The 144,179-nt window shown below is 46.6% G+C and overlaps 1 protein-coding gene across 4 annotated transcripts; it reads left to right on the top strand.

Moving 5' to 3' along the window:
- Positions 1 to 25,621: 25,621 nt before the first annotated feature.
- LOC146856384 (retinol dehydrogenase 16-like) lies at positions 25,622 to 127,880 on the top strand. Of its 4 annotated transcripts, none has more exons than XM_085654501.1 (5): positions 25,622 to 25,946; positions 44,542 to 44,868; positions 46,722 to 46,980; positions 49,037 to 49,200; positions 127,205 to 127,880. In XM_085654501.1, exons 1-5 carry the CDS (start codon positions 25,841 to 25,843, stop codon positions 127,429 to 127,431), a joined length of 1,083 nt encoding a protein of 360 aa, XP_085510627.1. In that variant the 5' UTR covers positions 25,622 to 25,840; the 3' UTR covers positions 127,432 to 127,880. The 4 variants fall into 4 exon arrangements, with proteins under 4 accessions (XP_085510627.1, XP_085510630.1, XP_085510629.1 ...); XM_085654504.1 differs by lacking the exon at positions 127,205 to 127,880 and adding an exon at positions 117,136 to 117,286 and having other exon boundaries at positions 25,698 to 25,946; XM_085654503.1 differs by having other exon boundaries at positions 25,803 to 25,946; positions 44,546 to 44,868.
- The last annotated feature ends 16,299 nt before the right edge of the window (positions 127,881 to 144,179 follow it).

Genomic DNA, 144,179 nt, shown 5'->3' with positions numbered 1-144,179 from the left:
AAGCAGTAGGGAAATAATGATGCCACATGTAGGATGTAGAGGCGTTTTCAGAAGAAAAACTGCAGTATTAATAGCAGTGAAGACTGAACAGAGTAGATGAAATGAAGAATGGAATAACATTAAAAGAGAGGAAGAGGAGGAGCCTAGCGCGCATCCAAGATGGTCGCGTGAGCACAGGGCTCCCCGGACCCTCGCTGCTCCTCGGAATTTATCCTGAATCTATCCTGATCCGGTTGATGGAATCTGGGAGACGAATGCTGGCTGAACACTAAACTCCTTTCGGAAATCAAATCGGACCTGGCAATCCGGAGTTATGGTGGTTTGAACTTTTGAGGCCCACCCTACGGCAGTGCCCGATGCGAGGGTGATCTGTGGAGCCGGGGCGTAGTTGAACAACAACGGCAGCGGAGCGGTGCCAGTGGCCGTCACATCACTTTCGGTTTCACTTTTGGTCTTTGAGGGGCTGGACTGTGGACTTGCCTGGTGCGACTGGGCTTCCATTTTGCCTTCGCTTGATGCCGGTGGCTTCGTCTGCTGCCAGTGTGCTCATTGACGGTGGTCCCTTCGCTCCGCCATATTGCGGCCTGTGGTGCGACACACGTCTGCCTGGTCTGTGCCACCTCGACGCTTCCTCGGTGGTCCCCTTCGGCGATCGAGGTTCTCATGGGAGGCAGGGGAGACCCCGAGAGGCGTAAGACCAAGACATCCCTACGTGGGGGACCGGTCCGGACGAACAACATGGACCGCTACACTCAGGGTAAAGGATCCCCCGGGACAGCCAATGTCCCCCCGGATGACACCAGTGGTGGCCCGTCCGTTTCTCCGGATCTGTCCCTGCAGGACATCATGGGCGCCATTACGGGCATCAGAGAGACCATCGCTACACAGTACGAGGCCTTGGCCCGTAAAATCGACACGGTGGCCATTGACATTACCCTAATCCGGGCGGATCTCTCTAAGACCAACGAGAGGGTTCAATCGCTGGATGTGCGGACGTCCTCCCTTGGGACGGACGTGTCGGACCTGAAGGCCACTCTCGGCGATCTCAAGTCGGCCAATGATCTGATGGCCCGGCGGCTGGAAGACTTCGAGGGACGGGCCCGCCGCAATAACATCCGCGTCATAGGCGTTCCGGAGACCTCCGATAACCGCCCGGTTGATCTTCTGGTCGAGGAGCTCATCCTCGAACATCTTGCTCCCGCTGGCCTGAGTAAGTTTTTCGCTGTGGAGCGGGCCCATCGAGTCCCAGGTGGCCGGCCGCGACCGGGTGCCCCCCCGAGGCCTATCGTTGCGAGACTTTTCCACTACAGAGACCGAGACGCGATTCTGCAGGCCTCACGGGTTCATGGCCCGGTCCGACATGAGAACTCGTCCATTAACTTTTTCCCGGACTTCACCCAACTTGTCCAGAAACAGCGGATGGGCTTCCAGGGGGTGAAGCGGCGTCTCCGGGACCTCGGTCTCAAGTACTCTATGCTTTATCCTGCAAGGCTCCGAGTGGAACATGAAGATCGGACTACCTTTTTTGACTCTCCTGTGACTGTGAGTGACTGGCTGGATTCGCTGCCAGACCGGGGTGACCGGACTGGGCCCTCTGCCGGTACCGAGGGTGGTGGGTCTCCTTTGGAGTGACTTATGGTCCCGGACTCTGCCAGGTTGTACTGTTCGGCTGGGTTCTACTTCTTTTGTGCATTTTGTTTCACTATGTTGTGTGTGGGGAGCAGGCGGGGACGGGTCCCCTCCCTCCTCCGGGGTCTTTTCGTAGAATGGGGTTTGTAGGGCGACAGGCACACTGCAAGTTGGGGTGGTTTGAACCGCAGGGGTGCAGGGTGGGGGGTGTTGGAGTTGGGGGGGGGGGTTGGTGGGTGGGTGGGGTTGTTTGCATTTGTGTTTTTTGTTTTCAAGGCGAAGTATTGGCTATGGTTCATCCTTGGGTGTTGAGCTCTTTGCTAGGGGGCCCTTGATCTACTGGATGGGATGGGGGGGGGACGGGTTGAGACTGATGTCTTGGAACGTCAATGGATTGGGGGACCGTATCAAACGGGGTGTTGTGCTGCAATATCTGCGTCGTTTGACTCCTGATGTGGTGTTCTTACAGGAGACGCATCTGGTTGGCAACGTTTGTCGGGCTATGAACAGGGGAGGATATCGACTTGTGGCCCACTCTGGTTTCACCACTGGTTCGAGAGGGGTGGGCATTCTCTTGCGAGCTTCACTTCCGTTGGAGATCACCAGGGTGGTCCCAGACGATAGAGGGCGCTATGTGGCTCTGACTGGGAGGTGGGAGGGGCAGTCCCTTTCCTTGATCTCGGTCTATGTTCCCCCGGGCCTCCAGAACTCCACCTTCTCAGACTTGGGTCGTATGTTGCTTGGGCTTCCTGACAGTCTTCTGCTTATGGGTGGGGACTTTAATTCGGTTGTCTCGGGTGACCTGGACCGTCATCCGCCTAGGGCCCTCCCTGCTGCCCAGGCGTGGCTGGGCGGGCTCCTGGAGACCTTCGGTCTGGTGGACTGTTGGAGGTTAATGCATCCGGCACAGTGTCAGTACACCTTTCACTCTGGGGCCCATGGGAGTCTCTCCAGACTGGATTATTTCCTTATGCCCGCGGCCCAGGCTACTCGGATTCGAGAGGTCAAACACCTGGCCAGGGGTATTTCTGATCATTCCCCACTGTGGTTGCTTTTTGACACCGGGTCGCGGTCCGCGGGGCGGATCGCTCCTATTAACCCTTGGTACCTGCGAGACCCCAAGATCCGTGATAGCCTGATTAAGTCGATTGATCAATATTTTTCTGAGAATGAGGGGTCGGTATTGTCCTCGGTGTCCCTGTGGGAAGCTTTCAAAGCAGTGCTCCGCGGGCATGCCTTGTCCCAGATAGTGGAGGCCAAGAGGGTCAAGAGAGAGGTGGTTGTGACGCTGGAGACTGAAATATCGGGGCTGGAGGCAGCCTTGGAGGCGGGTGTCACCCCGGATGGGCTGCATGCCCTCAGCCTGAAGCAGTTTGAATATAAGTCTCTCGTCACTGATGCTGCCAAGACTATATATAGGGAGCAGCAGGGCAGGTTGTATGACGCCGGAGACAAGGCGGGTAGGCTGATTGCCTGGTTGGATAAGAAGGAGAGAGTGAATCGTGTGGTCCCGGAGCTTCGGGTGTCGGATGGAGTGTGTGTGACTGAGCCTGGTGAGATTGTTGAGTGTTTTGCTGACCACCTCCGTGCAGTGTACTCCCCGGTGTCCGAGAGAGATGAGGACGACTCTCGTCTTCTGCTTCGGGATATTGCCCTGCCCGGCTTATCCGTCGATGACCGCGAGCTGATGGATGCCCCTTTGTCTGTCGAAGAGATTGCTACTGCAATTCGCTCCCTCCGCTCGGGCAAGGCTATGGGCCCCAACGGCCTGCCGATTGAACTATATAAGTTGCGCCCGGATAAAATCGCGCCTTTCCTCCGTCATATGTTTCAGGAATCGCTCGAGAGGGGTTCCCTTCCTGACGACCAGCGTCTGGCTACTATAGTAGTGATTCCCAAGGAGGGTAAGCCACGTGACCGCTGTGCCTCCTATAGGCCTATTTCCCTGCTGAATGCCGAACCCAAAATCCTTGCTAAGGTCCTCGCTAATCGCTTGCTGAGCGTTATATGTGACTTGATACATCCGGATCAATGTGGCTTCATCCCACATCGTAATACCGCTCTTAACTTACGGCGTCTGCACGGCGTCCTTGCTAGGGCTGAGTACGTGGCTGAACCGGCCATATTGGTTTCCCTAGACGCCACGATGGCCTTTGATACCATTGAATGGCCATTTCTTTGGGCCGTCTTGGCGAAGTTTGGGTTTGGGGAGGGGTTCCTTGGCTGGGTGAAGCTCCTTTATGCTGGACCAATGGCTCAGGTGGTTGTCAATGGGCGGGTTTCTCGGCCTTTCGCTCTCGGGAGGGGAACTAGGCAGGGGTGCCCGTTGTCCCCGCTGCTCTTTGCTCTCGCCCTGGAGCCGCTCGCTGCCTGGCTCCGTTGGGAGCCCTCGATTAGAGGGCTCCGGTGGGCCCCGGGCTTCGAGGATCGGGTTTCGTTGTACGCGGATGATATTCTCTTGTATCTCACCTCACCGCGGAAGTCGCTCAATGTTCTCTTTGATGTCCTTACTTCCTTCGGGAAAAACTCGGGTCTGATAATCAACTGGTCCAAATCTTGTGTGTATCCTATCTCTGGTGGTTCTCCTCTCTTGCCGCCTCGGCTTCCGCTCCAAATATCTCAGTCCGGCTTTAAATACCTGGGGGTGTACGTTTCGTTGGATCCGGCGGTCCGCTATGAGCAGAATCTCCTGTCTCCACTTCGGCGTTTGAGGGCAGATACGGCTCGGTGGTGTAAGCTGCCCTTGTCTCCGCTTGGTCGCGCGGCGCTGTTTAAAATGATGTCCCTCCCCAGATTCCTTTATGCACTCCAGAACTTCTTCGATGTCATTCCTGCGGCCTACTTTAGGGAGGTGGAGAGTTTGCAGAGGAGACTGGTTTGGGACGGGCGATCGCGTATCGCGTTGGCCAAGCTGACTCTTTCCTGGTATGACGGGGGCATCGCGCTTCCTGATATTAGACGGTACTATTGGGCCTCCCAGCTGTCTGCCATTAACCATGCTACGTACGCTCCTGGTTCGAACCCGGCATATGAGATGGATAAATTCCTGCTCCCCGGCGGTAACTATAACAGAGCGCTTTACTCGCGGTCTGCTGGTAGGGCCCTTACGGGCCCTACCAGGATTGCGGTCCGTGTATGGAAGGCGGCTAACGTGGCGATGGGCTGGAGTGAGCGTTTAACGTGCGCCACTCCTCTATTCGACTCAGACCGCTTGGGAAACCTCTGGACAACGAAAGGCTTCGAGCGCTGGGATACAATCGGCATCAGCAGAGTGGGGGACCTGTGGGTTAAAGGTGCGGTTAAATCCTTCGCGGCGCTTCAGCGCGAGTATGAGCTTAGTGACAGAGAGTTCTTCCGTTATGCACAGGTTCGGCACGCCCTGCTTTCGGTCTTTGGGGAGGGGACCACGGTCCCTTCTTCTTCGCCTCTCGAGGACCGCATACTCGACGGTCACGTCCCCGACAGTACTATTTCCCTGATTTACAAAAAACTGATCAACAATCGGGCTGACCTCTTGGTGCGTCTTCGGGAGGCATGGACGGGAGATGGGGTGGAGCTGGACGATGAGGACTGGCAGACTGCACTGTCATCCCCTAAGGAGGTGGCCATCCCGGCCCGTCTCCGCCTGGTCCAGCTTAAGATTCTCCATCGTGTATATGTGACGGGCCCCCGCCTGGTCTCGATGGGGTTCTCAGACGACGGACTCTGTAAGCGTGGCTGCGGGCTCAGTGCTACTTTTCTCCATATCCTATGGGAATGCTGCGAGGTGGCGGAATACTGGCGCCGGGTGCATGATATTATGAGACGAGTCACCGGGGTCGCTCTGCTGCCGGAGGTGCGTCGTTGTGTGCTGAATGTATGGGAGCCCAATGACTGCAATGCGGCTCAGGCTCGGTGGGCGGCCTTGGGGAACATGATTGCAAAGAGAGATATTGCGCAGCTTTGGGGTTCCCAGCGGCCTCCCACCGTGTCCGTTTGGAAGGAAAACATGGACTGGTGCATGTTCAGGGAAAAAACGGTGTATGTGGCCCGTGGTAAACCGGGGGCTTGGGGTAAAATTTGGGGGCAGTGGAACGCGTATCGTGGGTCTATCTGTGCTCCCCCTTTGGTAGATACGTCCGGGGTTGCCTCGTCCCCCTGATCCTTGAGGGTTCCTTGTGCATCTCGTACTTCGGAGTACAGATTTGGTTCTCTCGTTGCCCCCCCCTCCCTCTCAGGTCTTCTTTTCTTGACCGCCCTCGGGTGGTTGGGTGTTGACTCCCCCGGCTGGTGTTCGCCGCCCTTCATAAGTCGTTTCGCCTTGTTTGTTGTATTTTTCTTTTTTGTTGTTATTTATACTAAAAGTGTGTATTCTGATTTCCTTTATGTGCAGTCTGATTTACTGTGATAGTGCGGAGCCCCTGTGGGATAGCCATTGTTTTCTGATATGCTGGAATACTTTGACTACTAGCGGCCGGCCCTGGTGGTTGTAGGCCCGTGTTTGTAACCCTTTTATGCACAATAAAATCTTTTTTTTTTAAAAAAGAGAGGAAGATAAAAACGATGTACCTTATGAAAGAAGAAAACAAGAAAGGAAGAGGAGGAAGAAGTTTGAGCGGAGGAAGGAAAGGCAGAAAGTAAGAACAAGCGGCCGCGAAAGTGAAAGTGATCGCGATCAAATATCAAAGCGGCCGTGCGACCGCGAAGGTGAAAGTAATTGCGGTAAAGCGTGGCGCGTGCGCCCTCGCACATGCACTGTAGCTCTAGGCTGGCCTGGTAGCACTTTTTGGAGCCCTCTCAATAAGTCTCGCCAGACCAGCGCATGCGCTGGGTCAGGCGAGACCTAAAAACGGCCACAGGGCGTGTTTACACAGTGGAGAAGGAAGGGGACGGGGCCTGAATTAACGTGTGCAAACACGGCCTGTGGTGCATTTTAAGTTGGGGAAATAATTCCCCTTCAATCCTGAGGGACCCTGGGGGCCAACTAGCCCACCAGGTGCTTCCAGTAAGCGCCACTGCGCTGCGTTGCAGAAAGGTGGTCTAGGCCGTGCCCCTTTTTACATCTCTCTGAAACGAAGCTCTGTGGCGCTTACTGGAGGTACCTAGTGGTCTAGCTGGACCCTAGGGACCCTCAGGATTCAAGGAGACTTAATCTCCCAACTTAAAACGGCCACAGGGCGTGTTTACACAGTCGGGAAGGGAGGGGACGGAGCCTGAGGTGACGTGTGCAAACACGCCCTGTGGCGCGTTTTAAGAGGTAGTTTTAATCCCCTGCCCTATTATATACTAGGGGCTTACAGAGGAGGTCATGCTAATCACAGGGGGACCCCAACGCATAGTGTTCCCTAGTGTATGTAGGTGTTTTCTCTGTATTCCGAGTGTCTTTTAACATAGCACTGGCTCTAGGACTGGTTAGTCAGACTCAGTTACCACCAGTATCCGTCTGAAAAAGTTGAGGGTACAAGATGATTTTGCAACAAGGCTTCTTTCTGCTCTTCTGTTTGTTCTTTCTGCACGTTATCCTTCTTCCTGCACTTTTCTTCGTCTTTGAGGACGTCTGTTGCTTCTTTCTGCATTTCTTTTTTTTCTTTCTGTGCATTTTTTCTTCTTTCTTCACATGTCCTATCTCTGTAGGCATAGATAGAAATTCACTGAAAAAATCATAGGTTTCTGGCATGTTATAGTTAGGAATTAGCATTTAAAAAACCTTAAAAATTCACTGAAAAAACCATAGGTTTCAGGGGCGTTATAGTTAGCTGGACTTTTCACTCGTACAAAACCATTGAAATTCCCCCGTTATAGTTAGTTCAGCTAAGTATAACTTGCAGGCCCGCAATGCACTGCCGATGACGTCACATATTACATCACTCATGACATGGTCAGTGACATCACTCATGACATCACTCATGACATCTCAAATGGCATCACTGATGACATCATCCTTGTGATAGAGTGGCAGACCTCCACTCCCCCTAATATAACCTTTGATACCCACATTCAAAAATAGAAACTAAAATTTTCAAAACAATGGACATACCAATACCGGTTACAACAACATATTCAGTAATTCTAAGATCCACATACCCATCCACTAATTCACCAACAGTCCTATACAGTCACTCATACATGTACTCACTCATCATATGTACTCATACACCTATACATCCTGTTACACAACGCCACTCATCCATAGAGTTACTCACACACATAGTCACTCATGCTAATAAAGAATCTAACATCCATTTACTTGCATATACAGTTATACACACACCACCACACTTACTTCTACAGAAACTTACACATACTTAGTCTTTTAAACAATCACTTATAGAAACACATACTTATTCATACAGGAACTCTTCCAATCTCTCACTCTCACATATACTCACTTATATACACCAATAGTCACATATACTAGTTTAAAACATATATAGTTACTCATAAAGACACTATTGAGACTGTCATTCACTCACTAACACACCCATGCACACACTCATCCACCCATACAGTCCTGCACACATGCTGTCTTCAACACATACAAACAGTGAGTCACTCATTCATGCACCTATGCACTACGTAATACCCCCAACGAACCACACAGACGCAGACACTCATACTGATACTCAAAAAACCAACTAACCAACTAATAACCTATATACATGTAGCTACTCACCAACCCATGCAGCCACTTATACACAAAGTGAGAGACTGATACAGATATTTACATATTTAAACATTACTCACTAAGCCATGTATTCACTAAGATACACTTAATCAGTCAGTTATACAATCAATTTTTCAAAAACAAATCATCCATTTAGACACTTATATACCCATTTATTCTTCCATCGACCTTGAGATATACATATATAAAACATATGTAATTTTCAGAAAAACACACATTCACTGGATGATGTCATCAGTGATGTCATCAGTGATGCCATTTGAGATGTCATCAGTGATGTCATGAGTGATGTCACTGACCATGTCATGAGTGATGTAATATGTGACGTCATCAGCAGTGCATTGCGGGCGCGCGAGTTATAGTTAGCTAAACTAACTATAACGGGGGAATTTCAATGGTTTTGTACGAGTGAAAAGTCCAGCTAACTATAACGCCCCTGAAACCTATGTTTTTTTCAGTGAATATATATATATATATATATCTCCCTCTTACATGTAGATACTGATATAAAAGATATTTAAAGCACAAAATGTATATGTGTACTCAAAACATATTGCAATTTCAGAACCTGGGATCTTAATAATCCCTTGCTCCAATGCAACTTTGCATCAGATACCTAATTGTTTTCTCTACGTAGGCTTGATATAGTATATAAACTTCAGACGAATTATTAATCTATTTTAGACATGAAAGCTGCATGTACCTCAATTAGCTTTAAGGCTATAGCGAAATTACTCTTACCTGAGTGCCAGATAAAATAAAGCATGTTAATTTGATGTGTAATTTATTTAGCCTGAACAATAGGATAACCCTTTGCTTGCACTTGCAAAGCCATGCTTTTGTATGTGTTTCAAAGTAGAAGGAAAAGAATTGCAAGGCCTGTTCCAACCTCAAGGACTATATCAGCCTGGAAAGACTCACAGCTTCCATGACATACTCAGTCCCTGCCACGGTTAGTCCAGCCCTGAGGCCAGGGGTCGCAAAGGCTGTGCCAGGAGTGGAAAAGGGCAAGCCAGGGGTTCAGACGTCAACCCCTGGCAACACCTGAATGGCGTCCCAGCAACCCAGTGATAGGCATACGAGAAGTAGGACAATATTGTTTGTTATGAACATTGTATGACTGTCATCTTTCTCAGAGAAACATATAGGTCATTTGGATTCTTGAAGATTCATTAGCCAGCACTTGCATTAGAATTTGTGCAAAATCCCCCGACATTTTATAAATAGTCACGTTCATGTCCAGTTGATATAATAAACACAAAGAGATGATGGACGGAGCACCAAAACTTTTCAGACACTCACCACCAGTCACAGATCTGGGTTGAATCCATCATCGTTCTTTGGCTCACTTTGCCACCCCAGTTCAGACCCAGCCATATGCAAATAAGTCTTGACCCTGTGCCTCATGGGAACAGTCCAGACCGAACTGCCATGCCAGGTCTTCCCTGGACAGGAAACAAGCATACTGGGACCAGTTTCGGGGTAACACCCCTCATCAGCCAGGCTAACTTGAATCCAGTGGCAAAGTGAGCAAGCGAACCACGTCTGGGCATACCCTGCCAAATTAGGGTGAACAAAGCAAACACAAGGAGATGATGGACGGAGTGCTGAAACTTTTCAGTCATTCACCCCCAGTTACAGAGCTGGGTTGGATCCATCTTTGTTCTTTAGCTCACTTTACCACCCAAGTTCAGATCCAGCCATATGCAAATCAGTCTTGACCTTGTGCCTCATGGGAACAGTCCACACTGAACAGCCAAGCCAGGTCTTCCCTGGATGGGAAACAAGCATCCTGGGACTGGTTTTAGGGTAACACCCCTCATCAGCCAGGCTAGCTTGAATCCAGTATGAAAGTGAGCAAGGGACCCACATCTGGGCATACCCTGCCAACTTAGGGCAAAACAAGAAGATGATGGACAGAGTGCTGAAACTTTTCAGACACACTCTCCCAGTCACAAATCTGGATTAAATCCATCATCGTTCTTTAGCTCACTTCGCCACCCCAGTTCAGACCCAGCCATCTGCTAATCAGTCTTGACCCTATGCCTCGTGGGAACAGTCCAGACCGAACTACCAATCCATGTCTTCCCTGGAACGGAAACAAGCATCCTGGGACCGGTTTCGGGATAACACCCAGCATCAGCCAGGCTAGCTTGAATCCGGTGGCAAAGTGAGCATGTGACCCACGTCTGGGCATAACCTGCCAACTTAGGGCAAACAAGGCAAACACAAGGAGATGATGGCTGGAGAGCTGAGACTTTTCAGACACTCACCCCAGTCACAGATCTGAGTTGAATCCATCATCGTTCTTTAGCTCACTTCACCACCCCAGATAGATCGCCGTCAGACCCAGCAGGTTAGCTTCTGCCCAAGCCCCAATCTGATCTGCCAGTAGAGCCAAACGCGGAGAGAAAGTGCCCTCCAAATGATTCAAATAGGCATGTGCCACCTGATTGTCTGTCCGGACCTGAACCCACTTGTCCTTCAGATGAGAGGCAACGTGCAGAAAAGCCTAGAACACCGCTGCCAGTTCTTTCCAATTTGAAGACATCCAGCTCTCTGCGGAAGTCCAAGGCCCCTGAGAAGAAAGAGTCCAGAGGGTAGACCCCCAACCCCAAAGGCTGGCATTGGTTATCAGGGAACAGGGCACAGGAGGTTCCAGGGGCACCCCATTAGCCAGTTTGTCCAGCAGCAACAACCATTGCAGCTAGAGTGAAATGGCAGAAGTCACCAGAGCTGGGGCATCCTAATCCTGGGACCCTGGATTCCAGTGAGACAGAAGATGATACACCAGATGGAAGAGGTGTCTGCGAGCCCAAGGAACCAGGAAAATGGAAGCAGCCATGTCCCCCTGAACCTGCAACCAGTCCCTTGTGGAAGCTGACAGGGCAGACAGGCGGGACTCCAGACAAATACCTCTGGAAGAGAGGATGCACAGGAATATGGAAATAAGGATCCAAAAGGTCCAAGGAGGTCAGACAGGCCCCAGGGAAAACAAGGGGCAGAATCTTCTGCAAACTTACCATCTTGAATCTCTGGTAAGGCAGACAGGAATTCACGGTCTTGAGATCCGGAACAGGGCGAAAACTCCCCGATGCCTTCTGTACCAAGAATATCAGGGAGTAGCAACCCTGATTCCACTCGTTCACAGGAACAGGAATGATGGCACCCTTCTGGAGAAGATCCAAGATCCCCTACTTCAACCCCAGCACCTGCAGCGGATTCCTGAGGAGTTGGGTCGGAACATATAGATCTGGAGGCCGAAAAGAGAAGTCTATAGAATAACCTTCGACCACCAGGTGAAGAACACAGGAATAGGTGAAGTTGCTTGTCCAAGTGGAAGAATATTGACCAATTTGGCTGCCCACCCTGAGTTAGCCAGGATTTTAGACTGGAACTGGCAAGGGCAGCAACACGCGGGCTGTTGCCTGGACTTATCAGAGTAGGGGGTGCCACGGACACAACCCCTCCCACAAAATGGCTGAGAGGGCCCATTCCCAGCTGAGGGGGGGATTCCCAAATGCTAGCCGATAGCCAAACCCCGGCCTCTCACTGCAGGCCGCAGACCTCATCCTGATGTTTCGTCGAGCAGAAAAAATGGAACCAAAAATGGCCACCGCAGCAGACAGAGAGTCAAAGGTAATGTCAGACAGGAAGCGAGACGGTAATTCCATAAGAGACAGATGCAAATTGACATCCTCCCCTTTCTGAAGGTCTTCTGACAAGGCCTGAAAATCATGCAGGAGCGATTGAACCACATATGAGGCATAAGCACCAGCCTTGATGGAAAAGTTAACAGCAGAGTAAGCCCTCTTGGCAGCACTGTCCACCCTCTGATCAACTGGATCACTAAGAGAGGCAACCTCCGAGATGATGGAACCACTGGAGACCAGACCCACCATCAGAAAATCCACTTTCACTTGAGGGGGGAACTCAGGAAATTCTTTAGAGGGTACTTCATATCGATGAACCGAGGGAACCCAGCTTTTTCGACATCAGACCATTCCCTGGACAAAAGCCCCTGGATGGCCTTATGGATGGGAAGAGCATCAGGCTCCTTCCGGCGGTGCTGAGAGAAAAAATCTTCATCCTCATCCAGAGGAACCACAGCCTGAAAGGCCAAATTGTCCTTCAAGTGAGTCATCATTTCCTTCAACTCAGTGCCCTTAACAAAGAGTCCCTGCTGTTCCTCATCCAAACCATCAGAGTCTGGGTCAGGCTGAGAAGATACTCTGGGAACTTTAGGCACTGGTCCTTCCCGAGCTGCAAAGGCAGAATCCACTGCCTTATTAATAATTGCCTGAAGGACATCAAGATCCATGCCCACAGGCTGCTGGGAGGAAGCAGACTCAGAACCAGAAGACTGATGTTTACGCTTCTCAGAGCATTTACCCTCCATGTCTGCATCAAGAAACACAACTGTCAACCAGGAAGAAGAACAAGCATTTAAAGCCACGCGGGGAGATACCATTGCTAAGCAACCGGTACTGCCCCCGTGACGTGGCACGCCGAAGATGGCAATTCCATGAATATAACCTCCCCCAGAACCGCCCCACATGGGGAGGCAGTATCACCTCGGAGGACCGCCAACAGGTAAGCCACCAGTCCCAAAAATGCGGAAGACTCGGGCGCCCAGCACGAGAAGCCGAGGCGCAAATGCCAGAAGCAAAGTTTGCCGCTCCAGACTGCTAAAATGCAGGAGCGGCGCAAGGACAAATACCCACTACCGCCACTCCCTAGTCGCTCAGCGCAGCAGCGGTGTAAATAAGGCACAAAAAACACAGGAAATACTCTGCTGCTCCCAACTGCTCAGCGCGATAGCAGAGGTGACCGGGAGACATACAAACTACTGCATGAACGCCCAGAGCGGCGACAGTAACGACGAAAGAAAAACAACAAGCATTGGCATAGCCAATAGGTCTCGCCTTTGGGACCTTATAAGTACCCATGCAACAGTTGATGTTGTTGCACCAAGGATATTGTGCTGCATAACTAAATACTTATAAGGTCCCAAAAGCGAGACCTGTTGGCTATGCCAATGCTTGTTGCACATGTTAACACTATGTGAAGGGCCTTCCACTGTGCAGTCACATATTACTGCATTTTTAGTAACATTTGATCCTTTATCTGATGGTTATTTTTTAAATCTTCAACTTAGGCTGTAGATGATGGATTATATAGCTAAGGTATCAAATCCATAATTTGCCTAAAATGCAGCAGCATCGAATAAATCCTGTGGTCCTGGCTATAACACTGGTACCCCAAAGTGGTGTTGGACTGCGTGATTGCCGTGTCATGAGATACTGATGTGTGTGATATTAGTGTGAGTGTGTTTGTGTGAGGAGGGCTGGTGTCTGTATTTCCGATTATGTGTTTTGCTTGTGTCTTGTGTCTGTGTCACAACCTGTGTGATTCAATCAGGGTCACTGAAATTGTGTGCCATAGGAGGACCACATTATGCAGAAGGGTTGACTAAATTAAGCAGCAAGAAATGACAAATTATACCTCATAATGTAGCACATTCTGTAGTATTATTTTGACATTTTAATACACATTTGACCATGCATTCATACAAATTCTGATCAGTATGCGTCCATCTCTTCCCTTTGATGCATCAAAATCCAACTCTAAAAGGAAACAGCTTCCCAGCTCCCTCCGTGCTGTCCTAAACAATATCCCATATCCGCGACTATCTTCTGCCGCTGCAACTAACTATGTAATTCAAGCAATTTGAGTGTACCCTTAAAAAATGCCTTGTACTCAAAATGTCCTCTACGCACAGGCTTTTTCTGCGTCACATCGACAGTTGCACGATTCACCTAACATCCATTCTTTGAAAACCAAGGTGCAAACACACCTTCATAAATCACATTAAGTATAACACTGAAAATCCTGAAGAAATAGAATTGCACTAGCTAAATTGTTTTTAGCCCTAGACAACAACGAATCAGAATACTTCTAAAAACCCATCCTCTTGCTTCAGTCCCACACACAGTCAACAATCTGCTCTCTCCACCATGTACTCCTGTCTCACAATCTTGACTATCTGAAAAAGAATTAGCATCTTACATCACCTACAAAATTAACAGTATCAGAGAAACCCTTGCTACACTGCTCACTGCTATACACCCCATGGCTTCCGTACCTCATTCTGCTTTGCTCTTGCACTTTATCCCACCACCACACTTTGAACCCTTCCCAGTAATGAAATCTAATTATCATGCTCCTATTGGTGTTTTAAGCACTCAAACTAAAACCTCTAGCTCTGTCCTCCCTCCTTGCATGTAAATGTAAGACGCAGCGCTTACCTGAGCGGTCAGGCTGAGAGGCGAGCAGTGCTGTTTTTCAATGTTGCTGGGTCTAGTACTAGCAAAGACGCAGCTTGCTTAAAGGCCAGATCTTACCATTTTGTAAAAAGCACAGTTTCTTAAAGTGTAAAAAGCACAGTTTCTTAAAGTGTGCCGGGAATGCAGCTGGTTTAAGCGCGCAAGTCAGGTTCGGTTGTTGCCAGTCAAGAATCGCGGGAGACGTTTTTCGAGATCACGTGCTGATACTGCCAAATCTGGATGCGACTGGGGCGGCTGACCCTTGTTTACTCGGCTGTATCCTGGCATTTGACAGGGCATGGGGCAACTGTGTAAAAACACGTCACCGCCCTAGCAGGATGCTATCTTCAGACATGCTGCACTACATTAGGCATTCACAGCATATCTAATGGTTTGTGAATGTGAGTCGGAAGCTGAACTGAAGAGTGCTCTTCTCTCACATTCGCAGTCAGACCATCTTCTGGACTCCTCCTGCTCCCGCCTGCGCTGTGCGTTGACATGTGCCTTTTCACTTGTGTGAAACACAGGCCGGAAATGTAAACAAACAGTCTGCTTACATTCCTGTTGCCCGAACAGTGAGTTTCTTTTTTGTGTTGATGCTTAGTTGGGCGCCTCTCCGGCGCCCCTATGGACCAGCCGCCACTGGCTGAACATTGGTTTCCAGCACCAAAGTCGGCAATCTAGCCGTCAAACTAGCCGCTCTTGCTGCTTATGCGTACAGCTGGTCTCTGTGAAAGAGGCTTCATTCTTGTTCCCTGGGCCAAGTGAGGGCAGCTAGTGATATAGTTTGGAGGATAAAGACTTTCCCCACTTTGGTGATCTGTATGGTGAGCTAGGTCTTGTGACTTTGTAACTTATTCTTTGTGTATAAGGTTATATGACTTAGGTTTATCGTGAATGATAATGGGAATGGGGGTCCTATGGTACTCGGCTTGACCTTAGTCAGATACGATACGTTAGCTGTCCATTTGCAAGGTGCTGGTGGGATTTCTAAGTGAGTGATAAGATTGGTGCTATTCCATATAGTCTAAGTGAGTGCACGTCAGCGTAGTAAACAATCGCAGCTGTTTAATAAAATATTGTATTCTTTCTATACTGACTCCCTGTCAACAGAGCCTGTTTTGGGCATTCTGCTTCAAACGCTGACCACAGTAGGTGGCTTTGTGTACCTCAAAGGAGGGAATGTGGGCTAGTGAAGCCATAAATCTGGTTCAAAAATAAAGCGGTGGCACACATTCTGCAGTTTGGCCAAAGTTGATCATTTTATGAATGTGGGAATTTTAAGACTCTGGCCTCCTGCTTGGCATTGTAATGCTGATGTGTAGGAGAACTTTCACCAATCTCAACCGCAACATAATCCAAAAGCCTTGTCTTTGCAGCATCCCAGAGTAGTTCTTTCTAGTCTGAACATTTACAACAAACAATATAGGCAGTAAAAACCCAACTGATGAAAACCTATTTTGCATCGAAGGGGCAGTTTGTTATCCAGGCTTCTACCTCCGGGCGGCCCAGTACAAAAGCAGATTGATGTATGCTTGGACCGGTTAGAGGGAGAAAGAAGGGAAAAACATGACTGGGAGCTTATGGTTTTGGGAGCAGTCAAGATGATGGTGCACTTCTGCAGAGGTCAGTCTCATAAATCTGAACCTAGCGTGAGTCCTAGGGCACTTGAAAATCACACAATGCCTCTGAAAGGAAGGCACACAGACCCCACAAAGTAAGAAACAATTGAGATTTCAGACAATGATGTAATAAGAAAAAAAAATGGGATTCCACATACATATAATGGGAGAGGATAAAACAGCTGAGGCAAAACTAGGGGAAATAAAAGGAAGAGAAGTTGGCATGACAGAAAGAAATTAGAAAATTAAGAATAATGGTGGAGGAATGGGTGAAGGGGGGACAAGAATAGGAAATTATTATGGGAAAATAAAAAGAGAAATTCAAACTGAAAGAAAAAAGACTCAAGAAATAATTTCTGATGGGGCCAGAGAGAATGAAATACCGAAAAGAACTGGTAAAAGAAAAACAGCAGTTATGAGGAAAAGGAAAGTGTGTGAGAGTGAGGAAGAGAGAATGCTAAAATAATAGAAGCAATGGAGAGAAAGAAAGCAGAAGGTGGAGAAGGGAGGAAAAAAGGGACATATGATAGCAGGAAAGTAAAAATGATAGCAAGAAATAATTGAGTGAGAGAAAGAAAGAATGGGGTGGAGTAGAGTGAAAAAGAAGAATTTGCAAGAAGAAAATGAAAGACAGAAGGATGAGTTGGGAATGGAATGAAGGGAGGATCGGAGAAGGGAACAGAGGAAGAGAACGAAGTAAGAAGAATAAAAAGAAGGCAAGGAAAATAAAGAAATAAAGGAGAAATTAAAATTGAAGAAGAAACAGAGGAAAAGGTGAGCAAGACCATTAACACCGCATATACTGCGGATCTGGCACTAAGCTGTTTGCCTCTGCAGAACGCCTAAAAAAGAACAGGACGGGAAAGTAAGGAAGTAAAGAAAACAGGATGGAAATCCGAAAGTAACTTATCCTTTGAGCCTGCCTCAGAGGCTCAAGCCTTCACTGGATTCCATGGTTATTGAGCTGAGCATGCATGGTGGTGAAGGAGGTTGGGGGGGGCAGTGCGGGGGCCAAGGAACAATAGAGAGCCCATTCAGCAGACCCTGGCCGCAGCAGCACGACAATAACCCAACTGTTAACTGATTTAATGCTCTGGCAGCTGCCGGCCAGGGGATCAGAGAAGCGGGCACTGCACTGGACCTTTGAATATTACCTTTAACGCAATTGGATATATGTTGCTTTAATAAAACGTTTCGCATTTGTTAGCTGTAGAGATGGGAAGGGATGCATATGAGAAGAAAGACGTGGTGGTAGGTTACCTGAAATACTATCCGAAGGAGAATGAATGCCAAAACAGGGCCCTTTGAAGTCTGAAGTGCAATTGTGCTAGTATGCATGTGAGTGTGTGCTTTTTGTGTGCCATCACGCGAGGCGCTGGTGTGGCAGCGTGTGGAGTTCGGCGTGTGCACCCAAGCATGAGAATATGTGCCTGAGCTTTTTAGGTCTCACTGAGTCAGCGCGCATGACTTTAGTAGGTGAGTTTTCAAAGTGCTGCTGAAGGCTGGCGGTTTGCGCGTGAACGCAAGCTTGTCGCCAGCCAGCAGCACTTTGAAAACGCACCTACTAAAGTCTCTCTGAGCAGCGCATGCACGCTGACTCAGCGAGACCTAAAAAGCAACACATGGAGATGCTATAGCAGTCCCATAAAGTAAAAGAAAACATACTGACCATCGTGGTAGTGTATCGTCTATGGGTGTTCCAGCCGAGAAAAAAACACAGGATGTGATCTGGGGTTGCCCCACCCTTATGGGTCAGGTGACAGGTACTTCCTGTCAGGCCGTCATGTTGGGTGGGGAATTTTTTTATATGGGTATATGCTGTGCCCTGAACACATAGGGCTTCTGGGTGACCGTGACGAGGAAGACGGAGGAGGAAGGTAATGCATCAGTATAGTATTTATTTGACAATGGCAGTTTCTGTGAATATTAATTAGCTGTTAAAAAGGCGCTCAAGTACTATAAAAATAGGTGCTCATATTACGTTACTGCCATTTCTGACAGTGTACGTGCGGTTTGGTCTCTGAAGTGAGTGGAGGAGCCGGCCCAGAATTGGACGATTACTGAAAGTCTGCAGAGAGGCCTGATTGAGGGGTATGACAATGGCAGCTGCTATTTAATTACGAGCGCAGTCGCCGGAGCGCTGCAGAACCGGGAGACGCACTCCGTACACACCGGGGCTGGAAGCAGAGAAACACCTTTTTACGAGCCCAGCTGCTTTCAGGGAAAGTTCGGAGCATTAAAGGTAGAGGGACGGAAAGTAAATACACCGCGGGCGGCTTAAGAATCTACCGAGACTCCACCCGCGACTCGACCCGATTGCCCCCCGGAAAAATAGTAGCGCGCAGGGGGGGGGGGACAACAAGGCTGCCAAACCTTCCCCTGCCCACCCCAGTGAAAACCCCGGACAACGCGGACAGCGCGCAAAACGCCTGCCTTTCACCTGCATTGACAGCAACTCCATCAGCGGCGTGCAGAGAGCAAGAGACTGGTGAATGCCAAGGTACGGTCGCAATCAGTAGCGGCCGCGGAGTGCGAGCCAGGTGGTAGCCCAACTGGGTCGCTGTTGCTTGTGGCTCACCTGCGTGCCCTGCTCGCCCCTGAGCTCATTCCGATTGCCCTGCAACACAGAAACAAGGAGGTATTGCTCCAAGGACAGTCTTTGACTTGCCGGTCCAGGCCGTGTCTTGCATCTACCCCAACTGCCAGCCGTGGGAGCAGCAAGCAGCAAGCAGTGAGCAAGGCTCAGATTTTTTTTTTTTTTTTTTTTTTTTTTTTTTTATTTATTTAGCTTCCCTTAAGTGACACCAAGCAGCCTCCAGGACAATAGGAAAACTAGACAAGAAGGAGCAATTAAGCGTAGTGCTATTACTGCTATTACCTATAAAGCACACTGCCCTGATTGTGGGACGCTGTGGACTCGCTCCCTTGCCTGTTTGGGCTATTTGTGCGAGGGGGACGCTGTGTTGAACTGGGAGGCCGTCACAGAGGCTAGAATCGCCGGGACTGCGAGGACCAGGGTGCTTGTTGCTTAGTTTACCCTGCACACCTGCATCCTCTTCCTGGCCCCGCCTTCTTTCTCCCGGTCCTCCCACTTTCCACCATTATCAAGGGTCCAGCCCACACGCGCCAGCGGGACGCGCGCGGGTCATAGCCCGGGGCAAAGAGCGGGCCATTTGAGGCCGTTCGAGCAAGGGCGACCAGAGCTTGGGCCCCTTCGAGCTGTCTGACGCCCTCCCCACACCTTGACCTGTGTCTAAGCATGTCAACCAGAGAAACCCGGAGTAAGAGCGCCTTAGCGACAGGGAGGACGAATGGAACTCTTGATATGTACTTTGCCAAAGCTGGTTCCCTCCTTGTCGACGAGATCACCATCCTGGAAAGGCGAATCTCTCAAGAAATTGACTGGGTGAGGAGATCTTCCTTGGGTCCTCTTGCACGTGCTATGACTCCTGACAAGTCTCTAGATTGTACATCTTTAGTAGTAGGGGGGGGAAATGGTATGGATGGATTACCAATTACACCTGCAACAAATTGCTCTGCCATTTCTTTCGCTGATTGTGATAATTCAGGAAATGCTGAGCTTAGTATATTGCCTCTACCGCCCTGTAAGGCCTCAATACCCCAGCCCTCTGTTGATGGGACGGCTCCCACACAGAAAGCATGTAGTAATGGGGAGATGAAACAACATGCCCAGGGTGAGAGGGAGGGAGCAATTCCGAAAAATCAAACAAGGGCCCACTCAACGGGGGACAAACACGTCAAAGTTGCTAAATCCAGCTCCAGGCCCAAGGGAATCCAAAAGAAATTAGCGAGCAAAGGGTCAAAGCCACTATGTAGAACGGGTGTATTGCATCATCAAATTCCGGCTAAAACTCTTCCAAGCCAGCATAATCCAGCTGAGGGGGAGGAGGTCACTCTTTTGGCCCTCCGTACTCTACTGAGGGAACTGCTTATTCCCCTGGAAGAACGTTTGGCCAATATGGAAATTTGTCTAATGGATCTGCGCAAGGGACTTTTGGGTTTAGCTTCAGGCCGAAGAATGGCCGAACATGGTGTAGTTGGGAACTTTGTTGGTACCTCCAAATTGCCCACAAACCCTGTCATCTTGCCTTCTCAATTACCTATACCTACCCAAATAGATAATACTACTACAGTTCCCCTGCTAAAATCTTCCCTCACAACACTGTGCAGCCAACAACAACCTCTGACAGCAAACCCTAGTAAGTCGAGCTCAGCCGGGTCGTTATATACACTGGCTGAGGAGAAAGTAATAAATAATGTAATCCACCCTCCAGCCAGGCAAGCTAGTTCCCAAAATTGGTGCAAAGTGGTAAATCTCCCCCCAGAGGCGGCAGTATATTCAGTTGTCTTGAAGGGGGTACCTATGCTACGTGGAAACGCGGTGGAATCGTACGACTCCCTGCATAATAAGGTCACTAGTTGGCTAAATACTCACAGGCCACTACCATCTAGCCTTGATGGCAAAATTCTTTTGGTAAGAAGGGTCCCATGGATTGGTCATACTGATAAGAATAATGCTGGAGATTGCATAATTGTAAATTTTAGGAGCCCTAACATTGTGCCATACATTTGTAACTGGTCTGGTAATACAGGATTGACATCCATTGAAGTGGCCCACCTGTCATATTTTTATCCTAATAGTAGTAATCCAAATTTGAATAATGATGACGGTTGGTCCAGGGTTGGTCCTGACGTTGATGGATCCAGACACAGACTTAGGTCCAGTCGCAATGTTCCTCCCAATTATGCCAATTACATACATCCCAACAGATATAGCTGCCTTGAACAGGTAGATTGACGCTATCTGCGACAAAAGCCTGTAAGTGCCAAAATAGAGACCACCCTTCGAAAATCCCGCGTATTACGACGGGAGTCTTCGTCATCTACTAACTCCCAGGGTCTAGCAACCCATTCACCCAAGAGACCACAGGGCCCTAACAATAATAAAAACCAAAGTTCGATTACCTCACCCACTCCTAATGTTTCTACTAATTCTCCACCGACCCCTGCAACATCATCGCATGCACCTCCATCCCCAACTATAGATGTTATAATGGAGGAAAAAGGCGGATGTGGATCAGAAGTGCCTGATAACGTCTTGAAGGTCCTTTCTTGGAATGTCGCCGGCATTACCAATAAAATAGATACGAGTGACTGGGACACTTTAGTAAGTAACAGTGATATTTGTCTCTTTCAGGAGACCTGGGCTAGGGAACCCCTGTCCAGAGCGGGTTATGCAGTCTTTGAAGTAAATGCAGTTTGGTCTGGCAGGGGGAGGCCATCTGGAGGACTGGCGATTTGGGTAGCTAGTCACATTGGGTGTAATGCGGAGAGTCTACCGACTCTCTCGCCGGACATACAATGTGTTCTACTCAAGTGGCCTAATGGTTTTAAACTAGCAGTTCTTAATGTGTACTCCCGCCCCATTGGTATTTCTGTGGAATCCCCACTATTAGATGATCTTGCGCGCTTTCTGGAATCCCTTCCAATTAACTACAAGATAGTGCTGGGCGGGGATTTTAACTGCCACTTTGAGCCCTTGGAAGGCTTAAAGGAAGGTGCACTTACGGCAGAAGATGATCTCTGGGGTGTCCCCCCCTGCCAATCCCCATACGCTAAATCCTGGTCCCCCTTGGCTGTGCAAATCATGTCCCTAACACTTAATTTCTCTCTAAGGGCATGTAACGGACGCACTATCTCTGATACCCCTTCTGCATGCACGTTTAACAGGAAGAACCATGAATCCAGGCTGGACTATATTTTTGTAGACATTAGCCTATGGCCAAAGGTCCTGGACTTTAAAGTCACTGATAGATCGGACAGTGACCACAATGCACTTATAATGGAGATGGTGCATCCTGTGGCTGCTGTGCGATCTTCCTCTGTTGAGCTTGGTCATGATCCTGGGAACCTGGTACTTAGCTCAAACAGACGCAGGGTCAAGTGGGGGAAACTGGAGAACTCAGAGGAGTCCATAAGTAACATCTACAGGATAGCACTCCCAAAGCTACAAGAACTGGATTTGCTAATTATGCAGCCTAAAGATCTGCATTTTAACGAGAAGCTGGCCTTAATCCATGACGACCTAGTGGGTGCACTGGGTGAGGTTTTCTACCCAGTGTTACCGCAGAGGAAAAATAAAACACGTACCCCAACATGGTATAATTCATCCTGTAGAAAGATTAAGACAGAATTACTAAATACAGTCAAAATAGGTATGGATAAAACTAAAATTTCTGAGCTTAGACGAAACTACAGGAGAGCTATGGCAGTGGCACGGTCAGAATGGGATTGGAACAGATGGCAGGATCTCACATTCGCACTTGAAACAAGGGATATGAGAAAATTTTGGTCTCTGGTAAATGCCGGCACGGCAGAACCCAAAGCTGCAGTGGAGTCAAACATTGCAGCATCCATATGGGAGGCCCATTTTGGACAGCTTTATCAAGAACCGCTTCGATGCGATGATGAGGGGTATGTGGCTCCTACAATTGCCCATGACCCCACATCTGATCTGGAATTCACTCTTGTCGAGGTGGTTAATGCAATCGGGGGTTTGGCGAAGGGCAAGGCACCGGGTCTTGATAGGTTGCCTGGCGACCTCTTTCGTCTTCATCCAGACATTTGGGGTCCTTATTTCCTCATACTTTTCAATTCCATTCTGGGTGGGATGGAGATTCCCTGTACTTGGCTGGGGGCGGAGATAGTTCCAATTTTTAAAAAGGGCTCTCCTCTTCTCCCAGCCAACTACAGGCCAATAAGTCTCATAGATGTCCCTCAAAAATTATATTCTCGCCTCCTCTTGAACCACCTCTCGGAGTGGATGGAGGACAATAAAATTCTTAGTCCTCTTCAGGCTGGCTTCAGGAAAAAAACGTCCACCATGGACCAGATCTTCCGCCTCGTTCTCCTTTATTGGAAAACTGTAACCATCGAGAGGGGAAGGCTGTACATGGTGTTCGTGGACCTGAGGTCAGCATTCGACCTAGTTCCCAGGAAAAAATTATGGCAGACCTTAAAGGAGTTAGGCGTTCCGACCCATATATTAAATGCCATTATCAGGCTCCATGAGAATAACTACGCACAGGTCAGGCATGGGAGGTTGGGAGCACTATCATCAAAATTCCCGGTCCTCAGAGGGGTCAGGCAGGGCTGTGTCCTTGCACCAACCCTGTTCTGTCTTTATGTGAACAGTGTCATAGCACATCTTGACACTGTTGTCGACAATGATGCCCCCTGTTTGGGCAGCAGGAGGGTACCCACCATCATGTTTGCAGATGACACCCTCCTGCTGTCAAAATCTCCGATGGGGATCCAACGGATCCTAGATGGATTTGGCCTTTTCTGTAAGCAACATGGTCTAGAAATTAATACAGAAAAGACCAAGTTTATGATATTTAATCCATCATCTAAAACCAGACCTAATCCTTCTCTGAGCACTGAAAGATTGGAGAGGGTGAATACCTTCCAGTATCTGGGGGTAACTCTCCATGAGAATTTATCTTGGGAACCTCAGGTGACTAGAAGTCGGCTCAAGCTTTCTCAACTGTCAGGGGGAATTCTGAAAGTGGCAAATTCCTCTACATACAAACCTATCAGTCCGGCAGTTGAGATGTATAAGACGCAAGCAAGAGCAGCCGCATCCTATGGTGGAGAACTTTGGGGACACAAAGCGGGTCTAGGAATTGTAAAAGTAGAGAACAATTTCATAAGGCGCCTTTTGGCCCTCCCTTGTGGCACACCCCTTCTCCCCCTAAGATTAGACTTGGGTCTACCCTCCATAAGAGAAGACCTGGAATTAATGCCACTGAGATTCTGGCATAGGCTTTGGTCCACCGCTGAGCTCGAACACTACAGGCAAGAGCTTGCCCATGTCATGAATTATAATTTCTGTGATAAAATCCCGTGGCTGGTTTTTATAAAGAAAGAACTTTACCGACTAGGTCTTCACGAACTATGGGATTCCCCGGAACAAGGCTGTTTCAAGGTGTCACGCAAACACCTTGTGGGTATTTATAGGGAAAAAAGTTTTGCCTCCCTTGTTTCTGCCACCAATAAAGGTATTTTGACTGTTAGATTTTTGGATTTTAAGGATTTATACCAATTCGAAGGGTTTATGGACATAATTTTCCCCATACTAGCTAGAAAATTGTTTATCCAATGGAGGCTAGGGACTCTTCCCATTAAAACATTTACTTACAACTGGACAAAAAGGACGGATAAAATCTGCCCAGGTTGTTGCATTTATGATGAGGAAGAACCCCATATTATGTTTTTCTGTCCTGCATACAATCGACCCAGAAAATACTGGTTAGCTCCTCTATGCAGAAACTTGGGCTTAAGGAGCTATCTCCATTCCCTTAGAATATTGAAAACGAGCACGGCACCCCACATAGTATTTGCAGTTGCTAAATTTTTAATGGCCATGTGGCAGTTAAGGTCAAAATATCTTAAAGACTGATCCTTTTGGCTATGATTCTTAACGCCTTTCGCAATCGGAAATTCTTTTTATACTATGATGGTTTTATGTATTTTACTATGTTCTTAAACTAATGTGGATGCATTTTAATGATATTGTTTTTGCATCTTTTATGGCCAAATTGGCCGAAATAAAGAATTTGATTGATTGATTGATTGATTTATTGATATGAGAAGAGTAAAAACAAGAACTGATCCTGCTGGGTTAAAATATGGAGGAACCTTAGGAACAACCTTGGGTTTTGACTTATAAGGCAGCAAGGCCAAGTCAATTTATAGTAAACACAACAAAAGTACTGCCAATGCTGCACTGGATTTAAAGGAAATGCTTTCGAAAGCATTTCCTTTAAATCCAGTGCAGCATTGACAGTACTTTTGTTGGGTTAAAATATGGAGCAATGACTTAACTCCTAGCGTCTTTTGGCAGAAAAACAACTGTGTGCACGTCTGCCCTCCATTATTTAATCAGTTGCTGCGATCACTTCACTGGCATTCCTGGAGGTTTAAAGCATAATGCTAAAAAGAATACAGCAAGACCAATGCTTATATATTTCCCCCTCCTTCACTTTACCACTGTGACTATTGCATACTTAGGCTGAAGTACTAGATGGCAATGACGGATCTTCAGTGAAATGGAAAAAAAAACTGCCATAAATAATACCAGTAAAGGATCCATTCACAGATTAGAATCTTAGACCCCGGACTCCTTTCCTTGTCCACTGCAGAGAGGATGTGGCATAATGGGCAACTTTGGGCATTAGCTTCGGCGTCGGATCTGACCTGAGGTTCACTCAGTCTCACTCACAGAGTTACAACCTCAGGCAAAACAACGTTGCATAACTTGGTTTTTTGTGTGTCTAGGCTGTTCTGGAATATTTGGCAAACAACAGCAGCGTCTCCCTTACCCCCACCGCCACATCCGCGCACGCTCCCTTGCTAACCGCTGGGGTGCACGAGTAAGCCTTCTTGAGGTCGGAGAAGATTAACTGGTTGCGCTGGTTCGACGCTGCTCACGCCCATTACGCGCTCCTGGCTAAAACGCCAGTTAACGGCACAGTGGCCAAAAGAAGGCCCTTGCTGCTGGTGTGCCAGGGTGTTGGATGACTGATCTTTTCCAGTGTGCGGACTATTTGGTTAAGCCTGAAGGAGGGGCGGCGGGTCTCAAGGCTACAGCGCGAGGCATTGAGGTTCAGAGGCACGCAGCAGGTACGATACATTCTCCACAGATTGCCGAGTGCTGGCCGGCGTCTCGTCCTTCTTGCATTTCGTTGGGGACAGAAGGACATTATAGGGAGGCACACAGCGTCACAAAACACAGCGAGCGCGTGCCGACTCGGGTCGTTGCCTCCGAGTTTGCTGCTATGCTATTTCGCTTTGTGATTGTTGTGAAGCATGCGGCGGCGCTATCTTTACTTTTTATCAGTAAAGTGACTCAGGGCGCCTGTGTTTTACGATGTGCACAAGGAAACTCCGGCACTATTGTGGTGTTTTGCACTTTTTTGTTTGCAGATTATATAGCGCGAACTCGACCCAAGGCTATTGGGGCGCTTTACATTGAGCACCAGTTAGTTTATTCAGGTTTTTTTTTCTTGGCAGCAGGCCTGGTTCGAGCGGGTGGGCCAGGCCCACCTAAACATGAGCCTGGCCCACCCAAACATGAGCTTTGGCCCTCGCAGTGAGGGCTTGAAGGCAGGCGCGCAACGCCATTTCGCTCAACCAACACCCCCCCCCCCCCCCCCCTCCAGTCGTGTGTACTAGCCCGGCTGAGACAGCTTCCCGGCGGGCGCCCACACACAGAGACAGACAGTTTCCGAGATTATCGCAGCCGCACCAGAGTACTTCACAGGTACTTCACAGACCATTTACATGTTTACGAGGCTTTATTTTTTCACCCCTTCATCTCCACTAGGGGCATGGCGAAAGGTGACAATCCTTTCTTTGGCACTGGTAACCTTTGCCTACTGTTCTGCTGCATGTATATTTCTTTTTCTATGCAGCTGCAGGAGAAAAGTTTGTTTATTCTGATTCACCTTTCCTAACCCCTGCAGCTGCTTATCACACCAGGCTGTGACACAAAGTTTGACTAATGGAGCAGATAAGAGAATGTGTTACTATTTGTTTTTCTTTTTAAAATCTGCACAGGCCCAGCAGGACACATACTTCGTGTGTGCTTCATTTAAACAGTTTTTATCATTATCATGGCCGATGCAGGTCAACAATAGAACAATAAAAAAATGCCCAGATAACTGGTGATTAATGATCCTGCTGGAGAGCAATAATTTGTTAGTAGTTTTTAAATGCAGATGAACTGTTTTTTATGTGGCTAGCTCAGTGGGTTAGTTACTGCCTTTGTCACAGAGATCCTTGTGTTACTTGCAGTTCAGAACTTACAATCCTAACATAGGACAGGGACCAATGAACTGTCATCAAAAAGCTGCATGCAAACCTGAATAGTATAGTTAGAACTTCGCTTTTTTTGTTTTGTGATATAGTTAGAACTTCCTCAGTCTTTCATTATTCTAATGTTGCTAAAATTAGTATGTTTGGGCAGATATACATTTTTATCAGTAAAGCCAACCCCCAACCACTGGAGTACTCTTTAAATCCTGAGTTTGTGCTTCTCCAGACCAAACCCTCTTAAAATATACTGCTCACCAGTATGGATGGCATGTGATTCATACACCTTGTAATCCTCATTGGTTTATGTGACATTCCCTGTAGACTGATTTACATACTTGTATGATTCGTTGTCTCTGTATAATGTGTGCCTGGTGTAAAGTACTGACACACACTACACTGATATGAGTAGCACTATAAAACAAATGAAATGCATATGAGAGAGGGGCAATGTAAAGATAAGGGGCACTGTTTGAGGGTGGCATTGAGGGAATCCGAGAGGAGGTCAATAGGGGAGGGGCTATGAAGCGATGAGGGGCACTGTTGGAGGGTGGCATTGAGGGAATCCGAGAGGAGGTCAATAGGGGGAGGGGCTATGGAGCGATGAGGGTCACTGTTGGAGGGTGGCAGTGTGGGAATCCGAGGAAGAGGTCATGGGGTTGAGGGGGACCTAGGGAGAGATTAGGCACTGGTGGAGGGTGGTAGTGAGGGAGTCTGAGGAGGAGGTGATGAGGGGGAGGGGTTACGGAGACATGAGGGGCACTGGTGGAGGTTGGCAGTGACGGAATCCGAGAGGAGGTTAATAGGGGGAGGGGTTACGGAGCAATGAGGGGCACTGTTGGAGGGTGGCAGTGCGGGAATCTGAGGAAGAGGTCATGGGGTTGAGGGGGACCTAGAGAGAGATGAGGGACTGGTGGAGGGTGGTAGTGAGAGAGTCTGAGGAGGAGGTCATGAGGGGGAGGGGCTACGGAGAGATGAGGGGCACTGGTGGAGGGTGGCAGTGAGGGAATCCGAGGAGCAGGTCATGAGGGGGAGGGGCTATGGGGAGATGAGGGGCACTTGTGGCGTGTGGCAGTGAGGGAATCTGAGGAGGAGGTCAATAGGGGGGCCATGGAGGGATGAGGGGCACTGGTGGAAGGTGGTAGTAAAGGTATTTATGGAGAAAGAGGTTATTGGTGCGGCGCCAAAAAAGACTTTCGCATCAGCGCTAAAGCCAACCCTGTCATGGTTTTTCTGCTTTTGTTTATTTAATTAGCAGTCAAGTCATAAGGGCTACTGTGGAACATACTTTAAAGTGCGTGCTAATTATATTTACTGCTATATTCAATGTTTTAAGTTTGAAGGTGATTTTACTAAAGTTTTTACCAGGAAAAATTAAAGTGGAGCCCGATGGTGCCTGATATAGGGCTGGGGCCCAAGGTCAGCTGTGAGATAAGGTGCACTGGAGAGGAGTAGTGGATAATCAAGCCTGTAAGGGAGTGTGCTGCAGAGTCCGGGTTCAGGTGGAGGTAGTAATGAAGAGGGATTCTCCCTGAAGTTACACACAGAGGGAGCCCAAGAAGTGTCACTTGCCTGATACTCCCACCTCAGAAACCTCCTCTTCCCATCAAAGGAACATTACATGGAAAAAACACTTTTTGAGAGTGATATTATTTAGAAAGAGATTTGGAAAAGAGTGCGTTTTACTGGACCTTGTAAGACTTGAGAAGAGATAAAGGAGGGCCCGGAAGCAGGCCTGCCTAGACATATATGCAACAAATCGAGCCCACAGTGGCCCACCCAAATGCACCCTTGGCCCACCCAAATACAAATTCCTGGAGCCGGGCCTGCTTGGCAGGCATGTGGAGATTAAATGATTTACCCAGAGTCACAGAATGTTGAGCCAACGCCGAGGCTCGAACCTGGAACCCCAGCTCAAAATTCGGCAACGTTGGCCTTTATGTCACACCCTCTCCTTTGCACTTGAAACATAATTGGGGCCACATTTTGATTAATACTATGTTAAGGTGACCAGATCTTGTGACCCAAAAACATAGAGGAAGAACTACAAATTTGTACCAATAAAGTGGCAATGAATGACAGCCCTCATCCTCATAGAATCACAGAAGAAGCACTAAGAAAATAAATAAAATGTAATTTTTAAAACCAGCCTCATAACTGTTAATTAAATTGCTTACTCGTAACAGCTGCTTACTAGCCCTGCTTTGAAACATTTAAAAAAGTGTCTCTTACTGTTTTCAGTTTACCCTCTCACAAAACCGGGACATGAGCCAATTTCACCGAAATCTGCTAGGACAACTGGTGAAAACCCGGCATGGTCCGGGCAAATCCCGGACGCCTGGTCACCCTACACTAGGTGGCTGGAGTGCAAAAAAAATAAAAAATCTTTAAAATGGTTTTAATTACAATCGTGACCAATATATGCACATTTGGGAGCAGTTAATGTTTCCCGGGTCCATCCTCATGACCGGGCACGCGTTCTATCGCAGACTGGGTCATGCAAAGACCTGAAGGTTTGGAAAGCATATCAGCTGAAGGGACTCTGCTTTGGGCTGATTAGTAGAGGTGCAGCACAGCAAGAGGTATACTAAAAGGAGATATCTGCAAATAAGATGGTTTTGGATAAGCATAAAAGCAAGTTGCTACTAAGCAGAACTGAAGTGTTCTCATCGGTGTGCTTGTTGTCGTGTTAAACACAAAGTCTTAAGTTTGACTGCTGTATGAGGCTTCAATCAGCCTGTATTTCCATTAAACATAACGTGCAACGCTTTTGAGGTGAATAATAAATGCATATATGACAACAGAGGCAATTCAGGTGGATGTCTCCCGATTTTTGAAGCCAAAAATGATTTGTTGTATCCGTCTCCCGTCTAAAATGCCTCTGCTTCAATATATGTCAGTTGGTAAACTACATTCTCCCGATTTTTCTTTTCAAAATCGCACACTTCTCACTTAAAAATGTTGACATGTATGAATGTGATACAGGTGAACAAGATGTTTTTCATGTGCAGAACTAAGTTGGCCGCGCCAGAGAGCTTTTTTCCATGACTTTTGGCCATGCGGAACATCAGCCGTGCTGCTATGCAACATGGCTAAAAAGACATTGACAAAGCCAATAGCTCTGGGACTTCCGAGACCTATTGGCTTTGCCAATGCTTGTTTTATTTCCACTGGCATTGACATCAAAATATCCGTCTTTCTAAGTGGTGACAATGATAGAATTGCAAATGAAGTGATGAGGGCCTGGCCAATGCAGCTTTGCCCTTGGACAGGCTACATATGAACCACCCAGATCCCACAGCGTACTAAGGATGTTCCAGTGTATTGCTGCATAGAGTCTAGACGTGGTACCCTGGATGACAGGAAAGTCATTAAAGAACAGGTGCAGTGTGTAAAAAATGTTTTATATGACAGGTGTGAATATGCAAACCTAATTTCAGTGACCCACTGCTTTAAAAACACTACTGTAACTAATTTAGTACATCAAACTTTCCATTGCATACAAATTCTCTCCCTCTTGGGCAAGCCTGTCAGAAACATTTTGTAGACCCAGGTAACAAATGTAATGAGAGGCCCTTTCCGGTTTTCTGGCAGCATGAGCACATGCTCAAAATAATAGAAAAAATAACAATAACGAAGGATACCTATGGAGGCAGCGCAAACATGTGGCCCCAACCAGTGGGTCTGATGTTTCCTACATTTTCATGTATATCTCGCAAAATCTGATACATAAATACATTTAGGAGCAGCAGTGCGAAGCGGTGAAAACAGCAGAGCCTGGGCCAAATAGCCGCATCTGCTTGACCTTGTGAAAGTCCAGCTCTTGGGCCTACCAGCACCACCCCTTCTGATCTGTTTCACTGACCAACCAATTCAATGGTCTACTGGTCTTCTTCCCTTCCCTTCCCACAAACCTCTTTTGTTCTAACCTGTCAAGTCTGAAATAAGGTGTAATCTCCTCAAATCTTCCAATCCCAAATCAAGCATAAACCTCTGCACCACCTGGTTGGCTGACATCTTGCACAATGGAAAAAAGCCTGTCGCAAAGGAACTTTCCCGCCCTAACCGTAAGCTCCTCCTTTCCCATGTATGGACCTGCACACCCCAAAATGTCTGGTCAGTTTATTTTCCTCTTTTCGTTGTTGATGTTTGCTTACTCAGTTGTCCCTCTCCAAACTCTTCAGTCCAAACAATGCGTGTAACAGGCTAAAAAATAATAATATTTTCACAAAATATCTTAATAGTGTTCCTGTTTGCTCACACCACATAGTCGTCTCCCGGGTGAGCTGCGGGAAACATCTTTTCATGTAATCCGCAAGTACCTAAATTGCACCTTGACTCCTTTCTTCCAGTTCAGTATCTTCTGGTCATCTGGTTTCACCAAGGCGTTATATTACCTCTTCTTTCAGCTAAATGCTTCAACAATTTCCTCTATATAGATTAATTATATTCCTGCATTTTTCACTTAAGCCCTGTCGTAATACCCGTCATGTTCATCATTTGTGTTTCTTATTAGTTTTCCATAAATGTTCTAGTAGTTCAAAATAGTCTGGACTCCCCAAACTCCAAACTACACTCCTGTCTCGTGCAACAGGCTTATTTTTGTTTTAGAGTTTGGCATTACCAGACAAACCCCTCCCCCCGACTCAGCAGAGAACAGTATTCTCTCCGTGGAAAAGGTGACAGGAGCACCAGCATTGACTTGGGAATTGGTCATCCACACCCTTACTGCTTTGCAACAGAACCTGCTCAAAGGAAATAGCAACTTGACAACCAAAACAAATTTTGGAACCAATAACAAAAAGGAACCTATACTTAACAATTTCCATATTTGGAAAACACAGGTTAGCTTGGAACCACAGGCATACTTGCGTGTAAACCATCTATAGATACAGAACCCGAAAGAAAGTAGTCTTCCTCACTAAACAAACACATTGGTCAGAAAATGTAGTCTCTGAAAGAAACCCCAGTCTAATTTAAAGGGTTCGCCCCTTGATGCTGTCCAGGGAAGCTTCGCTTGAATGCATAGGAACTCAAAATCACCAGCTGTTTACAGAGGAAAATGAACATGACTCTTTCATCACAGGCACAGAGTTTTTTTTTCACGTTGATCTGGGTTTCAAGAAGCATGAGTGTGGCTGTGTTGAAGAGGTTATATACCTATATGCCTTATAAAAACTATTCTGAACTAGCATCCAGCAGGGAAATGTTCTGGGTGTAAAAAGTCGAGTTTGCAATCCGTTCTCGCTTATCGTACCTTGTGATTTTAATTTTTGCAAGGCAATAGTGACATCTCAGCACAACCCGGGCTGGTGGAGCTTCCTGCTGTGCCTCAAGGTAACATCAGTATGTGTCTGAGCCTGCGTCAGTGATAAAGTACAAGGACACATCAGCCAGGTGATAAAACTTTTATCACTGCTTCGAAATGTGATTGGCTCGAAAAGTACAAAGCAGGCCTAATTATGTCTTTCAAAGAGATAGCGGATCTCACAGGGAATCAAGCCGACACTAAAGTATATTCATCAGAAGACGCGGAAAGCATCTATTCACTTATACGTGAAGCCAGATCATTCAGTACCACTCCTGGAACAGTTCAACAATCACTTAGACCACTTGAATATACCATGCGAAAATAAATAAATCAACGCCTGCATGCCACAACCCTGATAGAGTATCACAAGGTCAAAAGGATACCTAGGGGACTCCGGATCGCCCTTAAACCAATGTTATTTAAATTTAACAAATCTTTTATGACACGCTGATACGCTATTCTGAACAAATGTTCACTGGATTTAATTCTATTGATTATTGAGGAGTTATCGAATATTTTGGGGGAATTATCCACAGAAATCCAGACTCTTCAAGAGGAAATCTCCAAACAGATTTATGCAGAGATCAACATGCAAAGGAAGTTCATGATCGCAAATTACGAAAATTCAAACGCGATACCATTGATTATAAACTTGATGAAGTATATACATAGGCAGAAGCATATGCCCAAAAGAGATTTTTTAGAAAACCAGGAGTAAACTCTTCTGAAGAAAGTATCGCAAATGACCAAGACTTATCTTTGCAGAGACCACCAGCACGCACATCATCCAGGCGTACATAGCGGAGAAGGCACATAAAGTAGCGCCAAACAGTCTTTTTTGGAACAGGGACGGGCCTCGAACCACCCACCGGACAACGAACAAGAAGGGGAAAAGTAAAAAAAAAACACAGAAACCTCCAGGCCACAACGGAATCCCAAGAAGACTGTAACTTAGTGATGCACATATCTCATAGAGTCTTAAAGCAATAGGAAATAGCAGTACTCAGTAAAGGCTTGTCCTTTATACCCACATATAAATCCAATGCATTGGAGACTGAAATCGCGTTGTTCAAATTTCTACGTAAATTGCGTCTCAGATGGTTTTTTCATGCATGTCCTACCACATCAACACCTATTGAGACACAAGAAAGATTCCGCCCTAAAAGCAATTTTATGGCGCCTATCTCGCCCAAAAGCTTGGACACATTTGAACTCCTAGTCAAAAAAGATTTACAGCACATACACTATGGTCGATCCAAACACATCAATCTTAACTCACGTGAACAACGAATCTTAAGATCACTTAATGAGGATACCAGTATGATATTCCAGCCAGCGGATAAGGGTGTAGCCATAGTTGTTATGGATAAAACATTTTATAATCTCAAGGTGCAGGAGCATGTACAAGATACTGATACTTATATTCCGTTTACATCAGACCCCACTAAGGAATGTGAGAAGATCCTGGAACAAATTTTAAACCATGCACTAAACATGGGTGTGATCACGGAGAACATCAAACGTTACTTAACATCTACTAACCCCCAAGTGCCACATTTGTACATGTTACCGAAAATGCATAAAAACGCAATTAATCCTCCATTCTGCCCCATTGTTGCTGGATGCGGATCCATACATGAACCCATAGGTCAATACATTGATTATCATCTACAACCTCTAGTCCAAACATGGTGTTCATATGTAAAGGACACAAGGGATTGTTTGATTAAACTTGATAACATCAAGCACCTACTCAACAATGAAATGTTGTTATGTACCATCGATGTGGTATCTTTGTACACATCGATCCCACATGGGGAAGGGCTAGAAACTGTAGAATGGAGCATACTAAACAGCCAGCTACAACAAGATCAGGGCATTTTAAAATAGCGCTCTACATTTTTCTAGTTTCCATCCTTTTTCGTTGAAGAGGCATCTGCCGGTTTCTCAATTCATCAGAATGAAAAGAATTACGTCTAACTCGGAGGAATCTGAGACTCTGATTCAAGAACAAACAGCAAGATACCAGTTAACAGGCTATCCAGCAGACATCTTGGAAAACGCAAAACAACTTGTACACACCAAGAATCGGGAAGATCTATTGAATAATCAACCGAAATCCAAAAATGCACGAGAAGTGTTGGTAATAAAACATTCGGTGGAAGCTGTGAAAATCAAGAAAATAATTTTAAAAACATGGGCAATTATTGAACAGGAACCTGACTTTGAGAAGGTATTCACTGGGAAACCACTTGTTGCACATACACGGTCCAAAAATTTGAGAGAGCTCCTCAAACCCAGACGTACTCAAGTGTCTCAAACATTGAAAGGCATGAGGAAATGCTTCAACTGTGGACAGTGCAGCAACGTTATACTTGGGAATATCTTTCATCATCCTCACACAGGCAAACCCATCAAACTGAAATACAATGCAGATTGCAATACTGAGCGTGTCATATATGCAATACGTTTTCCATGTGGATTGGTATACGTAGGAAGGACCGCGCGGAGAATCGAAACTCGTATTATCGAGCACAAAAGCCGAATACGCAACCATAATCCTCACTCATGTTTAGCAACATATCGGGCAGACACAAAACACAGTATACCTCAATTAAGATTTACCATCTTGGAACAAATCACTAACATTGGCAGTATAGATATTACTACCAAACTGGCTCAAAGAGAGACATTTTGGATAAAATATCTTAACACCATCATTCCTAAAGGGTTGAATGATCACTATGAAATGCTTTGCTTTCTATAAATCAGACATGTTGATATACATGTTGCTGTGATACTTTTTCAGTTACTGTGATACCCTATCAGTTACTATTGTGGCATCTTCAACATTGTAATGCTCACACATGAATTGTATATCTGTGCTTGCACCCACTTTCGTTTTAGCTTTTACCTTCACCTGTTACTTAGATTACTTGTAATATCTTCACATCCCACTACGATGGAATTCACAATTGGAACATTTCTGCTCTCTGTTCAATATATTTTTATATATTTTTATACTCTTACTATCACCGATCGTGGACACGTCGTATTTTTGCTTCACAGTCAATTATTTTTACGTGGCAGTACAATGCAGATGTCACGTGATTCTAACTTCATACACATGAGGTAGTGTATGAGCAATAACAATAAAGTTTGTTCAAAAACTCTTTCATGTATCACGTGACTAGATACGTTTTACGTAACACTAAACGCGACGGATAACGAGGAAGTACGTACACTCTTAATTGGCATTTCTCGTATACCAGCCGACACATACACGGCAGCCATGGACGGGACTACAACGATTGACCACTCTTGCACTTGTTAGGTAAATCTTAGTTAAAATTAGACATCCTTTTGTATCATGATTTCGTAGAAAGCTTTGTTTCTCTAAAAAAGATTTTTTTACTTTTACAGAAAGCTTCGGTATCTATTGTTCACCTGGCTAATGTTTCAGTGGTTTTGAACTTGTAAGTAGGTCATCGGAATATCGTTTTGACATAAAACGCTTTTTGCCGTTTCACTTTTCGTTTGACATCCGTATTTTTTTTTTTGATTTCACATCGTCACACTCGTTTACCTGCAAAATAAGCTTCAGCAATTTACACAGAGCAGGTAATTAGAGTAGTTGCTTATGTTTTTATTTTTTAACCCATACATCGGTACTTAGCAATTCTGTGATTCACGCGCTTTTCACAGAACACAATTCACTGCGTAGATCAACAACGTCATGCACTGTTTTTATAATGTATAGACATCGCTCGGGGTATTCTTTCACACTACTTAGGGTAATATCTAGTCTTCAAATACAATGCGTTTTTTACGTGAAACTCCATATTTAAGAGCACAAAAATCTTTGCTTCTTGTTTCTCTTCGAATAATTCACCCGTTTGGCACAATTCACACTTTTAGTGTCACACTTTCCAATAGCATGAGCACCAATATCACGCACGGATGATAGTGTGAGCAAGCACAAATATCATTAGGTTGATATTTTGTGTTGATAACATGGCATTCTCTTTAAACATTTGGTTACAATTTGCTGAATTTACTGTTCCAGTAGGAGGTTTAAAGAACTCTAGAAGCCCCTGAAGAAGGGACCTTTCCCGAAATGCATTGGGCCGTTCTTTTATGAAACACATGCATTATGAACAAAGTTATTTTGCATATGATGTAATATGCTATGTTTAAAGTTGCACATTGGAATCTACAAAGACAAAAGAAGATTGAAAGAATGTAGATAATAAATGTCATTGAGTTATGATATAACGAGACAAAGATTTTGGTTTATATGTTTATTGTTATTTACTAGGGATTGAAACCTTAGGGACTATACACTAGTGCGTTGAGAGAGAGTACAGACTGGTTTCTGCACACACATTACATTATTCTCACACAGGTCTTAGGCTGGACCGCAAGATCTCAACAGCACATTCTGATTACAATTGAATCAGTTCAAAAGATTTATCTCATAAAGTGTCAAAGGAGTGCGGTTGGCATACCAATTCATTACAATAGCTGAATTAGGGCATGCTTTAGGATTGTGAGTATGCATGGCTGAAATGTTTTGGTCCTGGCAGATCAGTCTTGAAGAATGTAGGGCGGTGCAGTGGCCTCACGGTGAAAGGTTTAGTGGGATTTGAAAGTTCATTACCTCCTTGCCTGTCTTCCTGGATGCAGCCATTGCGCTTTAGATAGTTCTCCTTTCTGGCAGAACCAATTCTCTAGCTGAAACCCAAAAAGTTCCCACCAAGACGGCCCTTTACCCAGGAGCCACCACAAAAGGAAGTAACTAACAAACTTCCTGTAACATACCACGTCAAAAAACAACATAGTTAACCGCCATGCCCGGGCGGGAGGGGGGGCTGCATCCAGGAAGAGCAGGACTCGGAGTAATGAAGATTGCCGGTAAGTAACTGGGGCATTCCCTGACAGTCATTCATAAAGGTGGTCATGCCTCATCTCTCACTTGTTTCGACTCTGGCCTCAGCTGCAACAGCAGGCCGGGGGGAAAACAAAAACTCAAGAGCTGTCAAGCTTTTTTTCATATTCACCCTACACACGCAGATGCTGTGGTTAAATTATGTTTATTTTTTTTATTGCAGAACAGGCCACAAAAATAAAACAAAACATGCTGCCAATAAAAGTGGCCAGCTCATGCATTCAATGAAAAAATTCCATTAAAAAAGTTCACATATTTGGCCCTTCTTCTAATAAATCTTTCAGTTGTGCAATGCATGTTATTATCATTAAAGGTGAAGGAAACAATAAAAACAATCACCTAACCGAGTGCTCAAATCGTGGCCACTGCAATGCTACAATGTCAATTAAACACTTTATAACAGCAGCTTTATAAAGAATTGGCAAAGCCAATAGGTCTCGCCTATGTGAAATTAATTGGCTTTGCCAATGTTTCTTAGCCATTTTGTAACATGCCTGAAAGTAAAGAAAAAAAGCTTTATGATACAGCCAGCGTTGACAGCGTTATAGCACCTTTTTTTTACACTTTCAGCCATGCTGCACATTGAAGCAAGTACTGCTGTACAGTATGGACAAAAAACATTGACAAAGCCAATAGATCTCGCATAGGTGAGACCTACTGGCTTTGCCAATGCTTGTTTTCATTGAGCGAGCAAATCTATGCCATTAAACAGGCTACTAGCATGTAAACGAATAGGCTCTTAGATATTCAGTGGTGAGGTTTTTGCTCGATGTTTTGCTCAAAAAAACAACAGAGGTTGATCCCTGAATTGTTCGAATAAATCTTTTGAGTGTTTCTGGTTGGCTAAATACATATTATAGAAAGGCATGTCCTTAATAGGTATGCGCGTACATTCAGAATACAAAGCCCTGTTCCAGATAAATAAATAAAGGCATATATTTTACATTTTCAGGAGTTGACTTTTAATCACAGCATACTGCGCACAACTCTGTAGGATTCTGTTTGTGGTTCTTGCACATCTGCATTGATCTAAAAAACAATTTGTACGAGTCCCTTTGCTGAAATGTGAGAACTCTATGGCATATGTAATGACAGTTGCCAAGAGCGATGTAGCTTCGTCACTGCAAGGAGACATGAAGGAAATGGGTGAATTAAGGCTTCTTTGTGGACAGCCCTCAAACAAATCACTGTCTCTCGACAAACTGCTTTATGGTGAGGAACACCTTTTGTGGAGACACTGATGTGAAACTTTAAGACAGCTTTCTGTGGTATGCTATGTCATTGTGCTATAAACCCAGCAGCTCAGCATCAATCTGCATAGATGTACTCACATCCACCCTGGCACATAAACTGATCTGTGATTTGTGGAACAGTCAAATGGGCTAGAGTGAGTCAGTCATATTTAATGAGTCTGACATAGGACACCTATCAGCCTTTCAGAGGCACCAACCCGGTTGATAAACTTACTAGTTTGCCATTATGCCACCATCTCTTTGAATGTATCACATGTAATTATATCTGTACTTTCTGCTCTCACCAACAACCAAATGGTGAAAACCTAATTTAAAAAACTACTGCAATCTTGGCATACAGTCCAATATGAACACACAATTCAAATTAAACAATGACAAAAAATGGGTTTAAAACATGCAATGAAGCATACATGGCATGAACACATACTGTCAAATTTACCATGCTTCTGTGGCAAAATGAAACCATAAATAGGCGTTCCATGTACCAAAAAATCAAAGGTTTTCTGACAGATACAGAGGTACCTTAGCAACAAGAGGAAGAGGAAAGGTTTCAGTAACATGAAAAACAAGCATTTGCAATGCAATAGGTCTCGCATTATAAAAGTGTGAGCAGTTGGTATTGCTAATAATAATGCAACACTAGCTATTGGCATTGTAAATGATAATGGCATTTATTTATGTGTTTTTTTAATAAAATAGATAAAGGCATTGTCATGAACAATGCCAATAGCTTACACTTTTGCAAGTGCGAGACCTATTGCATTGCAAATGCAATAGGTCTCGCATTTATAGGAGTTTGAGCTATTGGCATTGTAAATGACAATGCTTTTTATTTAAGTTTTTTTTTTTTAAACATAAATAAAAGGCACTGTCATTTATAATGCCAATAGCTCAAACTCGTATAACTGCGAGACCTATTGCATTGCAAATGCTTGTTAGAGGGGGAGTCTTAGGCTGTGGTGCGCATGTTTGAAGTCACTGTGAGCAGCCACCTCGAAGGTGCAGGCTGCAGACTCATCTTCTGGTGTATATGTAAACGTAGTGGGGCCGCTGCCCCTCTTTACATTATTGAAAGTTGACCATGTTTTCTGTCCCCTACATACAGATCTTCGGTGCGGTTCGCAACAATTTATCTGAAACAACCATGCTAAAAGTACATGCAAGAATCAGTTTGCTCCATGAAATGGGAACCCTGCAGCCCCAGGCAGAGAAGAATGCCTGGTCTAATTAGATGAAACGCGCAGCTCAGATTACCGCGGAACTTTGAACTCAGCCAGAGGCCCAATTCTCACCTCTCTGACAATACCGCGGTATCGTCTGAATGGCTGGCGGACCAGAGATCACTTAAAAACTCTGTTCAGTCCCACTGGCAAATGCCCACAAGAGAGATACCCTGTTTGGTGTGAGAGATGCAGGCAGGAGTCGGCTTAAGTAGCAGAATGCCAGAAATGAAGACAGGGAGAAAGAGAGAGTGTGAGAAAAACACAGCGACAAAAAGAGACCCAGAGAGACTCAGTGAGAAAGAGAAACTAAGAAATTGTCAGAGAAAAGGGGAGAGGAGGAGAGGAAAACAAACAGAGAGAGAGAGAGAAAATATATTAAGAGAAAGGAAGGAGGGGCACAGGGAAACTCAGAGACACAGAGTAAGAGGCAGACAGAGACAGACAGAGGGAGCGAGAGAGAAATAGGTTCAGCGATATAGAGACAGAGAAAGACTGAGATAGATATTATACATATCGAGAGAACTAGATATATATATAGAGAGGTGAAAAGAAACAGAGGGAGAAATAAGAAAGAGACAGAGAGGAAGGCAGAGTAGTAGAAAGAGAGATGAAGAGATGGGAACAGGGAGAGTGCAAGAGAGAGAGCGAGGCTCAAGGGAATGGGAAGAGAAAGACAGAAATAGAGTAGAGCAAAGAGAGAAATAGATGAAAGAGACAGGGAGGGAGAAAGAGGGAGACACAGAGGGAAAGGGGTGAAACCGAAAGAGAAAGAGAGTCAGATAGAGAGATGGACATAGAGAAAGTGAAAGTGAGAGACTCAGAAAGACAGAGAGGTAGAACATTTCATGCAATTTGGTGTGTGCTGCTTGAAAAAACTGTTTAATCGGGAAAATAAGATTTTATCTGACTGACTCATTGTATGACTAAACCCACCCAAAGGGGAATGGCGTCAGAAGTGATTGTTCTGTCATCTTGTCAGCTCAGCATTAGGCAAAGATAAGGGTGTTTGTCCTCTACGAGAGGGTCTGGAGGTTGCACGAGTCTCTCAAAAACAACTACGGCATCTTGAATTTAAATCAGATAGCTGGGTAGACAACAGAAAATGTGCCGGGGAGGCAAGGCTATGATGTCGCTGTAGGTAATGCATGAGAAAGGGGATTGCAAGTAGTTGGGCGTTGATACACAGGAAAACAAGCATTAGCCGCATGCGCGCCTCGCGCTTAAAGTTTTTTAAAAAAACGACAAAAAAAGACAAGCCCGGCGGAGCGTGGCGAGCGCGCTTGGGGGCGGGGGAGCGCATTCCAGGATGACACAGATGGTTTCCATCGAGTTCTGGTTCGCATGGCTGAAACAGTCTAAGTTAGAAAGGGGGAACAAAAAAAGAGAAACAGAACACACAAAATATGAAGCAAAAAAACGTACAAAGCGCACAAACAATGGGAGATGAAAAGAAATAGAACGTAGAACTAAAGATGGAAGAGAGCTGGATAAGAACAGACAATTATACCGCAAGAGGAAAGGGGTGAACACGAGACATTAATACGAAAATAGAGGAGATAAAAGAAGAAAACGACAATGACTGAAAGAAAACTGCATAAACGCGAACACACTGTGGTGGATTATAAATCCTGCAGACAAAAGTCACCTTGTGCACGGTTATGCGTTCACCAAGCACGGATCTGAACTCGGTAACTCGAGCAGCACCCTAAGTGATTAAAACAGTGTGCGTAATGTCTGGCGCGTAGCTTGGTCAATACGTTTGGGGGAGGGGGGTTGGGAGCTTCTTTTCAATATAGCCTCAAATAATGTCTCAAAAACACCCGCCGCCTTGCTTTGCAGACATAGATATAAATGCGATTTACTCAGCAGCATGTACATTTTCTAGTGAAAAGAAATAGAACGTAGAACTAAAGATGGAAGAGGGCTGGTTAAGAACAGACAATTATACCGCGAGAGGAAAGGGGTGAACACTAGACATTAATACGAAAATAGAGGAGATAAAAGAAGAAAACGACAATGATTGAAAGAAAACTGCATAAACACGAACACACTGTGGTGGATTATAAATCCTGCAAACAAAAGTCACCTTGTGCACGGTTATGCGTTCACCAAGCACGGATCTGAACTCGGTAACTCGAGCAGCACCCTAAGTGATGAAAACAGTGTGCGTAATGTCTGGCACGTAGCTTGGTCAATACGTTTGGGGGAGGGGGGTTGGGAGCTTCTTTTCAATATAGCCTCAAATAATGTCTCAAAAACACCCGCCGCCTTGCTTTGCAGACAGATATAAATGCGATTTACTCAGCAGCATGTACATTTTCTAGTTACTTTAAAACGTGTATGAGCACAGCAAGTCTAGAAGCAGCTAAACTATTTGTGTAGAAATCTACGGGCGTTGTCGAAATTGGTTCCTTGCTGGAAGGAAAAACGTATATAAAATTCACTCTGCAACAAGACTACAACTGAATATTAAGACTCAATGAGTAAAGGAGAGGCATTCATGGAGGGAGGAAGGGAGGCGGCCGTGCGGCTGCGAATGTGAAAGTGATCGCGATCAAACATCAAAGCGGCCGTGCGGGCGCGAAAGTGAAAGAAAGTGAAAGAAAACGAGTGCTTTCAGGCTGCCAAATGGTGCGCGTGCCCGGCGCACATGCACTGTATTTGGAGGCCTGAAAGCACTTGTTTGCACTTCCAAAACTCGCTTACTATAAGTCTCGCCAGAGCAGCGCTAAAGCGCTGTCTCAGGCGAGACCTAACGAGTGCCTTCGGAAGACAGCGCCTGACATTTGACCTCAGTCTTTGACTGCCCAACAAATGTGATGAGATAACAAGATTTACAGGCCTGTTTATTACAGAAAACGGGTTTGTGTAAGAATAATGTAAATACGTCTTTCACACGGGGGAGGACGAACTCAATCTGGACATCCTAGAGCAAATAAAGTCAGCAAATGGGAAGCAAGAAAACGTGAGTTACAAACCACAAAGCCTATAGCAAGTGACAGGCGAAATGCATTCCCAAGTAAACTCCACAAGATGTATTTCTCATACCACACAGTATGGTAGGCTGCAACTTAAAAATGAGACAAAATAAATTATCATTCAAAAGGGCACCCGAAATGCAGGCTAAATAAAGCTAATGTAAAAAAAGTGCACTTTGAACTAGCCTTTTTGCTTAAGAAAAGGGAACTATTATTTAGAGGCAGATGTGAACAATGTGCACAGGCCTTGGCAAATCAGCCAACACTTTTTCAAATTCCTGACATGCAAATGTCCAGGTAATAACATCCTATTAAATTTAGTTGAAACACTTTACTGCGCACCATTAAAAAAATCTAAATTAAGAAAAACGTGGACATTCAAAATTTCAAAAGTACAACTACATTAAAAATTAACACACACATGTAAAACATTGAAACACTGGAGTATGGAGGTAAATTAACATTCTCAGGCTACTGAAGAACATCAGCATAGCAAGTAGAATATACTGGCTGAATTTCCTCCGCTTCAGGTATAGTATTGCAGGGGAGATTTAGCTGAATGATCATACTGTGCATTCAGGGCTTACTACAAAAATTGGAGGATTTTATGGACATTTCAAAAGTGGAAAACCAAACCCCGGGAGCACAGATCCAGCTCAAACAACAGCAGTCCAAAATGGGGAACACGAGCAAACCAGGAACTAATGGCTCTGTCATCTCTATTTAGTGCACCAATCTAAAAAACACAGGGGCACCATAAAATAAATGCACTGTCCTGGTTCCATTAAAACCCGTTTAGTTGTTAGAAGTTACCATATACATGTTGAAACACATTTAAAATCAATGTAAACTTTAATTTAAGCTATTTATGACAGCAGTTTCTCAAAGTTTTATTTTTTATCTTTTAGTGGTGAGGATCAATAAGGTCACTTGACATTTGTTATTTGGAAATGTTTCTTATTTTTTCATTGTTGTTTCATTAAATGCACTTGCCTTATTTAGAAACTGGCTGGTTGGGTAATCCAATCACAAGCGTGGAGTATGCCCCGTCCATGTATTAAAAGCGCATTATAGCCGATGGCACTTGTAATATGGTGGAAGGACTATCTGTATCCTATTTGCTAGAGTCCAAATAAAGTTGCATAATATTTGGAGGATATCTTCAATCGCTTTTAGGAGCAATATATATATTTAAAGATGCTATATCACAATAGATTAAGTGCCGGATTTAAAGGTATGCGAACAGTTACTCTGTCACAAACATGACAGATATACCACCTTGTTACAAGTCCATTATATTTTAATGTACTTGTAATAAGGCAAAATCAGTCACGGTGCGAAGGAGTAACTTGTCCACCCAACTCAAATAAATCAGCTCTTAAATTCTTCTTTACTCCTGCAGTAGGGAGGATACATGGATATCCACTTGTGTTCACCCAAATCATGTTACATTTATTTTTATATGCAATAATTTAAAGCCACTTCACATTCTATTTTTGTGTTAACTCAAGATGTGCTTCATGAAACAAACGTAGAATTTAAACGATGATTGAAAAAGATACACTGGCCAATAATGGATTTGGCTTTAGTATTTACAACGATAGGAGTCAGTCGAGAAGTTAGGCTGTGTGGTATACACAAGTTTGGAGAATTGTTAATTATTTTATTGCTCTTCTTTCCTTCTTCGCCAGGCAGAGGGTCAATGATGTGGCTGTACTTGCCAGTCCTGTTGGGCCTGTACTATCTTTTCCGCTGGTACCGGGAGAGGGAGGTGATACCGAACCTCCCAGGTAAGTATGTGTTCATCACTGGGTGCGACTCTGGCTTTGGGAACCTGCTGGCGCGAAAGCTGGACAAGCGTGGGTTGCGCGTCCTTGCAGGATGCCTGACGCAGAAGGGGGCGGAGCAACTGAAGGAGAGCACTACCCAGAGGCTTCAGACGGTAATCCTGGACGTTACCGACAGCAACAGCGTGGCTGCTGCAGCTCAGTGGGTAAAGGAGCAAGTGGGAGAAGGGGGTGAGTACAATACCATCTCCTTATGTTTCTTTTATCCATCCACATAAATACGTTGTGTGATCGCAGATTTTCTCTATGTTTCTTTAAAAGTGTATACTATGTTGGTGATTTTCTAAGATTGCCATCTAAGTTGCAACATACAAAATACAAGCTAGTACATTGTTAGCCCATGCAAGCAATCTTCCTACCATCCTTTATGTGTATAGAAGAGCTATGTAGCGTTAAATAGGAAAGCAAATGGCATCATGAAGGCACTTACTTAGTGGGGCCCCATGGAGTTTGACATATGGTCAAATATACCTTAGAGCAGGGGCAAAAATGTTCTAGCAAAGCAGCCTGGAATGCAAAATAAAGTCTACACAGCAAGCTTTCGCTACAATACTTTGCAATGGAAGTGGTGGAGGTCCATATCAGTGGGTGTTTTGCAGTGCCAACACATGTTTTCATTCTGATGGTCTGAAGGTGGTGTTTTCACTTTTACGTTGTAAGAGCAGTAGAACCAAGGTGTGAGAAATTCCGTATCGATAACAGCACGATTGAATGATCACACTATAAGTTGCAAAGTATTCATGTGCCCTATTCTGTTTCTCTTTTTGGTGAAGCATGATACTACCCATGCAAAGCATTGAATACTCTGTCCTGGATTTCTTGTTCCTTCCCACTTTTCCTGTCCATTCCCTGGGACAGTAAGTGGTGTTGATGTCCTTGTTGTGGAGGTGTGGGAATTCGATGCTTTATTATAATATGGTTCGCCTTAAGGCATGTGCCAGAGCACTGAGCCAAATATTCAAATTTCCCCGAAATAGACCTTTTTAGATTCCTGAGAAATATAGAGGAGTTAACATCATCCAAGAGTCCAATTTAAAGTGTAGCTCATTAGTATGCACACTCAATTATACAGCGAATGCTCCTTCAGTATTCGGGTCAAGTGCGCTACTTTATGTTAATGATATTAAAGCACACAAATATATGGTCCTACAGGCAACTATCTATCGCATAGTCAAGACGTGAAAAGGTGGAGTCAGAATTACACCGCTCCATGTGGCATGATGTGGCATTCATTTTCCTAATTCTTACCAATGACCACTCCCTTTGCACATTAAACAAATCCTTGCTGTAATCACAATCCAGGAGTTAATTTGATTTATTCTTCAAATTTATTGGGTGACTCCTTATAAAGTTATCCTGAGTCCAAGCATCGGGTGTCCAAGATCTAAATGTGAGAATTTAATAGCAAAATGTTCTATTTGCTCTTAAAATTCTGATTCAGTACAGATGTAAATCAGTAGTTGTCCAATGTAAATGTATTTATATAGTGAACCTCACATTAAATTCTCTAGGCGTTTGGTATCCAGCTTCGTACTGATCAAGTTCTCAGAAAAGGGACACATATATATGTTATCATTCCAAAATATCTATGTCAATCATTTTATTAAGTAATCTTTCCGAAACTGTTCAGCAACCTCAAAAAGGTATGTTTGAGTGTCACGAAAACAAACTATAAATAAACACATGATAAAGCTTTTGGAGAGTTTCGAATTCTGCAGAGCACAATTCTTTAAGAAGCAACCACCATGAGTTATTCTAGTGCCTGTGTGACAGCGGAAATCTGAACCTTAGATTGAAATGTGCACTACAGCACAGCACCTAAGACCCCCACCTTATTTATCAGAAGAAACAATCAACATGGCACTGACAATCTGTCCTAAAATATGCTCTGTGAACTGGCATGGTCACAGGCTGTATGGTGGGTTTATGTTATAAAGAGAGAGCACAAGAGTATGTGTATTTGGCAAAAGGAATGAGTTCTGCAATGCACTTACTATGTTTGTTATTTCTTCATCTTTTTGTAGGGCTTTGGGGTGTGGTGAACAATGCTGGGATCGCAGTACCTTCAGCGCCGTGCGAGTGGCTGACTAAACAGGACTTCCAGCGCGTGCTGGATGTGAACCTACTGGGTTTAATAGATGTTACACTGAGTATGACGCCACTGGTGAGGAAGGCCAGGGGAAGGATCATCAATGTCTCCAGCATTGTTGGAAGGATCACCATCTGTAGTGGAGGTTACTGCATCTCCAAATATGGAGTGGAGTCATTTTCTGACAGCCTGAGGTTTGCAACTTGATCACTTACTACTGATGACATGTATTTTGGGTTTTGTAGTCCATTTGATGTATGAGCGGAACATATTTGTTTAGGAGCATGTGGGTCTGGGTGGCAGATTGTTCCTGTATGTCTATTTGGATTTTGTAGGACGAGAGGACAGGTGAGGCCATGAGGCAGACGAGTTGAATTTGAAGATGTGGTTGTGGCTGACTAGACTGGTTCAAGTTTGTGTGCTACCAATTGGGTATGAAGACACCGTCTCACACCGCACACTCACAGCCAGACTTTACGACGCGGGGATACAAGGAGCCGCCCTCGATTGGATCCAATCCTTTCTCTCCGGCAGAACCCAGAGGATCAGACTCCCTCACGTCCTCTCCGAGCCCACCGATATCTAATGCGGAGTACCCCAAGGATCTTCACTAAGCCCCACGATCTCCAACATCTACATGGCCCCCCTCGCCGCCCTCGTCAGACAGCATGGGCTCAGCATAGTATCCTACGCCGACGACACCCAGCTCATCCTATCACTCACCAAGAATCCCGAGGAAACCAGACTCTGCTTCCATGAAGGAATGAAAGACTTCACAGCTTGGATGAAAGATAGCTGCCTGAAGCTCTACTCAGAAAAAATTGAGGTCCGCATCCTCGGCACCTCCACCTCAGCCTGGGACAACACCTGGTGGCCCTCCGCCCTCGGGAACCCACCCACCCCTACAGACTATGCACGAAACCTCGGTGTCATCCTTGACTCCTCCCTCACCATGAACCACCAGATCAACTCCATCGCCTCCACCAGTTTCAACTTCCTGCGCATCCTCCGCAAAACCTTCAAATGGATCCCCGCCTCGATTGCAGAAGGACCGTCACCCACACACTCATAAACAGCAGACTCGACTACGGCAACACCCTATACGCCGGAATCAACAGAACTCTCCTACACAAACTTCAAACCATCCAGAATGCCGCAGACAGACTCGTCCTCAGGACACCACATCACAAACATATGACCCAACACCTACGAGACCTTCACTGGCTCCCCATCGAGAAGAGAATCACTTTCAAGCTCCTCACCCACACCTATAAATCCCTCTACAACATCGGACCCAAATACATCAACGATAGAGTATCCTTCCACGTACCCAAGAGGAACCTCCGCTCCGCCGACCTCGAACTGGCAGAAGTCCCCCGCATCCGCAGGAACAGAGCAGGCTGGAGAGTCTTCTCCTACATTACAGCCAAGACCTGGAATGAGCTCCCGGTGAACATCAGACGCTCCCCGACCCTGCACACATTCAGGAAGGACCTCAAGACCTGGCTCTTCGACTGATCCGGAGCTGCTGTCCCCCCCCCCCCCCCCCGACCCCCCTTCCCCCGCCAGCGCATTGAGACCCTCACGGGTGAGTAGCACACACTATAAACCTCCTGATTGATTGATTGATTTTGATTGAAGGGAATTCCCCAGGAATCGAGTCTGGTAGCTGAGTGGTGAAACTGTTGATTAAGCTTCTGAAGTCTAGGACATATCTCCAGCATTGGAATGGAAAGGGTTAATCCCTCAAAGATACAATGGTGTCTTTTTTGTATTTTGCAAAAGCAAAAACCTGGTGGGTGAACTGCTTGGATTAATCTCAGCCACTTGTAATTACGCTTCAGCCGCAATCCAGTCCTTTGTTTTTTGCACACCATGCCATCTCAGACAGGAGCTAGCATATGCAAATCAGTATAGGTTGGGCTCCAATAATGAACGGTACAGCCCAAGCTGCCAGGTAAGGTCCCCTCTGAACCCGAACACAAGCAACCTGAAACTGACTTCGGGGTATTTAGGTCTCTTCAGTAGTTGTATCCGAAGTCCTATGGCACAGTGAGTTTGTGATGCGACGTGGGGTATGAAAATGCAATTTATCGATTGAAGGGAGTAGGGCATACTCTGGGAGCTGGTTGTTGGGTAGCTGCATGGTGAAATTGCCTATGAAGCTGCTGAGGTCTAGGAAGAAACTCGGCCATGGAATGAAAAGGGTTAACCCACCAAAGCTACAATGATGTCTTTTTTGTATTTTAGACGGGAGCTGAACCCCTTTGGAGTGAAGGTTGTCCTAATAGAGCCGGGCTTCTACAAGACGGTGGTCACCGACAGTAAGGTTATTCAGGATAGCATGGCACGGACCTGGAAGCAAGCCTCGCCTGAGGTCAAGCAGAGCTATGGGCAAGAATACTTTGACAAGAGTGAGTTTTGTATACAAATATTGAACCAAGTGCTGGTCACTAGCCGCAGTGTTCCCCAGCGCTTCCATATCAGGCTGAAAGTGTTTGGTTTTTTTTTGCAGAGTTTTACATAGCGCGAACTTGACCCGAATCGGGTATCAGAGCGCTTTACATAGCACCAGTTACGTTACATGAGGACACACATTAATTTTTTGTTAGACACGGGGAGATTAAGTGATTTGCCCAGAATCACAGGATGTTCAGCGTCATTACCGAGACTCAAACCCAGTTCCCCAGGTCCGAGGTCGAGCGCCCTAGCCGTTAGGCCAACTCCTCTCCCCAGGGTTGCCATATGGAGCTGCAAAGGCCTTAATTTGACTTAACCCTTAAATGTCTTCTCCAACTAGCTCACACATTGCATTATAGGCAAGATAGCTCAGTGAATTAGTGTTCAATGGCGATTTATACGTGACATCTTCAGATACTAAAGGTTCACGCTGCCTTCTCACCCTCAGAGGTTGGTAATTTGAGAACCATTAATCGTAGATATAGTAACACTTTTTATTTTAAACAAAAAAATAATATTTTTGTAAACGAAACCAGTACTTACTGCATTTTTGTCCACAAGTATTTGTGCGTTTCTTTACAAAAGGCCATCCTTCACCCAGCTCTTATGACTTATACTTTGCTCTCTGTACTCCAACCATTGGCCCCTGTCTCACACACCTAGTGCTTATCTTCTAACACCTCAAAGAAGGGAAACACTTGCCGGTGCCTGCATTCTATAACTTTCACCCAAGACATTGGCAGAGTGGCCCACTCCTGGTTTGTCGGGTCAGTAAGCCTTTCTGTGCGCAGTGACTTATGTGGGAAATTCACCAAAGTGCACTTTCATAGGCCAGCATTGCCTGAATTTTTAGTCTATAGGTCTTTGCAAATTTCCCTGTCGCAGCCTAACTCTCCTCTTTTCTCCCATCTTTGTACCACTGATAAAAAGATGAGAGAAAAGATAGCGTCTTCCAAACGCCTAGCACTATCTCCCTGGGTCTTATTGTGGGGTGAGATCAACCGCTGCCTCTGTTCCCTGTCTTTGGCCCGTGCCACAGGCAGAATGCTCTTCCCATGGCTTGTCAGGCTGATAGGCCCATGGCCTTTGTGTATCTACCAGATTTGTTTTCAATGACAGCATTAAATGTAGTTCGCTTCCATAGGTATTTCTGTATTTTCTTGACAAGGGAGCTACTGCTCTACTACACCCACCAGTCATGACTTGTACTTTGCCTGTTCCTCTCTTCTCTTACTCAGCCTTTAAGGCTTGCGGCTCCTTAATCCGTCTCTGATACCTTTCCTCCCCAAAACTCTCTCTCTCTTTCATTTCTTCTTGCCTTACAATTATATTAATTTCATAGCAGAATGATTCAACTAACACCATTACTCCAAATACCCACTGGTTTGGATTCACCCGTTCACTCCTGAGCAGACGCTATAGAGCATATACCCTGACTGCTGATACCCATTGCATTTGTGTGTATTGAGCCTCTGTTGCTCCTTCATAGATGCTGTAAAGCATATTCTTTGGCTGCCTGGGACATTACACTGAGGCAGTTGTGCTTGCTATATTTACCCCGACTCCCTGTAACCATAGGTGCTGGAAGTAGGAGTGCAGGGGTTGCCTCCGCACCCCTAAAATAATCGTGCTGAGTGAATGTAAATGTGCAGAAGGTGGATGACCAATAAGGACGACTTTACATTTTGTTTTTACCTTGCTACATCTGCTATGCGTTCAAAGACAGAGGTCCTATGTTATGCTATATCTTCTCTCAAATTGCTGCTTATTCTTTTAACTTGTAGAACGGTGTTTACTTTTCTTTTTCTGATGCAAAGCAACAGGGTATTATAAAATGAACTGTTTGACCAGTGGTGGCTCCTCCACTATGGCGGAGGAGCGTCGCCCCACTGCTTTCAAGCAGTGCGAGAAGTAGAAACATAAAATAATAATAACTTTCAGTTATTATCAATATATGTTTGTGCTGCTTTGTGGATGGGCAGGGCTGCTCTGCTCTCAGAGCAGGGCAGGGGAGGAGTGGTTTGCCAACTCCTAAGTGTGAAATGACTGTTTGGTCGGCCCTCTAGGGCCGCCCAAACCAGTCATGCGTACTTTCTCCGTTCTCCATGCATGCTGCATTACAGGCTGAGTGGAGAACATGGCCTGGCCCCCATTACCTGGTTGACCTTCGAACCAGGACGCTCAAAACCAATCATAACACATAGCAGTGTTGTGATTGGTCAGGGGAGCCTGGGTGCCTACCAATAACAACGTTGCATTGCAGCGTTGTGATTGGTCAGTGGTGCCTGGGTGTGCTTACTGTTCCTCGAGGACAGCAGGAGCAGAGATGTGGGACCCAGCGGCAAGGTAAGTCACATTTGTTTTTATCATGAGCATCCTCCCGCAGCACGACCCCCCCACCCCGATCCACAGACCAGCTCCGCCACCCGCAAGCCATGCCGGCTGCCACTGTATCTGACATTCTTTCTGGTGTGAAAGGAAAGGGATGTAATTGTTTTGTAGCACTCAACATTTAAATAACTGAACTGTAAAATATTTCAAAATATATCAGTTAGGAAAGCACAAACAAGGCACATTTTGTCTGAAGTTTGATGGAAAAAAGACTTTAATAGGATCATAACAAATGAAGACACTTTACTTGATGACGCACACATTATATATATTCACTGAAACCCAATTTCCAGATCATCATTTGTGTGCTACATAGGTTTCCAGTAAAATGTTGTCAAATTTAGTAGCCATTTCAATGGAAAATGTGTTATCTGTAAATGAAAGTAAGTACGTTTTATTGTACAGTTAGTTAAAACCATTACAAAGGTCCATCAAATTACACATTTTCATAGTAAAAGTACATATCGTGACACATTACCATTGTGGCAGTTCAAGAGTAAAGAAAACCACTATTAGATAAAAAAGATACAAAGCTTTTAAAATGTGGCTAATGAATTATGGGCGTAAAATTAGCCTAAGCACTGACCTGGTTCCCGTCTGAGTGTGCAAAATTCGCAGCAGGGGGTCATTAAAGCTGCGAAAAGCAAATACAGGAGTGTGTCGAGAAAAGTGCAATGTGCGCGGATGACTTGAGGCCAAGGGCAGGGCAGCCAAGAAAGCATTAGGTGGGCTGTTTTGTTAATCAAAGCCTGTATACTCGGGTGAGGCGCCTATATTATTGTGCGCCCCTTCAGAGCAAGAAGCGGAATCTGTGTGCGCAAAATTGCATCGAGATCTATCATTAATAGAGTCCAGGCACTGGTTACAATTCGTACTTAATTAATACAGCAAAGTGCATGATGTGCTTAGAGTGCAAATATTTGTCAATGCTAAGGTTCACGGTAGATTAAACGAAAATTAGGTTAAAGATATTGGCTGACAGCTCTTGCTGGCCTATTATTAGCAATATGGTCTGGCCATTCAGCCACTTAATCGGGTGCTTAGCAGCAGTCTGATTCGAACAGCCGGCGGCAATGTGCGAGTGTACAGAGAAAAGTGCTAAGTGCAAGAGCGGCTTAATGAATGGGTGCTGGGCATCTGGGGTTGAACTATCTTCATCATCATTTCAATTCAGCAAGTAGTTTAAAATATGTAAGACGATAAAGCAATAGAACAGATACATTCCAAGAGACCGTTAAAAGGATACAGCGAACTGATCGTACAGAAGTCGGGGGTGTCAGGGAGGCAGCTGAGCCCTACTAGATTTTTTGCAGGTTTGTTCCTGCTGCCTCCGCGGCTTTAAGTCCCTGATCCGAGATCAGCAGTAGGGGCAGACTCGCAAGCAGGCCCCTCCGTCCCTCCAGGTTACTTGGTCCTTTCAAGGTGTAAGATGTGTGCAGATTGCTGGTGCTGGAGTTCTTGATAAGGTGAGGGTGCAGGCGTAGTCCTTCTCGGTGAGGGTCATGGTGGTAGGTTCCGTACTGTGGCTGGGACGATGTTATCTAGTTAGACCTTTTTCGGTTTGTTGATGTGGGCTTCCGTGGCGGCTAAAATGTTTACCAGACGACAGATCAGTGGGACGTCGTTGCCGTGGAAGCTTGCCAACACTGCTTGTCTGCAGTACTGTATGTGTTTCTTAATGAATAGCAGTCTGGCGCTCCTGTAATAGCTCCCGGCATATGGTGATGAGGTGCCCTATATTCTCTTCGCCATCCCCACAGAGTCGACAAGTTGCTGGCGTCGAGGGCGAAGCCACAGCGGCAAGTGATTTGCGGAGGGCAGCAGCCCTAGACGGAATCTCAAGAACTTCTCTTTTATGTTTTTGGAGTAGCTGGTGTGGAGATATGCCTGGGGCAAGGGTTCGGTGTAGGATTGTATGGTGAGCCAGCCATGTGCGCACTCTGCCAGGGAGGCTTTGTCTTGCAAGAGGGATTCTTTCTTGACTATGTCATTTACTACTTTTTTTAAACTTGCGTGGGTCCCTGATTGATCCCATAATTGCCGTAGCCCCAGCTGGTTAAGAGCAGTCTCCAAGTATAGTCTGGTAGGGCAGGCCTCTTTGGTTTGTAGTTCTTTCCACAGAAGAGCATTTAATGTTTCTTCTGATTTTGTGCCAGCTTTTGATGAATGTGCCTTTGCGTGCCAGCTCTTCTCGTCGTAGCCCAAATTCTAGCCTCATTTGTGCAGGGGATGTATATCCTGGCAAGCCAAAGATCATTCGCAATGCTCTCGCTATAGTGCTGCCTAGTGTGCCAGCATTCCTCCCTCTCATAACTTCGCTACCATAGGTGATAGATGGTAATAATTTTGCCTGGATCACCCTTATTAGAGGGAGGAAGCTTGGGCCAGAGATCTTGTTTTTTAGATTCCTTAATGCTACTGCTGTCATTATTCCTCTCTTTTTTATGGCCTTGCATTGGGGCTTGTAGTTGCCTTTCTTATTGATGATGACCCCCAAGTATTTGTATTCTAGTACGGCCTCCAGCTTGCTCCAGTACCAGTTATTTGTTGTTTTTGTTTTGTGGGTGTTAACGCACATAACTTTGTTTTTTTCTTGATTGATACTAAGTTTGTTGATTTACGAGTATCGCAATGTGATGTCCAGCAGACGCTGTAGGCCTACAGGGGTCCGGCTGATGAGCACCAAGTAATCCTCGTAAAATAGGTTGGATAGCTGGAAGTCCCCTAACTTGGGCGCGTGCGAGTTGCATTCATTCAAGAAGACTGAAAACTGTGCCATAAAGAGATTAAATAGTGTTGGTGCAAGCATGCAGCCTTGTTTTACCCCTGTGCTTGTTGGGATCTTTCTTGATAAATATTCTCCTGCACCTAGTTTTACTTGCACCCATGTATCACTGTGCAAGAGAATTAGTTGGGGGGGGGGCACTTCACCTGGCCCAAAGACAGCGGACCTACCTCTAGGCAGCACCGCACCCGGGATACCGACGCTGTCTGTTCCCCTCGCCGCCACTCACCACCGTTGGCCGCAGCTGGGGGGGAACTACAGCTCCCGGCATTCTCTGTTTCCGGACCGGACTTCCTGGCGGACACCAGCACGCCCGGAGGTGCTATTTAAGCAGAGGCTCCCTCGGTGGAGCGGGGGGGCACTTCACCTGGCCCAAAGACAGCGGACCTACCTCTAGGCAGCACCGCACCCGGGATACGGACGCTGTCTGTTCCCCTCGCCGCCACTCACCACCGTTGGCCGCAGCTGGGGGGGAACTACAGCTCCCGGCATTCTCTGTTTCCGGACCGGACTTCCTGGCGGACACCAGCGCGCCCGGAGGCGCTATTTAAGCAGAGGCTCCCTCGGTGGAGCGGGGGGGCACTTCACCTGGCCCAAAGACAGCGGACCTACCTCTAGGCAGCACCGCACCCGGGATACCGACGCTGTCTGTTCCCCTCGCCGCCACTCACCACCGTTGGCCGCAGCTGGGGGGGGAACTACAGCTCCCGGCATTCTCTGTTTCCGGACCGGACTTCCTGGCGGACACCAGCGCGCCCGGAGGCGCTATTTAAGCAGAGGCTCCCTCGGTGGAGCGGGCGGGCACTTCACCTGGCCCAAAGACAGCGGACCTACCTCTAGGCAGCACCGCACCCGGGATACCGACGCTGTCTGTTCCCCTCGCCGGCACTCACCACCGTTGGCCGCAGCTGGGGGGGAACTACAGCTCCCGGCATTCTCTGTTTCCGGACCGGACTTCCTGGCGGACACCAGCGCACCCGGAGGCGCTATTTAAGCAGAGGCTCCCTCGGTGGAGCGGGGGGGCACTTCACCTGGCCCAATAGACAGCGGACCTACCTCTAGGCAGCACCGCACCCGGGATACCGACGCTGTCTGTTCCCCTCGCCGCCACTCACCACCGTTGGCCGCAGCTGGGGGGGAACTACAGCTCCCGGCATTCTCTGTTTCCGGACCGGACTTCCTGGCGGACACCAGCGTGCCCGGAGGCGCTATTTAAGCAGAGGCTCTCTCCGCGTCGCGGGACGCGCGCGGACGGCGCCGGGCTGAGCCCGGGCAGAGGGCGGGCCGTCTGTGGCCGTCCGGGGCAGGAGGAGGCAGGGCAGGGCCACGTCCCAGTCATCCGAGCTCTGAGGCCAGCGTGTTTCCTCACCATCATCGGGTGCTACATCGTCTGAAGGTACAAGTTTGTGCTGTGTTTGTGGGGACTTTTGCCATACTTGTAGTGTACTTTGCTGATATATTTTCTAGCGGGACGGATCCAGAGCCATAATGGGTAAAAGGAAAATGACGGATGCTAATGGCAGCGTGGCCAAAAGAAACAAGGCCCGCAAATCTACTAAGAAACTTATTCCATCTTCTACCCTACAACGTATTGAATCCTTAGTCGACGATTGTACTACGCTCCTGGATCCTGATTTAACTATTGTGTCCTTGTCTCCGTCTCCTTTACCTGCTAGTAACCACTGCCCAGGCCCCGTTACTATCCCCCAAATGTTCACAAAGAAAACTGCCCCACCTTCCTCTATCTTACAAATATCAACAGCTCTGGATAGTACCCAAAACCACTCTACTATTCTTGGATCAACTACCGAAGTTTCAAGCTCTTGTGTTTCTGTGGTTAACAGGGTACCTCTTGAGCCCACTGTCATTCTGTGCAAAAACCGCTTCGAGGTCTTATCTGACTTGGGCAATGACTCTGCAGACTGTTGTGACATTGCTTCTAGTTTATCAGTATCTGCCGTTCCAGACCTTCCCGGGGACGGAGTTCTTGCTCCTGGATCGCCCCCGCATATGGACAGCCAACAATGGGTGTCTGTTGCAGACCCAGCGCCGGGTCTACTTATGGAAACCATTAATGCACTAAAACTTGAAATTAGTGAACTAAAAGTGCTAGTTAAGGAATTATTATTAGAAGTTAAAAGACCCCTTATACAGCCTCCGCAACCACCAATTGTACCAACAAGCATTGTTCACTACCCCCACGTACCATGCACTTCTTCTTCTACTACTACTGACTCTCGTGTAATCACGCCCACTCAACCGCCAGTCCCACCTTACCAAGCCAGTTTAAACTCTATACCATCTACTAGAGCTGGGACTGGCTTATCCATTTCTAACAAAAGAATGCACTCAACGTTGCACGACAATGCTACAACTAATCAGTGTCATCTTTCTTCAAAATCTGCAGCCCCCAACTCACTCTGTAAACCCTCCGTAATGCAAAACCATAGGGTCAATTCCCAGCCCATTGTCCATATGGTGGGAGTCCCCAAGAGTAATAGGTATGAGTGTGAAGAATCTTTAAAGAACAAAGTTACGCATTGGATCCGCCACACTAGAGGTTGTCGATCTGTCATCAGAAATGACCTTGTGAGGGCTCGCAGACTAAGATCCAATAATTCCCCAATGGACACGATTGAATTGACTTTAGCTAATCACTATTTAGCTGAGGGCCTCATTGCACTAGAGTATAGATCTTCCTCCTCTGACTCCTCTTCTATTCAGTTTAAACATCCTTTGACATTGAGCCATGCCCCTGTGGGGTGGAGTAGAGGGTTGCCTTATCAAAGGCTCGAGGGAACATCCTTACTTGGACAAATTGACTGACTAACAACTGTGTCCCATACGTCCCTACCTCCTACTGAAGCAACCCAAGTTGCTCTTATCCCCAACCATAGATTGACCCCCTTAACATCATCATCTATCATTCTGAACGGGGATAGGGGGGAAGGCGCACTAATAAGGGTTGTTCCAACTTTGATCTCATTGGACCCCGTCATTTCCCCCTCTTCAGTACCAAACACGACCCTTAAAATTATCTCGTGGAACATTGCGGGCCTGAAAGCTAAACTTTCACTCCCCGAATGGAATAGGTTTATAGCCACGTACGATGTCTGTATATTTCAAGAGACCTGGAGTGTCACACCCTTATTTAAATCAGGTTTTTCATGCTATTGCGTCCCTGCGGCCACTACTGGCCGTGGACGCCCCTCGGGGGGACTTATAATATGGATTAATATAGCCCTTTCCTGCAGAGCCAGACATGTACAATGTCCGTCTCCAGACGTGCTGCACTTAACCCTGAATGGGTTGAAAGGGGGGCCAACTATTGAGCTTTTTAACATCTACATTAGGGGTACCCAAGGAGGATCTAAGTCCCCTACTGTCACTATCTTAGAAGAGGAATTTTCCTCTTGCCCCCCGAATTCATTTATTCTGGCTGCTGGAGACCTGAATTGCACTTTTGAACCCCATGACACCGAAGACATCTTGGATGTTGCAGAGGAAGACACTAGGTGGGGCATACCCTCCCTTTCTGTCCCCCCAGTAACGAGATGGTCACCAGTAGTAATTCAATTGAATGCTCTGGTTATGGAATATGGGCTGAGAGCTGCTAATTGCCGACTTCCCTCCGACCTCCATGCAGCTTCTACTTTTAACAGAATTTCTAGCCCATCAAGAATCGATTACATTCTAATTGACCGAAGACTCTGGCATTATGCAGTGGATATGGTTATTGTCCCTACCATTGACAGTGACCATAACCCCCTTTGCCTGACTCTAAAGAGCCTATGGACCCCTGATCAATCAACCTCTGATCATCGTCCGACATTGCTTACAAGAGATGTTATTCCATCTAACTGTAAAAGATATCTCAAATGGCCCAAAGTTGCAGTTGACACCCAAAAACTGTCCACTATTAAAGAAATACTGCTATTAAAAACGGCTGAACTTAGGCAAGCCTGTGAAGATGCTAACGAGAAATCAAGGGCCGTGTCTATCCATGCAGACACCATTGAGTCAATTGGGTCTCTTTTTACATCTCTTTCCTCTAACAACTCCCACAAACACAAAACACCCGGTTCTTGGTTCAATTCAGAGTGCAGATCCAGCAGAAAAATGCTTGTATCCGCTATTAAATCTAAGGATTGCATCCTAATCAAGAATGCTAGGTCTACATATAGGAAGGCTGTTGACAACGCAAAGCGTGTATGGGAAGAATCTCATTGGCTGGCCTTAAAAGATGCCAGCCTAGCAAGGGATGGGACCACATTTTGGAACCTTTGTAGATTCTCCCAAGGTCAAGAACCTGATACAATTCCTAACCATATTCCCAGTGACGAGTGGTTTACCCATTTTTCGACACTTTACTCGGATGACAGTGCACAAAGTACCAGTGCTTTTTCTGTTATTGCTCCCACAGACCTAACCCCGCCTGACAATGACCCCTTTACTGAAACAGAAGTCGTGTCTGCTATTAATAGATTGGTCCCAGCTAAAGCTGCAGGCCCAGATGGCCTACCTGGAGACTTGTTCCGCTCTGACCCCAAATCTTGGGCTGTCTATTTTACAATCCTACTTAATGCCCTTCTTAAGGGATTACCCATCCCCGAGTCTTGGAGGGGGGCGGAGGTCATACCCATATTTAAGAAGGGTTCCAGGGAGGACCCTGCTAACTACCGGCCAATAAGCCTCATTGACGTTAGTCAGAAGGTGGTTGGCAGGGTCCTGCTGGAGCGAATTCTATTATGGGTCACTGACAATGACATCTTATCACACTATCAGGCTGGGTTCAGGCCATTCACGGGCACGATTGACCAGGTCTTTAGGCTCCTATTGCTATACTGGAAAACTGTGCAGATTGGTAAGGGCAATCTCCACCTAGCCTTTATCGATCTGAAGTCGGCCTTCGACCTGGTCCCCCGTGACCGTCTATGGTCTGTACTTTTTGACTTGGGTCTTCCGCCTTATATCCTCGACCTCCTGGTACGTCTCCATGAGGGGAATTTTGCCAGGGTGAGATGGGGTAGTCAAGCACAGCGTACCGATAAGATCCCAGTCAGTAGAGGAGTCCGCCAGGGCTGTGTACTAGCGCCCACTCTTTTCTCCCTTTTTGTGAACGGAGTGGTGAAATTTCTGCTGGAAGTCCCGGCGGACGCTCCTGTTTTGGCGGGGGAAAAAGTCCCCACTCTTTTATTTGCTGACGATACCCTGCTATTGTCTAAGACACCAGCAGGGTTACAGAAGCTTTTAGACAGATTTTACTTGTTTTGTTCAATGAGAGGTTTGGTCATTAACACTTCCAAAACTAAGCTCCTCTCTTTTAAATCTCGTAAATCATCTAGTGTATCTATTTTTTCTGATGGAGTCCCCCTAGAATATGTCAAATTATTCGACTACCTAGGTATTAGGATCTCTGACAATATGAGCTGGAAACACCACATCCATAAAATGCTGCTTAATCATAAGCGGGCTGCGGGGGTAATTGCTAAAGAACATCGCTCCTCGAGGAGCAAGCCAATTACTCCCGCATTAATGATCTATCAGGCCAAAGCATTAGGTTCGGCTATGTATGGAGCCGAACTGTGGGGGTTCGAAAACACAGATGAACTCACTTTGTCCGAGAACAAATTCCTAAGAGAACTAGTATCAATGCCTAGGGGTACTCCTTTGAAACCTTTTTTTAGTGACCTGGGTAGGCGTTCATTTAAAGACATCGCTAGGCTACGCCCCCTCCTATTTTGGGCTCGCTTATGGCGTACCCCGGAGTTGAAAAAATATACTGAGGGCTTGAGAGAAATAATGAATACATCTGGCTCCCAAAAAATAAGCTGGCTACGTAATATTAAAAAATCTCTTATCCAGCTTGGCTTCAACGACCTTTGGGAACACGGAGCCCCTGTGAGTAAGGTTGACATCAAAAAAGCCTATTGGGCTTGGATCGAAAATCGGGATCTTAGTAGCCCAAATCCTGGAAGACTAACTGAAGCTTATTATACCTTCAAGCAGACAGTTAACTTTGAGCCCTTCCTCGAGTTTATATCAAAACCTAGGGACAGAGCATTGTACTTTCAATTCAGACTTGAGACCCTCCCTACTCGCGAATTTACTAGCAAATGGAAGCCTCCCTACCAGACCCCTGCCACTTGCCCGATATGCCCTGAAAAGGTCGAAAGTATAGCGCACATTATGTTTGAATGCCCAGTGTATAGTAATCCAAGAAAACAATGGTTAGCCCCTGCCTGTCGTCTCCTGGGCATTTCGAACTATCGAGTTGCCTTACGTATTCTTCGTTCCGACACAAGTTTGGTGTTAGTCTGTGCTGTGGCAAAATTCCTGGGCTGGTCCTGGATTATCAGAAACAAACTTAATAACTGCACTAGTTGATATAATGAATTGTTCTTTTTACATGTCTTTTTAAATCACAGTTTTAAACCACAGTTTTAAATTTGTATTTTTAATATGTTTTTTAAACCAGTCAATAAGCCATCATCAGGAATTTGCTGTAAAATTTGTTCCCTAAAGAACTCCTATTTTTATCATGCTTTTCTTGTATATGCTTTTATGATAATTTTTATCGAAATAAAGCTTTTTGACTTGACTTGACTTGATTAGTTGGTTTAAGAGCAGCGGTGGAATGCTCAGCATTTTTAGTTTTCCCCATAAAAGGTTTCTACTAACATGTTGGAATGCGGAGCTGTAGTTAATAGAACACAGGTAAAGTAGTTGTTTTATTGCAAGTGCTGCGTCTATCCTTAGAGAGAGCTAGAATGTTGTAGTCTCTGTATTTTTGCAAAAAACAGTTTGGTTGAGTGGAATTGCTGTGACTTCTGCAGCCCAGGATGTTAGTTCCTGAAGTAGTAGGCCCGCAAAATAGTTGGCCTCGTTGTCAAGTAAGGCTACCAAACGGTAGCTCATAGGATCACTCCTATTTCCTTTTTTGTAAATTGGGGAAATAATTGCACCCCTCCAAGATGATGGCATTGTTGATGTTTACAAGATTTTTTCAAACATTGGTTTGAGTGCAGAGGCCCAGAATTCCTGCTCTTGTTTAAACAATATGGGGAGGATCCCGGTTTGGGCCTGGAGCGCCCTTGCGTCTGCCCTTAGCAATTCTTCTACATATTTGGGCGTTCGTGATTGAGATTTCCTGTTCTGTTGCTTGATTATCGGCTGTTTGAAGTTGTTGAGCTTCAGGGTCATGCGGGAGATTATTTGTCCCGGGTCGGATTTCTTGAGCTTTGTTGAAGTGTGAGTCAAGGAAGGTTATCCAGGCGCCTCTTCTGTGACATAAGATTCGATGCCCTGACACCGGTGGCTGGTCAGAGTGTTAATCTTTTGCCACAACTGTGAGCTGTTGTTGTTTTTTGACGTCATACAGAAGTTTAGCCCAAAGAGTTTTGTCTGCTTCTTTTTTGAGGCGCCAGTTCAGCTTACTGCAGGTGTCTTTTAGCTGTCTCAGCTCCTGTTGTGCAGTGGGATCTTTCCTCATTCTCCGGAGAGCTCGATTTATCGAGGCTTTTAGCTTTTTTTGGTTGAACTTTATTTCTAAAATTTGGATATTTGCTTTGCTTCTGAGCTTGGGGCAATCCAATAGGTCGCAGGTTACTCTTTTTTGTTCCAGTATTATTTTGTAGTGTTTTTGTGAACATCTCCCAGCTCACAATTATGTCTGGTTCTGCTGCTTGTTCTTCGCCTAGAACCTGCTTTGCAAGAGAGTGGAGACATTTTGGATCGTCTGTTCTACATTTTATCCATTTCTCATTGGCGGTGTATTCTAGACTGTATGTATTAGCTAGCGGTGGGTGTGATATTGAGAGGGCCTCAACCGTGATTTCCTGGGGCAAGTGATCTCTGTAGTCTAGCGAGCCAATGTGAAAGTCCCTTGCCTTTGGATACAAGCTGCACAAGAAGAATGTAAAGTCTATTGTAGTGCTGGCCACTGCGTTGTGGAATGTTGCAGCCTGCGGGCGGTCTCCTGGGAATCTGCCATTAAGTGCACGAAAACCCAGCTCTTCCAATGTTGCTAGGAGCCTCTGTGCTGTTTTCGAGTATCTGCCGCCAGAGGTGTTGTCTTGAGAGCTTGTTTCCCAAACAAATGGGTCCTCCTCGTGACTGATGTCTACAAATGGGTCCTCCTCGTGACTGATGTCTACAAATGGGTCCTCCTTGTGACTGGTGTAAATGAAAGTGTACTACTGCACGATGTTTTATAAATATTTTTCCGACAGTGTGCTCCAAAATGTAACACAGTCTACACACGGGCGTCAATACACCAAAATTCCAGGGGTAGCGGAAGGGACATCACACATCATTCGACCTTTACTTTGACTCATACACACACATGCTTAAACATACACATTCACACACTCATTGTCAGATAAACACACTCAGTTGCAAGCATGCATATAACATACATTTTAAAGCATTTTTATGTACCTTAGCTATCAGATAGGGTCATATTCCAGCTGGTTATACCCCATTTTTTATTACACTAATAGTGTATAATATTATTCACTATTTGTGTAATAAAATGTTTGACAGAAAACCAGGAAAATGGAGCTCCAACCGAAGTCCATAAGGACGAGCTGCTCTTGTGTTCCAGGCACTCATTTTGCCACCTCTGAGGCCAGGGATCGCAAAAGCAGTGCCTGGGGTAGCAAGGGGACGCAGCAGCAACCCCTGGTGACCCCTAAATGACGTCCATGTGGCTATATAGCACACCGTTACAGATCCATTGCTGAATTGGCGTAGCTCATGTGCCACACTTGTTCTTTGTGTGAGGCTTGGATTTTTCACAATCCTATGTCCTTTGTGATATAACATTGAAGGCAGCACCCCCACTCTGAAAATTGTTCCAGCAGCACTGGGCTGATGGCACTATGCCCTAGGGGAAATTTGCTAACCTGCATCATTCACACTAAGCATTGCACGTACACTGAACATGGCAGCCAACATGTGATTTTATATTGCACAGACATGGCCCATAGGCATCAGAGCACTTTAAAATAAAGCAGAACGTACCAATAACAAATAGAAAATATGTACAAATGATAGATATTTGCTGAAACTCAGTTTTCTTTAATTCTCTTTTGTGCTCTATATAGGTTTATTAGTAAAACTGCATGTTAGTGCATATTTTGTTGCCATTTCAAAGGAAATGTGGTATTTGTAATAGATAGTGTGTTACCACACCATGCTTTAGTAATATATTTGCACCAGTGTGCTCCAAAAAGCACCACTGGCTACATACTACACCTTTACCACTCTCCTTCTGAATGGGCGTGGCTCATTTGCTCTACTCTTTCTTTGTGTGAAGCTTTGATTTTTCTTAATCCCTATGATTTCAGTGCTGCAACATTGATACCATTACCCTCACTCTGAAAATTGTTCGAGCATCACCGTCTGTAACCAATGCTTTCCTATTGGCTGCCTGTATTCCTGTGGGTCTTTCCTCAGTCACTCATGCGCATCCAAGAAGCAGCGTCTATTCACTCTGATTTATAGCAGACAGGTCCACATGAACATCTATCTCTCACTCTGTTTGCTTCCTGTACAGGCATATTAAGCACATCTACACTATTGCAATGACACAAGATGTGCTTTCCTCTAACCCCCACGCATTGCACTTGTGCTTTCTATCCCTTATTAATCGGAACTTCACTAAACATAAAAAAAATCTTATCACATTGAATTATTTTATGAAAGTGGTCCTGCACTTGCTACTACGCACTTTGTAACCCTACCGACTCATATTTTCAAACCAAAACACATGCATACATGGAGAGTAAAGATTTCAGTGAATTTACATTTTTTTTTTTAAATAACAATGATCTTTTTATAGTTCCTAATATTAATATGTATGTCTTTCTAGGATATATACCTCAACAATTTATACATTCATATAATCATAAAATTCAACAATAATCACATATACATTTCAGTGATACCAGTGTCTATCGAATGTATTGCATATCATAAATGCTGATCTTCTGAATACGATCATCCGTGTTTATACATTCTTAAAATGCACTACTGTAGTGGCGTTTTGTGGTTGTCTGGCTCTTCAGAGCGGTAACAAAAATACAATAACACATATAGCAACCCTCAATTTTACTCCAAAATGAATATTTACATGTATTTGGCCCATCTTAGCATTTAAACTATCAAACTATCTTTACCTAACTCGTAAAAATAAACAATACCGAGATGCACTGCTAACATTTTATCTTATAGTTCATACGCCGAACGATGTAGTGGGGAAACAATTCGTAGTCGCTGAGGAGCTATTAACAACAATTGTATGCTTTTACCTAATACTTCACTTCCGGTATATATGTATTTGGTGTTTTACAACATGAGAAGCATAATCATTGATGTTTCGACACTGAAAATGTCTTTAGTAGGGTCATTATCAGGAGTATGTCGATGACATTTAATGAGAAGCAACCCTTAGGCTGAGTGGGTTACCTAAGGAAAAAATTCTGAGGGCTTTCAAAAGCTCTAAATCAAAGCAGACCAAATTAAATGTAATGTAACAGAAATGGTGTAGTCCAAATCCCTGAGATTCTGACCAAAGAGGTGAAAAAGGAATTAAAGATTCATGTTGCTTTTTGTGTTCCTGCCTTCCCCAGTCTCGAATTCTTAAACATTTCTCCCTTCTTGGCCGTTTAGGCTTTCACATCTGTTCGTCATGCTTAAAGCATGCTTGAGTGGCAGGTCTGTGTTTGAAACATCTTGGCAAGATTCTTTGTCAGACGTAATTCATGACGGTCCCGTAGCTTTCTTCAGAATATGTGCCCCCCAGCATTCATAACTGTTTCTAAGAAGCCACAGTGTTGGGTATGTTAAGCCTTTTTTTAGGTTGAAGACTACCAGACAACACAGCCGTCAGGTTGTGAAAGACGTATTGGGAGCATGTTGGAAGCTTACCTACAAATATAGTCCTCCCATTGGTTTTCCTTTTGCCATTCATATTTTTTTATGTTCCGCTTGCTGCCTGTTTGTTTTAGCTTGTGCAGCTTGTGTGTTTGTCCCCGCCCACCCCACCCCTTACAGCATAGCTTGCTTATCACATCTCTCATTGGAAGCTCGTATTCTTCGAGTGTTCGACCTCTAGAAACATTTTTTGTACTTTGAAACATTCCATGAGAGAGCAGGTCATTTCCAGTTGTTTCTCATGTATACTTCCAACCCCCTCATGCTCGGTGTCACTCTCTTGCTTGTCTGGTTCTCCCCCCCACCCCATATTCCTTTGTTTCTCACTGCCCTCCCTTTGCTTCAAAAATGCTTTTGATGCTTCTCCAACCTCGTTAAAAATAAAGAAAAAACACGCTTTCACGCATTTTTTCTATTTATATATCGATATAACTCGGAACTGCAACTAAAAAGGAAAAAAATGATTTTCTCTCATTTTGGAATTTCTATTTCTCCCATACCAATTATTCTTCATTTAATCCACATTTTTTTCTTTTGCATAAGATTTTCCACTGTTGCTCGATCTGCCCCGTGACAGCTTCCACTCAATACTGAGATACGTTAATATTATCTCTGTGAATAGAAGTGTGCCTCTAACAATGATCAGTCAGCAGTATGGCCACTTCCCAGATTCCTTCTGCTCATCTGCTTCAGAGGCTGCACATTGTGTTCGCATTGCACAATGGAGTTTGTTGGCTGTCATCTTCAGCCGGTCCAATCAGGCCTGCACCTGGCTTTGGGGCTGGCCATCACCTGGCGGTGCCCCTAGTCCACAGGTGGGGGAACGTACCAATTCCAATCAACCCACCAAGGCTTCACCCCCCCACCCCATTAGAGGTTGTAAGATACCCCTGGAATCCTGGAATGACAGACAAGCTAACAACGTTCTTTAGTTAGAGAACATAACAGTTATCAGGTCGTATTTATTACAACCCATAAACACAACATTAAAAGCATTGCACAGCATTCTAGCATATTATTTACAATATGTACATCACTTGATTGAGGATAACTACTACATGGAATCTCCTAACAATAGCTCCCAAAGGAGTCATGGTTCACCACCCCCAGTCACCCATGGCATAGACTATTCCAATTGTCTCGGGGCATGATACCCCCCAACAAGTTGCACATCACAAGGCGAACTCACCTGCTCCTTCAAGCTAGAGAGAGTATGGTCCAGCATGAAATAGGGACCCCCAAAACAACTATGCCGGAGGCAACCCAAAGAAAAGATCTCCATGCTACCCGAAGGGAGATGGGCCTGGGCAACAGGCCATCCCTCGGCGTAGTCACTATCCCTCAACATCCCCGGGGCCATGTAAGAAAGTACCGTGGGAGGCTATGGACAATCACTGCAGCAGGCGTCCTGTGCGCTTCTCTATATACCGCAGTACCCCAGCACTGGTTTGAGCCAAAGGCTTCCAATTCCATCTTGAATTCGCCTGCACTTCTATTCCTGAAGACAAGGTTGTCCACCTGCTTGGTGTCCAAACATGATTTCTTCCCTGCCACAGGCCCAGTGGTTCCCTGACCAGCTGTGTTTTTAATTGTCATTATCAGTGGTGTCACTAGGGTTGGTGTCACCCGGTGCGGGTAACTCATGGTGTCACCCCCTCACGACTTACCGCATGGACCTCCTCCGCTCTGAGTCCGCCAGTGGACACAGTTGGCAAATAATGGGACCATACAGAATCCTTAGTAACGTTTGTAAATGTAGGTCCTATATTTACAAAATGTGCCTGTTAACAACAGTGTGATAAGGACTCATTAATCAGGTTGTACAGTGGGCTACCTGCTAGTCAACAGTTTATTGGAATTTATAATATCATAGGTATGGCACTTTGTACTGGTGTGGTGTTCCCACTATCCAGCAACACGATATATCAGTGGTCGAAGTGGGGGAAAAAAGTAGGGGAACTGTGGGCGGAGAATCAGAGGGCGGGAATAACCCAAGGATTGGATCAGTGGGCGGAGCCAGAGGTGTGGCCAGAATGCGCAAACATCCCAATTTTTTGTATTTGTTTGGTTTCACTGCCCAGTGTTATCAACCAATGGATACACATGATTATTTAAGGTTATAATGAGTTATTGACAGTAAAATGTATTCACAAAGTGGGATATACTTCTAATCACAGAATGTCTCCAAATACGATCAAAAGCACAAGCCATTTGTCTCTGAGCCATGGAGTTTCTGTCATCAGCACTTCTCCCTTTTCCACAACAGCAGTTCAAACATAAATGGCTAAAAATCCTAGTTTGCAAATGTTTTCTAAATAATAATGGCTCTGCCATATGTGCCTCATCATGCAAGATCTGCAGCATGATCTGACCATTTCAACTAATAAATTGTTTGTAGCTCAAACGTATCAAAAGTTAATAAAAAATGTGACTTGTGTTGCTGTGGAGTAGATGACAGTTAATAGCTCACTGTTCTATGTTAGGATTTTAACTTATAAACTGCAAGTAACAAAAGGATCTCTCTGACAAAAGCAGTAGCCCACTGGCCTCTTTACATTATGTGAACTTTGTGATCTGCATGGTACATGTTCTTTGCAGCAGGTACATTAACCCTCTGAGCTACATTTCCATGAGTCAAATATTCCATTAGACAAAATTCCGATCTCTATCTAGGAAGAACATTAATCACCAGAGTCATCATGACATTTTTATTGTTACAGAAAATTGCTGGAGGCCAGGAAGGAGGCAGCAAGCGCTTTTAAAACCATAATAGACTTGCAAAAATGATACCTCCACCTAAAGTCAGCACCTGGTGCGGTCACACCGGTTGCACTGCCCTAGAGCTGGCCCTTCTCAAGGGTCCTGTGATCTCAGTGACAGGGTCACTGTTGTTCTAGGGTGTGCTGCTTCATAGGCCTGCCCGCAAGACTGGAGGTGAACTTCAGTATGAATAGTGGTGGACAAGCCTTGAAGGTTAACCTACACTTGTCACGCTAGGGTGCACCTGCTGGTGCTACGACACCAGGGATTCTAATGTCTTGCGAAGCCTTCTAAGGTCTAGCATGAGATAGTGCTCTCTCAGGAGAGTGGTCTGGTGGACTGGTTATTAAGGCTGAACCTGGTTCCCCAGTTCCAAATTCAGCAGCTCTGGCCATAGTGCCACATCCTCTCCCCCACTGAACACCATAATGCCCCACTGAGAAAAACTCAGACTGCCTTCAACTACAACCCAATTGTTGCCAGCTATAAACACCTGGATGCGGCTCAATTTAAATTTCGCACTGGGCAAGAGCAATATGTGGCCTACAAGTAAAAAGTGACAGCATCCTGGAAAAAGCAAACAATCATAGGGAATGCAAAATTTTGCAAACCATGTGAAATGTAAGCAGGAACAACATGCTTACCTTAACGCTTTTACACTCACTGTTCAGAAATCAGTGAGTGCTTTTGCCTGAAAAGTGAAGGACATGACAACAGGGCCCTGAATGGACCCATTTCAATGACCATTGCTTATATCCTTACAAAACGTAAGCAGTATGGTAAAACAAAGACAACATCCCTAGATGCAGAGCAGCAGTACAAATTTTGTTTTTCAATCCTCACATTGCAGTACCTCCAGGATTGGTGCACTAGTTCCAAGCCCTGGGAAAACAAGGCCAAGACAACAAAAATAGCGCTTCACTGGCAAACTCTGTAAAAGTGGCGCTAATGTGTTTGAGTGGGAATCAATCTGGCCAGTTTGCTACCACTCTGTCTTACTTTATTTAGTTATTTATTTTGCATATTTTTAAACTTTTATTCCCGATGCTGCACTTTGGAATTAAATGTCAGAAAAATACGACATTGATTTTTGGATCAATTTCACAGGGGAGCAAATAAAAGAAAGGAGAGGAAAGAGAGTGAGAACCCCGTCTTGCAGCCACTGTCTTCAGTAAGAGAAGAACTGCCGGGCTAGCAGGCGAGAGGCCTCAGCTTGTACACAGAGCTGCTGTGCCTGAAAGTCGTCTTCGCAGTCCTCCCGACAGCTCAAAAGATGGGCCCACAACTCGGTGATCAGAGGCAGGCAAACTCGCTCCGCACTGCCTTCGCCCTCCCCCTGCGCCCTGCTGGGTGTCGCCCCATGTGAGGGTGTCACCCGGTGCGGTCCGCACCCCCCGCACCCACATAGTGACGTCGCTGGTCATTATGGTGGGTAATCATGTCCAAATGGAACATTGCTTTCTGCAATGAGTGGCACCAAGGAATTATCAGCTTAACTTTTTGATATGTAGGCACTGTCTGAGGTGTCACATAAAACAAATAAATATAGGCACCCAAATAGTGTTTCCTGTACTATGTTAGGAAAGCACTCTATGGAAGCAACAACAAAGGGTAGGTAGTGACAAGGATATCCTCCTTGAAAAAAAAAATTAGAACAGGCACACAGAGTTAGGTTACAGCGAAAAGATTTTGATATTTGGCATTTAGACAGTCTATGTAACAGAATAATGCATTTAGGGTAGGATATATGACTGAACCGCGCATTCCGTTGTAACGCATACCATTACAACGCCGCCGTTACAACGCAAATTACATTGCCACACATTACCTTTACCACGCATATTTTTACAACGATTATGCCGTTATCATACATGCCTTTACAACTAATTTCGTTCTACAAATTTACGTATTTAACAGATAAGTATAAACCCTTTATATATCATATATATATATATATATATATATATACAAAAAATTGTACCTACCTGTACATATTTGACCAAGCATATGCTTTTACCATGCATACCTTTAAAGCATACATAAATATTTACATTTGCGTGGTAAAGGTATGCATGGTAAAAAAAAATGTATAGGTAGGTAAAAACACTTTTTTGATTATATTATATATGTGCAAAAAAGAAGCAGAGAACTATGAGTACTCAAGTTTAGGTGGAAAGCAGCTCCTGCATAGTGCACCCTCAACACCAGCAACACTCTAAATTTGCTCATCTCAAATGTCTGCTTTTCTATCAAAGTCTTTAAGCGTAGGATTAGCACGGTGCCATTCATGCCGAGGTAGAAGGAGACAAAGGGGCTCAATATGATGGCCATCATAACGGTGATGGGACCGCCCGCCAGACATGCGGCGGTCCCTCCAGCCCAATTAGGATGTGCCCGCCACACTGGCAGGCGCATCCTGGTCTTTTCACATTGCGGACGGTGCTGCTGGCTGCAGCACCGTCCGCAATGTGAAAATGCCACGATGTGCATTTCCATGCACAACGTGGCAGGCACCATGCGGTGCCTGCCACCTTCAGCATGGAAATGTAGTGAACACACCCCCCCCACAGAGGGGGCCCGCAATGGGCCCCCAAAGCCAGTCTCCGCCTGTCTTTTTGCTGCAGGATTTCCGCCGCAAAAAGACAGGCGGAAGGGCTCATCATAATCACTAGCACCGCCGCAATGATGCCCTGGTTTTGGGTCCCGCAAGGTGGGCGGAAAAGGACCGCCTTGCGGGACCATGGCGGACAAACTTTCCGTCCACCGCGGAACTTATGTGATTCCCACCGCCATCCTAATTTGGCGGTGGATAAATCCCATTATGATTGCGGGATGATCGCCACAGCCGGCCTGGCGGAGGCGATTCTCCCGCCATCATAATGAGCCCCAAAGTCTTTTGCCATTTCTACAGTAAAGGTTTTAAGCATAGGACTAGCACAATGCCAGCCATGCTGAGCTGTAAAATGACAAAAGCCTTTACGACTACAGGCACAGTATTACAGATTTCAATTGGTAAAATACCAACCAAGCCAACCTGTAATAAATAAACCCAACCCCTGACACGTGTTTCACTCTCATTAGAGCTCTTCAGTGAGGTATAGCTTTGTCCAGACCCTAGGAAGCACCCAGTACAAGTCAAAACAATACCCTTTCAGGCATAGAGTGATGCATAAATTATGCAAAAAAGAAGCCGAGAACTCTCTGTAGTTCTTGAGTTTAAGAGGAAAGCAGCTCTGGTATAGAGCACCCTCAACACCAGTGACACTTTAAATTTGCTCACCTCAAATGTCTGCTTATCTATCAAAGTCTTTAAGTGTAGGACGCATTTATTTATTTATGGTATTAAGACAAAATATCGAGTTAGAAATGTCGACTTACAAATATATCGAGTTGTAAATATCGTGACACAGAAATATCGACAGCAAGAATATTGTGGTCAAGAATATCGATTATAGAGTAAGAAATATCGTTTTTGAAAATATAGAAGTCATTAATATTGTTTGCAAAAAATATAGTTTAAAATATCGTTTTTTAAATTAGTGTTATGTATTTTAGATTATATTTTAAATGAATGTGATTTTTTTTGTATAAGTATTGTTTATGTTTTTTCATATATGTGTTAAATGTTTATTAGCTATCAATTTTATTTTAACCCCTTCGCTGCTAGACCTTTTCCCCTCCTGTGCTAAGTCTGTTTTTGGGCTATTTGGGGTAGTGCGCACTTAGGCCCCTGTAACTTTTTGACCACATAAGGTATCCACGCCAAATTTGCGTCCTTTTCTTCCAACATCAATGGGATTCTAAAGGTACCCAGGGCTGGTGGATTACACTGGAGGGGTCCCAGAAATTAGCCAAAATACAGCTACATTTCTTTTTTTTTTTTAAATGAGAAAAAAGGGCTGCAAATGGAAGCGTCTGGGGTTTTCCCTGCAAATGGTATCAAAAAAGGGTTTGTGGGGCTGAAATCACTATTTTCCCAGCTTTTAGAGAATGACAGACTTTTGTCAGAAAACCAAGATTTTTTACACAGTTTTGGCATTTTTCTGGGACATAGCCTATTTCTGCTATTTTTTGTGCTTTCAACCTCCTTCCAGTTAATGGAAGAAATGGGTATGAAAGCAATAATGGATCCTGGAAAGCTATACATTTTAGAAAAGTAGACAAATTCTGAATTCAGCAAGGGGTCATTTGTGTAGATCCTTCAAGGTTTCTTTATAGAAACTAACAGTTAAATATAGGAAAAATTGAAAATTTGTTGAAAAAAACAGCCTTTTGTGTCAACGTTTACACCTGTAACTTCTTCCAATTATGACAACTCTTTGAAAGCAATATACTGTTACATTTGCTGGACCTTTCTGGTTGTGGGGATATATAGGACTTGTAGGTTCACCAAGACCCCGACGAACCCAGAGTCAAAAACTGAGTAGCAATTTGCAATGGCTTTTTATTATGTACCGGGTATATAACAATTATTGTGGGAAAATGTATACATGGAAAAATCAGTATGAAAGACACCTATGTATTTCTGAAATGGGAACAAATTATAGAGTTTAGAAACAGTAGATATTTGCACATTTTCGAAATTGGAAATACTCATACTAGCTTGAGAATTATCGGTCATTTTTCAAAATGACTTCTTTTTTACACAATGTCTTTCATTTGGAAAGCAGAAATGCACAGAAAGTCAATAAGTAATAACAGTTGCTTTACAAATCTGAGTTACCCTAAGTCACCCGATAAAAATGGTACCTCACTTGTGTGGGTAGGCAAAGTGCCCACGACAGGAAATGGCTCAAAACCCAACGTGAGCACACCACATTTTCACAATGAAAAATTACCCTTTTTTTGCAAAGTGCCTAGCTGTAGTTTTCGAACCCTAGCTCTGCTGACACCTAGGGAAACCTAGCAAAACTATACATTTTTGAAAACTAGACACCCAGGGGAATCCAGGATGGGGTGAAATGACTGCCTCCCACCAGGTTCTGTTACCCAGAATCCCTTGCAAACCTAAAAAATTGTCCAGAAACCCAAATTTTCCCCACATTTCTGTGGTGGAAAGTTCTGGAATCTGCGTGGATCCACAAATTTCCACCCACCCCGAGTTCCCCAAAGTCTTTCGAGAAAAATGGTACCTCACTTGTGTGGGTCGGCCTAGTGCCCACGACAGGAAACAGCTCAAAACGCAACGTGGACACACCTCAATTTCGCAGTGAAAAATGACCCTTTTTTGGCAAAGTGCCTAGCTGTAGTTTTTGAACCATAGCTCTGCCAGCCCCTAGGGAAACCTAGCAAACCTATACATTTTTGAAAACTACACACCCAGGGGAATCCAGGATGGGGTGACTTGACTGCCTCCCACCAGGTTCTGTTACCCAGAATCCCTTGCAAACCTAAAAAATTGTCAAAAAGACAACATTTTCCCCACATTTCTGTGGTGGAAAGTTCTGGAATCTGCGTGGATTCACAAATTTCCACCCACCTCGCATTCCCCAAAGTCTTCCAAGAAAAATGGTACCTCACTTGTGTGGGTCGGCCTAGTGCCCGCGACAAGAAACGGTGCAAAAGGCAACGTGGACACACCTCAATTTCGCAGTGAAAAATTACCCCTTTTTGGCAAAGAGCCTAGGTCTAGTTTTGAACCATAGCTCTGACGGCACCTAGGGAAACCTAGCAAACCTATACATTTTTGAAAATTACACACCCAGGGGAATGCAGGATGGGGTGACTTGACTGCCTCCGGCCAGGTTCTGTTACCCAGAATCCCTTGCAAACCCAAAACATTGTCCAGAAAAACACATTTTGCCCACATTTCTATGGTGGAAAGTTCTGGAATCCGCGTGGATCCACAAATTCCACCCACCCCGTGTTCCCAAAGTCTTCCGAGAAAAATGGTACCTCACTTGTGTGGGTCGGCCTAATGCCCGCGACAGGAAACGGCACAAAACGCAACATGGACACACCTCAATTTTGCAGTGAAAAATTACCCTTTTTTGACAAAGTGCCTAGCTGTAGTTTTTGAACCCCAACTCTGCTGGTACCTAGGGAAACCTACCAAACCCACACATTTCTGAACACTAGACACCCAGGGGATTCCAGGGAGGTACGGCTAGTGTGGATCCCCCAACGTTTCCTTACCCAGAATCCCCTGCAAACCTCAATTTTAGCTGAAAAATCCACTTTTTTCACACAGTGCCTCACTCGTGTGGGAGGCCCAAGTACCCGCGACAGGCAAGGGCCCAAAATGTATTGAGGCGACATCAAAATTGCCTATCTCCAAACCACCTGGTTTTGCAAGGGGTGTCACCTGGGTTTTTGGCCCCGTGCTCGGCGGCCATCTAGGGAAACCTACCAAACCCACACGTTTCTGAAAACTAGACACGCGGGGGCTTTCAGGGAGGTATGGCTTGTGTGGATCCCCCAACGTTTCCTTACCCAGAATCCCCTGCAAACCTCACTTTTAGCTGAAAAATCCACTTTTTTCACACATTTTTGTGTTGGGAAGTTGTGGCATCACTGGGCTGACACATATTTCCTACCACCCAGCGTTCCCCCAGGTCTCCCGATAAAAACGGTGCCTCACTCATGTGGGAGGCCCAAGTACCCGCGACAGGCAAGGGCCCAAAACGTATTGAGGCGACATCAAAATTGCCTATCACCAAACAACCTGGTTTTGCAAGGGGGGTCACCTGGGTTTTTGGCCCTGTGCTCGGCGGCCATCTAGGGAAACCTACCAAACCCACACGTTTCTGAAAACTAGACACGCGGGGGCTTTCAGGGAGGTATTGCTTGTGTGGATTCCCCAACGTTTCCTTACCCAGAATCCCCTGCAAACCTCACATTTTTGTGTGGGAAAGTTGTGACATCACCGGGCTGACACAAATTTCCTACCACCCAGTGTTCCCCCGGGTCTCCCGATAAAAACGGTGCCTCACACGTGTGGGAGGCCCCACTACCCGCGACAGGCAAGGGTACAAAACGTAGTGAGGCAACATCAAAATTGCCTATCACAAAACAACCTGGTTTTGCAGGGGGGGTCACCTGGGTTTTTGGCCCCCGTGCTCGGCGGCCATCTAGGGAAACCTACCAAACCCACACATTTCTGAAAACTAGACACCCGGGGGCTTTCAGGGAGGTATGGCTTGCGTGGATCCCCCAACGTTTTCTTTCCCAGAATCCCCTGCAAACCTCAATTTTAGCTGAAAAAATAACTTTTTTCACACATTTTTGTGTGGGAAAGTTGTGGCATCACCGGGCTGGCACAAATTTCCTACCACCCAGCGTTCCCCCGGGTCTCCCGATAAAAACGGTGCCTCACTCATGTGGGAGGCCCAAGTACCCGCTGCAGGCAAGGGTCCAAAACATATTGAGACAACATCAAAATTGCCTATCACAAAATGTTTTGGGCCCTTGCCTGTCACGGGCACTTGGGCCTCCCACACGAGTGAGGCACCATTTTTATCGGGAGACCCTAGGGAACACTGGGTGGTAGGAAACGTTGGGGGATCCACGCAAGCCATACCTCCCTGGAATTCCCCGGGTGTCTAGTTTTCAGGAATGTGTGGGTTTGGTAGGTTTCCCTAGATGGGCGCCGAGCACGGGGCCAAAAACCCAGGTGACCCCCCTTGCAAAACCAGGATGTTTGGTGATAGGCAATTTTGATGTCGCCTCAATACGTTTTGGGCCCCTGCCTGTCGCGGGTACTTGGGCCTCCAACACGAGAGAGGCACCATTTTTATCGGGAGACCTGGGGGAAAGCTGGGTGGTAGGAAATTTGTGTCAGCCCTGTGATGCCACAACTTTTGCACACAGAAATATGTGAAAAAAGTGATTTTTTTCAACTAAAATTGAGGTTTGCCGGGGATTCTGGGTAAGGAAACTTTGGGGAATCCACGCAAGCCATACCTCCCTGGAATCCCTCTGGTGTCTAGTTTTCAGGAATGTGTGGGTTTGGTTGGTTTCCCTAGATGGCCGCAGAGCACGGGGCCAAAAACCCAGGTGACCCCCCCCCCTTGCAAAACCAGGATGTTTGGTGAGAGGCAATTTTGGTGTCGCATCAATACGTTTTGGGCCCCTGCCTGTTGCAGGTACTTGGGCCTCCCACACGAGTGAGGCACCATTTTTATCGGGATGTGGTAAATTTAAATTACCTAGACTTAATTTATGCGGTAAAATTCAAGAAGAATAACTCAGTAAAAATAAGAGGCAGAATCCGTGGTATTCGAGGGTATAATAGGGAATTTATTCCTTACAAAGGAATGATGATGATGGTTCGAACCAGGCAATCGAGTTCCGTCACCACGAAGGTTCAGGAAGGGATCAGCAATACATTATTGACAGGTTATAATATATATAGTAAATGCATTACAGTAAAGACAGATGCAGGAGGCGTAACAGCTGATAAGAATACACATACGTAATGAAAAAGGCGTTACAATAGGCGTGCATAAAGGCGTATACTAGAAACGTCATTAGGATGATGACACAAATGGGTGGATCCATAAGAGAATCCTGCAAAGTCAGCAAAAATACATGGCAGAGATGCGCGCGCAGCCGCATGACGTGTGATTGACGTGCAACTAGAGGGTGAAGGGAACTTGACATTTAGCCCTACATGAGGAGACAGAAGTCTGGGGTGTCAGGACAACCTAGTCCCAAATCATATCTAATATCTTGTGTTTAAGGAACTATATTATCTGGAAGGAAAGGTCTTTTCGGACAGAGTCTATTCTATACTGACTGTTAGTGCGTGTACAAGCGTCTAAGTGTCTACATGAGATGCGAGGGGGCATGGGCCTACCATGGTAACGAAAGTCATGAATTACTTGCACGGAGACAGTAAGGCCGGGCCCTTTGCTCTGCAGCTGGAGGGATGTTTACCTAAGCTACTTAGACAGGAATGCATTTCTTGAGGAGCGGAGCAGATAACTTGAAGGCTGAATACAGTTTTGGCAGGCAACAGGCCGGGCTAGGCACCGTTAGCCGCGCAGGAAGTAAGACAAAGTTCATGGATACAGATGCAGGTCCAGGCTGGAGCATTCAGAGGCAGAAGCAGGAAAAGCTCGATGGCAGAATTCAGGGCCTACCTTGCCAGAGCTGGAAAACGTGAAAAGTATACCATATAAAGACGGTGGCAAGGCATACTTAGGAACGGAATATCTGACCCATTCATGGCAGATCTGAAAGAGGACATATTAACGTTGGACACAATCGTATTTGCGTCTTCATAGCTTGAAGTGGAGGGAACATACATGTACTTGTAGCATGTACATGGAGCCGTTGGGGTCTAGATAGGGGACACAATTGTTCATAAAAATTCATATTTCCTCATTCCCTCCTTGTCCCCTACGGACCCTTCATGAAATATCGATCTTCAGGAATCCATCAATCTGTTCATGTAACATCATTTGCTCTTCTTTCTTCTTCCGGGATTTTGAATGAAAACTTGAACGTGGAATACACGATGTGGCACACAGGCCACAAATCGCTGGTCCACATTGTAGACACAGGCAGCAACTGAATACTATGAGAAGGCCAATACCTAGGAAGGATAGGACTTTCCATCCCCAGGCTGACAACACGCTCCAGAACCAACCGGACCATGTCCAGGTGCCTGGATTCTGATGTATCTGGTTTGCAATCTTGTGAAGACGAGTTATGGCTTTATATACGGATGGCGCGTTTTCTGGGATGAAAACACAGCAACTTGATCCGATGACTCTACAGGCTCCGCCCCTATCGGCTAGGATGACGTCAAGGACAAGACGATTTTGGAGAACAACAATCCGCATCGCAGACTGCTCCTCTGTTAAGTTGCCTAGGGCAGAGGTAGTTTCATTCACTACTGCTTCAAGGGTTCTGGTTAATCTACGTATCAGTTTACTATTTGAGACAACACCTATGTAAGGAAAGAGACCTTTATTGAAGTCTGTATATTGTTCCCATGCTGTTTCATTGTAGTCAACAATCGGGATATCTCTCTGGGGTCTATGGTGTACTAGATTGGTATTTCTATGATAATCAGGAGGGGCTAGGAAAACAGGTGGCAGAAGGAATGCAATGTAACAGGTACCATCCCAATCTAGAGGTAGGCGTATATATGCGATATGACCACATATGAAGTAGGAATGACGGGAAGCTCTAAATGTAGACTTGCCTTTATCACTGAATTCGATCACAGTAGTACATTTACTATGACCCAGGTGTACTGAACCATTCTTTCTTACACATAATTCACCTTTGACTGGTAATACGGACATAGCAGGCAAGACTAGTGCAGCTTCAGATTCAACATTCAGAATCATGAGGTTAAGTGTAAAATTACCTAATCCATATACTTCATTTTCTAGATCAGTTCCTGTTCTTTTGGGAAGTCCCTCCTTGTTAGGATAACAGGCTTTAAGCAAAACTAAGTTCAGGTTTCCCCATACCCAGTTGCTCTGGTAAACTACAGTGTTTGAATCTAGAGAGTTAATCAAACTAAACCATGCTCCACAGGAACCATTGTGTGTAAACGGGTACGGAAAGAGAGGCAGAACTCCTTTGTATTTCTGATAGGGAGGAAGTCGGCCACATATCCAACAATTTGTAGCATTGCTGGTCTGATGGGAATGATGTAACATACTAATGAATGTGTTGTTGCGCAGCGCAAATCTATAGGACAACTCATGTGGAGGTAGTTCACTAAAAGAATGTTCGGCAGTAACTTTGTAAGCACGCTTGGAAATAGGATAGTACATGTGCAACAGTATACTTGCAGCAATAATAAAAAGACTTAGAAAAAACATAATCAACAATGTCACTATACAGTGACTATGAAGTGATTTACAGTATGCATGTTTCTTGAGCTGTTTCTGTCTATTTCTCTCTCTAATTCGGTCTAGAGGATACATGTCAAAGACTTAATTCAACCGATTCACCTTGGAGAGGACTTAAACAATCGAATTGTCTGACTTGCTAGACCTTAGTTTCAGTTTATAGTCTTGAGATTCGGTCTTTTCAACCAGGGGGAGTTTTGAATCAGTCTCTGGAAGGGGGCAGGGCTGAGAGATCAGATCAGATGGTAGTCCATGAAATTTCTTGATATGGCTCGAGTGTAACCAACCCTTGCGACCCTCGACCTTCACTGCTGTCCTCGTCGTTAGAAGTACCAGTTTTGGTGTTTGCCAGCGAGGCTCCAACGGACTCCTCCTGTCGAAGTTTCTGATGAAAACAAGGTCTCCAGGGACCACTTCATGGGGCTTTACCTCGGTGTTGTCGGGAAAGGCTGCAGCTACCTGTGAACGGCAAGATTGTAGTGCAGACATCAAGGAAGCAAGGTAATCTGTCAGCATATTACAATCAACATCAGTGATTTTACGAGGTATAGGCGTCCCCCACATATTTGGTGGCCTACCGAAGACCACCTCGTACGGGGATAGCCCTGTGCGAGAATGTGCTACCATTCTCATGTAAAATAGTGCAACTGGTAAGGCTACTATCCAGTCGACGCCTTTCTCTCTACAGATTTTAGAAAGTCGTATTTTCAGTGTCTGATTATGACGTTCCACGAGACCTGCTGCCTCGGGATGTCGGACACAGTGGAATTTCCATTGATAGCCTAACAAGAGTGAAATGTGTTTCATTAGCTCGGATGAGAACGGCTGGCCATTATCTGAGTACACGATACGGGGCAAACCATACCGTGGGAAGAATTCACGAACTAATTGTTTGGCAGTAGTCGGGGCAGTGTAATCTGAGACGGGATATGCCTCTGTCCAACGGGAAAGAGCGCATACAACTACGAGGACATATTTGAATCCTCGACATCGTTCCATCTGGATATAATCCATCTGGAGGACTTCAAAAGGATGATCGGGAGGTTGAAATCCACCCTGCTCTACAGGTACGCCTTTACCTGGATTGAACTGACAACAAATCATACAAGTTCGGACTTTCTGTTTGGCTGCAGCTCGTAAGTGTTTGTTGAACCAAATGTGTTGAATACTGTCTAACATAGCTTTCTCTCCTAGATGTGCTGGACTATGTATTGTGTTAATGATAACTTGAACCATCGAGTCGGGGAGAAACCATATAGATTTTCCCTTCGTCATCCATCCCTGATCTGTTTGGATCCCTCCTAATTCAGTCCATTTCTTTATTTCCTCTGGTGTAGCATGTGTCTGTATGTCAATTACATCAAGGGCGGGATCCCTAACTGTCATGCAGTGTGTCGGCGTCGGAACTATTGTCTTTGTCACGTCAGTTGCATGAGTCCTATTCTGTGCTGTCTGTTTAGCTGTTCGGTCTGCTAGATCGTTACCTTGGGAAATGATATCGGTGACTTTTGTATGGGCTTTGCACTTCATGATAGATATTGAAGTAGGTAGATGTATTGCATCTAACAGAGCTTGAATGAGGGGACCGTGTTGAATGTTGGCACCGTGAGAAGTCAAATAACCTCTCTCTCGCCAAAGGACTCCGAAGTCGTGTACAACTCCGAATGCATAACGTGAATCTGTGTATATGTTAACTTTTCTATTCTTGGCTTGAATACAGGCTTGTGTCAGAGCAATAAGCTCTGCTGCTTGAGCTGATAATGTGTCAATACAATTTGTTTCAATGACTTCGGTGTCTGTCGTGACTGCATAAGCGGCCACTAACTCTCCTGTACTTGTTCTCATACATGAACCATCCACATAAAGTGTCAGGTCGGGGTCTGGTAATGGGACATCTGTCAAGTCTTGTCTGGGTTTCGTCGTAATAGTAATGACTTCAATACAATCATGTGCCAGTGGGTCTGTTCCACTTAATGGCAAAAGTGTGGCAGGATTTAATGTACTACAACGTCTGATTTCTATGTGTGGCTGAAACAATGTCAGTTCGTAACCTGTCAGTCGTGCTATAGTCAAGTGTTGTGTTTGTGTCCGGTTCAAGAGAACCTCTACTGCATGTGGTACTTGTACTGTCAATTGATGTCCTAATACTATGGAATCGCTTTGTCTGATCGCTAGAGCTGTTGCTGCAACTGATTTCAGGCACGCAGGAAGAGCTTGAGCTACGGGATCTAATGTGCTAGAAAAGTAAGCACATGGCTTGTGTGATCCTGCTTGTTCCTGAGTGAGTACTGACAAAGCAGTACCTTCACGTTCTGTAACAAAGAGTGTAAAAGGCTTACTGTAACATGGTGTCGCTAAAACAGGTGCTTGGCATAAAGCTTTCTTTAAGTCTTCAAATGCTTGTGTATGTTCTGGAGTCCAAGGGAGGATAGTCGATGTCGCTGCCTCCTGGGTTGTCAACTGAATGAGTGGTTTTGCTAGAAATGCATATTGGGGAATCCACTGCCTGCAGTACGAAGTGAGGCCTATAAAGGCCCGTACCTCCTTTTGTGTCTTGGGTGGTGGCATGTTTACAATTAACTGGATGCGGTCAGGTGTGAGCTGTCTCCCCCATTTGGACAGCAAGTGCCCTAGGTACACAACTTGCTGGGCACAGAATTGCAGCTTCGAAGGGGACACCTTGTGTCCCTTGTCGGCTAGAAAATGTAAAACCGTCAGTGAGGCTTTTTCACATTCGGGTTCGCTTCGGGCGGTGATCAGCAGATCATCGACATACTGAAGCAGTGCAGTGTTGACTGGCATGTGGATACTGTCAAGTTGTCTTTTCAGTGCTTGGCTGTAGATGCTAGGACTTTCTGTAAATCCTTGAGGCGCGCATGCGAATTTAAAACTTCGTCCATTTAAACTAAATCCGAACAAATATTGGCTTTCCGGATCGATTGGGACGCTAAAGAAGGCGTTCTTGAGGTCAATTACAGTAAAGAACGTTGCCTCCGAATCAATAGCTGTCAGTAATGAAGAGATATCTGGGACCACGGGATATTGTGGTACAATGCATTTATTCAATTCGCGCAGATCAATAACTAATCGATATACTGGGGGTGCTTTTGGATCAGTTCGTTTAAGAATCGGAATGATCGGAGAATTACATACATTGGAGTCGGTTTCTACAACCACTCCTTGTGCAATGAGCTCGTCAATGATTTGCAGTAAAGCCACTACAGCATCTGGAGGTAACTTGTATTGTCGCATTCGTGGTAATATCACTCCTGCTTTGAGTGTGACTCGATATGGTGTAATGTGCATACAACCTACATCAGTGGGGCCTTGAGCCCATAAATGTGCAGGTAGATTCTGTAACCGGTGATCCATGTCTCTAGACACGTAGTGACCTTTAAAGTCACGCAAAAATAGTCGTACTCCGTCCGGAGAACAACATATTATAGCTCCTAGAGCTTTCAATGTTTTAATACCTAACAAGTTTTCTGGACATGATTTTGTAAGCAATAGATCTGTAGTCCGTGTCAATGGACCGACTGTAAATGCAAGCGGTTGCGATACTTCGTTAATAGTAGGCTTTCCTGAAAAACCAAGGGAAATATTTTGTGAGCCTGAGAGGGGTGCCCCTGGGACTTCGTCGTGACTTATAGTTGTTCTGCTTGCCCCTGTATCAAGTAGAAACTTTCTGTCTTTCCCTAATACTTGACTCTGTACATAAGGACCCTCTTGATCTACAGGAACCTCAATAAGGGGTAAGCCAACTTCCCTCTCTAGGCTATTTCATGTGTAGCGTTGATAATCTGGATAGTCATTTTGTGCATACTGGTACATCTGTTGTGTCGTGTTTTGTGTTGCGGCAATAGGCTGTGGCTGTGGTACCACTACGGTCTGTTGTGGAACCGGCATAGGCTGTACATGTTGAGGTGCTTGTTGTTGGATCTGATCCTGTCTAGGCGGACGTGGTCTCTCCTTGGTTTTACCCGTAGAGATATTATGTTTCAGAACTGCACAATCGTTTATATAATGACCTGGCTGTTTACAATAGTTGCATGTCCCTTTAACGGGAACCGCTGAATTACTGGACTGTGTCGCACCCTTTTTATGACCGTCAGCTGGAACTGACTGAGCGACGAGCATTTTCATTTTCGTGTCTTTCATACGTCTTTGTTCGTGTTCTTGTTCTTCTCTAATTCTATTCTGGTGATTCTGTAACATTTGTAACATCTGTGAAGGAGTGTTAGCTTGCCAAGTGCTCTCAACTTTCAATACTCTATTTTTAACCTGTGGCAGGGAATTCTCGACTAGTTTTGTTACAAAAAGATGTGGATATGACTCGCTACTTGCTTTCAGGCCGCTATTAATACCAAAACATTTTTCAAATCGGGAATAAAAATCACTAGTGTCTTCATCGGGTTTCTGTTTACGAGCTGAAATTGCTCCCCAGTCTTCCTTTTTCGTAGTTAATAAACGTGGCAATACCTGTACTAATAATCCTGGCAATGCTTTTGTTCTGTCCCCAAGCCCTACGCCTGCAGTTCGGGCATTTTCTTCGTTTTCTAATATGGTCCAATCAATCTTTTGGTCTCCCACTTCCCACTCTTTTTCTTTGAGTTTCTCATAAATACCGGCAGGCAATAATACTTTCAATATTTTCATAATGTCAGGATAGGTATAATCACCCATGAGTAACATGTCCTTTAGTTCACGGTGAAAACCTGCTGGATCTTTATCATGGCTGGGCACTAATTTTTTCATTTCCAATAGTTCTATTTTAGTTATGGGCGTGTACACAAACACGCGTCTAAACGTATTATCATCATTTCTAACTGGGTGTACTTCGCGTAAGGGATTCTGTCTGTCTATGTAATACGTTTTTCTCTCCATGGAAGGAGCTGGATCATGTTCTGGACACAAAAAGGCACTATATCTATGTCGGTATTCTAGAATTACTTTAATTAGATCGGTACCTAGACCTCTCCATTTGTTCAGGAGTAGTTCTATCAGTATATCAGGTAGGGGACCAGGATCGGAGTGTTGGCCTTTATATAATATAAGGAGATGTTGTATCATGTATATACTAGCTAAACGCTGTTCATCTGGGGTGAGATTCAGAAACGTGTGTGCTAGCGCATCATCACTGTATTTTTCAGAACTGTCAGCCCATTGTACTGCTGACCTGGCTAATTCTTGTTCATCCATAGAATCGAGTACATGGTACCCCCTTCGTTCTCGAAGTAATTTATCAGTAGCCTGGAATAAGTGTTCAGGGGTCCTTGGATTTGAGATAACTGTTTGAAAAATTCTGTTACATTCTGGACGTATCGGACGTATTGGGTTATTGAAGGATCTTCCTTTTCCTACATAAGCTATCGTTTGTCTAGCTGGTAATTCTAATTGTCCTGTGTTCATTTCTGACTGTTCCTCCTCCTCTTCCTCTGATTCATTTTTATCTGCTTCTAATCTTCTTTCATGTATTCGTTCTACTTCTTTTCTGATTTTTCGGCACATGACTTCTATATACTTCTGTTTATCATGTTTTCCGTCTGTTATATTCTGACCCCATCGGGTAAGTACTTGCATTTCCTCCGGATCTACTTCAGGCCTATCTCTGTTTCTGATCAAGCAGTTTATAAAGAAGCGTAACAATAATTTCTGCATATCTACTTTCTGGTATTCCATGGCTTCGCCAATACTTTCGGGACCTTGCCCTGTTTGGACAAAGCGATATATTTTGTCTAGATGTTCAACCATTCCTGGTAATGTCATTAAATAGTTTGCAGCTCGTCGTAAACGTACTGAAGATAGCAACATCCTGTCGTGTTTACCTGGCACTGGATCATATCTACAATCTGTAAGAGGCTCATTTAATATATTGTCATTAGCTCTTTGGGGTGTACGTTGGTGTGCTAAATCCCTATAAGTCAATCTAGTTGCTGGTGGTGGCGTGGAAAAACCTCCTGTCGCACCTCCTGAGGTGCCAAGTCCAAAAGGATTTGTTGGGTGTAGGGTAGAGAGTGTGGGTGCAGGAAGGACTGTAGAAACAGATGGAATGTTTAGAACGTGAGGTGGACTTTGTTGCTGCGGAGGTGGGTGCAGCTGATCTTGGGGTTGAGCGTCATTAACAGGTGGTGTGCGTTGCTGCGCACCATTAGCATATTCGGGGGCTGCATCATCTAAATAGGAAGAAAGGAAAATGTCCTTTGCGGTCTTGGGATGTACTTTAATCGGGAGTAATGGAGGTGGCAGATCTTTTGGTACCTCCAAGGTGGCCTTAGGCAAACCCTCGGTCAGAAGAGGATACATACCATTCATAAGAGTGTTTCGTTGTCTGTCTACTTGTTCTGTTTTTACTCGGATACCTTCGTCAATTAATATGTTTTCTCGGGCTCTTTCTGAATCTTCCCTACTTTTCTCTTCCTTTCTGAGCGCTTTCTCTGTGCGTCTATGCGATTCTTTACGCCATAGTTCAATGGCATCTTTCTGTGACTGTCTGGCTTTCTTTTTCCATAATGCTTCTTCTACTCTCATGATGCAATCTGCATCCCATGTTCCAATAGCGGGCCATCTCTGACTCTCTGCTAAATCCTTGGTGTAGTCCACCCATAGATCAAGATATAATACGGCATCTAGGCCATGTTTATGGTACATAAAGTACCCTGGAGTGTCCCTAGGTGGAATGGGAACAGCTTCCTCGAGTATCCCTTTTCTAGTTTTTATCTGTCTTAATTTTGAAAATAACGGCATCTTGAACCTTGCTACTTAATTCTTACCCGGTCTTGAACACAATAATTACAATAAACACAATAATGGAGATCGAACAATCACTCATACCACGACATTTAAAACATATCACAAACTTTTTAGAAACGAACAATAATAATTAGAATAAAACTAGTTAACTGCATAATACTAAATATACTGTATGTACTGCTAAACAGTACAGATACACTGCTAAAACAGTGCAGACCAGGTCTGTGTACCCAAACCCATCTTGACCGGCACAAACTAATGTGCACGTCTAGATGCGTCCCCAGCAACGGTACTCACCGGGAAGCACGGAACGGAAGGCCTCGGAAGTCTGGACTGGACTAGACCAAACTGGACTGGACTCGACTCGTGACTTAGATACTTCGGAACTTCGGAATCTGGTGGGCCTCTGTATACCTCGGATCTTGCTCTCTCAGCTAGGCTCTGGTCGGGATTCTCCGCACTCCTCACCGCCTCGTCTGGGTGTTGATCGCAGCCTCAGTCGCCCCCGTTGGCCTGAGGGAGATACAGGAAATCCTGCGGGTACGCGTAATTGTCCGTCCGGCTGTGGCAGGAGACCAGGTCTGCAACGCACCTCCGGCGCGTGGGGTGTGAGAGGTGTCCCTGTTCGGGCGCAAATTATGTGGTAAATTTAAATTACCTAGACTTAATTTATGCGGTAAAATTCAAGAAGAATAACTCAGTAAAAATAAGAGGCAGAATCCGTGGTATTCGAGGGTATAATAGGGAATTTATTCCTTACAAAGGAATGATGATGATGGTTCGAACCAGGCAATCGAGTTCCGTCACCACGAAGGTTCAGGAAGGGATCAGCAATACATTATTGACAGGTTATATTATATATAGTAAATGCATTACAGTAAAGACAGATGCAGGAGGCGTAACAGCTGATAAGAATACACATACGTAATGAAAAAGGCGTTACAATAGGCGTGCATAAAGGCGTATACTAGAAACGTCATTAGGATGATGACACAAATGGGTGGATCCATAAGAGAATCCTGCAAAGTCAGCAAAAATACATGGCAGAGATGCGCGCGCAGCCGCATGACGTGTGATTGACGTGCAACTAGAGGGTGAAGGGAACTTGACATTTAGCCCTACATGAGGAGACAGAAGTCTGGGGTGTCAGGACAACCTAGTCCCAAATCATATCTAATATCTTGTGTTTAAGGAACTATATTATCTGGAAGGAAAGGTCTTTTCGGACAGAGTCTATTCTATACTGACTGTTAGTGCGTGTACAAGCGTCTAAGTGTCTACATGAGATGCGAGGGGGCATGGGCCTACCATGGTAACGAAAGTCATGAATTACTTGCACGGAGACAGTAAGGCCGGGCCCTTTGCTCTGCAGCTGGAGGGATGTTTACCTAAGCTACTTAGACAGGAATGCATTTCTTGAGGAGCGGAGCAGATAACTTGAAGGCTGAATACAGTTTTGGCAGGCAACAGGCCGGGCTAGGCACCGTTAGCCGCGCAGGAAGTAAGACAAAGTTCATGGATACAGATGCAGGTCCAGGCTGGAGCATTCAGAGGCAGAAGCAGGAAAAGCTCGATGGCAGAATTCAGGGCCTACCTTGCCAGAGCTGGAAAACGTGAAAAGTATACCATATAAAGACGGTGGCAAGGCATACTTAGGAACGGAATATCTGACCCATTCATGGCAGATCTGAAAGAGGACATATTAACGTTGGACACAATCGTATTTGCGTCTTCATAGCTTGAAGTGGAGGGAACATACATGTACTTGTAGCATGTACATGGAGCCGTTGGGGTCTAGATAGGGGACACAATTGTTCATAAAAATTCATATTTCCTCAGGGAGACCCGGGGGAACGCTGGGTGGTAGGAAATTTGTGTCAGCCCGGTGATGCCACAACTTTCCCACACAAATATTTGTGAAAAAAGTGATTTTTTCAACTAAAATTGAGGTTTGCAGGGGATTCTGGGTAAGGAAACGTTGGGAGATCCACGCAAGCCATACCTCCCTGGAATTCCCTGGGTGTCTAGTTTTCAGAAATGTGTGGGTTTGGTAGGTTCTACTAGGTGCCGGCAGAGCTAGGGTTAAAAAACTACAGCTAGGCACTTTGCCAGCGTAATCGTTGGCGTCTAGTGGGCTTTTTGCCCTCGGGGGGGGGGGCAGATTGGGGGCTACTGCCCCCATCTTCCCCCCGGGGGGGAAGAAAGGCTGTAATTGTTGCGGGTGGGGGCATTGGCATGCCCGCTTTGGGCAGCCCCCACCCCGGGGGCAGAATGGGGGCTAATGCCCTCATCTGCCCCACAGGGGGGGCTGAAAGTCTACTAGACACCAGGGAGTTTTTTGGGCAAATTTTAATTAGGGTGGGGGCTTTCCAAAACGGGCATGCCAATGCCCCCACCATAATAAAAAATTTCTAAAAAAAAAACCCTGGCGTCTAGTGGCCTTTTTGCCCCCCCCCGGGAGGGGCAGATTGGGGGCTACTGCCCCATCTGCTCCCCAGGGGGGGGCAGGAAGGCTGCAATGTTTGCGGGGGAGGGTGTGGGGGCATGGGCATGCCTGTTTTGGGCAGCCCCACCCTAATTCAAATTTGCCCCCAAAAAATCCCTGGCGACTGGTGGGCTTTTTGCCCCCCCGGGATTGCAGATTGGGGCTAATGCCCCCATCTGCCCCCAGGGCGGGGTAGTAAGCCTTCTAGATGCTGTAATTTTTGCGGGGGAGGGGGTGGGGTCAAGGGCATGCTCATTTTGGGCAGCCCCACTCTAATTCAAATTTGCCCCCAAAAAAAACATGGCGTCTAGAGGGTTTTTTGCCCCCCCCGGGCGGGGCAGTTGGGGGCTAATGCCCCCATCTGCCTCCCAGGGGGGGCTGAAAGTCCACTACACGCCAGGGAGTTTTTGGGGAAAATTTTAATTAGGGTGTGGGCTGCCCAAAAAGGGCATGCCAATGCCCCCACCCTAATTAAAATTTGCCCAAAAAATCCCTGGCGTCTACTGGGCTTTTTGCCCCCCGGGGGGCAGGAAGGCTGTAATGTTTGCGGGGGAGGGGGTGGGGGCATGGGCATGCCCATTTGGGGCAGCCCCACCCTAATTCAAATTTGCCCTAAAATAAAAACCTGGTGTCTAGTGGGCTTTTTGCCCCCCGGTGGGGCAGATTGGGGGCTAATGCCCCCATCTGTCCCCCGGGGGGAGGGGGGGGGGGGCTAAAAGTCCACAAGATGCCAGGGAGTTTTTGAGGCAAATTTTAATTAGGGTGGGGGCTGCCCAAAACGGGCATGCCAATGCCCCCACCCTAATAACTATTTGACCAAACAATCCCTGGCATCTACTGGGCTTTTTGCCCCCCCAGAGGGCAGATTGGGGGCTAATGCCCCCTTCTGCCCCCCAGGGAGGGCAGAAAGTCTGTAATTTTTGTGGGGGAGGGGTGAGGGCATTGGCATGCCCATTTTGGGCAGCCCCCACCCTAATTCAGATTTGCCCCAAAATATCCCTGGCATCTACTGGGCTTTTTGCCCCCAGGGGGGGCAGAAAGACTGTAATGGTGGCGGGGGGTGGGGGCATTGGCGTGCCCGTTTCGGGCAGCACCACCCTAAAAAAAATGGTGCAAAAAGAAATCCCTGGCGTCAAGTGGGCTTTCTACCCCCCAGGGGGGCAGATTGGGGGCTAAGGCTCCATCTGCCCCCCAGAGGGGGGCAGAAAGACTGCATTTAGCCAATTTATGTAAGGGGTACCATTGGAAAGGGGAGATTCTAACTGCCTAGGGGACTGAGATAGCCCCCTGAGCACATAGAAAGTGAAACTGAAATGAGCCTAAAGGCTCATTTTAGTTTCGGTTTCTGTGCAATGAAACCAGGGAGGGGGCCTCAGGAGCTGGGGAAGCTCTTCCCTAGCTCCCAAGGCCAAAGGGATTAAACATAAATCCCTCTGCTGTCTGCAGCAGAGGGATTTCGTGCCCCTGGCCTCATGACGGAATGGATCCGTCATGAGCACAGGGGCACCGATGCTCATGACGGAACCATTCCGTCATGAGCATCGAAGAAGTTAATACAATTTTGTGTTTTTTAGTTCGGTAGCGGGTTGTGGGCTTATAGGGGAATAGGGTGGGAAGTAATTTAACCCCTTGTGTGCCCATGACGAGCTGGACTCGTCATGGGCCGCGGTTGCGCTGTGCCCATGACGAGTCCAGCTCGTCATGAACCCCGCCCGCTAATGCAACGGCCGGCACAGGGTGGGGAAAGGGCGTGGCACACAAGGGGTTAAGGCCAATTACGATGGCGGAAGGCCTGCCACCGCCAGCAGTATCGTGGCGAGCCCTCCGCCATCGAACGATGATTCCCCGCCCGTTAAATTAGGATGGCAGGCGCAATGACCGCCCGCCATGGATCCGCCACAGGCAATCGTACCAATTGCCTGGCGGAGCGGTCTGCATCTCTAAAATGGCGGCGGTGCCTAGCATGCACCATCCGCCAAATTACAATGCAGGCTGCATCCAGCCTTTCCATGGTGGCGAAACCGCCATGGAAAGGCTTGCAGGGATTGGTTTCAGGGGCCCCTTACGGGCCTCCCTTGTGTTGGGGTGGGGTGTTGGTGCACTGGGCAGGTACCCATGGTACCCCCCTACATTTCACTACACTAAGTGGCAGGCACCGTGTGGTGCCTGCCACGTAGTGCAGTGAAATGCAGGACATGCATTTTTAGCATTGCGGCGGGTGCTGCAGCCAGCAGCACCCTCCGCAATGTTAAAGTGCTGGATGCGACTGCCATGCTGCTTGTCGCATCCTAATGTGGAGTGCCGGACCGCCACATGACTGGCGGGCGGTCCCAATTCCCACTACGATGGTGGGCGGACATCGTAATTGGCCCCTTAATTATAATAAGTTAATCGTTATTTTTTATTTATTAATATTTATTTAATTGAGATTTTATAGTGTTAACTGTGGGAAGTAACTTATTTGTAATTAATTATTAATTGGTTAATATTAATTAATGAATTGGTAATTAATTATGGTAATTGTGTAATTTATTGTAGGTGCGGGTTGTGGGGTTTATAGGGGTAAAGGGTGGGAAGTAATTTATTTTTTATTAATTAATAATTATTTGTTAATTAATAATTAATTGAAAATTAAATATGGAAATGGTGTAATTAATTTTAGGTGTGGGTTGTGGGGTTTATAGTGGTAAAGGGTGGGAAGTAATTTAAGTTTCATTCGTTAAATTAGTTGATCATTAATTCACTAATTATTAATTAGGGTAATTGTTTATTTTTTGTGGGGGTTTTTGTTTTATAGGGGTAAAGGGTGGGGAGTAAATTAATTTTACTTACTTTGTATTTAGTTGTTAAAGTTTTTTTTATGGAAATACATTTTATTTGTGTAATTAATTTTTGACAATTGAATTTTTGCTGTGGGTTGTGGGGATTATGGGGTAAAGGGTGGGAAGTTAATTTATTTTTATGTGTTTTAATTTGTTTTTTTAATTAATATTTCTTAAAATGATAATGAATTATGGTTATGATGGAAGCACATTTAAAAAAAAAAGTTTAGATGTGGGTTGTGATTTTTGTGGTGTTATAGGGTAGGAAGTAAATAAACAAATATATGTAAAATTAGTGTTTTTGTTCTATTTTTGTTTCCAAATCAATTCATATTTGTTAAAAACGTTTACATTTTTTTAATTTAATATAATACTTGTAGGTATTTGTCATATGTATTTAAGATTATGGGGCCAATTCCGATCCTGTATTTTGTTTTCCCGTCCGACTCGTATCGGTAAATTTTTCCATACAAATCGCACAAGTCCCATCCGACCCGCGAAGTACGATTCCTCCGGGAAAAATACAACTTTTCCCGATCCGATTTGTACGGATCGGCCCGATCCTTACAAATCGGATCGGGAAAAGTTGTACCAGACGGACCCGGACACTTTTCCGTACAAATTGTAAAAATGCAGTCCAACCGTACTAGTACGATCCGGACCGGCTTTCCGATTTACGATTTGTACGGAAAACGTCCCGTACACGGGGAATGCCATTACCCGCTATGAAGCGAACTTTGTACGACTCGTATCCCGGGAAAAGTTGTTCCCAGGTTGCGAGTCGTGCAGGGGTACAAGTCGTACAGGCATACACCCCGTGGGTTGTGTATGTACGGTGCATACCCCAACATCGCGTACCCCAACATTGCGTGCCCCAACATCACGTGCCCCAACATCCCGTACCCCAACATCACATACCCCAACATCGCGTACCCCAACATCGCATACCCCAACATCGCGTATGTACGGTACGTACATACGTGATGTTGGGGTACGCGATGTTGGGGTACACGATGTTGGGGGTACGCACAGTACATACGCGATGTTGGGGTATGTGATGGGGTACGCGATGTTGGGGTACGCGATGTTGGGGTACATGATGTTGGGGGTACGCACAGTACATACGCGATGTTGGGGTATGTGATGGGGTACGCGATGTTGGGGTACGCGATGTTGGGGTACATGATGTTGGGGGTACGCACAGTACATACGCGATGTTGGGTTATGTGATGTTGGGGTACGCGATGTTGGGGTACGCACAGTACATACGTGATGTTGGGGTACGCACCGTACATACACAACGCACGGGGGTGTATGCCTGTACGACTCGTACCCCTGGGGACTCTGCTTTTACAGCTGTTTTTGGCTTCCGTAAGAAAAGAGCCGTACGGAGTGCCTTAAGGACGAATCGTACTTGCTGGGCTGGAAACTGCTGCTTAAATACATACATACGTCGCGTGCAAGCTGTTCCGGATCAAAATCGTTGGTTTATTTTAGCTGTATGGTCTTTTGTACGATTTGTATGGAAAGAGGCTTTCTGTACGAATCGTACTTCCTAGGTTGTAAGAAAAGTTTACCGGGTACGAGTTGTACGGGAAAAACGCTCCATACAACGAATTTGTACAGCCTTTTTCCAGGATTGGAATCGGCCCCATAGTGGTTTTATTTTTCTATATTACAAATATTTGTATTTCAATTTGTAACATATTTATATATTGTTTATTTATTTTGTTTTTTCAAATGTTTTTTGTTATTGATCTTTTGTGTGTTTTTAATTTTGAACTGACTGGAGTGGGAATAGTAAATTGTATCTCTCCACTATCCAACACTTTCCTTACTGTTGCACTCCTTGGAGTGGGAATAGTAATTTTTACCCCTCCACTATCCAACACTTTCCCTACTGTTGCATTGACTGGAGTGGGAATAGTAAAATTGATCCCTCCGCTATTCCAACACTTTCCCTCCTGTTGCACTGACTGGAGTAGGAAATGTACGTTTAAGGATTTTTAATGTGTTTAATGTATTAATTTATAATAGAATTTTTTTTAAATAGATTTTATGTTATTGGTATATATGTGTGTGTGTGTGTGTGTGTGTGTATATATATATATTAAAATTAATAGTTTATTAATTGTTATTAAGTAAATACATTCTTAATTATTTTTTGGGAAATATTTGTTAAAATGTATATTACATCTATTATTAAATTAATTTTAATATTTAATGTTTATTTTTTATTATATATATGTATGTGTGTATGTATGTATGTATATATATATATATATATTTATATATTCACTGAAAAAACCATAGGTTTCAGGGACGTTATAGTTAGTTGGACATTTGACTCATATAAGACCAGAGAAATTTGCATGTTATAGTTAGTTGAGCTAACTATAACTTGTGCGCCCGCAATGCACTGGTGATGACGTCACATATTACATCACTCATGACATGGTCAGTGACAGTGGATGCGCATTTCGTATCTGACGGCTTCGTAGCACCGCGTCCCGCCTAACATGCATTTCTTGACTGTAATGAGCGTTATCACTGTGTATGACGTAACCTCACTGCTGATCCTCCCTCCATCCGAGCACATTCACATGTGTGCGCTTCGCGATAGCAGCACTTTCAATAATACCGCACACCATTGACATGCGTGTCTGCGCATATCCACAAGCTTGACAACGACATGTGATGTTGTCCATTCAATGTTTTCGGACAGCATCTCATTAGCGATAGTTGCAGCCCTCCCGGTACATGCTACATTAATGTAAATTGCGGATTGTGCGACGTCAAAACTGCAACAGGGACACACACATACGTACACTTCCTGCCCAGGCAGGAACTGAACAACGCCTGGCATGCGCAAGCCCAGCCCACTTTGCGTACGTATAAATAGGATAACGACGACGCCACATGTCCCAGTTCTTCCACACTACCTCAGGTGATATGGCCGCATCCACCTCGCATATCACAATGTGCAATAAAAAAAAAGGGGGAGTCCCACCCACTTATTTCATGATTTACTGTTGTTTGTTCTAATAAAGTTGCGTTTCCATTTATTTGTGTTGTTTTAATAAAAGTTATTTTTTTTACCAATAAATAAGTGAGTGTATGGGTCTTCTTTTTCTCACAACACTTGTCTGTAGTTTATTGTAAAAATCGGCAGTTGATAGGAGGTTGAGGGAAAACATTTGTAATTTTGCTGTGCACCTACCAAATATAAACCAACAGACTATTACATAAATGAAGCCTAGGTAATTCTTCAACTGCAAGGCTTCTATGAGTGTATCACTTTATAACACCACGAGAACTGCCCGTGTGATTACAGAACCAATAAGGCACTGCCTAGCGCCATCGAGGCTTCAGGGACTGGCGACGCCCGCCCTGCATATTTAAGTAAGGTCCCGGAGGGAGGCGATCCCCGGACTTGAGTTTGCCTCAAAGTCCCCCGAACAATTACTAAACAATACCCGGGAAGGTGGCGATCCCCTAAGCTGCGAAACGTGTCTGTACCCTCCCACGCCTAATTTACATGTGAGATTAAGCTCCCAAGTGCCGCAGAGACCCCGCAATATAATAATAGGATTGGACCCGGAACATTACCCACCAGGGGGCTCATTTAAATGAACGGGTGAGACCCCGCTTCATTTTTTTTTTCTTCCATTCTTACCATCCGGATCCGCTTTGTTGAAGCGATACAAGGTTTTCCTCCTCTCGCTTCAACGAGGCAAACAAGGATTTGCTATCACAGGGTGGAAGCCATGCTCCCGCCCTGTAATAGCAAACATAAATGTCCCACGGATGCACACCCCGGGACATAGTATGAACTGCGCCTGGGGGGTGGCACTCAATCGGGCCATGATGCATTGGTTACTGCATAACTACAGAATTAGTATATACACATACTAACACTACTTGCACACGTGTTGTACAGCAACCAGAGTGTAGTGAAGAGACAGAGGAAGCCCAAAATCCACAAATTTAAATCCTACCAGGTTGGATGACATAGTTCCATGAGCCGACGACCCTGGGATGAGTAGAAACAGCTTCACCAAGAAAACGTGTCTTCAGCAGAACACAAGCAAGCTCAAAATATTGGTGAGTGCTGCCTTCTTTTAACCTTCTCCTGCTCGTCGCCAAATTTATGTAGTGGTGAGTGCTGCCTTCTTTTTACCTTCTCCCGCTCGTCGCCAAATTTATGTAGTAAAGAGGAAGACAGCAGTGGATCTGATAAGTAGATTTATTGCAGGAAAAGAAGACAACTTAAACAGCCACCAACAGGAGCAGACAGCAAGGCAACCGTCTTCTCCAGCACCGTGTACAAACTCCCCAAGAATCCCCTCATGACAGCCCTACATTCTAACATTACATACTTACATTCTAGTAGCATTACATACTAACATTCTACTATGACTTACATCAATGCTCATGGTTTCATCCACGAGTCTTGAAACCGGTAGGGGTGAGTAGTTCGCTTCCCACTCCCTGTATTGTATGAACGCAAACTAACACTACTTCCACAGGTATGCTACAGCGCCCAGAGCACATAACTTTAAAGCAATGAGCTCACGGTTTAATCCCTGAGTCTTCAGACCAGTAGGGGTGAGTAGTTCGCTTCCCACTCCCTGTATAGTATAAACGCATACTAACACTACTTACACAGTTATACTACAGAGGCCAGAATGCTCCAGAGCCCATCACTTTACAGCAATCAGTTCGGTTTGATCCCCGAGTCTTCGCACCGGTAAGCGTGAGTACTTCGCTTCCCACTTCTGATATAGTATAAACGCACGGTAGAGGTCCTAACTATAACTACCTACTGGCAACTGCCAGTAGGTAAATCAATATTTTGTACAAATATATTTTTTACATCAATATTTCCCCCCCCCGATATTTTGTACTTACTATTATAGATATAGGATGTCGATATTTTTTACATCGATTTTTAAAACTCGATATGGTGGTATGGGGATATTTTAGGTATCGATATTCTGTCAGTGAACCTTTACTTAATATCTACAAGCGGTAGCCAGTATGTAGTTATAGTTAGGACCTAATTTCTATTAAAAAGCCATTTTTGACTTGCTTATATCTTTGGCACCAGTTGATGAATCTTTACGAAATTTTCCAAACTAATACACCGCTCACTTGAGTTGCTGTCTTGAAAGTTTCGGGAAGGTCTGTTAAGTGAAGGCTGAGAAAAAGGGGGGGAGGGGTCCCAAAATGCGTTTTCGGCATGTTACTTTCCATAGACTCTTTAGCTGCACCTGCAGCCAGCACTGCTGGACAGAATTACACCAAATTTGGCAGAAAGCTAACTTTTGGTCCACAGATCGTGCTATTTGTGATTTGGTGTAAATCAGTTCAGTAGTTTTTGAGATATTAAGAAAGACACTAACTTGTATATATAGAGACTTGGATCCTAAGCAGACCCACCCACGGAGAGGCCGAGAACACATGCGTAAAAGCAAGGTCCTGATTGGCTGGCTGCTCCTTCACAGAAAATTTGCATCTGCCATTTTGTTTGACGCATCGGCTGGGGGTGGGAAAAGAAGAGTGTAAAAACAGATAAGGGGTCAGGCTACATGGATCCTGACCTCATAGGACACATAGAGGGAACCTTTAGGGACCCCTCATGGGCAAAATATTGTCCACTTTTTTCAGTGTCTGATCCATGGATTCACGGACCCCCTGTGGGGCTCACTGCAACCTTCTGTGTAAAATCACAGAGGATCCACAAATCTAGAGAAAAAAATAGAGAAAAAAAACCACTGCATAGAACCTCAATCTGCACATGGCCAAAGAGTGCACGCGGTAGGATTGGCCACAGGGCCTGGTATTAGGCCAGGCCCTGCAGCCAAACTCCTGCCATGCACGGCCAAAGGCTGTGTACTGTGCTGGTGATGTTAACATGTGTGCTAAAATAAATATAGAAAATCACTGAAAAAAAGGTTACAGGGACTTTGTAGTTAAGATTTCAATTTAGTCACACTAAACCATGGAAATTCAGCAGGTATAATTATACTTAGGGGTCGATTCCGATCTGGGTCGGACAGCTCCCCGAGAGCTGTCCGTAGCCTTACCGTGCGACTGACCCGTACCCGGAGCCGGTCCGTCCTGTTGATGAAGTACGATGTGCATAACTGCCAAAAACCCGACAGACACGTAGGCTGTGACTCAAGCTCCATTTTCCGTCCGAGCCGTAACTCCTAACGCCGAACCGAGTCGCCCGGAAGCAGTATCCATAGCAGTTTCCGTCCTGACAAATACGATGCATACTTCCTACGCGCCGGATGGGTCGCCACGTACAGCACATCACAGTATCTGGAAAAGAAGCATATCAGCTACGATTCGCGCCACAACTCAATCCACGGCTACGAGACGGACCAGCTTGCAACGGGTACGAGACGGAGAAACAAGCAGCGTGTATGAGACGAACACATCCTGAATCCCATCACGCAGGTCATACCAGTACTCTACATCTATGACCAGATCAGGAACAGACGCGGACGGCGCAGATGGTAAGTCGGACCTACCACACAAACAAACGACACGTACCCGCAAAATGGCACACACACACAGGGGATCCACATCTTGGCCACTAACAGGCCACCATAGGGGTCGTATGGCCAGCACCACTACCACCCCCACCCATAGGGCTCATGTTGCCCATCACCCCTGCACCCCCACCCATAGGGGACCTGTTGCCCATCACTACTGCCACCCCCACCCATAGGGCTTATGTTGCCCATCACTAATGCCACTCCCACCTATAGGGCTGATGTTGCCCATCACCCCTGCCACCCCCACTCATAGGGGACCTGTTGCCCAGCACTACTTCCACCCCCACTCATAGGGGACCTGTTGCCCATCACTCCCGCCACCCCCACCCATAGGAGACCTGTTGCCCATCACTACTGCCACCCCCACCCATAGGGCTTATGTTGGCCATCACTACTGCCACCCCCACCCATATGGCTGATGTTGCCCATCACCCCTGCCACCCCCACTCATAGGGGATCTGTTGTCCAGCACTACTGCCACCCCCACCCATAGGGGACCTGTTGCCCATCACTACTGCCACCCCCACTCATAGGGCTCATGTTGCCCATCACTACTGCCACCCCCACCCATAGGGCTTATGTTGCCCATCAATTCTGCCACCCCAACCCATAGGGCTGAAGTTGCCCATCATCCCTGCCACCCCCACTCATAGGGGACATGTTGCCCATCACAACTGCCAACCCCACTCATAGGGGACCTGTTGCCCATCACTCCTGCCACCCCCACACATAGGGCTTATGTTGCCCATCACTCCTGCCACCCCCACCCATAGGGCTTATGTTGCCCATCACTACTGCCACCCCCACTCATAGGATGGGTGATGTGCCACACATCCATCATATACCAACATTAGGTATGTCAGCAAAATACATCCCCCATAACATCATGACAACAGTGTGTAGTCTGTGACAAATGCCCACAACAGTGATTATGACTTCGAACATACAATGTAACTAACAGCACATGTGTGACCAACAAATGAGAGTGCCCTACACAAGGCAAGCATCACTATAGCACTGTGTCAATGTAAAACTAACACCCCTTCACTGTGTAGAACAAAAGTTAAGTGTGTACTTCCAAACTGCAGCAAATGCTGAGCATTGTGGTGATGGGGTCCAAAACCCCCTCATCACAGTGACCAAAAGGTAAGTATCATCATGGTCAAAGCTGCAAATGCCAAACAGCATGTATGATTCCTGGTCTCAACACATGAAACACTTTTGGGGCAAAGTAGTGGTTGTGTCCCATACCCACAGAGATGTGGTTAGGCTAACAGTGCTGTGCAAACCTAACATACTCTCGGCCATGTGCAGACAAGCACCGCCCATGGCCCATGGGGAATGACAATGTATACAGTGTACAATGACACAAAAGCAGATGTGACCATCACAAAGCATACACACATCTCGAACATAGACACACAAATCAAAACAACCTGTGTAGACTGTAGGTGTCAGGTCACAAACTCCCATTCCATGCCAGCAATGGGACCTATCAACCAGGATGAATGTGCAGAATGATGTGATATGACTCAAAGTGACAGCAGGGTACATCACAAAAACAACATCCAGACAATGGCCCACAATAGCAATACCAATGCACTGGTGCAGATGCACAAACACAAACAGCCAACTTCACACTGCACATCTGACACAGCATGTGTGTGTGTGTGTGTCTCAGTATCCACAGGCAACTACACAACACATGAGGGGGGCTGAACCACAGTGAGACAGATGTGGACACAGTGCCATACAAAAGTAAACCATCAATGGTCTCCCCTTAGTGGGCAATCAGCCATTGTGAGATGAGAGGGAGCACAACAGACACATGTGACACAAGCTGGAATGAACAGCAACTAACACAGCAAGAGACTGACACACAACAGCACTACCCCCAGGGACCAGACATTGGGTTGACACAAGCATGCATGACACCTCCACTGTGCTGACAAAGGTAGATGTCGTACAAACTGTGAAACCCAGACATGTGTCCTGTGCCACAAACGTACATCACACCTACACAAACACAAACCACTCAGCATGGCCCGTCATCCATGGACAAACGTGAGCTAGGGGCCCATCCATGAAAACATTTACATCAGTCCACCCTCAACAACATACACCCTGAACTGCACCAATGTGCATCTGTGAAGCCCACATGGACAGGTGACATTGCACATGCACCCCTGATAAACACAGTAATGTTGGGAGGAACTAAGGTGCACAGACTCATCAAACAAAGACAGTTTACAAGCCTGGCGAATGACAGACATACTGCACAGTATGCGGTACATGGCCATGACGTCAAAGCTCACGTAACCTTCCAAATACCTGCCACAGTCCCAGGACAATTCAGAAGCCAAGGAGAACCACAAGGCACACATGCTGACACCTGCAAACATTGCAGCCCTGAACCGAACAAGTGGGAGCAGTCACACACACATACACATGTCTCAATCACTGTAAGGTACCACCTAGGGACAACTACATGATATTGCGAACAAACAAGTGCCTTGGGGACCCCTGACCGTGTCCCATCTGCATCTGACCACATCATGATCACCACTCAGAACAGACAAATCCCAATGATGAAACACCAATTAACAGTAGTGTGTCATGCACCCACACATCTGGTAGCCCATGGCAAAGTGGCAAAGTTGTGGGATGAACATAGTACCACTCAGCAAGCATCAACAACAGGAACATATCAAGAGAACACTGCCTGTGTATGAAAAGGGATGTGGACACACACACACACACATCCCCACACAACACACAACATGGGCCCAGGCAATGTCACGGAACAACACACTTACTTGAGGGGAAACAACACCTGTGGAAGCTCAGCTGTGCCAAACATAGTCTCAGCAGGTCTCAGTCATGTCAGCAGAACACTTGGTCAGTCAGCCATCAGTTACCACCCAATGAAGGCTCTGGTCACTACAGCCTGGGTACGGGAGTGTCCCTTAAGTCATCTGCACATACTCAATACATATGTCCAGCAAGTTGCACAGAGGACCCAGTTGCTCCTACATCAATGATGCCCACACTAACATGTCCAGTGGAGATGCGCCCACAGTCAGGGAAATAGACAAATTGTACAATGGGAAGCACATCATATGTGCATGTGTGCAAGCCCCAGATGTGACCATACAAATAAAATGTTTACAGAGATGTCCACAAATGTTAATCATGACACACACATTTAGCTGCAAAGGATGATATGGATAATGACCAGAATAGGATACATATCTCATGGACCACATGGAGTACCTCACATCAACACCTCATTATTCTACATGTGAAATCGAGCATTACAACTGCAAGGTCATTCTAAACATTATCAACATAATGTACAGCTAAATCAAAGTCACAAGGAGAAAGAAAAAAGCTTTATTCAGCAGATGAAAAATTAAAAGTCCGTTCAAAACAAAGGCCAATGGCCAGTCCATTATCAAATGACAAGGAGTGAACTTGAGTGACAACTGTCACACGTTGCTTGCCTGCACTGGAAGGACAGAGGACATCCCCTCGGAGGGGCATACATGGGGGCAGGCCAGGCACCGCAGGGACAGGATCAGGGCACAGCAGAAGGAGGCAGTGAAGGGGTGGTAGATGCAGGAGAGTCACTGGCAACTGCAGTGGAGCTGACTGAAGTGGTGGGTGCAGTGACAACTGTGGGGCACAAGTCAGATGGGGTGGGTGCCGGCACAACTTCAGTGGGCAGGTCAGATGGAGTGGCTTGGGTCCCCACTGCAGTGCCCAAGTCAGACGGGGTGGTCGTGGACTCCACTGCAGTGCCTAACTCCATGGGAGTGGAATGGGGTGCAGGTGAGGTTGGCAGGACAGAGGGGGGGGACACGGTCCCCACATCAGTGGCAATAACCGTCTGACCGGGGGTGGAACAGCAAGTGGTAGTAGGAAGGGCCTCAGCAATTTGGGGATGGTGTATCTGTGGGTGGGGGAACCCGGGACAGGGTGTGGCAGGGAACCTCTGGAGTGGTAGCCTGGGGGATGGAGGATGGAGACTTCGTCATGGAGCTGCGTGGCGGGGATGGGGTCTTGCTCTTCCAGCTCCGGGGGGACTTGCGGGTGGGGGCCTCAGTCTGACTGTGCCTGGGGGAGGGTGTCCGGGTGTGAGGGGCACTCCCCTCTTGGTGTGGGGACTTCCTCTTCTCCTTGTAATCTGGATCTGATGGGTCGGTGGGGAATAGGCCAAGGTCACAGAGGAAGAGCTTCTGTGGAGATGGGGTTGCAGGTGAGGCAAGGGAAGGGTGCTGGGAGAGAGAGGTATCGGAGGACTGCAGAGTGGTTGTGGGTAACTGTGTGTGTGTCTGCAAACCATCCCCTGTGAGTTTGGTATCAGTTCCCTGCGCTTGCTTGTGTGCATGTCTAGACCTTGGTTTGTGTGTTTGTGTGCTGCCCGTGTCTATGCCTTTGTGAGAATGTGCAGGTGTGTGTGTGCTTGGGACAGTTAGGGTGCCAGGAATCGTGGGTGGTGCAGGGGTAGGAGGGGTGCGGGACTGTTGGAGGAGGGACACTGTTGCCGTCAGGGAGGAGGCCACGGACTGATTGGTCCTCTGTAGGGCAGACATGCCCGATGAAATACCCTCCATGAATGACACCAGTTGCGTCAACAGACTGGTGTGTGCATGGAGGACACTCAGCATTGATGTCTGCCCTACATGGATCTGTCTAAGTAAGTCCACAGACTCCTCACTCAGGGCAGCAGGGGACACAGGGGCAGGGGGTGCGGTGCCTGGCACAAAGGGGACATGCTCCCGAACATGGGAGCCTCCATGGACCTCTGGGATGGGAGCCGATGGGAGGGTGGTGATGGTGGTGGTGGTGGGGGTGGTGGCAGGGACAGCCTCACTAGCTTGTGTTGGTGGCTGCTGACACCCGCCTCCACAAAGGAGTCATCCTCCGAGCTGCTGTGGCCCTCAGCTGGGGTGGATGGTGCTGAGGACTCCTTGGTGTGGCTACACTCGCCCTCCGTGCCACTTGGTCCCCCCGACTCCTCCTTCTGTCCCAGTCAGGCTCTGTGGCTCTTCCTGGTCCATGGAGCTGTCCCCTCCTGTGGCCGTGGATGTATCTGGATAGAAATAGGAAGAAAGAGAACAACATCAGTCGCCTGCACTGACTGCACACACCAGAGTGAGTACATCACATCACAGGGCAAGGCCTGGCATCATCAGCTGAACACGGCTGAAAGTGCCAACACTGTTTAGAATAAGCCAATTGTCAGTCTCACCATCAACCATGGCACTCATATCCCTCCTGGACTTGCACCTATATTGCTGTTGCATGTTGGATGCTAATACCCAGATGTGCCGACATGCACCACCCACACATTGTTGGACATGCAAGTGAACATGTAGGAGTATGTCACTATACACACAGCACATCTCTTGCCACTGACTCAGTACAGGGGTTCGGATGAAGGGATGGGCAGAGACTCATTTCACATGCATGTGATGCATGCCAGCAACACACACTATGATGTTCTCATGTCCTGATAGTCAATGCCACACTGGGGTGCATGGAGCACACTTGAACACAATGCAGGATCACTCATAGTAAGTTAAATGCCATGGCACTGGCATGCCTGGAAGGTCAGTCAACACTGTCTCCTGTCACAGGGGCAGGGCATCCAGACAACAACAGTATGCACTGTGTCACAATCATAGCTCAGGGGTAAAGCAAACTCTGCAGCTGACAAGTGCACTTGCCCATCCCCTGCAAACAACATATCCAGGACCCAGAAGACCCCACATCATGCAAATCAGACATATGAGACTCTGTGAACACAACTCCCTGTACATTAGCACATCACAGTCTGCTGTGCATGTAACCCAGCTGCCTGAAGTGCACAGTTGCATACACCATTGTGCGCTGTCAAATGATCACACACCTATATGTCACACAGGTCTTGTCCCTCACAGTCACATCTCAGATGTCCTGCTGACCCTCAAACTCATGAACACCCCAGTTGTACGTAACAGGAAGCCACACCATAATGACACAGAGGCAGACATCTGAAAGCACATGTCACTAAGCACAATCTGTAAGTTGATACACAGAAGTAGGATTACAGAGTGTTTCTAAATGGCCTTGAGTAGGCATGACTGCCCAGGTCTACGTGAAACATTGTTTGGCCATGGACAGTAGTCAGGTGGCTAAGCAAGTGTTACATACTTTATATACATACTCCTGAGGCCCACAAATTGGGAGTCCCCTGCTGCATGGGTTTGTTTGAAATACCCCAGCCACATGTGACGAGTCAGACCAGCAATTGGAACACATATCAAGGGCACACACAGATCACATGTCAGATCTCAGGCATTGGGTAAACAATTGACCCGCCCATGAAACACACAACAGAGTCACGGGACATATGCTGTCTGGAAGCTGAAGTATAGCTGACTGCAGGGACACAGTGCCCTAGTGACACAAGCAACAGACTGTAGGGGCCACACCTGTGGAACAGATGAGGAGGGTGCATCACACAATTGAGGGACCTGAGTATTGGACTACAAGACCTACGTAATGTGGAAGTGTGTCCAGGCCAAAAGACTGTAATTAGCATGTCAGACATAGTACACAGATTAGGCATGGACTTACCCCCTCCTTGCTGCTTTCTGGCCTTCAGCTGCCAAACCAGGTCCGGAAGACCACCGCCAGTATCCGGAGCATGTGGGGGGTCAGGGTCCGGTGTCCGCCCCTCCTGCGAGGAGGTGACAGCTTCAGCAGGACTCTTGCAATCCTCCGGGTCCAGCCTCGAAGGTCCTACCATCTCTTCTGGCAGTTGCGGATCCGGCGCTTGTAGACCCCCACCGAACGAACTGCCCCCTGGGCGATGGTCAGCCATATCTCCTGCTTCTAGTGGGCATCAACCTGTGAGGATGACAAAGTTAAAAGTCCATTAACACACATGCCCCATATTTGTGCTTCACACATTTGGATATACATGTCATCATCACAAAGGGAAATTAGTGACACAGGCAGTGCACCCATGGAAAAGGACAAATGCCCTGCATTACTGACATGTTAACAATGCCTGGGAAGTATAAGCTTGCACAAATGCACTTTAGCTGCAGAACACCTGTTTATTACATGTACCTACACACTTTGTGGGATGAAGTTACTCAGTGAGAATGCTTGCCACTGGTGAACACACTACTAGCACTGCTAGTCAGACAACATGCATAATTAGGAAGGCAGTGGACTGCACACTCACCTGCTCCCCTGGTTTCCCATACAGCTTGCTGTACTGTGGAAGGAGCCCGTCCAGCAGGGCCTGGTTCTCCTCCTCAGTGAAGGCTGGGGCCCTCTCCAGAGTACGTGCCATAGCAGGAGCCAGAGGATGCAAAGACAGCAACAGTAGTAGCAGGGATGTGATCCAGTAGCATGTAGTGGAGGCAAGTGAGCTCCCTGGGGGCCATCCAGCCTTATATCTGTGCTGCAGAGGCAGACTCTGTGCCATGTGTCCCCAGTGATAGGTCCAACACAGTTGCATTCTATGAATCTGGCCAATCCATGGAAATGTACGACTCATACACGTCTTCCGCATCGTTCAAATCTTCATCTTCATAAAACCCTAGGAATTGCAACATTTTTGTTGGCATCCAACTGAATTTCCAGCGCACAACTCGTACAAGTTTTGAATCCGCATCCCATGACAGTCCAGAGCCAATGGGTGCGCCCGGCTTGGTCAACTGACTGTACAACGCGTAATTTGAAAAGACACATGCACCCGTCTCCATACGATTCAATGGCCAAGGCGTACGCCTGTCTCGGAACATGCCTACCCGACGCGCATCCATGATTGTCACCCGCGTCGGAGCTCATTACAGTCAATGGCAAAGCGTACGCACGGCTCAGTCATGAACCGTGCAATGCATACGCGTTGTCACCCGCGTCGGAGCTCATTGCAGTCAATGGCAAAGCGTACGCACGGCTCAGTCATGAACCGTGCAATGCGTACGCGTTGTCACCCGCGTTGAAGCTCATTGCAGTCAATGGCAAAGCGTACGCACGGCTCGGTCATGAACCGTGCAATGCGTACGCAATGTCACCCACGTCGGAGCTCATTACAGTCAATGGCAAAGCGTACGCACGGCTCGGTCATGAACCGTGCAATGCATACGCGTTGTCACCCGCGTCGGAGCTCATTGCAGTCAATGGCAACGCGTACGCACGGCTCAGTCATGAACCGTGCAATGCGTACGCATTGTCACCCGCGTCGAAGCTCATTGCAGTCAATGGCAAAGCGTACGCACGGCTCGGTCATGAACCGTGCAATGCATACGCATTGTCACCCGCGTCGAAGCTCATTGGTGTGACTATTTGACGGCTTCAACACACAATTACTTGCCAGGGACACATGTGCACACCTACCGCACTACAGCATTGGCCACACAGTGTCCATTGGCATGTAAGGCTGCATTCCCTGTGTGTTGGGGGGGCAACATTTGGTTTGTTGTGTGGCACTTTTGTTCAGCCACTCCCAGGCTGTGCACGTGTTCATGGGGGCAGAATCCTTTGTGTGTTGTGCACATTACCACTGTGATGTGTAGCTGTACAGTAATGGGCATGAGTCATGGACACAGTTGCAGGTTGGATATATTTAGGACATGTCACATACACCCTGAATCCTGGGGGTGATGGCATGTACATCACAGTGAGACCTGTAGCCACAATTCTGATGTGCACCCACAGTCTGTGTGCATGTTGTGTCTCAGATGTGGATGATCAAATGTGCCCAATGGGAGACAGTCTCCACATCCATGTGGTATGTGCAGTAACCGTTATGGTGTGTGTGTGTCTAAGAGACGTACATGTAGGGTCTGCAGAGACAACAGTGGCCACTACCTGTGGGACTCACGCTTGCCTTGTGGCGTGTACGTGATACGCCATATCATGCCAGTGTCGATCTGGCAATACAGGGACCCTGGGTATCTTCATGGCAAAGATCTGTGATGCCTGGGAGACATCAGGCCTCACTTGTCACTGTGGTGTGTGTTTGTAACGTCACAGCAGTACATAAGTAGGGTGACACAGCCCGATGATTGGCCATTGCACTACATGGGACTTATGTGGACATGTGGAATTGAGATGTGAGGTGATGGGCATGTAGGTGACATATGTGTCCATGCCCAACAGTACACATCTCAGTACATTGTGTAATGTCATGATGTATCATGTGATATTGAGCCTGGTCATGGCCACATGGGTGGATGAACCGACAATCTTCCTTTGTGCATCTCTGTTCTGCAGGGCACCAGCTGTCCATCGACCGTTCCCAGACCTTGCAACCATACAGGAACGCAACCGCATCCGACGGAACCGCTTCACCAGGCCACTGATTGAGGAGTTGGCGGAGCAGTTGGCGCCACATCTGCTACCTGGCCGGACATACCCTACAGCACTGACCCCAGAGGTGAAGGTGATAGCAGCCCTGCACTTCTTTGCTACTGTTACCTTCCAGGACACTGTGGCTACAGCAGGTGGGATGTCGCAAACTATGTTTAGCCGTGTGCTACGCGATGTCTTGGAGGGGATGTTGCATTTCCTTGACCTGTACATCAAGTTCCCTAGCTCAGCTGAACTCCCTGAAATAAAGGATGCCTTTTATACACTGGGGAGGATGCCGAACGTCATCGGATCTATTGATGGTACACATTTGGCCCTGATACCACCACAGGCACATGAGCAGGCATACCGGAACAGGAAGCATTTCCACTCGATCAATGCTCTGGTGGTATGTCTTGCAGACATGTGTATCACACATGTGTGTGCACGGTTCCCCGGTACTGCGCACAATGCCTACATAATGAGGAGTAGTCGCATTGCAACGCTGATGTCACAAGCCTGGCTTGTCGGTGTGTACTGACTGTTTACCATTGTGTGTGTTTGGCAATGTTGTATTCCGCACTCCTACAAAAACTCTGCTAATTGTTTGTGTGTAGGTGACTCCGGATACCCCAACATGCCGTGGTTGCTGACACCCCTCAGGAACCCTGTGACACCAGCCGAGATGAGCTACAATGAGGCACATGGTCGGAGCAGGAGGGTGATTGAGCGGACATTTGGCCTCCTGAAAAGCCGCTTTCGCTGCCTGGACAAGACCGGAGGGGCCCTCCCATATGAGCCTGCAATGGTGTGCAAAATTATCCTTGTATGCTGCATGCTACACAACATGGCAGTGCGGAAGGAGGTGCCTCTCATCCAGGATGACGATGACCAACCTCCGCCACCTGTGGAGGATCCCAGCCTGAGCCACGATGCCAGTGATGATGAAGATGAGGGTGACGTCCGCACACAGCTCATCAACAACTTCTTCACCTGAATGTGAGTTTATGGGGTTGTTATGTCAATGTATGAGTTAGCCTGAAATGTGTTGTGGCTGCTGGGTTGCTTTCTGAGTGTGTCTGTGTGCCACTTGACTAGATGCGTGCAGTGATGTGTCCATTCAGGTGGTCTGTACTCCACAATAGGGGAGTACTGCTAACTTGTTTCTGTGTACGTTTCTTGTGACATGTGTATTGCATTTCTCTCCTGTTCTGCTGTGCTTTTGACTGTGTCTTGTTTCTGTCCTTCCCAGGGTACTTTGCCTGTTGTTTGGTCAACACTGACCACCAACACCCAGAATACAACCCCAGTGTGGGAGTAATCAACTGCCATCAAGTGATGTGCCACATACCCCTGGACTTCAATTATCAGACAATCTCTGTGACCATGTGTCCACCGTAACATACAATTGCCTTGCAACTATTTTAGAATAAACATGTTGCTGATGTGTAATGAACCTGTGCTATGCTTTGTTAGGTGTGTTGTCTGTCTTCCCACATCTGAGTGACATTTGCGTACCTCACCTGTGGACTTGTTACCACTGACTGTGGATAGGTGTTGAGTCTGTGCATACCTATGTGTTTTAGGTCAACATCATTGTGTGGGATGAGTAACATGGCCATGGTGGGTATGTGTTGTGTTGCCATAGTGGTGTGTCTCACTCACATGTGTCACATCACCATGACTCACCTAACAGTGGTCACATTGTTGTAGTATTTGGCATGCACTGTGTTGTTTAGAAGATCAACATCTCCATGACACATGACAATTTGGAATCACAACAGAGGCAAGTATGGTGTACTGGTGAGTTTATTTTCGAACATGTGTGAGGAAAGTGCACAGAATGGTGGGAGCTGTACATTGGGTTTTGAATCCAAAGTTCACATTAGAGTTGGAAGTGTTGGTAGACGAAATGTCCAGAGTAAAGTCCACAGTCATCTGCGACATTGGACCAACATGAACCCTCCATGTCATGTGGGTGAGTTGTGTGCGATTGGACATGGTGAACGGGTTGCGCACAAAGAACATTGTCCAGAACAGGTATAGAGGCCCTGGGGGATGTGCTGGGACATCTGCCTCTCAAATGTCCTTCTTCGGACGACCCCTCTTCTTCTTGGGGTGGGGGATCCTCAGGTGCAGGCCTCTGCGGTGCAGGGGGCTCTCCGCCAGAGTCCTTCTCCCTCCATGTGGCATTGGCAGATGGTGTTGCAACAGATGCTGTGGCCACACAGGGAGGTGTGGACATGTTTGTGGTGATCTGGCAGAGGCATTGGAGTATGTCCCGATGCACCGCAGTAAGGGCATCCCACTTTGCCTCCATGCCGGCATGGTGGGCAGCCTGCTCCTGTTGTATGTCCTTGAGGATCCCCACTACCTGGCCAAATCCTACGGTGCTATCCTGGTACACATCTATGATGCGTGCCAGTTGGGGGTCATCATGCAGTCCAGACCCCTCTGCAAGGCGTGCCCTCTGCCTCCCACCCCTCCCAGCACCCCTATCCACACGGGCAGGACCAGCGGCGGCACGCACAGGTGACACTGGGACCCCTTGGGTGGTGTTGCTGGTGGTGTTGGCTGTAGCTTCCGGGGGGGTCCTGTGTCCCTGTGCTGTGGGTGTTCTGTGGCCTTTGTCTGTCCGTGTTGGTGGGGGTGCCCTGTCAAATTCCGGATGCTGGAGGCATGGGTACAGGGGGTGCAGATGTTGATGCTGCTGATGCTGCATGATGACTTACACCGGAGGTGCCAGGTTGTTCGTCGTCATCCGAAGAGGACAGAGACAGAGTCAAACCAGAGAGCTCAGTGTCCACCAGAGTCTGGGACTGGGAATCCTCTTCATTTGGTACTGCGTCCCCAGCACCACCTGTGTTTGCAAGAGACACACAATGTAAGTTATGTTTCTACAGGCATTAATGGTTCACAAACATGACATTTTCTACTGTACGAACGGATGCCTGCCTGTACACTGCTTTGTTCCGGCTTGTCACGGACAGAGATTGATATTGTTGTTGCACATTGCCCAGCCATAATGAAACATTTCAATGTGCAAGTCGAAGTGTGTGCATGCCCAGCTCATGGATAGATTTGTCTGTACATGACCATTAATACTCCAGGGCCATCATGTTGCTGACACAGGTGTGTCATCCCTGTACACATGTGAGATTGAACAAGGACATACGTGCTATTCCACTGGGGATATGTTGTACTATTGGGGCATGTGTTGTAGCAGAGTTTGCTAGTCTTTGTGTGCCACATTGGTGTGTCGGTACGACAAGGTCACAGTTCGGTATGCCTGTGATCTCTTTGGAGGGAGTGTTTTCTTCCAGTGTTCCTAGTTCCCATCTCATTTCATACAAGTGATGATGTCACCATCGTTAATGAGTCTGGTGCTGAGTTTTGTACGTGCATATGTGATTTGACTTGTCAATGTTCTCCATGGTGACATGGATTAGGCAAGGTAGCACTCTGGCTTTTCAATGTTCATGACAGTGAGGGTCGGTGGTGTGTGTGTTGCAGTTTGGCTGCTGTGAGTAGCATGTCTTCTCCAATGCTGTCCAGGTTTGACCTTGTGTCTACAGTGTCTATGTCAGTGAGTGGTGTGTTGTGTGTTGTGTGAAGGATGCCTATGTTTCAGCACGATGTAGGAGTGGAATGCAGCTCACCACAGCACCGAGTATGAATGAGACCATGCTATGGTGTCGGCTATATTGGTGTGTCCATTCCATTCACTGTCAGATGTCCCGTCAACGATGTATATGTGAGTTCCTGTGTGTTTTGTGCAATGTACCATATATATGGCGCTCCACATTTGTCATCTGCAAGGCATACCTCCCCTGGCCGGCCAGGAGGCACCCCTGGACACTGCATCCCCAGACAATGATTTTGAACATATGGTTGCAATGGCTGTGTGTGCGAGCGGGTTTTGTTTGGTCAGTGCATATGTGTGATTGTCAGCCACATCATTTCTCAGGCCCAGTGTCAGACATCTTGACAGTCCCTTCCCACTCCCTGTGAGGCAAGCATGGTTCAGTGTTAGCTTGCTGGGCCATGTGGGTGGGTGGGGATTGTCTGTGACTGTGAAGTCCTGGTGTTTGTTGTTGCTCAGTTCCCAGCATGGACTTGTGCTCCCCACAACAGAGCCCGGTGTCAGACATCTTGGCAGTCCCTTCCCACTCCCTGTGGGGCGAGCATGGTTCAGTGTGAGCTTGCTGGGCCATGTGGGTGGGTGGGGATTGTCTGTGACTGCAACTCCCATCATGCTCTTGGCTACACCCCCTTCCCAGCATGCCCATACTTCCTTCCTCTTGACTCTGCTTCCCTGTGAGGGAGTGTGACAGCAATGGCAAGATGACTGACTGTGAAATCCCGGTGTTTGTTTGGCTACAAGTCCAAAGAGAGCCCCTGTGCTTCACACAGCAGCACCCAGTGCGGGGTATCTTTTGCTGATATTTCACTGAGGTGTGGGTCAATGCATTGTACCCGGTTAGTTGTGTGGAGTTTGTGTTGGGGGGGGGTGTCTCCACATGCTGGTAAGTATGGTCAGAGCTGTCAGTCCTCCTTCCCACCCGGCGAGACATCCCACCATGAAACGTGCTTCCATTGGAGGGCGTGCAAGTTGTCTTTCAGGATGTCAGTCAGTGGTATCCTGCTTCTGATTTGCACACAACCCCTACCAGGGCCTTGTGCTCCCCACAGCAGGACCCAGTGCCAGCCATCTTGTCAGTCATTTTCCACTCCCTGTGATGTGTGCATGTTTCAGAGTGGTCTTGATGGGCCAATTTTGAGGGGGAGCATTATCTGTCACTACAAACCCCATCATGCGTTTGGATACACTCACTTCACCTGCATCCCCACTATTCCTTCCTGTCAGTCAGCTGCACTGTGAGGTAGTGTGTTTGTGGTGGCAAACTGTCTGGCAGTGTTTATTTGGCTTTGTGCTGCTCCCTTGCTCTATTTGTTTGTAGGTTGGTACATGTCATGACTCAGTTCAAAGTCACTATGAGATGGCAGGTATTGTGTTTGTCTGACTAGTATACACATATTGGGATGATTATCTATTGGTTACTGTGGCTTTGCTTGCGGTGCATGGTTTCACTGTCCCCTTGCCACACAATATTGAGTATGTTGTTTGTGTACTCACCAGGCTCTGGTATGTCTGTTAGACAATGGAAGCTCTCTGGGGGTAGGATGTCCCGCACCTTCTCCTCCCAGGTCCTGAAGTAGACTGTTTTGGCAGGAGGGCCACCGCCGGTGCACTGACTCAAGGCGTGATCTTTCTCGATGAGTTTCTTTACACTCCTGCGCACGTAACACCACCTGTTCTGGATATCGTCCTTTGTGCGCCTTGTTGGTGCTTGTTCGTTCACCTTGTCCACAATCCTCGCCCACATCTTTGTTTTCTGTGACATGGGGGTCCTTTGGACCAATGTACCAAACAAATGTGGCTCTACTTTGATGATCTCGTCTACCAGCACTTCTAACTCACTATCTGTGAACTTTGGATTCTTCTTTCTTGTGGGCATGGTGATGTGTGGTGGTGGTGAGTGATCTGTGTGTGAGGGTGCAAGTTTGTGTGGGTTGGTGTTGGTTTAGCTAGCTGTATGTGTGAGTGCTTTTGGTGAGGTGCTGATGGTGTGTGAGTTGTGTGATGGGTGAGTTGTGAGTCTGTCTGTGTTTACTGTGTGATGGTTTTTGCTGCTGGCTGTGTCTCCTATTGGCAAAGGATCATGGTAGTGATTGATGTCCTTTATATAGGTGCAGTTGTGGGTGTGTCCTTGTCCCACGTTTTTTTAAATATTTATTGGCTTTGTCATTGCTTGTTTGATCCTTTTTTTGTCTTTTTTCCTTTGGGTTTTCTAGGCTTGAAGGAGACGTTGTTCTCACCGAGACGGACGCTGATATTGGCTTGTGTGGGCTTCTCCGGCTCGTTCAGGCTGACTTTCTTCTGTGTTTCATACACGTCGGTCGCGGAGATCTCTATTACTTGTGGGCCCGGTTTTCTGTGCGTATCTGTCATGCGGCTTGGGCTCCGTGCGAGTCGGTCTGGTTTTACATGCATTGCATCGTACTGCATGGATCGGACATCGCAGGTATGTGTTGGTCGGGTTCATTCCCGGTTCGTGTCGGTCGGTGAAACTCGCATCGGTTTTCCGGCTGGATCACTATTTTCCTTACGGCTCGGTCGTACGGCTTGTATTCCGTATGTGTCGGTTGTAATTCACACGCGTTGCATCGTACTGCACGGGTCATACGGCGCTGGTCCGTGTCGACCGGTCTTCGGTCCGTACGTTTTGCAGCTGAAATCGGAATTGGCCCCTTATTGTTAGAATTATCTGAAGAAACTATAACGTGTGTCATTAAGTAACTTAAGGCAATACATCTATCAGCTAGTTTCCACTAATCAGAAGGAACTGTGTTTTAGCGAACAACATAAACTTAGGATGGTGCCAGACTGATTCCATGCACCCCCGTAGGTTATGTTGTCCCTTGGACCAGCTAGCTCACAATGCCACCATTAGCCCTCCTAATGTGTACATGGAGCAAATGGTTATAGCAACCACTTGACATGACAACTCTGTTCCCTCAGGAACTGTGGTGATAGATTTAGAACTTTTTGTTCAGTTGCTCATGCTCTTTCTGCTCAGAGAAATATACAAAGAATAAACAAAGGGGCGTTTTCTAATTTATTGAACCGTAGTGATTTTTGCACAGAAAATATGAGCTGCGATGGTTAACAGACAGAAGCAGACAAAGGTTATAATGAGTGTCCACATAGGGAATAAAATGAAGAGTTCCACCATCTTGATGAGGCAGCTTATTTATGCATCCATATAAAGTATTAAAACAATGTAGCGTACTCCTATGATGCTAAACCTAACCTACGTGTCTAGGGTGTGGATATATTGTCTGCCAAGAAACTCCCCTTTGGATGATCTAACCCCTTTACCTGGTGGGTAAGAGAAAGGACCCGTTGTGGTCGCGAACTGGACACCTCTCATGGAGATGTCAGTCAGGTGCTTAGGTGAATGCTTCAGCATGCAGGGTCCCCTCGAAGTCAGCAGAAGGGTCTCCTCCAATTTTGCCAGGACACAAAAGGCTATATATAGAAAATCAAAACACACAAGATGATGGACGGAATGTTGTACATTGGCAAAACATTCACCCCTAGTCACAGATATGGGTTTAATCCATCGTTATTTTGCTCACCACGCCACCCCAGTTCAGACATGGCCATATGCAAATCAGTCTTGAACCTGTGCCTGATGGGAACAGTCCAGCCCGAAATGCCAAGCCGTGTCTTCCATTGGACCGGAATCAAGCAACCTAGGACCGGACTCGGGGTTGGAACGGCATGGTGAGCAAAAAAACGATGGATTTAGGCCCAGATCTCTGTATTGGAGGGAATGTATGACATTGTTCTGCATTCTGTCCATCAACTGTTGTTTTTGCATTTGTCACCCCAAGTGGGAAGGGTATGGCCAGACGTGGGTCCCGTGCTCTCCATGCCACTGGAATCAAGCTATCCTGGCTGAAGAGGGGTGAAACCCCGAAACCGGTCCTAGGATGCTTGTTTCCAGTCCAGGGAGGACCTGGCTTGGCAGTCCGGGCTGGACTGTTCCCATGAGGCACAGGGTCAGGACTGATTTGCATATGGCTGGGTTCAAACTGGAACGGTATGGTGAGCAAAAAAAGGATGGATTTAGGCCCAGATCTCTGTACTGGGGTGAATGTATGACATTGTTCTGATTCTGTCCATCAACTGTTGTTTTTGCATTTGTCACTCCGAGTGGGAAGGGTATGCCCAGACGTGGGCCACGTGCTCTCCATGCCACTGGAATCAAGCTATCCTAGCTGAAGAGGGGTGAAACCCCGAAACCGGTCCTAAGATGCTTGTTTCCAGTTCAGGGAGGACCTGGCTTGGCAGTTCGGGCTGGACTGTTCCCATGAGGCACAGGGTCAAGACTGATTTTCATATGGCTGGGTTCAAACTGGAACAGCATGGTGAGCAAAAAAATGATGGATTTAGACCCAGATCTCTGTACTGGGGTGAATGTATGACATTGTTCTTCATTCTGTCTATCAACTGTTGTTTTTGCATTTGTCACCCCGAATTGGAAGGTTATGCCCAGACGTGGGTCCCGTGCTCTCCATGCCACTGGAATCAAGCTATCCTGGCTGAAGAGGGGTGAAACCCCGAAACCGGTCCTAGGATGCTTGTTTCCAGTCCAGGGAGGACCTGGCTTGGCAGTCCGGGCTGGACTGTTCCCATGAGGCACAGGGTCAGGACTGATTTGCATATGGCTGGGTTCAAACTGGAACGGTATGGTGAGCAAAAAAAGGATGGATTTAGGCCCAGATCTCTGTACTGGGGTGAATGTATGACATTGTTCTGATTCTGTCCATCAACTGTTGTTTTTGCATTTGTCACTCCGAGTGGGAAGGGTATGCCCAGACGTGGGCCACGTGCTCTCCATGCCACTGGAATCAAGCTATCCTAGCTGAAGAGGGGTGAAACCCCGAAACCGGTCCTAAGATGCTTGTTTCCAGTTCAGGGAGGACCTGGCTTGGCAGTTCGGGCTGGACTGTTCCCATGAGGCACAGGGTCAAGACTGATTTTCATATGGCTGGGTTCAAACTGGAACAGCATGGTGAGCAAAAAAATGATGGATTTAGACCCAGATCTCTGTACTGGGGTGAATGTATGACATTGTTCTTCATTCTGTCTATCAACTGTTGTTTTTGCATTTGTCACCCCGAATTGGAAGGTTATGCCCAGACGTGGGTCCCGTGCTCTCCATGCCACTGGAATCAAGCTATCCTGGCTGAAGAGGGGTGAAACCCCGAAACCGGTCCTAGGATGCTTGTTTCCAGTCCAGGAAGGACCTGGCCTGGCAATTTGGGCAGGACTGTTCCCATGAGGCACAGGGTCAAGACTGATTTGCATATGGCTGGGTTCAAACTGGAACGGCATGGTGAGCAAAAAAACGATGGATTTAGGCCCAGATCTCTGTACTGGGGTGAATGTACGACATTGTTCTGCATTCTGTCCATCAACTGCTGTTTTTGCATTTGTCACCTCGAGTGGGAAGGGTATGCCCAGACGTGGGTCCCGTGCTCTCCATGCCACTGGAATCAAGCTATCCTGGCTGAAGAGGGGTGAAACCCGAAACCGGTCCTAGGATGCTTGTTTCCAGTCCAGGGAGGACCTGGCTTGGCAGTTCGGGTGTCATGTTACGGTGCTTGCCGTCCCCCTCCACGAAGACGCACACACAGAGACGACCCGAAATACTCACTTCCGGGCGGAAGTCGAGTACCGGTCTAGTCATCCACAGGAGCACTAGGGTCAAGGAAGCGCTTCCGGGGGAAACGCTTATACGCCGCGTTTCCCGCCGGCTCGGCGCTTCGTATTCATTGGAGTTCCGAGCAGCGAGGAGCGAGAGTGACCGTCCTGAAACCGAACGGAAAAGAACGCCGTCCCTATCCCGTGGAACCAGTTTCTACCTTCGTCCACGCTTCGGAACCAGTCCTGGCTTCTCAGGTTTTTCCTAACCCTTGCCCCCTAGCCTTCTCGGGCTGTTGAAGGTTTCTCCTGTTCTTGTGCCTGTGGGGAGTGGAGCCTACCATTGCTGATTTTGCCTTTTATGATTTTGCACAGTTTATTTGCCTCAACGCGCATAGCGCCATTGCAGATTTCCATTGCTGATTTTGCCTCGATGATTTTGCCTCGATGAATTTTGCCACTGTTGGTTTTTGCCTAAAAGCGCATTGCGCCATTTTCTGATTTCCATTGCTGATTTTGCCTGGATGATTTTGCCACAGTCTGTTTTGCCTAAAACGCGCTTAGCACTATTTCGGTTCTCCATTGCTGATTTTGCCTTTGATGATTTTACCCTTTAGTATGTGCTAATACTATAGAGGAGTTACTTTCTCGCTGTGGCGCCTTGCTGTTTGTTTTCTCTACTCGGAAGCAGGGGTTAAACATTGATTGCCGCTTCCAGGGTTGTTACAGGAAACTAGCTTGATTTCCACTGACCACGGTGTGAGAGCACCGACATTTGCTTACTGCATAGCCTGTCCTTGGCCTTTCACCTACGCTACGGCCGTATTGCGACCGGCGTTCCCGCAGTAGGGTGAGTTCCTTGAGTCGGGGACAGGACATAGCTCTGTGTGTGCTTCCATTGTGGTTGTGGGTTCTTCACTGACCATAGTCTTCCTCTATCACAGGTCATTCCGAGATACCCTGCACCCCTACCCACCGCTTTCATTGAGGCTCCTTTCCCTGCGTCCATCTCATCCCTGCTGGGTTCTACGGTCCACGAGGGTCAGGTGGGTGCGGGGACGGGCGCTCCTGTCGTCTCTGCGGAATCGCTGCACAAGCAGAGGTAAGTCTTGTGGAGCAAACTGACAGAATACGAAGCCCACGTTTACCATTCTGCCCGGACGACATGGGCGACCCAGAGGTCACCTTGCAAGACATTGCCTCCATGCTAACCGCAATACAGGCAGAAAACCTCAGCTTACGTCACGACATGACTACCCTACAGGGCCAGATGTCATCGGGGGTCACCAACCCTTGGGGGTCCGCCCCGAGCCACCGGAGCATACAGGAAGGGATATTACGACAGCCAACATTTACGTTTGGGGGGTCCTCTGCCGCCAGCAACCCGACTCCTGCGGTCCAAGTTATCGCTCCTCATCCCGTACAACTGGCACCACCAGAACGGTTCTATGGCGACAGTACCAAGTATGGCATCTTTATCCATCAATGCCACTTGCATTTTATGGCCAGGAACACTGCCTTTCCTGATGATGCATCCAAAGTTGCCTACATCCTGTCGTACATGGGCGGAGACGCCGCTCAGTGGTCAATAGCCTTGGTTGAACACGACGACCCCATGCTGCACCACCTGCCGACCTTTAAGGAAGCTATGCGACGTATGTTCGCGCGGCACACCTTTGTGCAAGCCGCTGATAACGCGTTGCTCAGCCTCAAGCAAGGCAACCAGGACCTCCTGCACTACATCACCACTTTCAGTAGGCTAGTGATTGAGTCCCAGTGGCCCGAGGACAAGAAGGTGTCAGTCTTTTATCGAGGATTGCGAGACGAACTAAAAGATCTCATTTCGCAGTTCCCTGACCCACCCGAGGAAATCGGTCCCTTCATCGATCTGGTGGTGAAGATGAACTTTCGGTTGCAAGAACGAAAGTCAGATAAAGGAGGAAGCAGTGACAGTCGTCTCCTATCTATGGGGGAGAAGGAGACCCGGAAGACCCAGGAAGGACCCGGTCCCCAGAGCGACGCACCTGAACCCATGCAAATCGGAGGCATAAGAGGTCCTTTGTCAAGTCAGGAAAGGGAACGGCGGAGGAAACAGAATCAATGTCTGTACTGTGGGAAAAGCGGACACTTCGTCAGGGAATGTCCGGTGAAGCCCACGAAGTCCCGGAGCGGGAGGCCGTTCGCGTTGCCCATCACCAAAACGGAGAAGACGGGAAACGGGACAACCCAGTAGATAAGGGGATCCGTCCTCTGGGTTTTTCATATTGCAATGCCGCGATCCCTGCTGTAGTCGACGTTACTCACCATATAGGAATGGATGTTTCCTTGCAAAACCAGGAGGGCAGAACTTGGCAAGTGACGGCGATGTTGGACTCCGGTGCTACAGGCTGTTTCATAGACACCGCATTCTCACGTGCCTTGGGTATAGCCACAGTGTCAAAGGCCCAACCCGAGACGGTCAAGGCGGTGGATGGAACAGACCTAACTTCCGGCCCTATTCGGCACCACACCGAGAACATGACTATGTCCTTTATCAATCACCACGCCGAAGTCATCAGCTTTGACGTCATTGATGCTCCTCAATTCAAGGTGATATTGGGGTTGCCGTGGTTGGTGAAGCACAATCCTCGCGTTGATTGGGTATCCAGAAGCATCCACTTGGACTCAGAGCATTGTTGTGATTCCTGTTATACCCAAGACCACCTCCTCGGGACTCGCTCCATACAAGCAAGATCGCTGCCCGTGCAGGGTATGGGGTTGGTTTCCCAAGCAGCCGTGCCCAAAGAATATCTGGACCTCGCCGACGTGTTCGACAAAAAAGGAGCCAACACCTTGCCGCCGCATCGCTCGTTCGATTGCCGGATAGACCTGATTCCCGGTTCCACGTTGCCCTGCAGCAGGATTTATTCTCTCATGGAGAAAGAAAACGCCCACCTACGCTCCTACTTGGACGAGTATTTGGTCAACGGCTTTATCCGTCATTCCAGGTCTCCGGTTTCCTCTCCTCTATTTTTCGTGGCCAAGAAGGAGGGCGATCTGCGAACGTGCATTGACTTTCGAGCGATGAACAACATCACCGTCAAAAACCGTTACCCGCTGCCCTTGATAACCAATCTCCTGGAACAGGTAAAAGACGCCTCGGTGTATACTAAACTCGACCTGCGGGGGGCGTACCATCTAGTCAGAGTCCGAAAAGGCGACGAATGGAAGACCGCTTTCCGAACCAAATTCGGGTTATTCGAATACCAGGTCATGCCTTTCAGACTCTGTAACGCTCCAGCAGCGTTCCAGTACTTTATCGACGAGGTGTTACGGGAGTTCATAGACGTCTTTTGCATCGTCTACATAGACGATATCTTGATCTATTCGCAGACCATCACAGAGCACGTGCAGCACGTGCGTTCCGTCCTTCAGCGGCTGGGTAGACATCGTCTGTATGTAAAGCTGGAAAAGAGCGTCTTTCACGTCACCACGGTCGAGTTCCTGGGGCATGTCATCACTCCAGCGGGCATACAAATGGACAACAAGAAAGTGGAAGCCATCCTGTCCTGGCCCCCCCCGGAGTCCGTGAAAGGGGTACAACGGTTCCTGGGGTTTTCCAATTACTACCGCCGATTCATCACTGGCTTCTCCGAGATGGTAGCCCCGATTACCCGGTTGTTGCGTAAGGGAGTGCGCTTCAATTGGGATGAAAAGGCGGACGACGCCTTCCAAGAACTGAAGAGACGTTTTACCGTAGCCCCGGTTCTGATGCACCCCGACACCAAGCAGCCCTTCGTCGTGGAGGCGGATGCCTCTAAAGACGCCATCGGGGGCGTGCTGTCTCAACGGAGCACCCGCACTGGACTACTGCATCCGGTGGCATTCTATTCCAAGAAACTACAACCTGCGGAACGTAACTACTCGGTGTCGGACAGAGAGCTCCTTGCCATCAAGACCGCTTTCGAGGAATGGCGCCACTTCCTGAAAGACGCCAAACACACTGTAACCATCTATACGGATCACAGGAACCTTCAGTTTCTCCGGTCAGCACGCGCTCTCACCGCCCGACAACTCCGATGGACCCTTTTCTTCAATGACTACGATTTCGTGATCACGTTTCGGCCAGGAAGGGAAAATGCCAAGGCTGATGCCCTCTCGCGGATGGAAGAAGCTGACAACGAAGCTGAGAACACCGAGCCTGTTCCTATCCTTGCCGAGAAACACTTCCAGGGTGTGGTGACATCTTCGGGCTTCTTAACTCAAGTACGGAAGGACACGGAGCAAGTCAACCTGGAGGGACTGGCGGATGGACGCACAGACGTGTCATACACGGACGGATTGCTGTTTCATGGAGACCGGCTGTATCTACCTGGGGTGCCCAGTCGGCAGGAAGCGGTCCGCCTATGTCACGACCACGTTTTGTCCAGCCATCCCGGTTTCCATAAGACACTGGAGCTCTTGCAGAGACAATTCTGGTGGCCGACCATGGTGGCCGACACAGGACTTCATGTGAGGAGCTGTACCATCTGTCTCCTGAGTAAGAACGCTTCCGTGTCTCCGGTGGGCCTTCTGCGTCCCATTCCGATACCACCGTATCCATGGCACACCATCTCCATGGACTTCGTGGTGGAACTCCCTACCACCAAGACGGGGCACACCACGATTCTCACCATCGTCGACCATCTCTCCAAAATGGCGCATTTCGTGCCTTTGCTGAAGGTGCCCACAGCTGTGACCCTGGCCGGAATCTTTGTGCAAGAAGTAATCCGCCTTCATGGCATTCCATCGGTGGTCATAACAGACCGGGGATCGCAATTCGTGTCCCACTTCTGGAGAGAGGTGTGCAGAATCCTCAAGATGGACGTACGCTTGTCCACAGCGTACCACCCACAAACGGACGGTCAAGCGGAAAGAACTAACCACACCATGGAGCAGTACCTCCGTTGCCTGCTGCTTATGGTTGACAAAGACTGGTCCGAGGTCCTATGGATGGCTGAGTACGCCTACAACAACAGTAAGCATTCCGCCATCGGAATGTCTCCCTTCTTTTGCCTCCAAGGCCGTCACCCCCGCACCTCTGCCTGGGAAATACCCCGGGACTGCTTCTTGCCGTCAGTTCGTTCCTATCATGCTGCCTTACGTACTATCTGGCAGCAAGCTCGCTTTGAGTTGGCCAAGGCAAAGGACACCTACAAGGCGCATGCTGACGCCCATAGACAGAAGGAGCCCGAATACCGCGTGGGTGACCGAGTGTGGTTGTCTATCAGACATCTCAACGTGCATGGCCCCAAGAAACTGTTACCCCGTTATGTGGGTCCCTTTGTCATTGAGAAGGTGGTGAATCCGGTGGCCATGAAACTAACGCTCCCTCCGCACATGAGGATCCACCCCGTTTTCCATGTTTCTCTTCTGCAAGCGGTCCGCCCGGATGGCGGGGTTCCTTCTCCTCCGTCTCCTGTGGTGGTGGAGGACCACGTGGAGTACGAAGTCCGGGCCATCCTGGGTTCTCGTCGTACCAAGGGGAAGTTGTTCTACCTGGTCGATTGGAAGGGGTACGGCCCGGATGAGCGGTCTTGGGAGCCTTTGTCCCATGTTCGCCATGCTCCTGTTCTGGTCCGTGCCTTTCATCTCAGTCACCCCTGCAGCCCTCGCCCTGCTGTCCCTTTTTGAGCCCCGGGGGGGGGGGGACTTGTTTTTGGGGGGGGTTCTGTCATGTTACGGCGCTTGCCGTCCCCCTCCACGAAGACGCACACACAGAGACGACCCGAAATACTCACTTCCGGGCGGAAGTCGAGTACCGGTCTAGTCATCCACAGGAGCACTAGGGTCAAGGAAGCGCTTCCGGGGGAAACGCTTATACGCCGCGTTTCCCGCCGGCTCGGCGCTTCGTATTCATTGGAGTTCCGAGCAGCGAGGAGCGAGAGTGACCGTCCTGAAACCGAACGGAAAAGAACGCCGTCCCTATCCCGTGGAACCAGTTTCTACCTTCGTCCACGCTTCGGAACCAGTCCTGGCTTCTCAGGTTTTTCCTAACCCTTGCCCCCTAGCCTTCTCGGGCTGTTGAAGGTTTCTCCTGTTCTTGTGCCTGTGGGGAGTGGAGCCTACCATTGCTGATTTTGCCTTTTATGATTTTGCACAGTTTATTTGCCTCAACGCGCATAGGGCCATTGCAGATTTCCATTGCTGATTTTGCCTCGATGATTTTGCCTCGATGATTTTTGCCACTGTTGGTTTTTGCCTAAAAGCGCATTGCGCCATTTTCTGATTTCCATTGCTGATTTTGCCTGGATGATTTTGCCACAGTCTGTTTTGCCTAAAACGCGCTTAGCGCTATTTCGGTTCTCCATTGCTGATTTTGCCTTTGATGATTTTACCCTTTAGTATGTGCTAATACTATAGAGGAGTTACTTTCTCGCTGTGGCGCCTTGCTGTTTGTTTTCTCTACTCGGAAGCAGGGGTTAAACATTGATTGCCGCTTCCAGGGTTGTTACAGGAAACTAGCTTGATTTCCACTGACCACGGTGTGAGAGCACCGACATTTGCTTACTGCATAGCCTGTCCTTGGCCTTTCACCTACGCTACGGCCGTATTGCGACCGGCGTTCCCGCAGTAGGGTGAGTTCCTTGAGTCGGGGACAGGACATAGCTCTGTGTGTGCTTCCATTGTGGTTGTGGGTTCTTCACTGACCATAGTCTTCCTCTATCACAGGTCATTCCGAGATACCCTGCACCCCTACCCACCGCTTTCATTGAGGCTCCTTTCCCTGCGTCCATCTCATCCCTGCTGGGTTCTACGGTCCACGAGGGTCAGGTGGGTGCGGGGACGGGCGCTCCTGTCGTCTCTGCGGAATCGCTGCACAAGCAGAGGTAAGTCTTGTGGAGCAAACTGACATCGGGCTGGACTGTTCCCATGAGGCACAGGGTCAATACTGATTTGCATATGGCTGGGTTTAATCTGGAACGGCATGGTGAGCATAAAAATGATGTATTTAGGCCCAGATCTCTGTACTGGGGTGAATGTTTGACAATGTTCTGCATTCTGTCCGTCAACTGTTGTTTTTGCATATATAGAAAATGGCATTCTTGCCTTGGACCAAGATTGTGATTAGGCTACCATTTTTTGTGTTCTACTGATATCTGCGTCGCTATATGAATGTACAAATAATCACATTTGTATCACGAACGTGAGGGCCTTGCACCTAATGCCAAGGCAGTGTTAGAGTGTTCTCACGAAGTGTTCCATGTCAGCAAGGTTGGTGTTGAAACTAGTCCAATTGTCACAAATGCAAATATGTGTCAAAAGTTGAAGTGGCAAAAGAGAGGGCAACTTGAGGAAGGGATTGTGTACATGGAAGAATGGCACTAATTCCTACCAGACCTAACGGGCACATGACAGAGTCATAGTTTTTAACATGTTTACACGCATAAATACATAAGAACGCGCATGTGGATATATATATGGTGGTGTTGAGAGTGCTCTATACAGGAGCTGCTTTCCACCGAAACTTGAGAACTACCCAGAGTTCTCTGCTTCTTTTTTGCATAATTTATTTGTCACTCTATGCCTGAAAGGGTATTTTTTTTACTTATACTGGGTGCTCCCTTGTGTCTGGACATAATGGGGTGCTCCTTCGGGATCATGCACATGTTATGAACAGCTCTGGCTGCTTATTTTTGTTGTGCCGCTTGGCTTTCCTTTTTGATCTTTGTCTAGCATTTCCTTTGCTGCCTGCAGAAGCTGACAGCACTCCCTTCACCCTTCCCGCTCCTGCAGCCAAGAACTGTTTGTGTGGTAGTTGCCTGCTCCCCCCAGACATGATCACGGGGAGGGTGGCTGGCCCACCATGGGTGGTGAAGTGCAGCTGCACTCCCCCGTCCTCTTCCTATACCTCTCTGAAGAGCTCTAATTAGAGCGAAACACAGTGTCAGAGGTTGCTTTTACTCATTTCAGGTTGGCTTGGTTGGTATTTAACCAATTTGAAGCTGTAATACTGTGCCTGGAGTGGTAAATGGCTTTTCTCGTTTTACAGCTCGGCAAGGACAGCACTGTGCTAGTCCTATGCTTAAAGACTTTGCTGTAGAAATGGCAAAAGACTTTGTCCTTTTCTATCTCGGTGTGGATGGCACAGTGCTAATCCTATGCTTAAAGACTTTGATAGAAAAGCAGACATTTGAGGTGAGCAGATCTAGAGTGTCACTGGTGTTGAGAGTGCTCTATACAGGAGCTGCTTTCCACCTAAACTTGAGAACTACCCAGAGTTCTCTGCTAGGCAGGGCACTCGGCAGGCAGTAGACCATGCAGACTTCATTACTGGCTCGCTTTGGCATCGCGGTAAACTGTCGCCCGACGCGTTTCGATGATTGACATCTTACTCATAGGCTTGGCTTGCTCTGAAAGACATAACAGAAGAAGCTCTCTTTTATTTTCACTCTTTTGCATACTTGATTAGTTCATTACCCTCAGTGGGCTTGGCTTAGTGCATAGTTCATGACAGAGCATGTTGGGACACGTAGTCCCTCTTCGAGCAAATTATTTTCCTTCAGTAGGTTTCTGTTATCATTTCGTTTAAAAGCATTTTTACCACTGAGGGTAATTTAACTAAGCAAGTATGCAGAAGAGTGAAAATAAAAGCGAGCTGTTTTGGAAGGTTAATAAGGGGGGCATGACCCGCTTGCCCCACTGTGAGCCTGAGGAATTACCGGCGATTATTGCAGTGAGAGGCGAGAAAGGGAGCCGAGGGAGGCTGATGCCTCCGCTTGGCGGGTTCTGGACACTGCGCCTTATGGACATTGTGGGGCTACAACAAAGAGCTTGTGTGCACCAGCATTTGCCTAAGAACCGTACTTACCTGCTACATCACGCTGGGGCTGACAGTGTGGCCAAACATCACCATGACTGCACGGGTATTCCACTAAGGCTCCTGATGAATTTTGGGACTTGCAGTACGGCAGCAGTCAGGCAGGTGATTTTACTATCAGTAACCACACCTGGGACACTGCACATGTGATGCAGCTCTGAGGAAGGCAATTCACTGAAACGCGCCAGGTGCCTCACCATCGTTGTTGCCTGTGCCAATATAAATAAAGCTCCTTTCTCCAGAACCAGGTTATGGCGCTATTTCATGTTGAATGTTGAAATACGGGAAATGCTGTCTCCCGCATGCCACGACCGCCCTGCAGGGTTGGGGGACCCCGACGACAGCGAGCTGTTTTGGATGTTTAATAAGGGGGGCATGACCCGCTTGCCCCACTGTGAGCCTGAGGAATTACTGGCGATTATTGCAGTGAGGGGCGAGAAAGGGAGCCGAGGGAGGCTGATGCCTCCGCTTGGCGGATTCTGGACACAGTGCCTTATGGACATTGCCTGCCAGGCGGAGCAGGGGCTCTAATATGGTGGCGGTGCCTAGCAGGCATGTTGATTGCTAAGGGCCTGTCCATGGCAGCAACGCAGCCATGGAAAGGCTGGCGGAGATTGGTTTTGGGGGCCTGTTTCGGGCCCCCCTTGTGTCTGGGGGAGGTGGGGTACACTTGGGGCATACCTATGGTACCCCCCTACATTTCGCAGCACCAAGTGGCAGGCACCGTGTGGTGCCTGACATGTGGTGCAGTGAAATGCCAGACATGCGATTCTAACATCGCGGTGGGTGCTGCTGTCAGCAGCACCCGCCGTAATGTTAAAATGCAGAATGTGACCGCCAGGGTGGCGGTCACATCCTAATTCGCGGTGCGAGACCGCCGCATGTCTGGCAGCCGGTCCCAACACCGCGGGGATGACGCCCGCCATCCTAATAAGCCCCCAAATTTTTGCAAACGATATTGATGACTTGTATATTTTTTTCAACAATATTTCTTGCCTTAAAATCGATATTCTTGACCACAATATTCTTGTTGTTGATATTTCTGTGTCACGATATTTACAACTCGATATTTGTGTAAATCAACATTTCTAACTCAATATTTTGTCAAAATACCCATGTCACCCACACATGGCCTGGATGATATGCTCTCCTTGCCTATGATCTGAAAGAGAGGGTTGGCCACCTGCTTGGGGTGCACATGTCCATAGGGACAGGCTAATCTTTCACCTGTAGTGCAGCTGCTCGTGACTTACTTATCTTTCACACAATTTGCTCCTTCCACTGGGGACATGCTTACCTTACACTATTTCATCCTGCACAGTTGGCAGTGCACCTAATGTAGACCTTTTTCTCCGCAGTACAGTACTGTGGTGATCTGCTCTTCTAACAAAAGGCCATTGGGACCTATTCATATGACCCCCTCATTAAGCCCTTATGAACTGCTTCCTTCACACACTAACACTCCTGTAGAAAGAACTACTTTAATTTATTTTTTAAAGTGACACTCACTTCTATGCCCTTTGATGTGTGGAGTGTGTGGGGCCACTGGCACCTGTTAATAGCCAAGTGATTCAAGCATTTTGTGGGCCTCCAATGCCCCCCACTAGCTCCATTAATGTATGAATTATTTGGGGCACTTAGTTTCCTTGCATAGCCCATTCATACTTGCCCTGTATTGGACAACTGATGCCCACTACTACTATGGCAATTGATGCCCGCTCCTATATTAAACAGGGTAATTGCAGCATTTCTTATTGCAGCATTTACAACAAAGAGCAAACAGTTCAATTAAGCAAGACCTACTGACATTGCCAGTACTGGTTACTTTATGCTGTCTTGTTCCTTCCCATCTTTCTTTTTTTTTACTATGGCCTGCGTACCAGCTTGTAAGTTTCAGTCTACCTTTGTTTATTTGTCTGCCCTACCTCCATCTTCAGTCCCTCCAACATGCTTTTCAATCAGACACTGTTTTGAGCTTTTCCTGCTCCATCATCTTGGTCTTGACAGTTGTTTATTTTCCCTAACCTTTTATCCAATCTGTGCATACACATTTCGTAACTATGGACAGTGCTTTAGAAAATGTTTTGTAAAAATTAAATTAAATTTCAATTAAATGAAATGCTGCTTACCATCCGTGTGTCACCTTCTTAGGTTTTTCTTTTCTTTATTGCCAGGTCACAAGATGGCAGAAGGGGCCGGCGCGATTGCCAACTCCAACCTCTCTCTGGTCACTGATTGCATGGAACACGGCCTCACAGCGCTGCACCCGCGCACCCGCTACTCTGCCGGCTGGGACGCAAAGCTCATTTTTCTTCCTCTTTCTTACATGCCGTCAATAGTAACGGATGCTCTTCTAATGCTGCAAGCACCGAAAATTGCCAAGAGCCCCCAAATCAGCTAAAACTGTTGCAGATGCAGCAAAACACAGGACAGCAGAACTAGAAAGACTATGAAATATAAATATTTAAATTTCTTTTTGAGCGCTTAATTATGGTGGTTTGTCTGCTTCTAAGAATGTCTCTTTTTTTCACATAGGGAAATTGAAGCCTAGGGAGTTTCTGTCTAGGAATAATCAGTTTACTTGCTGCTTTAGATAAACAGTCTTTACAAACATTGCACTTTAACAATATTATGAGATTCCAAAATGTATCTAAGCTACAGCTATGAACAAAAAGCAAAATGTGCCCCATAATAACCAGTGTTTGAAATGGAAAAATAAAAGTGCAGGTACTCTGTTACTGACTACCTGCTTGTTTCTGAGAAGTGCCGGTACTCTCCAATTAAAGGCATTGCATTTCTCTTGAGAAGTGCCGGTACTCTCCTCCTCAAAATAAAGAAGTTTTAGGAGTGCTTTGTGTTGTGTGAAATTATACCCGGGTGGTGCAAATCAGCAAATTCATCAATGCACAGTTTTATGGAATCACAAAATCTTTTCCAAAATTCGACTGTGGACAAAGTGTGCTGTTTCGAGGGTAGAAATTTTCTTCAGAAAGTCCAGGTTCAGAGTTTTTTCCCCCAGAACAATAAGGCAAAATCTATTTTAAAAGTTTCTCTTATTTTGTATGTAAAAGTCAATTTGTATTTATATCTGCAGCTTTTTTATTCTTGGGTCTGCAGCTGTTAAGGCTATCAAACACTCAAAAAGTAATAATGGTAGGGGTCCATAATGACCCTTACCATTTTTTACTTTTAGTAAGAAATTCGGCCTCAGAAAACATCCTTGATAATTCAGGTAGACAGAAGCCAGCAGCCCTAGCCGAGCTCTAGAGAGGTGGTGCAGGGCAAGTCTAGGTGCGATACAACACAATTATCACAGTTCCAACAAGGATGTCAATGTCCAGTCTGAGTACTGGGCACTCAACATTTTAATAATAACAAATCAATAAAATAAGCGTACAGTAAAATGGGTAGCGAGCAAAACAACACGCAATGAAACAATCATTTAAAACAATATAGCATTAAAACCGGGACCCATAGCTATGCACATTATATAATATTCCTTGTCACTAGATGTTCTTTAATGCCAGAAGAGTCCACCAAAGACCAGACGATGTCACAATATTGCAGTCACAGAACTGTTGAAAGCATTACACAATGTATGCAAACAATGTGTGATTGCTATCAGCAGCTGACCGTGATCAATACACTTCAAATGGATGACTCGCACTCATCCAACCAAATTAGGGGTACTTGTGTACGAGTCAGTAACATCTCAAAACCTAATTCATAATTAAAGCAAAGGAAAAGCAATGGCAAAAGATCAAGTGTGTAACTGGTAATCTTAGAAACTAGTGTTTCGGACTTAGGGGTGTATTCTCAAAGACCTATCGCTGAGTTAGTGGCACTTTATCGCAGGCAAAGTGGTGATAAATTCATCGCACCATTCACAAGCTGGTGCTAACCGCTGACATCACCAATTTTCATGCGATAGTACCCGCAAAATGCACTGCCACGGATGACACTGGCAACTAACGCTAGTGAGATGCAGAGTAGGTGTTCTGTGCAAAAAGCCGCGACCACACCACTTCGCAACATTCTCAACGACCAGCGCGATCTGCGATAAGATCCCAAAACATGAGATAAGGTACGGTAGCAGCACAAATTGAACACCTGCTCCTACTAGGTGTTAAGTCGGACGACAACCTGCACCATGAAAGGGAGCCCAGCACACAGCCACACATGAAGAACAACAGATGCCATGGAACCACTGATCAGGCAGCTTGGACACCCAAGAGGGCCACAACAATCACTGCCACCACCCCCCGGAACCCTCCCTCTCCCTGGCCCCCCCCGGACGAAGATAGTTCACATCAACTTTACAAATTCCTGAACCAAACAATTCGCCTGAAGCCGCACAAGAACAATTAACATTCATGTGTGGACAGACAAAGGTAAATCATTCATTCACCCTTGAATTCCCCCAAAAAGATGACTCATTCAAATATAACTAAATACTACTGTTTGGAAGAGTCATGGCGGGTCTCCCATGGACATTCTGTAAGTCACAGCCTGCAAGACAAAATTCAAGATAAGGTGTGTCTTGCGCTCATCAAAGGACAGAGAGAGAGAGAGAGAAAGAGATAGAAAGGGGGAAGAAGGAGAGAGAGAGAAACAGAGGAAGAGAGTGCCGGTTCTTCGAGACCCAACAACGCAATGGCAGGACATCCCGGGCACATGCGCAACCCGTGACACGTGGAACTGTACCATGACAGACTGCTGCATCTGTTGGGGGCACTGCCATTGGCTGTGCTGCGGATCAATTACCGTTTGAGCTTCCAACTTGTGTACGTCACCTGCGTCCAGCCCTGGTTCCACTGTCGATCATGCATATTCGAGTGGCCCATGGATGTTTGCCTATCCAACACAACGGTAGCTGAACTGGATTATGACATGTGTGTGCGCCCCCTGTTGGCCCATGACCAGGAGTGTAACCGTGATACCCGTTCATGGGATACCTTGATATTTGGCGTATGTGCTGGCAGTTGGGCACGGGAGATCGCACAATTCCTCGTGTGCAGTGACCACACCGAGGCGCTCCCCTATTGGGCTGTGTTGCGGATTGGTGAAACTGCGTGGACGGAGCACATCTGTCCGGACCAGCTAATGGATTGGCTTGCCCTCGTGTTCGACAGCGATATACTACTGGAATTGATTGCCTATGAAGCTGCGCTCGCTCTCTTGGATGAGTAACTACGTTCCTGCAGCCACAACTGATTGTGACCCATAGCACAGGTCCCAACACCCTTTTGCATCTTGGAGAAATGGTCACATATCCCACCATTACAGTGGACATGGCTGCATTCGTCTGGACTCAGAATGCATCTGCGAGCAACACTGTGGGTTGACACAGACCTGTGCAAGGTGAGTGGACAGCGGCGCATGGTAACGTTCCTCAATCTGAGACACTGCTGGAGGGAGTGTACACACATGGCAATGTAGTTCTACATGTGACCCTTTTGGACTCACCTGCTCACTGTCAGCAGAGCAGACAGTCCGCGCAGTCCGGTGGTACAGAACTATGCAGATCCCATGGGCTGTAAGTGGTGTCCCCTGACACGGTGCAATGAGCGTACGCCAAACATCACTCGTCCAGCAAGGCAAGCTGGGATGAGACCGTTGCCATCCGTGATGATTTCTGTCAATGTTTGCATCCCCATGTCTTGCACCTCTACATGTTCCTGTGCTGTCTGTTAGTATATGATGCATTAGTCTGCATGTTGTGGCCCTTGTCTTGCCAGTACTGACATGCACATGCTAATAAAATGTACACAACTTCACTAGTGATCAACTGTGATGAGTGTTGATTAGAATGCCAATTCGAGTGCCTCAATGAGCATTGTACATACACAGGGAGGGACTGACGGACGCATTTCACTTAGTTGTGAGTCCCCATTTGCAGCGCCACATCTGTGAGCCAGACTTAGTGGTTGGTAAAGTTGCTGGTAGACCTGTGCGTTTTCGTGTCTTCAGCAATGTGAGTATGGTATCCAACTTCTAGTCATGTGGATCAATGTGATCCATCAAAAACAGGTTTTGTCCACACAGTTGAGTGTGTGTAGGTATGCAAAGAGATGTACTGTTGTCACATGTGACGGGAGACACTACTTTGGTCCTGCTACCGACTTTGACATTTCCACACACAGCCATGTTCCATACATGGACGTGGGGCTACCTTGGGGTTTTGGAAGATTGTTAATGAGCAATGAAGACACAGCTAGTTAACACCTTCACAGACATATGATTGGCCATGTGTGTCACAGTCAAACATGCGCATTGATGTAATTTCCCAGGGCCTCCCTGTTTGTGCAATCGATGTCCCTACGTTCATCCATGGTTTTATTCTTGACTGAACATAGACATGAGACATCTGTGTGATTTGGAATGTTTTATTCACATTCTGTGGACTGCCGGAGCTGGAGCAGTACATGGCCATGCACACCCCACATTACATGGTTGCACAGTGGAGTGCCAACCAGAGTCCTTTGGGGAATGACAATTTAGTCATAAGAGGAAGAGTCCAGTCCCCAGCCTGATTGCTGTGTCATTGGTAACCAGTGCAGATATGGCAGTCCAGTTCGGGGTCTAGGTAAATGTCACAGAGTGTTTAGGGGGACAGTGGAAGGTGTTGTGCCAGGGCATGATGCAGAGGGCTGAACCAAGCAGAAACAGGCCATATGGCGAATGCTACAACCTCCTTTTTGACACAGAGTCATTATCATCCACATCTTACTCCTCTGAGACGTCGTCTGTGTCTGGTGTTCCAGGTGTGTGTGGTGGTGTTATGGCTGCCTCACTGTGTGCCACTGACACATCAGGGGGCGGAGGTGGTATGGCTGCCTCACTGTGTGCCACTGACACATCAAGGGGCGGAGATGTGTATGTCGAAGTTCCTGCGGCAGCCATCTGGAACAGGCTCTGTGGCATAAATGCCATAATGAGGATCTGCAGGGCATGGAATATCCCAGATACATCTCACTAGTGTTCAGCCTTGGCAGCCATCCTTCCAGCCTGCATCCACTCCATGTTCACCATTGTCCTTCGCAGCTGTGCCAATTCCGTATCTCTGGGGCCTGTCTGACTAGACAGTTCTTGTATCCGAGTAATGGCTCCAGCGAGGTCAGCCAAGGGTTCTTGTAGAGCATGCAACGGACTGTGGGTGTCCGTAATGGACTGTAAGTGGTCCCTGATGGGACTTAGACACCCACGTATCAACATCCGGGCGCCTGGGGGAAGTACCGCAGGTTTGTGGCAGGTAGTCGGTGAGCTGAGTAACGCAGCACCGTCTGCCTCCCTTATGAGCCCATGATACGATTCGATTAAGAATCGCGAGTTCATCTGTACACAGAGGACTCCCTGAACCTTTTTACCACCTTCGCAAGTATATGTAGGTGGCACACAGACGCTCCAGGGTTGGATGCACCTTAGTGTGTGTAGACCTCCCGGTGTGTCGATAGGTCCTGACGAAAACCTGGGACTACACTCAAAGGTTGAAACATGTAGACCATCAATTTTTGGATAATACTTTAGGTCAAATCAAACCTACATTAGTATTACACCCCTCACCACTTTTTTAACTGTGATCCTGCTACTCCATATTAAATTCATTAGGGAGTACAGTAGGATTACTTTTAACTTTATTTCACTCACTCACACACGTCACTTACACGTACTGACATAATAACAAACCTGCTCCGCTGTAATTAGGCGTTGAAGCACACCCGGGTGGTATTCGGCTGCCCGGAGGGACCCCGATGATGAAGCACGTCACCTACTAGGTTGATGAGTGAGGGGTTTCATAAAAAAGAAATAATTTCTCTTTTTACTTCTCTGTGAACTCTCTAACAGATAGAAGGTTTTTACCTTCTCTCATTTAAGGATACCCCCTTCTTTGTTTATTTTGTATACCTTAGGGGACTGGGAGTACCCCGTACAACTTAGTAGTGAAATCCCTTTCTCTCTCTTTTGTTATATTGTATCCAGTTTGGCTGCCATGATTTCGAACCCCAAACGCACATGTTCAGCCAGCTCCTTCTGGCAGTCTAAGGCACAGTGTTGGAACGTCATGTGTTCTTGGGTGAGGTGCTGGGTGTCAGCCGTGGTGGTAGGTGCCTACTGCTGTGTGGTCTGTGCAGGGGGTGGGGTCACCTCGATGCAGCTGGGCTGTACTGCTCCTTGGGGTGGGGTGCGGAGACTGTCCATGAGCCATTGGAGGGTGTCTGAGCAAATGTCCAGGGTGTCCTCTTCATCATCACTGAAGAGATGTCTGGTCTGCTCTGCAGAAGGTGTTGATTGTCCCTCTGCAATGTTAAAGGGAGATGCAGGTTAACAGTGTGTCCCATGTATGTTGACGCATTGTAGATGTTTACATACAGACTGCACGACAATGTACATTGTGACTGTTTTGGAGGAGCAGGCTATTTGATGGAAGACAGTGGACATTTGGACTACATGACGGGTGTGAGGTTGTACTCGTACATTTTCATCTCACAGTGTCCTGCTATGCCAGATGACATTGGCCAATTTCTACGAAAATGCAGCACCAGTTGTGTTCTCTGTTCTGTAGTGAAAGTGTTGCATCTTGTACCACATTGTCGTCAATGTTGATGTGCTGTGATTGCTATGTGTGTGTGCTGCATTGTGGGTGAGTCGCCCCTGCAGCTCTGATTTAGCGGCCCCTTATACCTTCGAGGAGGTGTGCCTTTGACTTGTGTGCTTTTACAGTGCAGAGATGTTGGCGACTTGGGTCATTTGTGCTCTTGGACGGTTTTTGTACTCATGTGCATTGTTTGTCTGCAGTTTTATTGTTGACGTCAGGGGTTGCATGTGCACGTGGATGTGTCAGAGTGGGACCTGCTCATTGGATGGTGTGATCCACACTGGGCCACGTCAGTGTTGTGGCGTGCACCATGTCATGTATTTTGACTGCAGCCATGCTATTGGTCATGTAGTGTAACTTGCATTGTCAGTGTGGCTTACAAAGCCGCCGCTTAGCTGGATTCAGCACATGTGCATGGGTGGGTTGTGTGATTGGTGATAGGGAGGGGGGCCCCTTTGTGCACATAGCGGAGGGGAGCCTACTTGATGTTTCTATGTGTGCTGCAGCGTGCCAAGGGTCTCAGGGACATGTTCCACACTCATTGTGGGTGTACAGAGTGCTACACGATTGTGCATATGTGCCATTGTGCCCATCTCCCCCAGTCCCCCCTATCCCTGATCGTTACTCACCCTGTTGCATATCGAGCTGTGTCCGGGCCCCCAACTCCTTGCACCGTCTCCACACTGATGACTGAGGCCATCATTCCCTCCAGATCATCCAGCTCCTCCTGTGGCGCAGGACTCCCACCTCCAGTCGCCGTTGCTGCCTTCCTTTTGGCAGCGACTTTCTGCTTGGTTTGGCTTTAAACGTCATACCAGCGCCTCTAGACCACCTCCATTGACCTCCTCGACACTCGGACTACATTCATGTTGTTCAGGATGGACTTCCAGATTTCCGTTTATGTTGCCAATGACACGTTTGAGGTGCTGAACAGTTGTTGGTAGTGTCCTGTCACCTCCGTAACAATGATCCTGTTTTCCTGCGGACTGAACCACGTCTTCCTCTTCCTCTTCTCCTTGGCCTTCCCCGAGCCCGGGGTTCCTTGCTGGTCGTCTATGGGGTTTGCGTTGTCCGCTGCACTCGGTAAGGGTGCATCCATGGTGCTACGCAGTTTTTCTTTTGCCCTTTTTTTTGTTGTTCTTCTTTTATAGTGCATTTCCCCGCATGAGGCGTGGGAATAGCAGGCCTGTCGCTGGTTATCACTGATTTTTGTAATGCGATTGGCCATATTGCAACTTTTTCCGCATTCGTGTTTCGCGTTTTTTCAGCTTCGCGTTCGTTTTAACGCGTTCAATTGGCACGTTATCATGAGATTATCGCAGGGTGCTGCCGGGTTGAGAATACAATGTTAACAGGGCGTTATTTTCCCGCGATAAACTGCAATGTGCAAAGTTGCGTTAAGCAAATTTTGCAACAGTTATCACACCTTCTTGAGAATATCCCCCATGGTCCCTTTAGCTGATTGAAAGCCTCTGGGCAGCACACAGCCCAGTTGGCCTCTATTGGGTGCTTTCTGAATTGGAGCAAAGATTGAAGCATAGTTCTCCATGGAGTGCCAATAACACTTAGTCACCGCTAAAAATGCACGCACATTAAAGTGGGGGCTAGTGACCTCCAAATCTATGGTGGCCTTACGGGCACAGTTTTCCACTGTTGACTTTGCTGACCAGGTTTTACTACCTATCTTTGCATACTTAAACCCAGATTTACTTAACTTCCCCGCAACGCAGTGCAGCAGCCAAAAATGCTGTGCTCCGTTGCGTGAGAAGTTGAAAGGAGGACAGCACCATATTTATAGAATTATGGTACTCTCCTCCCCTCTTCCTAGCGCTGGCTCTGAAATTTGCTGCGGTGCGCCACACACACACCTTTGCACAACAGTGCAAGAGTGTCTGCATGAGTCTAATATAGGTTTTGTACTGGAAGGGTAGCTTTTCAGTACAAAATACTATGCTTAGACTAACTTAAAAAAAAAAATCCACTTTGTATGTGTGCTGTAAAGTGCAATTGATGGAGCAGGGGAAATACAAAAAATGTTATACCCCCTTCGAAGTTAATGACCTCATAACCTTAAAAAAACAAGCATTTACAATGCAATGGTCTCGGCATTGGTAAAGTTAGAGCTATTGGCATTGCTCATGACATTATTTTTGTTTATGTTTTTAAAACATTTAAAGAAACGGCATTGTCATGAGCAATGCCAATAGCTCTAACTTTAACAATGCCGAGACCGATTGCATTTGCACCCACACAGAGCCACACACACAAAGCCACCCACACACACAGAGCCACCTACACAGAGCCACCTACACAGAGCTATTCACATAGAGCAACCCACACACAAATAGAGCCACCCACACAGAGCCACCTACACACACACTGTTACCCACACACAGACAGAGCCACCCACGCATAGAGCCACCTACAAAAAAAGCCACCCACACAGAGCCACACACACAGAGGTACACACATATACACACACACACACATAGAGCCTCCCACACACACACACAGAGCCACCCACACTTACAGAGCCACACACACAGAGCCACACACACAAAGCCACACACACAGAGCCACACACACACACATACAGAACCACACACACATACAGAACCACACACACACACACATACATCTAGACACATACACATTGATCTTGGGAGCCAAAGCAGAAGTGGCACCGTTGTTTCTAGATCTTTGCATTTATCACTAAAAATTAAGCATTTAAAAGTCTTTGTTCAGGAGGTGATGAAGCTATGTAGTCATAATGATTATAGACTTTTTAAAAGTTCACCCTCCAGAAAATTCGTGCACCGGTCTCTGCGGGCATTCGTCGGGGAACTCACCATGGTTGTTGTTTGTACTGGCCCTGCTCCTGCATGGTTATTTCAGAGGAGACTGAATCGCATACGTCTTGAAAAGAGCTCTCGCTGCAACATCACTTCATTCCAAAGGCATGGCATAGTCACACGATCTTGTGTACTCCCAAACGCAGTGAAGTGGTCACCATATGCACACACCGTGGTAACCATGGCGACCACGTCCATTCGCGCAGGGTAACCAAGTTTTTATTGCGCACACGGACGAGGCCATTTTAAACTCAGGCACAACAGAACCAGTTCACTGACTAACTCTGGTGTGGCGTGGCAAAAGCCATGTCTCCGTGTATTAAAACTTCTGTGTTATTGTTACATTTGATTCGATGACATGCACTCTCTTATCATTGGGCGTTATCAGTCCCACTCCCGTGTAGTACGTGGGTTGCTGCACGTAAACAGAGACGGACTGTTGAACTAACTAAGAATGAAAAGAGAGGAAAGACTATCCCCTATTTACACTCTAGGCCGACGCTTAACTCGCCCGGACGCCATTCTAAAATGAAAGTGGACACATTAAACCCAAGAAATAGAACGTTCGATTAACATAAAGCTATTCACCCCAAAATGACGTAGTAATGAATTCTTCAGAATTTCGAAAAACAGGCAAAATATATAACAGAATGTGTCAAACTGTATTGCTTTCTACAATTATACATAATTTAAATGTTCTGGGAAAAAGCAAGCACATGTCGGTGTAAACATATCTATTTTCACCTATTTCTTAAAAGTGCGAGGTTGCTATCACTATTTATGAACGTTAGCCTATACACGTATGTATGATATTCTTATTTCAAATGCCGATTAAAAATATCGAAACCACGCCCTGCAAACTTCCTCTTGAACGCATTGTCCTCTTACCCTCTTTGTACTACGTGTGGTAGGTGTCACGTCTTGTACGGAAGACTTCTGGGGGGTTTGAGGAGGAAACCAAGACAAGAGGGAACAAGCACACCACTGCCTTTCTCCGAGGTCAGCCAGAAATGCCTCGGAGAAAGGCAGCGTCGTTGTCGGATTCGGGGGCGTGTTTTGCTTTTCTCTCCTCTAGCCATTGGCTGGAGGAGATAATTAGATTTGTTGCAAAAAACACGCCCACGAATCCGAAAAGGACGGGGCCTGTTCGGAGTGACTGACCTCTTCTCCAATGGCTGGCCAGCATTCAAGAGGCCAGCCAATGGAGAACAGGGGAGAAGAGGGGCGGGTTCAAGCCCCTCTTCTCCAAGTCATTAAATCTCGGATCGAGACTGCGCAAGCGCAGCCTTCGAGCCGAGACCTAATGAACCGTTTGAATGCATGAATTAACCAATAAGTGCACCTTTGATTAGACACTACACATGGGAAACTAACTGGCATTTGCAAAAATCGAATTTATTTACCAATGTGAAATTAAATTAATATAGGTTTGTGATTTGTGTAGAAAATAGAAGTAAATTGCATGTATTTCGTTTGTAGTAAAATAAATTGTGGCAAAGAATGCAGATGGTAAGTAAAATGGATTTAAATGTTGCTTATGCTAACACTTAACATGGGTCATTAGAATGGTGGGTGGTAAACAGAAGGGCTTATTTTCTATGTCTAATTTCTGTTATGTTGTTTTCATATTAGTTCCGTTCGGGCCTGCTAGCCCTCGCTGAGAAAAATGGCCACTGTCGAGAGATGTGATTGTATGCAAGAACAAAGATGGCCCCCGCGCATGAGCAGAATGGAAGTTTAAGTCACAAGTGTGTGGCCTATGCCCAGAGTGAGAGATGTCAAGGCCGAACTGACCTAGGACAAGAGTTGTGCCAAAACTTTCTGTGCAAATACCTGGGAACGGATGAGAGACTCAAACTGCAGAAGATGATCCTATTCATTATTGATAGAAATTGTTGCAAATACATTAACAAAGTTAAAATATTGGGACTTGACAAGTCACGAGAACTGAACATGAATGTATTATTTACAAAACCAGTTTAAGCAAGGAGGACAATGAGGTGACCATCACCACCCCTCCAATGGACCAATCAAAATGAATGCAGCCCCTAAAGAGTTTCAATTTTGGGTATAGCAAGTTAGTGATAGGGTATAAAAGAGTTGTGCTTGCAATGACGTTGCTCGCACTTGCTTATTCTACTATTCAACACGACACGCTGTCTGTTGAGACGATTTTTCTTCCTGATGCTGAAAGACTTTGACAAATTTGAACTTCGAACTTTGATAGGGAAAAGGAACGAGACCGTCGCAGGATTCAATCCTGGGAGAGAATACGTACGAGAAGGTTAGAGGGACTGTCAGACAGTTTTGGAACCTATCCTGTGATCTGCAGTTCATGTTCTGGTGAACCATTTTTGTCATCGCCCTAAGGCCAAGGGTTATGAGTATTTTCCGTTTCTATTTTAATATTTACTTAAATGTTTATGAAATTAATGCCTATCATTTTGTCTAATAAAATTTTACTTATTCAATGTATTCAATGAATCCAGCTAAAATGTCATCTTAAGTCAAACTGAGTCTGTGGTTATTAAAATTAAAGTTCTGATCAATAATTGTTAAAGGTTTTAATTTGTGATTGAGCTGGACTTACGCGCCATCAACTGATTCCTACTAGTTGGTCCATTGACCCAAATAGCGGAGTACCTTGATGTTTAGAACCGAAAATTCCAAAGTTAAATGTTTATATTGTATATAGCTATCAGTTAGATTAAGAAAATATTAACAAGGCTCGTCTACTTATCGCTGATCCAGAAAACGGAGTGAATGTGTGTTGTGTTTCGGCGTTATGGGCCCCATCGATGAATAAGTGGTGTAAGGGTTTTCTGGGTTGGGGTCATCTATAAAGGTTTTTGTTAAAGCCGCGCTGCATCACAGTACACAAGCAAAGTTGGAAAAGAAAGTACAAATACAAGCATTTCTCTGTGATAACACCTGTTTGAAATGAGCACTGTTTTTGCCACAAAACCCTGTGTATTTTTTCTTTAGTAAATACGGTTTTGCGTCATAAACCTTGGGTGGTTGCATGGGAATGCCCAAGCACCACCCATGAAACGCCCCGTGGCACTAAGTAATGCAAAGCAGTATGCGCTGCTTTGTAGTGCTGCTTTGTTTTATTTTCAAGTGATTTTTCAGCGCAAAACTTGATTTGCGCTGGAAAGTAAATTGGTAAAAAAAGACTTTGCATCAATTTGTGTCACTTTTGTGATGCAAAAACAGCACTAAATCTTAATAAATATACCTCTTGATCTGTCCCTTGGGTGAATTTACAGTGAACTTGGCTCTTTTCACTGCCAGGAACACTTTCTAAAGGTTATCCATCTAACTGTCACTGTCACAGGTTATCCATCTAACTGTCACTGAACAAAGGTTTATCACATCCGTAGGAAACGCAGAACGTATTGAGGTCATTCAAAACATGGTTCTCCTGTCTCTAGGAAGTGGCAGGTGCATATTTTTAAGCCAAAAGGCATGATCCTGAACTGGAGCAATCCCTATGTGTCAGAGAGCGCAGTCTTCTCATAGTAGGAAGGGGTCAAATCAATCTATCATGAACAGTTGGTAATCTTAAAAGTGCACAGAAAATGAGCAGCCCCTAATTTAACAGTGATCGTGTCAGCTGTGGAAACAGCCTTAGTGACCAACTGAGTCAGCACAGAAGCACTGGCCAGGCATGCCCAGCTTTGGTGCAAGATTTGTTAAGGCTCCATTACCACCAAGTGCCCCACCATGGAAACTTCTACATTGAGGCATTCTGGAAATGTGTGTGACATCCAGTTGACCTTATACTTGACAGATATGCCAATCCTGTGTCGCTGCTCAAATTCCTCCATGGCATCGGAGTAAACAGCTCAGAGAAGCACTCGAGATATCACCCAAGGTAAAGTTAAGCTCCCTCTACAGAGCCATCTTCTCAGCCCCTGATTGTGAATCAGGGACAGACTCAGGGTCTGATTTCGAGTTTGGTGGCCAGGGTACTCCACCACAAACATAGCTGAGTACCCTGGCCACCTAATTGACGGGCTGCCCGCCCTATTTAGTATCTTGAAGACCATCATGTTTCCAACAGCAGTGCACCTCCTGGCTCTGCCGCTTGAAGTGCTGCAACAAAGGTGCAGTGGTGTATGGTGTTGTCTGCCGCTTGAAGCGCTACAACAAAGGTTCAGTGGTGTATGGTGTTGTCAGTGTAGGTACAACAGAGCATCCGTACTATTTTGCATGGACTGTAAGATGTAGTTTTTTTTCTGATCGGGACCGCCGGGGTCACACAGGCAGTCAAAAAAAAACGTGACTGCCATGCCTTTTGTCAAGAGGCCACTGAAGCTTGAACCACCCATTGCCCCTCCTAGCACTACCAATGATTGTGCTAATACTACATATAAGCCATCACACTCCTACAAGTTTGACAGTTCAGACAATTCCGGCCACCCAAAGATATATAAATTATTGTGAGGCAGGTATTAGTCATTTTCATTTTATATTGAATTATAAAACAACTGTTTATTTATTTATTTGAATAGTTTTATAGAGCGCGAACAAGACCCATACGGGTATCAGAGCGCTGTACAGAATTGGCTAAAGCAAGGGTAAAAACACAGTGGACCAGTATGAGAAGGTTACAGCAAACGGGGGAAGTAGATCAGGTTATGAGTTGGGGGTATCAGTAGTGCCTTAGAGCACGAAGAGCAAAATAACATAAAAGCATACAGTAAAACACACCAGTGTAGTGTAACAGGAATCCGAAAGTTAACTACACAGGAGCATAATCAAAAGTTGATGCTGTTAGAGTATCCAAGAGCATGCAAGCAAAATAACATAAAAGCATACAATAAAAGGCACCAGTGTAGTGCAACATGAATCCGAAAATTAACAACACAGGAGCATAATCACAAGTTGATGCTGTTATAGTAGCCTGTTGTGCTCATTTCAAATTTAGATACACAGTGCCATCATGTGGTGAGCTGTTTTAAGTGCTGCTGTTGACAAGTAAGGGCCAGTGCCAAGCAAAGGAAACCACCAGTTTATATTAACTACTGTACATGAGCCACCATAAAAAATGATATACTACTTGCTTTAAGTTGTAGCCAGATCCAAGGAACAGGTAGTGTCCGTTCCAGTCTTTCCAAATGGAATCCTGACCACAGGCAGCAGCACCTCTATTGTTCACCAGACTTACCTTTTGATAAAAGAGACATGTCCAGGAAAAGTTCTCCCAACATTCAAGCCAATGTGGGTTCATCCTGCATCCCCTTTTTTTCAAAAAATCATTTTTTATTGAGTTTTGAGAGTACCACATGGGCGAGGGCCCGATAAAGTCCACATAAACAACATAATATTACAGGATTACCACATATGGAATTATCAGTTAGTACACTTTGTATGCGAAACAAAAGAAAACACACTACGAACTGTATGCAGACTACCCCACCCGCCTTGGCAAACAACTATCAAATCCTTTATACACCCAGAAGGACAAGAGAACACATTACACATAGCAAACTGCAAAATGCCCAGTGAATCACCCTTACGGGGATTGTGATGGAAGAGGTGGGAGGTCAATACCCCTATAGGCAGCCCATCGTTACCAAATTTTCCTATGCTTTTGGAGACAGCCCCATGCCTGGAATACAGCCATTTCAGCTCCCATACACTTATCTAGTTCTCCTTGCCACTTTCCCGTTGTCGGGGGAGAGGTGCCCTTCCATAGTTGTGCAATACCCCATTTGGCGATGGCTAGGGCTAGGAAGAGTAGATGTTGCTTGTACCGATTGCCACCTATGTCCTCAGTACTGTGTAGGAGGGCCAAGCGGGGGTCTTGCGGGAGGTCTCAGGATAACACCTCTCTGAGACAGGTCAAAACCCTGCGCCAGAAAGGCTGTAGAGCTTTACAACTCCACACCGTGTGAAAGAAAGTCCCCTCCTCCCTGTCGCAACGCAAGCACAAGGGGGACGCCACCACTCCCATCCTCCAGAGGCGCAACCGGGCGTATGTACTTAAACTGAATAAGACGAAATCTAGATGTTACCGCAGCACCCCGGGGACTAGCTATCGCCTCTGCCCAGTCATCGTCCGTCAGGTCCGGAATGTCATCATCCCATGCCCTCCTGGTCTTTTGTAGGGTCGTATGAGTGTGTGTTATCAGTGTCTGGTATATTTGTCTTATTTCATGAGCGCCTAGATCGCCCAAGAGGTGTTCGCCTTCTAACGGATTGAATTCAGGGAGATCTGGAACTGGTATGTTTGCCAATGAGGGAGTCAAGGCATGCCGCAGTAGGAGGTATCTGAAAAACTGAGTTTTGTGTTACTGGAACTCTTCCTGGAGTCGGCTGAAATGATTTAAGAACAGTACCCCGCATGACGTACCCCAAGGTGGAGATGCCAATCATGTCCCACTGGTGGAACCCCGTCAGGGCGACCGCCTGGCACAGATAAGTGCCGTGCCACAGGAGCGTTGCCTGTGTCAGCTGCCCCTGCCATCCCATTTGCCGAACCACATACCGCCACAGCCTGATCGTTGTCCGACTAGTGTGCGGTAAGAAATCGAGACTCTGCGCGCTGTATAGTAATTGCTGAAGGGGGGTCTTTCCCATAGCCATATGCTCTAGAGCGAACAACGGGTCCGTGGGTGAATTATACCACCAGTCATTAATAATTAATAAATGAGCCGCCATGTAATAGGAGTAGACGTCTGCGGCTACAATGCCCCCGCAGTATGAGTATTGGGTGCATGTCTGGAGTGCGACACGTATCGCTCCTCCCCCGTAAGAAATTATTGAGTAGGGCATTAATCTGTGCAAACCACGCCCGGGGTATATAGTACGGGTAATTCTGGAGACGATAAAGAACCCTGGGGATGGATACCATTTTAAAAATAGCCGACCGCCCATATAATGAAAGGGGCAAGGAGGACCATGCGGTTGTGTCATCACGGAGGCCAGCGAGGAGCGGAGTAATATTGGGCGACTATGATGTCTGCGGACAGGGGGATATATATAACCCCAGGTATTGGAATCCGTCTGAAGCGTGCTTTAACTGGGATACCCATGTGCCCCTGCCCTGATGGCCGTACACCGGTAACAGCACCGATTTAGCGGGGTTAGTGTGGAGCTCAGAGTTCTGGCCCAAAACACGTAGAATTTGCAGGATGCGAGGACCCGAGATCCAGGGGTCTGTCATATTTAACAGGATGTCGTCCGCATAGAGTTCTATGCGGTCCGGCTGGGTTCGCAGCCAGTCAAAACTCCTGAGCACAGGGTCCCTTCGGACTCGCACAGCCGGGGGCTCCACCGCCAAGGCGAAGAGAAGAGGGGACAAAGGGCAGCCCAGACGCGTTCCACGACCGATCGGAAAGCAGGGGGACCGATAACCGGCTATTCGCACAGATGCCATAGGGGCAGTAGATAGTAGTCGCTCATAGGCTATAAAGCGTGAACGGAAGTTAATCGCTTCCAAGAGTCAAAAAAGATAGTCCCAGCTGAGGGTATCAAAGGCGTTATCAATATCAGCCAGGAGTAAAGCCGCCGAGCGTCCCAACTCAGGTGCCCGGGCCATCGCATTGTATACCCGACGAATGTTATGTCGGGTGGCCCGGTGCAGCATAAATCCGGATTGGTCCGGGTGGACCAAGTCCTGTATACACGACCGCAAGCGGTCCGCCAGGACCTTCCCGAACAATTTAGATTCAAAATTAATTAGGGAAATAG

The sequence above is a fragment of the Triturus cristatus genome, chromosome 4_1 (assembly GCF_964204655.1).
Source record: "Triturus cristatus chromosome 4_1, aTriCri1.1, whole genome shotgun sequence".
Taxonomy (NCBI): Eukaryota; Metazoa; Chordata; class Amphibia; order Caudata; family Salamandridae; genus Triturus; species Triturus cristatus.
The sequence above is the reverse complement of the archived record's forward strand: the minus strand, read 5'-3'. Positions and strand labels throughout refer to the sequence as shown.

What these genes read in the sequence shown, in the direction of transcription:
- LOC146856384 (XM_085654501.1), top strand. Translation starts at nt 25,841, where the DNA reads ATGACTGATCTTTTCCAGTGTGCGGACTATTTGGTTAAGCCTGAAGGA. An exon ending in GGAGCAAGTGGGAGAAGGGG is followed by an intron (nt 44,869 to 46,721) that starts GTGAGTACAATA and finishes ATCTTTTTGTAG; the next exon opens with GGCTTTGGGGTGTGGTGAAC. An exon ending in TCATTTTCTGACAGCCTGAG is followed by an intron (nt 46,981 to 49,036) that starts GTTTGCAACTTG and finishes TTTGTATTTTAG; the next exon opens with ACGGGAGCTGAACCCCTTTG.